Source organism: Nycticebus coucang, chromosome 3 (genome assembly GCF_027406575.1).
Source record: "Nycticebus coucang isolate mNycCou1 chromosome 3, mNycCou1.pri, whole genome shotgun sequence".
Taxonomy (NCBI): Eukaryota; Metazoa; Chordata; class Mammalia; order Primates; family Lorisidae; genus Nycticebus; species Nycticebus coucang.
In genome coordinates this window covers 150989791-151133969 of record NC_069782.1, presented here as the reverse complement: position 1 = coordinate 151133969, position 144179 = coordinate 150989791, and the positions used below count along the sequence as shown (strand labels likewise).

Sequence of the window (144179 nt, the reverse complement as noted above, 5' to 3'; positions counted from 1 at the left end):
TCTGAAATTCTCCTTTTTAGTTGGGTCTTTTCCTGGTTTTGGTATCAGAGTGATGTTTGCTTCACAGAACATGTTAGGAAAGATTCCTTTCTGCTGAAGTTTTTGGAATAATGTTTCCAATATAAGGTCTTCTTCGAAGGTTTGATAGAATTCTGGTGTGAAGCCATCTGAAACAGATCATTGCTTTGTTGGGAGATTTTTTTATTGTTTCTTTGATCTCAGTGCTAGTAATCAGTCTGTTCCTGAAATCTATTTCTTCCTGGTTAAGTCTAGTGAGAGGGTGTGATTCCACCCATTGATCCATTACCTCCCCATTGTCAAATTTCTGGGCATAGAGTTTCTTGTAGTATTCAGAGATAATCTCTTGTACCTCTGTGACATCTGTTGTTAGGAAGAAAGAATGAGAGTGACAAGAGAAAAGGTATTGTTTTCCATGATGCTCAGGCCATGCCTATAGCTCAAGGATTTGGTGGGGCTGAACTGGGTGGATTATTCAAAATCAGGATCTCCTTACCAGCCTGAGCAAAGCCAGACCCTACCTCTGCCAAATATAGAAAGGGAAAGATAAAATTAAAAAACAAACAAACAAAAAAAACAAAAACAAAAACAAGAAAGTAAGGAAAAAGAAATAAAACAGAAAAAGGAACATTAAGCAGTGTGGACTTAACCAATACTGTTATCCCAAGGCCAATATAGGACTCACTAGACCATGATCTCTTGGCCTCTGTGAGCCTGAACACTGGCATGACCTCCCAGCCAACACCCACACTCAGAGAAAAGAGATAAATAATAATGATAGATAAATAAATAATAATGAATGAATAAAATTAAAATAAGTTGTATCAAATAAAGGAGAGATAATGAGGGGGATAAATGAAATAAGAAAAATATCAACAAAAGGGGGGATAGCCTAGCTATTGTATGAGTGATTTATGTGTGAAAGGAAAAACGTTTAAAAGTCTCCATCAAAAAAAGAAAGAAGGTAAGTAGTGAAACAGAGAAAGAGAATAAATGTAGCTGAAATACTGTAACCAAAAACACAGGAGCTCTTGTTCTTGATGAAAGTAAAAATGGAAATTAAGAACAGAAGCAACCTGAAGAGGAGAGCAAGATGGCAACCGAGTAACAGCTTCCTTGCATCTGGGCACCGTGAGTCTGGGGAGATAGGACTCCAGGCATCTCTGGCTGGTGGAATCTGCCTATCATCACCCCTGTGAGGATACAGAGAGTCAGCGAGAGACTTCTGGACCCCAAGAGGAGGACTAAAACAGTGGAAAACCAGCAAGTGGTCGCGTGTGTTTAATCGATCTAAACCCGCCTGCAACTGTAAGTTCAGTAGCAGCAAGACTGCAAACCAGAAAGGCCTTACCTGTGAACTGTTTTGGTGTTTTTGGACTTGGCACTCAGTTGAACTGCCTTGGGGAGAGCCTAAGCGGGAGTGCGGAGAACTTTGGCCATTGTCTGAGCTGCTGAGCCAGACGGAGCTGATGGTGTTTGGCTGTGGGCCACAGGGAGCCATTGTGAGCGATTTGCCCCAGCAAGCTCTGCCCTCAGGGTCGCAGAGCTAGAATCGGGTGGGAGCTGGTAACCCAGCAACGAAGTAGCCTAAGGGTGGGGTCTGAGCCACCTTGCAGCCCTAACCCTCAGGGGCAGAATGAGACCGGTTTTGGCACACTGGGTAAGTGGATAGCCACTTCAGCAGTGATTCCAGCAACAAGCACTTTCCTGGGAAAGCTTCTGCTCAGCAAGTTTACAAGTTCAAAGTGCCTTTTAAGTGGGCTGAAGAGAGATTTAGGGAGTCTACCTGCTGGGGTTTGAGAAATCAGCAGCCTCCAGTCATATCAGAACTGTGATTAACATCTCATACCCCAGAAGACCACGTGTTGCCCAGACAATATTCAATAACATATACATACTGCTTTGTTTTTGGTTGTGTTTTGTTTTTTCTGGGTTTTTGCTTTTGTTTTTGTTTTTTTGGTTTGGTTGTTTTTTTGTTTATTTTGATGTTGTTGATGTTGTTTTGTTTTTTAATTTCAACATTTTCCGTACAGATCTTTTTTTTCTCATTTTTTCTAGTTTAATTATAATTTTCCATTGCTGCCTTTTTTAATAACTAGAACTTCATTTTTGCTAGTGTTTCTACCACTATTATTTGGTTTTTCACCCAATTTTATCCCGTAAAGTTTTCTGTTTGCTTGTTTTGGTTTGATTGATAGCATTTTTGTCTTTCCTCTCTACTTGGTGGAGGTGGGGTACTGTGTCTGATCAGGTCAGCAAAGAGCTGCTGACCTCAAGGGACCCACCCAACTGGGCACCCCCAGAAGGTGGTTTTTTTTTAAAGTTGTGTCAAAGTACCCTACTGTACACCTATATTGCTCTGTGTCCCTCTTTCTGTGCCTCTCTTCTTTTTGTCAAAATTCCTTTTACCCACCCCCTCTCCTTTCTCTATTTTCTTTTTTCTTTTCACTCGGTCCTCCTTTCTTTCATACCTTTCTTGCTCTTCAACCTTCTCACCCTTCTGGTCCTGGACCAAAAGGACTCATCTAACCCTTACTCCACAGGGACAAGAACTTAAAGAGAAAGAGGAGTGAAAGGAAAATTAGTGCAAGGAAACAGATAAAAGAAATCACTCAGGAGGAAGAATCAGCAGAAAACTCCAGGCAACACGAAGAACTAGTCCAGAAAAACCCCGCCAAGGGACCATGAGGTAGCTACTGCAGAGAATTCCACCTATAAAGAAATGTTAGGAATGACAGAAAGGGAATTTAGAATACACATGATGAAAACAATGAAATAAATGATGGAAACAATGAAGGAAACTGCTAATAAAGTGGAAAATAACCAAAAGGAATTCGAAAAACAGAATCAAATAAGAGATGAATGATATGAAGAATATAAAAAGGATATAGCAGAGCTGAAGGAACTGAAACAGTCAATTAGGGAAATTAAAGATGCGATGGAAAGTATCAGCAACTGGTTAGAAAGTATCTAACCCAGTATCAGGTTAGACCATACAGAAGAAAGAATTTCAGAGGTAGAAGACAAAGTTCTTGAGATAACTCAGATAGTAAAAGAGGCAGAAAAGAAGAGAGAGAAAGCAGAATGTTCACTGTCAGAATTATGGGACTTTATGAAGTGTTCCAACATACGAGTTATAGGAATCCCAGAAGGGGAAGAAGAATACCTCAGAGGAATGGAAGCCATAGTAGAGAATATTATAAAAGAAAATTTCCCAAATATCACCAAAGATTCTGACACACTGCTTTCAGAGGGATATTAGACCCCAGGTCACTTCAACTCTAACCAAGCTTCTCCAAGACACATTGTGATGAACCTGTCCAAAGTCAAGACAAAAGAAAAGATTCTGCAAGCTGCCAGGAGTAAGCGCCAGTTGACCTACAGGGGCAAATCCATCAGAGTGACCGCAGACTTCTTTAATGAAACTTTCCAAGCAAGAAGACAATGGTCATCTATCTTTAATCTACTTAAACAGAAGAATTTCCAGCCCAGAATTCTGTACCCTGCTAAGCTAAGCTTCAAAATTGACAGAGAAATCAAATCATTTACGGATATACAAACATTGAGGAAATTCGCCACAACAAGACCAGCTCTACAGGAAATACTTCAACCTGTTCTGCATACTGACCACCACAAGGGATCAGCAGCAAAGTAAGAACTCAGAAATTAAAGGACAGAACCTAACCTCCACACTGATGCAAAAGATAAAACTAAGCAATGGACTCTCACAAAATAAGATGACTAGAATACTACCACACTTATCAATTATCTCAATAAATGTTAATGGCTTGAATTCCCCACTGAAGAGACATAGATTGGCTGACTGGATTAAAAAACACGAGCCATCCATTTGCTGTCTGCAAGAAACACACCTGGCTTCAAAAGACAAATTAAAGCTCCGAGTCAAGGGTTGGAAGACAATTTTTCAGGCAAATAGCATTCAGAAGAAAAGAGGAGTTGCGATCTTATTTTCAGATTCATGTGGATTTAAAGCAACTAAAGTCAAAAACGATAAAGACGGTCACTTTATATTGGTCAAGGGAAAAATACAACAAGAAGATGTTTCAATTCTAAATACTTATGCACCCAATTTAAATGCTCCCAGATTCTTGAAACAGACCTTACTCAGTCTGAGCAATATGATAATACCATCATAACAGGGGACTTTAACACTCCTCTTACCAAGCTGGACAGATCCTCTAAACAGAAATTAAACAAAGATATAAGAGATTTAAATGAGACCCTAGAACAACTGTGCTTCATAGACGCATATAGAACACTTCATCCCAAAGATAAAGAATATACATTCTTCTCATCACCCCATGGTCATTCTCCAAAATTGATCATATCCTGGGACACAAAACAAATATCAACAGAATCAAAAGAATTGAAATTTTACCTTGTATCTTCTCAGACTATAAGGCACTGAAGGTGGAACTCAACTCTAACAAAAACGCTTGACCCCACACAAAGGCATGGAAATCAAACAATCTTCTGTTGAATAACAGATGGGTGCAGGAAGAAATAAAACAGGAAATCATTAACTTCCTTGAGCATAACAACAATGAAGACACAAGCTACCAAAACCTGTGGGATACTGCAAAAGCAGTTTTGAGAGGAAAATTCATCGCTTTAGATGCCTACACTCGAAAAACAGAAAGAGAGTGCATCAACAAACTCACAAGCCATCTTATGGAATTGGAAAAAGAAGAACAATCTAAGCCTAAACTCAGTAGAAGAAAAGAAATATCAAAATCAAATCAGAGATCATCCCAGGGATGCAAGGCTGGTTTAACATACGCAAGTCCATAAACATTATCCACCACATTAAAGGAGGCAAAAATAAAGATCACATGATCCTCTCAATAGATGCAGAAAAAGCATTTGATAAAATCCAGCATCCTTTTCTAATCAGAACACTGAAGAGTATAGGCATAGGTGGCACATTTCTAAAACTGATTGAAGCTATCCATGGCAAACCGACAGCTAATATTTTACTGAATGGAGTAAAACTGAAAGCTTTTCCTCTTAGAACTGGAACCAGACAAGGTTGTCCTCTGTCACCTTTACTATTCAACATAGTCCTGGAAGTTCTAGCCAATACAATTAGGCAAGACAAGGAAATAAAGGGAATCCAAATGGGAGCAGAGGAGGTCAAACTCTCCCTCTTTGCTGACGACATGATCTTATATTTAGAGAACCCCAAAGACTCAACCACAAGACTCCTAGAAGTCATCAAAAAATACAGTAATGTTTCAGGATATAAAATCAATCTCCACAAGTCAGTAGCCTTTGTGTACACCAATAACAGTCAAGATGAGAAGCTAATTAAGGACACAACTCCCTTCACCATAGTTTCAAAGAAATGAAATACCTAGGAATATACCTAATGAAGGAGGTGAAGGACCTCTATAAAGAAAATTATGAAATCCTCAGAAAGGAAATAGCAGAGGATATGAACAAATGAAAGAACATACCATGCTCATGGATGGGAAGAATCAACACTGTTAAAATGTCTATACTTCCCAAAGCAATCTACCTATTCAATGCCATTCCTATCAAAATACCAACATCGTACTTTCAAGATTTGGAGAAAATGATTCTGCGTTTTGTATGGAACCAGAAAAAACCCGGTATAGCTAAGGCAGTTCTTAGTAATAAAAATAAAGCTGGGGGCATCAGCATACCAGATTTTTGTCTGTACTACAAAGCCATAGTGGTCAAGACAGCATGGTACTGGCACAAAAACAGAGACATAGACACTTGGAATCGAATTGAAAACCAAGAAATGAAACTAACATCTTACAACCACCTAATCTTTGATAAACCAAACAAGAACATACCTTGGGGGAAAGACTCCCTATTCAATAAATGGTGTTGGGAGAACTGGGTGTTTACATGTAAAAGACTGAAACTGGACCCACACCTTTCCCCACTCACAAAAATTGATTCAAGATGGATAAAGGACTTAAATTTAAGGCATGAAACAATAAAAATCCTCCAAGAAAGCATAGGAAAAACACTGGAAGATATTGGCCTGGGGAAAGACTTCATGAAGAAGACTGCCATGGCAATTGCAACAACAACAAAAATAAACAAATGGGAATTCATGAAACTGAAAAGCTTCTGTACAGCTAAGGAGACAATAACCAAAGCAAAGAGACAACCTACACAATGGGAAAGGATATTTGCATATTTTCAATCAGACAAAAGCTTAATAACTAGGATCTATAGAGAACTCAAATTAATCCACATGAAAAAAGCCAACAATACCATATATCAATGTGCAAGAGACATGAATAGAACCTTCTCTAAAGATGACAGACAAATGGCTAACAAACACATGAAAAAATGTTCATCATCTCTATATATTAGAGAAATGCAAATCAAACAATCCTGAGATATCATCTAACCCCAGTGAGAATGGCCCACATCACAAAATCTCAAAACTGCAGTTGCTGGCATGGATGTGGAGAGAAGGGAACACTTTTACACTGCTGGTGGGACTGCAAACTAGTACAACCTTTCCGGAAGGAAGTATGGAGAAACCTCAAAGCACTCAAGCTAGACCTCCCATTTGATCCTGCAATCCCATTACTGGGCATCTACACAGAAGGAAAAAAATCCTTTTATCATAAGGACACTTGTACTAGACTGTTTATTGCAGCTCAATTTACAATCGCCAAAATGTAGAAACAGCCTAAATGTCCACCAACCCAGGAATGGATTAACAAGCTGTGGTATATGTATACCATGGAATACTATTCAGGTATTAAAAAAAAATGGAGACTTTGCATCCTTCGTATTAACCTGGATGGACGTGGAAGACCTTATTCTTAGTAAAGCATCACAAGAATGGAGAAGCATGAATCCTATGTACTCAATTTTGATATGAGGACAATTAATGACAATTATGGTTATGGGGGGGAAACAGAAAGAGGGAAGGAGGGAGGGGGGTGGGGCCTTGGTGTGTGTCAAACTTTATGGGGGCAAGACATGATTGCAAGAGGGACGTTACCTAACAATTGCAATCAGTGTAACCTGGCTTATTGTACCCTCAATGAATCCCCAACAATAAAAAAAAAAAAAGAACAGAAGCAACCTATTTAGTGAAAACAAAACAAAACAAACAAAGCTTAAATAGCCATAAATACCTACCACCTCAGGAACAAAGAAAAATAAAGAAGTAAAAAGAAAATAATACTTAAAAAATATATATGCATATATATAATATATATATCTTGTGGAAGGGAGCGTCTATAATAGGAATAATTATATATATATAGCAATATATTGCCAGGACACCAGGTGGCAATGTGGTTTTAGGAGACGGAGAACACAAACCACTCTCTAGTTTCTGAGGAAGACAAGTCCTGCCTTATTGACTTAGTTGCCCTCAGTAAGTTTCTGATTGCTTTGTTAGCATTCCTCCCCACCATTTTGGGATCTTAAAGCTCTCCAGAATACTTTTTTTTTTAAATCATAGCTGTGTACATTGATATAATCATGGGGCATTATTCACTAGCTTCACAGTTCACCAAGTTTCACATATACCCTTGTAAGATCTCCAGAATACTTATGAGGAAAGTCTCACAGTGCTGCTGACAACAATTCTCCAGGGGTGTGAAAGCCACTCAGTTTGCCCCACGAGTGGAAGCTCAATCTCAGAAGGCAGGACAGGGTCAGCTGTGCTTTAAACCCCTATGGACAGATCTACACACAGGTCCTTCCCACAGTGGCAGTCAAGACCATCAAAGTATGGCCACCCTGCCAGCAAACCAAGGCAATGGTAAATCCACTCCACCTGCTATTCAGACCTGGTTGCTGTACCCTTTTCAAGTCTGCCTCCTCTTCCAGGCTTGCGCACAATGTGCAACTTCTCCCGAAATGTGAACACTGCATAAAGGCTTCTTCCCCTTACCCAGATATTTGTGAGAGGGCCTGCTGGTCCTTACTGGCTCCCAGATATGTGCCTAGTAAATCAGTCCTCCACAGCAGCAGCTGTCCCGGAGCATGACTCCAGGTAGGTTCCACATGTCTGATACAATTAGGTTCTCTGTTTTCCCCCTGCTGTAATAGGAGAGGCCACCAAAGAAATCCTTCTATTCTGCCATCTTGGTTCACCCCCCTCTGAAAGCATTTCTACTTAGAACTGGAACCAGACAAGATGCCCATAATCACCCTTATTATTCAACATAGTGCTGGAAGTTTTAGCTAGTGCAATCAGGTAGGAGAAGGCAATCAAGGGTATTAAATGGGAATAGGGAGGTCAAGCTCTTACTCCATGATGATGATATAATAGGATACTTAGAAAACCCTAGGGATTCAACCAGGGGCTCCCAGAAGTGATCAAGAAAAGCAGTAATGTGTCAGGATATATAAAATCAATGTCTGCAAATCAGAAACCTTCATATGTGCCAATAATAGTCAAGGTGAGAATAAAATCAAAGACACAACAAGCTTCAAAGTACCTTCCAAGAAAATGAAATACCTGGGAATATACCTAACAAAGGACATGAAGGACTTCTACAAAGAGAACTATGAAACCCTGAAAAGAAGAAGCAGAAAGTCTTCCATGTTAACAAATGAAAGATGATACCATGGTCATGGCTAGGAAGAAGGTACATTGTAAAAATGTCCATACTGCTCAAAGCTATCTGCAGATTTAAGGCAATCCCCATGAAAGCATTGCAATCATATTTTGAAGAACTTGAAAGAATAGTATTTCATTTCATATGGAATGAGAAAAAAAAAACCCAAATAGTCATAGCAATTCTAATAAATAAAATGATTCTGAAGGCATCACATTACCAGGTTACTCTATAAGTCTATCATGATCAAAACAGCATGATACTGGTACAAAATAGAAACATAGATCTGTGGAATAGAATAGAGAAACTGGAGATGAAACCAGCTGTGTATAGCCATCTCATCTTCAATAAACCAAACAAAAGCGTATACTGAGGAAAAGAATGCCTATTTAATAAATGGTGCTGGGTGAACTGGTTAGCTACATGTAGAAAACTGAAACTGGACCCACATCTCTCACTGTTCACAAAAATTGACTCATACTGAATGAAAGATCTAAACTTGAAACAAGAAACAATAAAAACTCTAGAAGTTGCCAGAAAAACTCTTGACCTTATTGGCCTGGGATAAGAATTTATGGAGAAGACTCCATTGGCAATTTTAGCAACACCAAAAATAAACGAATGGGACATGATTAAATTCAAAAGCTTCTGAACAGCTAAGGGCACTACAACTGAAGCAAACAAATGATCTTCAGAACGGGAGAATATGCATGCTATGAATATAACAAAGGGCTGATAACTAGACTCTACACAGAACACAAACTAATCAGCAAGAAAAGAGGAAACAATGCTATTTATTAGTGGGCAAAAGACAAGAACAGAACCTTCTCCAAAAAAGATAGGCAAATGGCCAATAAACACATGAAAAATGCTTAGCATTCCTAATCATCAGAGAAACGTGAATCAAAATCATCTTGAGATATCACCTAACCTCAGCAGGAATGGCCCACATCACAAAGTTTCAAAGCTGCAGATGCAGATGCTGGTGTGGATGTGGAGAGAAAGGAATACTTCTACACTGGTGGTGGAAATAGCAAATTAATACAGCCTCCATGGAAAGAAGTATGGAGAATTCTCAAAAAGCTAAAAGTAGACCTGCCATTTGATTCCACAGTCCCATTACTAGGGATCTACCAAGAAGAGAAAAATGGTTTTATCATAAAGACATTTGCACTAGAATGTTTATCACAGCTCAATTCACAATTGCCAAAATATGGAACCAACCCAAGTGCCCATCTACTCACAAATGGATTAATAAACTGTGGTATATGTATATCATCAAATACTATTCAGTCATAAGAAAAGATGGAGACTTTGCATCTTTTGTATTTACCTGGAGGTTATTGAAGAACATTTTCCTTAGTAAAGTATCACAAGACTGGAAAAACAAACATTCCATGGACCAAAGACTAATTTGGAACTACCCTGTTTCCCCGAAAATAAGACATCCTCCGAAAATAAGACCTACTTACAGGAAAGATAACACGCCCCCTGAAAATAAGACCTAGCGCATCTTTGGGAGCACACCTTAAAATAAGACACTGTCTTATTTTCGGGGAAACAGGGTAGTAGATGAACGATTAACTACATGCCCCCACAAGAGAACACAATTAAATGGGGGAAGAAGAAGGGAAGGGAACTGTGGGCACAGTATAAGGGCATATGGCACACCTGCTGTTGAAGGGTTTAACTACAACTTGGACTTTACTTAACAAATGAGAACAAATGTGCCTAATCATCTGTACCCTCATATTAATCTGAAATTTAAAAAGGAAATTGTTGATTTGTTTTTCTAATGACACTTTGGGGCTGGTGGGGCCACTAATACAGGAATAGACTCTGCTCTCCTTATCTTAAAACAGCGAGGTTTTCAGGAGGCATTGATCCCCTCATGATAAAATTTCAAGGAGGTTGTAATTTTTAATTCTAAATTTGGATTTTTAACAGCCATCTTCTTCCTGAGATGTATTTAATTTTCCAAGTTTTAGATTAAAAATTCTGTCCTCTTCATTTAAAATGATCATATCATTTCCTGAGGTCAAGTTCTGCGATTTTTCAAACTCATACCTCAAAAGTTCAGCGTGTGCTCTATCTCACGGCATGTGATTTGCAGTCAGACATTTGTACCTTTCACTTTTCTCCCCTGGAGAATTCCTGAGATGATGATGGTCTCCTTTGCCTATTTCATCAGGTCCTGTAACTTTTTATCTTGTTCTAACTCAGCTGTTATAGTCTGATACTGAAATGCCCAGAAACGCAATGTTTCCTTTGGTATAAGTAGGTTTGTACTCCTAGGGTTCCTTGCCATGTATGAACTGTTCTATAATTTAAGAAACTTTCCTGCTATTACTGAGAGCCGTGCATTCAGGACACTAGGCCCTTGTTTACATGTGTTTTCCTCTGTAACGTGCTGTCCACTCATAACCTTAGACACATTCTTCCTGGGTCTAATTAAATTCAAGAGGCCTTTTCATCAGGTTTGATGTCCAGCTTATCTAAATGAGCTTCTCTTTGGAGAAATAGTCATAGTGCAAGAGTTTGCTTTGTTGCTGTTGTTTTTAACTTTTAGTATTTGGACTGAAAACACCAACAACAAAGAATTTAGATTTCATCAGGATTATTTTCTGTGTAGCTCTTATTTGAGTTTTTATTACTTTGGAAAAGTGAGCTTTCAAAAAGTGGTTTTCATATCGATGTAACATTAAGTATTACTTTTCAAGTGTTTTGATTATTACTCTGGTGAAATAACTGATTTTACAATGACCTGTGATTATATTCTTGTTATGTATTTTGACCCTTGTAATATGTCTGAAAAACTTTCCCCAAATCAAACTCTAATTTAAGTCCCTTTATCCAAAAATTAACTTTTGAGTTGGGACCCTGGAAAGCATTTAATGATATATCTCACATTTTGTAGAAACATGCAATTATTAGGCTTATTTGATAAATTGTATAAGAGGTATGTTCAAATGGTAAGTGATACTAGGTCTTGAAGGAGCTTAGAAAATTTTACCCCATAATATGACTCCTTGGCATAAAATGTACTTTGAATTAAAACCCTCTGAGATTGACAAGCCCTTGGAAGAGTCTTTCCCTGTATCCAGCTAAACAGAGGGACCCATCACCTACCTGCTATCTCAATACATTGCAGAAAAGATGATCAAGAACATAATGTGACCTGCCCCAGATCATTGTAAATATATGCCTGTCTCTCAGGCTAATGTCAACCTGTTTCCCCCATCCATTCATCCTCCCTAGATCCCAGTTGTCGTTAAATAGAATTATCTATATTCCTCATCCCTCCTTCCCTTCTAAAAAGAGGATACAAAAATATGTGGATCTCGGGGCGGCGCCTGTGGCTCAGTGAGTAGGGCGCTGGCCCCATATGCCGAGGGTGGCGGGTTCAGGCCCAGCCCCGGCCAAACTGCAACAAAAAAATAGCCGGGCGTTGTGGCGGGCGCCTGTAGTCCCAGCTGCTCGGGAGGCTGAGGCAGGAGAATCGCGTAAGCCCAAGAGTTAGAGGTTGCTGTGAGCAGTGTGACGCCACGGCACTCTACCCAAGGGCGGTACAGTGAGACTCTGTCTCTACAAAAAAAAAAAAAAAAAAAAAAAAAAAAAAATATGTGGATCTCACTGAGATCCTGGGTAATCACTCTGTGTTCTGACCGCTGTGCATGTTAATACACCGCTTTTTATTATTAATCAGCTTTAACTGTGAGTTGTTCTTTCAGCAGCCTTTTAGGAGAAAGGGAATGTTTCCCCTCACTCCTACACTTTGACATAGCTGGCTGGATCTTCGACGTTGATCTGCTCTCCTGAAAACCACAGTGAAGAGAACTGGAAAACTGACCAACTAGATCTGTTAAGGTGTCTAGTTGGTCAGTTTTCCAGTTGGTCCAATTTCTAGTTGGTCCCGTTATCCTGTCTTGTGGGCTCTGGTTGAGTAGAGGGTGTACACCATTGTCCCTTTCAAATTTAAGATTAAGGGCAGAAGTTTTTGGTAAGTGATCAGTCTTTGTAAACGCTTTGTAATTGGGGTTTTTGTACTTTGTGGTATAAATTATTCACACAGAGCATCCCAGGTCGACAGTGGTTAAAGCTCTTGTCTTCAGTGAAGATGGGATGATTAGAGTTTAAATTAACAATAGCTGAGAGCCAAGAGTCCTTCCTTTAAAAGCTTTGTTGTTTCTGCTCATGACCAAGACAATGGCATTTTTATAGAAAAGTGAGAGCCCATGCTCCTAATTTGCTGGCAAATTAATACATTTATCTTTCTTTCTTCTCTAACTATTGTGGGACAATGAGGCCAATGGAGAGAATGAACACCCAAACACTGTATTTGAGATGAAAAACGCTTTATTCAGCTGGCAGAGCTACAGCAAATCTAAAAATGTCAAAATGGCCACACTCTCCAAATGGCTTGGTCTTTCCCTTTTTATTTCCTGTCAAAAAGTTCCACCACATGGAGACCTTTCCCACTGGTCAGTTTGGATCAACCTGAAGATGTTCCAGCTCCCACAGAACTACAGGAATTCACACAAGTGGAAATTTTCAGGTCCTAGGAAGTTAAGTTTCTATAAATTCCCAAGAGCTGAGTCACCATGGGGAGGACCACACAGGTGTATCCTTGGGGTCTCCCTGAGAAGACCTCTGTTCTCCTAGACCTCACCTTTCCCAGGTATCCTCTCTCAAAACCACTTGCCCTGGTTCTTCTGATGTGTCCTTGAGAGCCAGTGCCGAGCTTTCAGTAACAACAAAGCTTAATTCAATTTCAAGGTGGCCACGGTTCTAGTCCCAAAGTCCAAAGGCATGAAAACCTGGAATACTGAAGTCCATTGGAGGGAAATGGGTGTTCCAAGGCCTGAAGAGTGACCTCTATCTCTTTGTTCTCTTCACCCCTAGGTTATGGACAATGTCTACTCACATTGAGGGAGGATCTTCCCCTTTCCTCCCACTGACTCACACACCACCCCCCTCTGGAAACACCCTCACAGATACACAGAGAAATAACATTGACATGGATACCCTTTCACCAAAACAGAGGCTAAATTTCTCAGAAACTGAGAATTCACTTCAGTCCCAGATCCACTGAATGGGCTCCCCACCACGCCCAGGGATAGGCTCAGTCTCTACCCTGAACAATGTGGATGAAGATAGCAAAGCCTCAGGGGAGTCCTGGGAGCCAACACGTGCATATTGTCCACGGCGTGTACTCTGTTCCTCCACTGCTGTCGGGTGGGGGCTGTTTTATTATCTGTCACTCACTCTTAGGGAGCCCTGCTTATTCCTTGTGTGATAGGCTTTACACAAGTGGGCAATAGGAAAATGAATGAGTCCTCTGGAAAGCATTCCGATCATGAACCTGCTGCCAGATTGGGGAGCAGGGAGTCAGCACAGCCTCCTCATTCCAGCCCTCCTACTGACATCACCTCCACAGATGAGAGGCATTGAGAATTACACATCAGGATTTAGAGAAAAGTACAGTAAACATTGCTCCTGTTTCCTTCTGGGTGTCTGCCCTAGAACAGCTTAGAAGAAATGGCACCAGGTAGTAGAGCCATATCCTTTCCTATTGTCCCCAGGGATAGAATCTCTAACATTAGAATCTTAGTACCTTTTGCCTGAAAGATTACTTAAGGCCTTTTTTCAGATCTTAAATTCAAGCAGAATGAGTGGTAACACCTAGTTTGAATTTCCCACCAACAACTGCAATCTGCACAGAAATTCACTTTTCCTCATCTATCATGACCGTAACTTACCTTTTTTGCCTTTCTACCAATCAGTGATTCCCCAGCCCATTCCAGACCCTTTACACTTCCCAGCTCCAAACTCCTAGGAGGGCGATTTGAGGTTACCTTTTATCTCTGCACCTGACTGCCATGTGATGACTTTCCTCTGCTGTATCTTGGTGACTCTATGGACTCAGCACAGATTAGACCATCAACCCTGGAATTATCACATTAGTATCTTTTCTTAGGATAAGCCTGAGAAATAGTAAATGGGCAGCGCCCCCCTGCCCCAAGAGTGACCTAATCCCTGAACACAGACAAATTCATGTCATCATAAGATACAGGGAGGAGTTCCAGGCCCCTGCTTAGTGATGCCTCTGAAACGGTGACTGAGCATGAAAACACCACCTTTGTCCAGGGTCACATGTGTTCCTGTTTGTAAAATGCTCAGTTTCTACTTAGGAACTGTTTCTGCATAAGGTATGTAAATAAATCAGCCTAGTTCCTGCATCGTGGGGAAAGTGCTATTCCCTCTAACCTTCATCCTTCTTGCTGGGCATGGCCTCGGCCTTCAGTGCTCTCATCTCTGACAGTGAGGATGGGGCAGCCCCTCAGCTGTGCAGACTCTAGGAGTGGGGAGGAGGTTCCCGTCTTCCTGTGACACAGGCTGTGTGCAGAGGTGGCTAGTTTCTCTGCCTAAGGCAGCTGTGCAGAGGGGAGAATAGGGGAACCTACCTATCCTTGGAGAGGAGTTCTCAGAGCTGGGGTAAACCTGTGTGGTCACTGCATTGGGGAGGAGCCGGGCCTCACAGTCCCTGCAGCTTCCCACCCTGCCTGCTGCGTGTGTCCTGGGGACAGGGCTGCTTCTGCTGCTGTGGGACATTACGTGAGCTGGTTCAGTTCCCTTCTGAGTGGGATGTCTCCGGGATGGAGACCATGTGCTGTATACGTCAGTGTGTCGGAGAGTGACACACACGAATAAGACTATAATCACTTTCCATGAGGGACAAGTCTTTTATTACATGTGTTTCTATCCATATGTCAAGAAAGGTCTATAATACTTCTCCATATTATATGCTACACATAGTATAATTTTGTATAAGTACACTGAAAAGGCCAAAGGGATTATAGGGAGATCAGTAAAGAAGAAGATGATCTCTTCTCAGGGACAGATACACACTGCACTAACACAATGGCAGGAATAATACAGAAAATAATTAGTGTGACCCACCCACCCCACAGGTGTGAATACACAGAAATGTTGCAATAGTTCCCATCTATGTTCTCTAAGGGTCTCGGATCCCACTCAGGCCCTCTCACCCAAAGCTGATCCAGCAGAACTTTGGCTCAAGCTTATTTCAGAAGTCACAAGAACAGGTTGCAGGCCCACCTTGTGCCCCTCTGCACAGCTGCCTTCAACAGAGGACGATCAGGTGTATTTCCACTTATCACGGCTCCAAATAAGATAAAAGAAGTAAAAGTAACTGGGTGGGCGGTAGCTTTCCCTGAAATACCTCACTGTGATAACATGGTCATATGATTGAAGCCTATCATAGTAAATATCACAGACACGGCCACGGAGGAAATATGGAGGGTTTCCTTCTAGTACTTCCAAATACTCATCATCACAGCCTCTAAGATAAGACTGGAACCTGGGGGAGAGAAGACAAAAGGCATGAGATTTTGTAACTATCCTTTCTCTCCTATAAAACATAATCCCAACCAATGGATGAACACCAAATCCCAACAGCTTTGCTTTGTAAAGTGCCTGGTCAGAGATGAGAATAAGACACGGGAAGTCCTTACATTCTAGTGAGAGACTCCACCACCCCAGGACCCTTCCCATCCTCCCCAAACCCTTACAGTCCCCTTGACCCACAAGGGGCTTCCCAGTCTCATGTTTCCACATCATCGTCCCCACAAAGGAGTTGCTGGCTCCTCATCAGCGTCTTTCAAGTCCCCAGGGAACAAATGCAACAACGCATGTTGTCCGTCCTGAGGCACAGCTGCTGTGTCTAAGTGAGAGGCTGAGGCCAGGGTGAGGGTCCATGGCCCGGTTCCTGCTTCTCTGGCCCCCAGCCAAGGGGACAGGAGTGGGGGCAGCACAGCATCCCCAGGAAATCCCAACCCCCTTGATGCAGGCAGAAGGGAGAGGGGCCTCCATCCCCATGCTGTGAGGGCCGCTCTGCACATGGGCTGCTCTCAGTACTGGGACATCTCCCCACATCCACTTTCTCCTTCTACATGTCCAGAACTGATCTGCACCCCTCACCCTCACTTAGCCCCCAGCACATCCCCCACTCACAGGAAAGAGCCCAGAGCCCCTCTGGGCTACAACAAGCAAGGGTGGGACATGTCCCAGGACACACTCAGCTCCCTTTAGAATAACATTGCTCTTGGCTCAGCCAGAGACCACCCTGTGTGCCAAGGTCAGTCAGACACAAAACTCAAGCTTTAGAAAGGACAAATGACAATATGGGTACATGGTCAGATGTGCCCATCCCTCTGACCCTGGAGCAAAAGTGACACAGGAAATGCCTGACCCCTTCATCCCAGGTTCTTCCTCGGCCTCATCTTCTCCTTGCTTCCCCAACTGGGTCAACTGGGTCACACTCCCTTCTACAAATGCCCGGGGCACAGGGTGGGCAGATGGTCTAAGCCCCGTGTGTCAGGCAGCTGTCTCACAGGAGGCCTTCATCACACAGAGAACCTGAATGACCTAGTCGGGGCCCCAACCCTGAACAGGTCTGCAGGGGGCAGGGGCCTTAGTCACACAGAGTCCATCATCTCTCTCATCCATGTCACGGTTCACGTCTGGTCTGGTCCCCAGGCTCTCATCAGTGACCTCGGCCTTGACTCAGCCATGTAAGGACTCATGCCACATCGGAAATGCCTTGGGTGTGGCTCTATCACTTCATTCCTTCTCTTTCTCCTTCAGGGATATTCTTTGATGTACCAAAAGATATTCCCATTCCAGCTCACACAAATACAGAGGCAAAGATCATATTACCCATTAAATTCAACCATGAGCTTTGTTGTGGGTTGTTTGAGGCACCTCTGAGAGAAAAGTATTTTCCTCCAGAGAGTCAGGAAGGGGGTTTCCTGACCATGGAAGAGCTTCTTCTCTGAGAGACTTCCAGACAGGTAATCTAGGAGGGGTTGGAGACGCTTCCACACAGAGGGGAGAGGAGACAAGGCCAGGACCAGATGAACTCTGTTGTGTCCAGAAAACTCAGTGTATAATGGTTCAGCCCAGGGAGAATGTCAGGGGACAGTGGAGAGAAAGGAGCAGACAGGAAGAGCCGGAAGGTGAGGGGTGTACAAGGAGGACAGGGAGCCCCTGGAGGTTTTCGGCAAGGAGCAGGAATGGAGTGGGATAGTGTTTCAGAGGCCTGGGGTGGATGAGCAGGAGGCCAGGAGGGACCCACTCCCAGGGAAAACGGCAACACCAGAAAATTGAAAGCTGAGCACTTACCTGAAAATTGGAAATACCAGCATGATTCTATTGCCAGGTTTCACCTCTAAGATCCAGACACACTCAGTTTTTGTCCCATTATAGTTGACAATCCTTCCCGCTTTCGCTGTGAAGTGGCCTCCACACCTTCCAGGCTCTAAGAGATCAAAGGCATCAAAGCCCTTTAGGTTGACAACTAAACTTCCCAATGTGCCTCCGTCAGGGATCAAAGCAACACTGAACATCCTCGGTGGGTAGCCCCCACAACAAGGTAGCCTCATATTAACTGTTCAGAGACTGAAGTGACCCCTTCCCATATTAAATTACCATGTTTGTCCCCATAGGTAAACAGAAGAAATTAATGACCCCTCACTGTAACGTTCATTAACATTTACCTTATTGCTGGATTTTTAAGCAGAAAAACAGAACATTTACAGCTTTCGAGTATTTTTCCCATGGGAAGCATATGAAATAGCAAATAGGGAGGACATCTGTGCCAAAGAGGCCCAAACGCTGAATGGAAGGAGAACCCAGGTCCCTGTCCCTGTGAGGCCAGAGGGAGGGGCTCCAGGTCCCTGCTCAGTGAGGCCTCAGGCCCCACTGCTGAGACTGAGGATAACAACAGCACCTTTGTCCAGGGCCAGATGTGGACATTAAGTGCTCAGCCTGTGTCCAGCACATCCTGCTCGCTGGGAACATCAATCAATTAATCACCAAGTGGCCACGTCCTGAGAGACCCTCCTCCTCTCCCTGAATCCTTCACACTGCTGGCATCGCCTCGGCCTTCAATGCTCTCACCTCTGACACTGAGGAAGGGGCCACCTCACAGCTCCTGCCTTCCTTTGACACAGGCCATGTGGAGAGGGTCCTTTCTCTGCCTGGGGAGGCTGTGTAGAATTCAGGGTAGGGGAGGAGCCCTGGGCTGGGGAGGAGAACACAGGGGAGCCCTGGGGGCAGGTAGGGATTGGGGAAAGTGAAGGCTGATCCAGTGTCAGGACCAGACATAACAAGTCTTTTGGACAAGAAATCTCCCCAGCCCATGCCCTTCCCATGGAGTCATTTGGAGTCCAAAGCAAAAGCACATCATCTCTGTGAGGACAGGGGAAGTGGTGATAATGTTGTTGCCACTTACCCAAATCCCATACAGCCGTTTCATTTGGGACTGTAAGACAACAGAGAAAACAAAGAAATTAAAGCCAAATTCACGGATGCGTCAGGGCAGGAGAATGGAAAATGACCACACTGTGAGGATGAGTTTGAGTACAAGGGACAGAGCTGAGTAGGCAGAGGGGATGGCATCACTGTCCCCTTGTGTGGGAATAACCCTGGGCCACCCAGAGGGAAGGGGGTGTGGGGGAAGAAGGTTTGCCTGTCAGCACCAAAAGACAAGCTCACTCCCTGCTTTCTCTGTGTCTGCAATTTCAATCCACTGGGTTCAGTTTTCCCACTGTCTGGGCACACTCAGAAAACACATCTCTGACAGCAGTGACACAGTTTTCCCACTGTCTGGACACACTCAGAAAACACATCTCTGACAGCAGTGACACAGTGGTTCTATTTACTTTAGATTTTTCTGATATTAGCACTCATGTACCATGTCCCAGGAAACCATCTATCAGGGAAAACCAAGAAGGTCAGCGACCCTAACTCTCACCTGAACATTTCTTCTTGTAACTTCTGTAATGATACAAATTATCTATACTCTGTTTTGTTAAACCGACTGAATATAATCTGTAGTTGGTATAATTAAACCATTGTAAATTTCTCTGAGACTCCAGTTAAATACTCGATCCGAGAGAGAGCTGTAACAACCCAGAATGAGTGATTGAGGCCACTATCTCCATCCATGGAGGTTTATCAGGCTCAAGCCTGACAAAGCGCCTGAGAAAGGCACAGCACAGAAGCATCTGAGACCTGTGCTCTTTGAAAAGATTCTTGGGAAGTCAGTATTCCAGGGAAGAAGACAGAAAGGGAGAGATAGGACGGGGGACGTGAACGCAAATGGGCACATTCTTATAAGGCCCCAGTTAGTGCTAAGGACATCAACATGTTATATACAGTAAGGTAAAGGTGTGAAGGGAAGGAGGGACTAGGGACGATCAATTATTCAGGTATTCTCAGATAAAGGGGATAAAAATGGAACCTGTTCTCTCTCTGTTCTTCACCAGGAAAGAGAAACTGTAATCAACATTATCAGTGTGAGAAAGACAGACTTCAGTTTCTGGAGCTGGACTTAGCCTGCAGACCTGCAGTTACCATTTTGTTGCCCTTGTTCGTGGGCAGCCAGCCAAGACTTTGTTGTCTAGGAAAGAGCTGAGGGGACAGTCCTTACAGATGCCTCAGGCCTTTCCACTTTGGTGGGGACCTGGCTAATGCAGATGTCGGTAACAGCTGTGCATTTGGAAGTTGCTTGATTCAGCCTCCAGGCTTGGCCTTCCCTTTGATAAGGATTTAGAGGTTTGGGGGACTGGTCCCAGGTTCTATCTCTTTCTGCCTGCATAGTCAGGTGGCATCCCATGGTTGACACAGCACTGTGGCTCATCATCAGCTCATGACATGGGACAGCGCCACAAGTTCAGATCAGATGACCCCCATCTGATGGCTCTAGCTGGCATTAGGAAAGAGCAGCTTGCGCTAAGTTGTTCAATCCCCCTAACTTCAGTTGCTCCTCAGCAAAGTGGGCATCCTGATCATGAAGGCCTTGAGTGACAGGATGCTGAGCCCCACAAGGCCCTGGCATAGCTCCCAGCTCATGCGGCCTGCCACACACCTGCCCATCACCCTGCACACTCAGAATTCCTTTCAGGTCTCACCTTAATGGTTTTCCCTCGTAGGTGAATGAGTATCCTGTGGAATGCTATAGAATCTATTTTATAAACAAAGCTCAGTGAGGATCCAGGTCATATCTTCACCTTCCTTCTGGAGGCTACATAGCCTGCGAGGTGAAAGGAGCATCTCCCAAAGCCAGGGTCCCTTTCAGGTCTGCTCTGCAAGATGTCAATCTTGGTATCCAGAAAGCAGACCTCAAGGGCAAATCCTTAATGTGCCCAACACAGCGAGTGACATCTCTGGACTGGGCCCACCTCTGCCATGTTGTCCTCTTTTCTGGATTCTTAAGTCCAGGAGTTGAGGACAGGAGAACAAGCTGCCCTTGACCAGTCACTACATAAACAACCATGCAGCCTGTGAGATAAAGTCTCCCCTCAGGGGTCATCTCAGGAATATTTAAAGATTGACTCACCCTAAGTTTGCTTCCAGGCAGTTTCTTGTCACTGAATCCCAAGAATAGGTCTGTCAGGCTCATTCTTCTACATTTGAGTATCACCGGAGCCATGTGACATGGTGTCACACAGCATTTAGTACCATCTACCCGCAAGCCAAGGGCACCTGCCTTTCTGTCCTCTGGCTTCAACTGACAAAGGAAAGGAGATGTGAGGCCTGTCAGCATCTCCCTGCCGCACCTGCAATCCCAGGACCAGTGACACTGAAGCCCTGCTCACCCACTTTGTAGCAAAAGCATAAACCCTTCTCCAGGTAAAGAATGGAGATAGAGATCAGAGGCTGAGTGACAACCTTTAACCAGCGCAGACCAAGCTGCCCTGGTGCCTGGCGCCCTGCAGGAATCCTGGCGGGGAGGAGACTCCCGGGACTGAGCAGCTTCCAATGATGGTGTGTGATGGCAGAGGACAGCAATGCAGGCCAACGCCCAAGGCTGGAAAGGTCTGGCCAGAGCCAGAGAGCAGAGGTGAGCAGAGCACTAAGCGAGGTCAGTAAGGGCAGGGGAGAGGAAAAGAAGGAGAAACAGAGAGGGAGAGAAACAGAGCCACAGAGAACTCGAGGGACAGAGACCAGGCGCTCTCCCCGAGACACGTGGCCCGCCTCCCCAGCTGCATTCTAAGTCAGAGGGGCCCAGTCCTCAGGCATTTAATGCATTCCCAGGGCCCAGCCCTCTGAGCGGACAGTGCCCCTCCCTCCTCCTATAGGCCTTCCCAGCCCCGTTCAGATGCTGAGTTTGATGTTGCTCCTGCAGCTTCATGGACAATCCTCTGGGGCACTGCGGAGCCCATCCCACCCAACTACTGGCTTCCCCAGGGGCGTCAGCTACACATCAGATGCCACACTGATGCATTCCAAGCAGGGTCCCCTCCCCAGGCCCTGCCATGGGTCACACCACTGGGAGAGCCTCCACAGTGGTCTGATGCACTCGGCCACTGCTGGGGAAGCTCTGCCTGGGCCCAGCAGCATCTCAGCAGATGTCACTTGAGGCAGGAGAAGACTCAGAGAACACATGTCAAGAAAATATTCAGTACTCAGGATGGCATCAGCCTAGCGACAGGGACATTGCCCTGTTGGTCCCTTTCTCCTCTGGATCTGGATGCCAAGTGAGAGGTTTTGTGTGGAGGAGAGGACCTTGAGGCCCATCAGACAAAGCATTTGTGTCTATGCAACAAGCAAACCACAAAATCTCTGAGGATTAAACAGGAAAGCAATGAGGGGCCCAAGGGAAGGGCCCAGAGGCTCTGCCTTACCTGTACTGAGCAGCAGTGCCAAGGCGAAAGCTCCAGACACCCCCATGCTCAGCAGGAGGCAGCACCAGCCTCTGCAGGGTGCTCAGCCCTCGTGCCCTGGGGCTATACAGAGACACTCCTGAACCCTGGCTCCTCTCTCCCAGGTGCAGCCCAGGCTGGCCCAGCTGCAGGCTCTGAGGGTGCAGCAGCATCGCCTGGGTGATCTGGGCATAGAATGAGCTTAATGCCAACTAACCCTTATCTTCTTGGCCAGGTGCTGGGTCCTTGTCACTTGGTTTGAAATACAGTGACCATGTGCTCTTTTGCTTTCCTTGTCCAGGTGGTCTCAGATGAACACTCCCAGGTTGGGCACAGGCCAACATGACCTCTTATTTAAGACGCTCTCCTTCTGTCTTAAGGTAGCTCCTAGCACGTTTAGCTTTATTACTTTACACAATCACACAGCTGGCAGTCCCTCCTATATTGGTGATCTTCTGTTGGGCAGGGTATTCTCCTCTTGATCTCAGTGGGGAGGTTTGAACCTCTTTAGGTGATGGAATTTTTCCCCTCCTTTGCAGAAGGCTTATTGTCCTTCCTGTTAAATACCCACTTTATGTTAGGTCTGCACATGGGTGCCTTTGCCTTGCACTAATTGAGGGCTTGCTTATAATTGGCTTTTTTGTATTTGCGTTTAAGCATAAGTACCCACATATGAGGTTTTCAATGTTGAGGGCACACCGGGTATTTTTTGGAACTCCATCTGGTAATGTGTTCAGATATTACAGAGATCATTCAATCAGTTGTTCTTAAACTAGAAAAGTTTGATGACATCATATACTCAAAATAATATGTGCATATTTTACAACACTTTGACATTAAAACCAAACATTTAGAACTTAAAGATTAACTCAAAAGCCAACACACACACACATACATAAATATAGCTATATACAAAGGGTGCCAATAAATATATATACATTTTAAGACAGGACAAAATAGGCCATGCACAATGGATTACATTCACATCTGCTGTCCTAGCACTCTGGGGGGAAGAGGTCGGTGGATCGCTTGAGCTCGCTTGTTCAAGATCAGCCTGAGCAAGAGCAAGACCCCATCTCTAAAAAATGTATAGTTGAGTTTCAGCTGCTGGGGAGGCTGAGACAAGAGAATCTCGTAAGCCCAAAAGCTGGAGGTTGCTGTGAGCTGTGGGATGTCATGGCACTCTACCTAGGGAGGTAAAGTGAGACTCTGTCTCTACAAAAGAAATAAAATAAAATAAAAAATAAAAAAATAAAAAATGTATAGTTGTCATGGAGGCCACCTATAGTCCCAGTACTCAGTACTGAGTACTCAGGAGGCAGAGGAGTACTTCAGTGTCAGAGTTTGAGGTTGCTGTGAGCTATGAAACCAGAGTACTCTACTAGGATGAAGAAACTGAGACTCTGTCTAAAAAAAAAAGACAAAAGATAAAACTGTATTAAAATTGTAATACTCAAATCACATTTGCCCTCTGCAATTACAGGAGATGTTCAAATGTGATTTGTAGTCCTTATGTTATCAGATATATTGAGTATTACAATTGTAACATAATTTACTTTTTTCCTGTATTAAAATGTGTATGCATTTGTGGTGGGGTGGACCCTCTGGCCTGTTTGTGTGTCTGTGTGTGTATATATATATATATATATATATATTTTTTTTTTTTTTTTTTTTTTAACCGAGTCATACTCTGTCACCCAAACTGGAGTGCATTGGTGCAATCACAGTTCACTGCAACCTTCAATTCCTGGGCTCAAGTAAGACTCCTGGCTCAGCCTCCCAAATAAGTAGCTAGGACTATAGGCACCTCCCATCATGTATGAATACTTTTGTTCAGTATTTGTTATAAAGGAGTCTCACTATGTTGCCTAGGCTGGTCTCCAACTCCTCACATCAAGCAATTCTCCCTCTCCCCGTCACCTCCAGAGGCAGAAATTGTAGGTGTGAGCCAATGTTCAGCCACCAACAGATATATTTTTAATAAATCATGACTTTCTTTTTGAGTCTTAAAAAAAAATAAGTAAAATCATCATGTCAAAGTCCCCCTCCCCATCCTAAACGGAATGACACCGCTACTATCCTTAAGGGCAGAAGATTGAGTCTAGGAGAAGCACTGTACAGTAACATTTACTCTAGTTTACTCTTCCTTCTTATGCCACATAATAGTGTCCTTTCACAATTAACTATTCTTTCTCCAATCTAGTATATAGGATAATCAGTATATTGCTAACTGACTTTAACAACTTAAGCCAAAATTTGATTCACGGCTCCTATATGACTGCTAACTTACCCTGTTTCCCCGAAAATAAGGCATCCTCTGAAAATAAGACCTACTTACAGGAAAGATAAGACGTCCCCTGAAAATAAGACCTAGCGCATCTTTGGGAGCACACCTTAAAATAAGACACTGTCTTATTTTTGGGGAAACGGGGTAATAAGAAAAGCCCTCAAATTTACGTTTATCCTATTTTGTTAGAGAAATAATGTTAGTCTGGCTGTTTTTCATAAGCCAGTAAATTTATGTTTTACTACTTCATGACTAAAATTCTAAAAGAAAAGTTATAAGATCTTTATTTATGTGTTGTTCGTGCATATTTAGATATGGACATGTCTGATGTGTTATGTTCTGTCTACATCATAAATTGTCATGTAGTCAGGCAGAAATCGCTTAAGAAATTGTGGTCTGATGGCTTCAATGAATGCTTGCTCATTGAAAAATATATCATAATTAACCCAAATGTATTCAACATGACATGTGACTTAAGTAAATCTTTAATAAATTGATTGGCTTTAAAATTGTTAACATAATAAACTTAGAAATGTCTTGAAAATTGTCAATAAACATTTAGTCTAGGTTTTCAGATAGGTTTATCTGAAAAAAGCCAAAAATGTAACCCCAACAAATGGAAGTACAGCAAATCACAACACCTTTCCTTTGGGAAGTGCCTGGTCAGATAGGAACAAGGCAAGGGGAGTCCATACATTCTACTGAGAGACTCCACCACCCCAGGACCCTTCCCGTCTTCCCAGAACCCTTACTGTCCCCTTGGCCCACAGAGGCTTCCCAGTCTCATGTTTCCACATCCTCATGGGAGCCCAGCCTGTCACCATGGGATAGGTGACAAAGGAGTTGCCGTCTCCTCATCAGCTGTCTTTCAAGTCCCCAGGGGACAAATGCAGCAACTCATGGTGTCTGTCATCAGGCACAGCCACTGTGTCAGAGTGAGAGGCTGAGGCCAGGGTGAGGGTTTGTGGCCTGGTTCCTGCCTCTCTGTTCCCTGGGAGAAGGGATAGGAGATAGGAGTGGGGGCAGCATAGCACCCCAAGCCCCCTTGATGCAGGCAGACGGGAGAGGAGCCTAAATCCCCACCCTGTGAGGGCCACTCTGCACATGGGCTGCTCTCGGTCCTGGGATGGCTCCCCTCATTCACTTTCTCCTTCTACATATCCAGAACTGATCTGCACCCCTCACCCTCACTTAGCTCCCAGCACATCCCCCACTCATAGCACAGGGCCTAGAGCCCCTCTGGGCTACAACAAACAAGGGTGGGACATGTCTCAGGACACACTCAGCTCCCTTTAGAATAACATTGCTCTTTGCTCAGCCAGAGTCCACCCTACGTGCCAAGGTCAGTCAGACACAGACTCAGTCTTTGGAAAGAACAAAGGACAATACGGGCACATGGTCAGACCTGCCTATCCCTCTGACCCTGGAGCAAAGGGGACACAGGAAATGCCTGACTCCTTCATCCCAGGTTCTTCTTCGGCCTCATCCTCTCCTTGCCTCCCCATCTTGGTCTACTTGGCCACACTCCCTTCTACAAAAGCCGGGGGCACAGGGTGGGCAGATGGTCTAAGCCCCGTGTCTCAGGCAGCTGCCTCGCAGGAGGCCTTCATCACACAGAGAACCTGAATGACCTAGTCGGGGCTCCAACCCTGAACAGGTCTGCAGGGGACAGGGGCCTTAGTCACACAGATTCCATCATCTCTCTCATCCATATCACGGTCCATGCCTGGTCTGGTCCCCAGACTACTTCAGTGACCAAACCCTTGACTCAGTTGTGCAGGGACTTATGCTGCATTGGAAATGCCTTGGGTGGCTCTATCACTTCATTCATTCTCTTCTTCTGTCAGGGCAATTCTTTGAAGTACAAAAAATTATTCCCATTCCAGAGGCAAAGATTATATACTGATTAAACCCAACCTTGAGCTTGTTCTGGGTTGAGGCACCCCTGAGGAAAACTTGTTTCCTCTGGAGAGAGTCAGGATAGGGGTTCCCTTGTCATGGAACAGTTTGTCCTTTGAGAGGATTCCTGAAATACACTGTGCAGACCCCAGGCAGACAACAGATCCTCGGGAAGAGACTAAAGATGCTTCCAGGCAGAGGGGAGGGAGGAGACCAGGCCAGGAGAGGCTGAACTCTGCTGTGCCCAGAAAACTCTGTGTGTTATGGCTCAGAATGGAGGGAGCAGCGGAGAGAAGGGAGCGAAAGGAAAGGCCAGATGGTGAAGTGTGACAAGAATGACAGGGAGTGCAGCTTTAGCCAGAGATCAGGGGGTCCCTGGGGGCTTTCGGCAGGGAGCAGGAATGAAGTGGGACAGTGTTTCAGATGCCCGGGGTGGATGGTGCAGGGAGCAGGAGGCCCGCATGTGCCCACTCCCAGGGACGACGGCGAAAATGAAAGCTGAGCACTTGCTGCAATGTTGGAAGTGACAACCAGACTGTATCCCAAGGTTGCACCTCGATGGTCCACACACACTCAGTTTTTGTCCCAATATAGTCGCTATACCTGCCTTTGTCATCTCTGTAGGGGCCCCACACCGGCCGGGCTCTACAGGAGATCAAAAGGCATCTACGCTCTGCAGGTTCATGACCGGACTTCCCAATGTCCCTCCCTCCTGGATCAGCACTGAGCATCCCGGGTGGGTAGCCCCTGAAACAAGGTAGATTCATTTACTAGTCATACATTTGCAGTGACCCCTTCCCATATTAAATTACCATGTTTGTCCCCGTAGGTAAACGGAAGAATTAATGACCCCTCACTGTAACATTCCTTTTCATCTACCTTATTGCTGGATTTTTAAGCAGAAAAACAGAACTTTTTCAGCTTTCAAGTGTTTTTCCCATGGGAAGCATATGAAATAGCAAATAGGGAGAATGTCCATACCAAAGAGGCCCAAATGCTGAGGGGAAGGAGGACCCAGGTCCTTGTCCTTGTGAGGCCAGAGGGAGGGGCTCCAGGTCCCTGGTCAGTTAGGCCTCAGGCCCTACTGCTGAGACTGAGGATGATAACAGCACCTTCGTCCAAGGCCACATGTGTCCGTGTCTGTTAAGTGCTCAGCCTGTGCCCAGCACGTCCTGCTCACCGGGAACATCAATCAGTTAATCACCAAGTGGCCACGTCCTGAGAGACCCTCCTCCTCTCCCTGAATCCTTCACACTGTCGGCATCGCCTCGGCCTTCAATGCTCTCACCTCTGACACTGAGGAAGGGGCCACCTCACGGCCCTGCAGACTCCAGGCATTTGGAGGAGGCTCCTGTCCTCATGTGACACAGGCCATGTAGATAGTGTCCTTTTCCTTCCTGGGGAGGCTGTGTAGAGGGCAGGGTAGGGGAGAAGCCCTGGGCTGGGGAGGAGAACACAGGGGAGCCCTGGGGGCAGGTGGGGATTGGGGGAAGTGAAGGCTGATCCAATGTCAGGACCGGACATAACAAGTGCTTTGGGCCAAGTAATTTCCCAAGCCCATACCCTTCCCACGGAGCCATTTGGAATCCAACACAAAAGCCATCATCTCTGTGAGGACACAGGCAGGGGTGATAATCCTGTTGGCACTTACCTATATTAAAAAAAAAGTTGGCATATGTTTTGGCTGAAAGACACAAAGAACAAAGAAATTAGAAGCTGAATTCTCGGATGAGTCAGGGCAGGAGAATGGAAATGACCACACTGTGAGGATGAGTTTGAGTACAAGGGACAGAGCTGAGTAGGCAGAGGGGATGGCATCACTGTCCCCATGTGTGGGAATAACCCTGGGCCACCCAGAGGGAAGGGGAGAGAAGGTCAGTCTGGGAAGACCACCTCACTCCCTGCTTTCTCTGTGTCTGCAATTTCAATCCACTGAGGTTCAATTTTCCCACTGCATGGGCACACTCAGAAAACACATCTCTGACACCAGTGACACAGTGGTTCTGTTTACTTTAGATTTTTCCGATATTAGCACTAATATCCCATGTCCCAGGAAACCATCTGTCAGGGAAAACCGAGAAGGTCAGCGACCCTAACTCTCACCTGCACATTTCTTGTTGTAACTTCTATAATGATTTAAATCAACTCTTTTCTGTTTTATTAAACCAATTGAATAAAATCTGCAGTTGGTAGAAATAAACCATTGTAAATTTCTCTGAGACCCAAGTTAAATATTTGATCCAAGGGAGAGCTGTAACAACCCAAAATGAGTGATTGAGGCAAAGATCTCCAGCAATGGAGGTTTATCAGGCCCAAGCCTGACAAGGTGCCTGAGAAAGGCACAGCACAGAAGCATCGGAGACTCTTTCAAAAGGGACCTGGGAACTCAGTATTCCAGGGAAGAAGACATAGAGGAAGAGGCAGGAGGGGCTGGGCAGGGAGAAAAGGGGATACATTCTTCTGAGGCCCAATCACTGCTGAGGAAATCAACTTTTATATACGGTAACATAAAGGTGTGACGGGAGGACTAGAGGGACAATCAATTATTCACATGTTCTGGGGGAGGGGGGAGAAGGATGGAAACTTCCTCTCTCTGTTCTGCATCAGGAAGGAGAAACTGCGATCAACATTATCAGTGTGGGAACGACAGACCTCAGTTTCAGGAGCTGGACTTTAGCCTGCAGACCCGAAGTTACCATTTTCTTATCCTAATTCATGGGACACCTCAAAGACTTTCCCTCAGAAAGACCTGAGGGGACAGTCCTTGCAGACACCTAAGGCCTTTACCCTTCTGTGGGGTCCTGGCTAATGCAGATGTTGGTAACGGCTATGCATTTGGAAGTGGGTGTTGCATGACTCAGCCTCCAGGCTTGACCTTCCCTTTTGATAAGAAGGGTTGGGGGGCTGGTCCTTAGGTTCTATTTCTCTTTGCACCTGCATAGTCAGGGGACATCCCGTGGTTAACGCAGCGCTGTGGCTCATCATCAGCACATGATATGGGGGCAGCCCCACAGGTTTGGATTAGATGACCCCGGCTCTAGCTGGCATTAAAAGAGAGCAGGTTTCACCAAGTTATTCAGTCCCCTAACCTCAATGATCCTAAGCAAGGTGGGCAACCTGATCACAATGGCCTTGAGGGACAGGAGGGTGAGCCCCACAGGGCCCTGGCATAGGTCCCAGCTCAGGTGGCCTGTCACACACCTGCCCATTACCCTTCACTCGTGCAACTTCTATCATGTCTCACCTTGGATAGTTTTCCTACTAGGTGACTTAGTATCCTTTGGAAGTCTCTAGAATCTATTCTGAAAATAAAGCTCACCCAAGCCCTGGGAGCACACCTCCAACTTCCTCCCTGGCCAGAGGATGTACCGGCCTCCACAGAGGAAGAAGCATCTCCCCACAGCTGGGGTCACTTTTCAGGTCTGCTCTGCAAGATGTCAATCTTGGCGTCCAGAAAGCAGACCTCAAGGCATATCCATAAGGTACCCGGACAGCGAGTGACATCTCTGGACTGGGCCCACCTCTGCCATGGTGTCCTCTCTTCTGAATTCTTAAGTCCAGGAGTTGAGGTGGGAGAACAAGCTGCCCTTGACCAGTCACTACATAAAAAACTGTGCAGACTATGCCATAAAGGCTCATCTCATGGGGCATCTCAGGAATATTTAAAAATTGACTCACCCTAAGTTTGCTTCCAAGCAGTTTCTAGTTCACTGATTCCTGAGAACAGCCCTCTCAGGCTCATTCTTCGACATTTGAGTATCACAACAGCCACGTGATGTGGTGTCACACAGCATTTACTACCCAGAAGCCAAGGGCACCCACCTTTATGCCCCCTGCCTTCAACTGGGCAAAGGAAAGGAGACATGAGGCACTGTAGCGTCTCCCTCCCAGCACTGCAATCCCAGGACCAGTGCCACTGAGTCCCTGCTGCTTCCAGTTTCCAGCAAAAGCATAAACCCTTCTCCAGGTACAAAATGGAGACAGGCATCAGAGTCTGGGTGACAACCTTTAATCAGAGCAGGCCAAGCTGCCATCATGCCTGGTGTCCTGCAGGAATCCTGGTGAGGAGGAGGATTCGCGGGAGGGAGAAGCCCCCGATCAGGGGGTGTGAAGGCAGAGGAGACCCATGCAGGACAAACACCCAAGGCTGGAAAGGTCTGGCCAAGACCAGAGAGCAGAGGTGAGGAGAGAACCAAGTGAGGGCTCAAAAGGGCAGGGGAGAGGAAGAGAGGGAGAGACAGAGGGGAAGAGAACGAGGGCAACAGAGCCACAGAGAACTTGAGGGACAGAGACAAGGTGCTCTCCCCACCTGCATTCTAAGTCAGAGGGGCCCAGTCCTCAGGCATTTAATGCAATTCCCAGGGCCCAGCCCTCTGAGGGGACAGTGCCCCTCCCTCCTCCTGGGCCTTCCCAGCCCCGTTCAGATGCTGGGTTTGTTGTTGCTCCTGCAGCTTCCTGGACAATCCTCTGGGGCAGCGCAGAGTCCGTTCCACCCAACTACTGACTTGCCCAGGGGCCTCAGCTACCCATTAGATGCCACAATGATGCATTCCAAGCAGGATCCCCTCCCCAGGCCCTGCCACGTGTCACACCACTGGGAGCGCCTCCACAGCACGACCCTGTCTGATGCACTCGGTGAATGTTGCAGAGCCCTGCCTCCCCTAGCAGCATCTCAGCAGATGTCGCTTGAGGCAGGAGAAGAGTCAGAGAACACATGTCAAAAAAATATTCAGTAATCAGGCTGGTATCAGCCTAGCGACAGGGACATTGCCCTGTTTGTCCCTTCCTCCTCCAGCTCTGGGAGCCAAGTGAGACGTTTTGTGTGAAGAGGACCTTGCGGACCATTGGCCGTGGAGTTTGTTTCTATTCAACAAGCAAACCACACAATTTCTAAGAGTTATACAGAGAAGCAATGAGGGGCCCAGGGGCCCCGCCTTACCTGTACTGAGCAGCAGTACCAAGGTGAAGGCTCTGGACAACCCCATGCTCAGCAGGAGGAGGCACCAGCCTCTGCAGGGCGCTCAGCTCTGCTGGTCTGGGGCTATATAGACACACTCCTGAACCCTGGCTCCTCCCTCCCAGGTGCAGCCAAGACTGGCCCAGCTGCAGGCTCTGAGGGTGCTGCAGCATCACCTGGGTGATCTAGGGGTGGGGTGAGCTTACTGCCAACTAACCCTTATCTTCGCTGCCAGGTTCTGGGTGCTTGTCACCTGGCTTGAAATACAATGGCCGTGTGCTCTTTCTCTTTCTCTCCTAGTCCAGGTGGTCTCAGAAGAAGACTCTCAGGTTGGGCACAGGCCAACAGGACCTCTAGTTAGAGCAGCTTTCCTTCTGTCTTAGGATAACTCCTAGCATGTTTAGCTTTATTACTTTGCCAGGGGTCCTCAAACTGCGGCCCTCGGGCCACATGAGGCAGTGTGATTGTATTTATTCCTGTTTTGTTTTTTTACTTCAAAATAAGATATGTGCAGTGTGCATAGGAATTTGGTCATAGTCTTTTTAAACTATAGTCCGGCCCTCCAACGGTCTGAGGGACAGTGAACTAGCCCCCTGTTTAAAAAGTTTGAGGACCCCTGCAATACACTCACAAGAGCTGGCAGCCCCTCCTGTACTGGTGATCTTCTGTTGGGCAAGATATTCTCCTCTTGATCGCAGTGGGGAGGTTTGGACCTCTACCTTTACGTGATGGAATTTCCCCCCTCCTTTGCAGAAGGCTTATTGTCCTTCCTGGTAAATACCCACTTTATTTTAGGTCTGTGCATGGGTGACTTTGTCCTGCACTAATTTGGGGCTTACCTTAATTTGCTTTTGTGTATTTGGTTTTAAACACAAGCACGCACATATTAGCTCTTCATTCCAGGCTATTTTCTGGTACTCCATCTGGTAACATGTTCAGATATTACAGAGATTATTCAATCAGTTTTTCTGAAAAGGAAACTACAGAAGTGTAGCTATGACATCATATTCTCCAAATAATAGGTGCGTATTTTATGATAACTTGATGTTAAACAAAACATTTAGAACTCAAAGATTCCTGCAAAGGCCAACAAACAGACCCACACACAGAGCCATGTACAGTGGGTGCCAAAAAATATATGCACATTTTAATAAACGAAAACACGGGCCATGTGCAGTAGCTCACATCTGTAATCCTAGCACTCTCGGAGGCAGTTGTAGGTGGATTGAGCACACTTGTTTGACAGCAGCCTGAGCAAGAGCAAGACCACATCTCTAAAAAATAGGTCCATGACAGGCAACGCCTGTAGCTCAAAGGAGTAGGGCACTGTCCCCATATGCCAGAGGTGGTGGGTTCAAACCCAGACCCAGCCAAAAACTGCAATAAATAAATAAATAAATAAAAATAGATCCGTGTCATGGCAAGGACCTATGGTCCCAGCTACTCAGGAGGCTGACGAAGCAGGATCGCGTGAGCCCCAAAGTTTGAGGTTGCTGTGAGCTGTGATACCAGAGCGCTCTACCGGGAGCAGGAAAATGAGACTCTGTCTCAAAACAAAACAAAAGGCAAAATAAAAAACTGTGTTAAAATTGTAATACCCAAGTCACATGTGACCTCTGCAGTGAAGGGAGGTAGGTGAATGTGATTTGTACTCATGTTACCAGAGATATTGAGTTTTACAGTTGTAATGTAGTTCAGTTTTTCCTTTATTAAAATGTGTATGGATTTGGGGGGGACCCTCTGGCATGTTTGTGTGTCTGTGTGAGGGCATATTTTATTTTTACAGAGTCTTGCTGTGTCACCCAAACTGGAGTACATTGGTGCAATCACAGTTCCCTGCAGCCTTCAATTCCTGGGCTCAAGCAAGACTGCTGGCTCAGCCTCCCAAGTAACTTGGTAGGAATATAAGCAGCTGCAACCATGTATAAATACTTTTTAAAAATATTTGTTATAAACGCATCTCACTAGGTTGCCTAGGGTGGTCTCCAACTCCTCACATCAAGCAATTCTCCCTCCCTGCCCACCTGCAGATGCTGAAATTATAGGAATGAGTCACTGTGTTCAGCCACCAACAGACATCTATTTAAAAATTCATGACTTTCTTTTTGTGTCTTAAAAAAAATAAGTAAAATTGTCATGTAAAACTACCCCTCCCTATACTAAAAGAAGTGATACCATCCTTATCTTTAGGGTAGAGAATGAAGTCTAGGGGACACTGTACAGGGGTCATTAGACTAACTCATGTTTTAGGCCTTGCCACAAATAAAATCTCCTTTTCTCAGTTAACTATTCTTTGTCCAATATGGTATATTGGATAATCAGTATATTGCTGACTGACTTTAACTACGTTAGCCAAAATTGGATTCACAGCTCCTATGATTGCTAACATAAAAGAGCAAGTCCTGAAATTTACCCTTATCCTATTTTGTTAGAGAAATAGTGTTACTCCAATGGTTTTTCATAAGCCATTGAATTTTTTTTACTAATTCATGACTAAAATTCTAAAGGAAAAGTTATAAGGTCTTTATTTATGTGTATGTATATGAGTTTAGATGCATTCACGCACATGTACACACATGTATGTATGTGTATGATGTATTGTGTTCTGTGTACATGATAAATTGTCATACATTCAGGCAGAAATTCCTTAAGAAATTGTATTCTGATGGTTTAAATAAATGACGGCTCATTTAAAAATATATCGTAATTAACCAAAATCTATTTATCATGACAAGTGACTTAAGTAAATCTTTGATAAATTGATTGATTTCAAAATTGTTAATGTAAATAAAATTAGAAATGTTGGGTGGTGCCTGTGGCTCAAAGGAGTAGGACACCGGCCCCATATGTTGAGGTGGCAGGTTCAAACCCAGCCCTGGCCAAAAACTGAAAAACAATAAAGAAATATCTTGAAAATTGTCAATAAACATTTTTGCCTGGGTATACTGGTCAGACAAGTTTATGTTTGCCTCTGAAGTATGTTTGAAGGTCATAGAGCTATGACTCCAGCCTAAAACAAATTGATTTTTTAATATAATTCCTTAATAAATAAGATTAATTTGACATTGTTGACAATAAAAATAGCTGTGTATTCTGAGTTAACAACAGAATACACAAGCATTTAATTTTAAGGTGTTACTTAGGTAAACACGTGACATTTACAGTCTATAAAATTGGTTAAATATTTAAAAAGACATGACATACTGACTAGCTCTGTCTAATAACTCAATGTTCACAAGTCTTCTATGTATAATTGCATAAGTAGGTAGTTATAAATGCAATAAACATGCAAAAATATACTTCTTATGTAATTTAAAACTTAAAATTATGCTTAACTAAAAAATCAATATGAAATGTCAGGGTCATTTCCAGTAAGATAAAAATGAAATGAAATTTCTGAAGAAATGTAAGTTCATTCTTGGCCTCTGAAATTTCATAAACTACTATAATATATTTAGACCATTACCCACAACAGAAATTTGTTTAAAAAAACAATTTTGCATGAAAAAGAATGTTTTGTGGTAAACTTTTGCTCTAACATAACTTTTCAAAATTTTAAAAATGTAAAATTAAAAGTAAAACTAAAAGTAAGGCCTCAAGAAGTGATAAAAAGTCAAAAGAAATGGAGGAAGATTCATTAACGTGGGGTTTAGGCATGAAGTTTTATATGAGATTGAGCTGGCTGGGATAAGAGAGAAAATGGTTTTTTTTGCCTGGAGGAGGAAAGCAAGATGGCTGACGAGAGGCAGCTTTCATAAGAAGTTCCCATCCAGAAGGAGGCCAACTGGAATGAAGTGATTTTGGAACAGTTGAAATCAGGGGGTAGATTACAAGGAGAAGAAATTAAAGCGTCCTGCAACCCCACTGACACAAACTGAGAGGATGTAGATGAGAAAGAGGGAAGAGAATATGCACAGTTACAGAGCAGACCAGAGCCGGAGGAACCAAGAGCTAAAGAGAAGGCTGAGGGAACCCTTTCCCCCACTCGGGGGTTCTCCATGGCCAGAAAAACCACAGGACATCACACCTCATCAGAGAGAGCCATAAGGACCAAAGACATAGTTTTTCTGAACCAAAGTACCTTTCCTGAGGTCCCCCTGCTACCTGACAGAATAGTGAACAATGTTGGCTATAGTCACCAGGTGCCACAGCCAATCCACCACCTTTTTCTTTGGTGACCAGATTGGCCCCTGCTGAGGATGGATTGATGAAATTTGCCATAACAAGACCAGCTCTGCAGCTACTACTCAGACCCGTTCTGTCCATTCACCACCACAATGGACCAGCAACAAAGATAAGACACCCAGAACTGAAAGGCAAAGCCTAGCTTCCACAATGGAGCAAGTAATAAATCTAAGCATTGGACCTCCACAAAACAAGATTAATAGAAATCTACCATGCTTACCCATTCTCTTAATAAAAACGAAAGGCTTGAACTCCTCACTGAAGAGGCACAGGCTGGATGACTGGATAGAAAGGTACAAGTCAAGTATGCGCTGCCTTAGGAAACACCTCTAACAAGAATCAGAGGGAAGGGTTGAAAAACTGTATTTCAGGCCTAACAAATCCATCCTCCACAGCTGCAGCTCCCCCTATGACTCCCATAGTCCACTACTGTCTCACTGTGCTCCTGGAGCAGGACTCCAGGGAGATTCCCCATGTCCAATATGATTGGGTTCTCTTTTTCCCCATGCTGTGCTAGGAGAGGCAGGTAAAGAGATCCTCTAGTCCGACATCCTGGTCCACTTTCTCTGAACACATTTTTACTTAGAACTATAACCAGACAAGATGCCCACACTCAATACTATTATTCAACATAGTGCTGGAAGTTCAAGCCAATGAAATCAGGCAGGAGAAGGTAATCAAGGGTATTAGATGGGAACAGAGAGGTCAAGCTCTTGCTCTATGCTGATGATATTATGGGATATTTAGAAATCCCCAGGGACTCAACTATGGGCTCCCAGAAGTGATCAAGAAATTCAGTAATGTGTCAGGAGATATATAATTAACGTCCACAAATAAGTAGCCTTTATATATGCTGATCACAATCAAGCTGAGAACAAAATCAAAGATACAATATGCTTCATAGTACCTTCCTAGAAAATGAAATACCTGGGAATATACCTAACAAAGGACATGAAGGACTTCTACAAAGAGAACTACGAAGTCCTGAAAAGAAGAAGCAGAAGATATTAACAAATGGAAGAGCATACCATGCTCATGGGCTAGGAAGAAGCAGCATCATAAAAATGTCCATACTAGAGGCGGAGAAAGATGGCAGCCGAGTAACAGCTTCCTTGCATCTGGGCACCGTGAGTCTGGGGAGATAGGACTCCAGGCATCTCTGGCTGGTGGGATCTGCCTATCATCACCCCTGAGAGGATACAGGGAGTCAGTGAGAGACTTCTGGACCCCAAGAGGAGGACTAAAACAGTGGAAAACCGGAAGGTGGTCGCGTGTGTTCAATCCGTCTAAACCCGCCCGCAACTGTAAGTTCAGTAGCAGCGAGACTGCAAACCAGAAAGGCCTTACCTGTGAACTGTTTTGGTGTCTTTTGACTTGGCACTCAGCTGAACTGCCTTGGGGAGAGCCTGAGCGGGAGTGCGGAGAACTTTGGCCGTTGTCTAGGGCCCAAGTCTGAGCCGCTGAGCCAGACAGAGCTAATAGTGTTTGGCTCTGGGTCACAGGCAGCCATTGTGAGCGATCTGCCCCAGCAAGCTCCGCCCTCAGGGTCGCAGAGCTAGAATTGGGTGGGAGCCGGTAACCCAGCAACCAAGTAGCCTAAGGGTGGGGTCTGAGCCACCTAGCAGCCCTAACCCTCGGGGGCAGAGGGAGACCAGTTTTGGCACACAGGGTAAGTGGATAGCCACTTCAGCAGTGATTCCAGCGACAAGCACTTCCCTGGGAAAGCTTCTGCTCAGCCAGTGAACAAGTTCAAAGTGCCTTTTAAGTGGGCTGAAGAGAGATTTAGGGTGTCTACCTGCTGGGGTTTCAGAAACTAGCAGCCTCCAGTCGTATCAGAACTATGATTAACATCTCATACCCCAGAAGACCACGTGTTGCCCAGACAATACTCAATAACATATACATACTGCTTTGTTTTTGGTTGTGTTTTTTTTCTGGTTTGGTTGGGTTTTTTTTTTATTTTGATATTGTTGATGTTGTTTTGTTTTTTAAGTTCAACCTTTTCCATACAGATCCTTTTTCTTTCTCAATTTTTCTAGTTTAATTATAATTTCCCATTGCTGCCTATTTCAATAATTAGAACTTCATTTTTGTTAGTGATCCTACCGCTATTATTTGGTTTTCCACCCAATTTTATCCCGTAAAGTTTTCTGTTTGCTTGTTTTGGTTTGATTTATAGCACTTTTGTCTTTCCTCTCTACAAGGTGGAGGTGGGGTACTGTGTCTGATCAGGTTAGCAAAGAGCTGCTGACCTCAAGGGAACCACCCAAATGGGCACCCCCACAAGGTGTTGTTTTTTTAAGGTTGTATCAAAGTACCCTACTGTACACCTATATTGCTCTGTCTCCCTCTTTCTGTGCCTCTCTTCTTTTTGTCAATATTCCTTTTTACCCACCCCCTCTCCTTTCTCTATTTTTCTTTTTTTTTCTTAACACTCGGTCCTCCTTTCTTTCATCCCTTTTTTGCTCTTCAACCTTCTCACCCTTCTGGTCCTGTAACCCTTAGTCCACAGGCACAAGAACTTAAAGAGCAAGAGGAAGTGAAAGGAAAATTAGGGCAAGGAAACAGATAAAAGAAATCACTCAGGAGGAAGAATCAGCAGAAAACTCCAGGCAACATGAAGAACCAACCCAGAACAACCCCGCCAAGGGACCATGAGGTAGCTACTGCAGAGGATTCCACCTATAAAGAAATGTTAGGAATGACAGAAAGGGAATTTAGAACACACATGTTGAAAACAATGAAAGAAATGATGGAAACAATGAAGGAAACTGCTAATAAAGTGGAAAATAACCAAAAGGAAATTTAAAAACAGAATCAAATAAGAGATGAACGATATGAAGAATATAAAAAGGATATAGCAGAGCTGAAGGAACTGAAACAGTCAATCAGGGAACTTAAAGATGCAATGGAAAGTATCAGCAACAGGTTAGACCATGCAGAAGAAAGAATTTCAGAGGTAGAAGACAAAGTTTTTGAGATAACTCAGATAATAAAAGAGGCAGAAAAGAAGAGAGAGAAAGCAGAACGTTCACTGTCAGAATTATGGGACTTTATGAAGCATTCCAACATACAAGTTATAGGAATTCCAGAAGGGGAAGAAGAATGCCCCAGAGGAATGGAAGCCATACTAGAGAATATTATAAAAGAAAATTTCCCAAATATCACCAAAGATTCTGACACACTGCTTTCAGAGGTCTATTGGACCCCAGGTCGCCTCAACTCTAACCGAGCTTCTCCAAGACACATTGTGATGAACCTGTCCAAACTCAAGACAAAAGAAAAGATTCTGTAAGTTGCCAGGAGTAAGCACCAGTTGACCTACAGGGGCAAATCCATCAGAGTGACCGCAGACTTCTCTAATGAAACTTTCCAAGCAAGAAGACAATGGTCATCTACCTTTAATCTACTTAAACAGAACAATTTCCAGCCCAGAATTCGGTACCCTGCTAAGCTAAGCTTAAAAATTGGCGGAGAAATCAAATCATTTACGGATATACAAACATTGAGGAAATTCGCCACAACAAGACCAGCTCTACAGGAAATACTTCAACCTGTTCTGCACACTGACCACCACAAGGGATCAGCAGCAAAGTAAGAACTCAGAAATTAAAGGACAGAACCTAACCTCCACACTAATGCAAAAGACAAAACTAAGCAATGGACTCTCACAAAATAAGACGAACAGAATACTACCACACTTATCAATTATCTCAATAAATGTTAATGGCTTGAATTCCCCACTGAAGAGACATAGATTGGTTGACTGGATTAAAAAACACAAGCCATCCATTTGCTGTCTGCAAGAAACACACTGGCTTCAAAAGACAAATTATGGCTCTGAGTCAAGGGTTGGAAGACAATTTTTCAGGCAAATGGAATTCAGAAGAAAAGAGGAGTTGCAATCTTATTTTCAGATACATGTGGATTTAAAGGAACTGAAGTCAAAAAAGACAAAGATGGTCACTTTATATTGGTCAAGAGAAAAATACAACAAGAAGACATTTTAATTCTAAATATTTATGCACCCAATTTAACTGCTCCCAGATTCTTGAAACAGACCTTACTCAGTCTGAGCAATATGATATCTGATAATACCATAATAACAGGGGACCTTAACAGTCCTCTTACAGAGCTGGACAGATCCTCTAAATAGAAATTAAACAAGGATATAAGAGATTTAAATGAGACCCTAGAACAACTGTGCTTGATAGACGCATATAGAACACTCCATCCCAAAGATAAAGAATATATATTCTTCTCATCACTCCATGGAACATTCTCCAAAATTCATCATATCCTGGGACACAAAACAAATATCAACAGAATCAAAAGAATTGAAATTTTACCTTATATCTTCTCAGACCATAAGGCACTAAAGGTGGAACTCAACTCTAACAAGAATGCTCCACCCCACCCAAAGGCATGGAAATTAAACAATCTTCTGTTGAATAACAGATGGGTGCAGGAAGAAATAAAACAGGAAATCATTAACTTCCTTGAGCATAACAACAATGAAGACACAAGCTACCAAAACCTGTGGGATACTGCAAAAGCAGTTTTGAGAGGAAAATTCATCGCTTTAAATGCCTACATTCGAAAAACAGAAAGAGAGCACATCAACAACCTCACAAGAGATCTTATGGAATTGGAAAAAGAAGAACAATCTAAGCCTAAACTCAGAAGAAGAAAAGAAATATCCAAAATCAAATCAGAGATCAATGAAATTGAAAACAAAAGAATCATTCAGAAAATTAATGAAACAAGGAGTTGGTTTTTTGAAAAAATAAATAAAATAGATAAACCATTGGCCAGACTAACGAGGAATAGAAAAGTAAAATCTCTAGTAACCTCAATCAGAAACGATAAAGGGGAAATAACAACTGATCCCACAGAGATACAAGAGATCATCTCTGAATACTACCAGAAACTCTATGCCCAGAAATTTGACAATGTGAAAGAAACGGACCAATATTTGGAATCACACCCTCTCCCTAGACTCAGCCAGGAAGAAATAGACCTCCTGAACAGACCAATTTCAAGCACTGAGATCAAAGAAACAATAAAAAAGCTTCCAACCAAAAAATGCCCTGGTCCAGATGGCTTCACTCCAGAATTCTATCAAACCTTCAAGGAAGAGCTTATTCCTGTACTGCAGAAATTATTCCAAAAAATTGAGGAAGAAGGAATCTTCCCCAACACATTCTATGAAGCAAACATCACCCTGATACCAAAACCAGGAAAAGACGCAACCAAAAAGGAGAATTTCAGACCAATCTCACTCATGAACATAGACGCAAAAATTCTCAACAAAATCCTAGCCAATAGATTACAGCTTATCATCAAAAAAGTCATTCATCACGACCAAGTAGGCTTCATCCCAGGGATGAAGGCTGGTTTAACATACGCAAGTCTATAAACGTTATCCACCATATTAACAGAGGCAAAAATAAAGATCACATGATCCTCTCAATAGATGCAGAAAAAGCATTTGATAAAATCCAGCATCCTTTTCTAATCAGAACACTGAAGAGTATAGGCATAGGTGGCACATTTCTAAAACTGATTGAAGCTATCTATGACAAACCCACAGCTAATATTTTACTGAATGGAGTAAAACTCAAAGCTTTTCCTCTTAGAACTGGAACCAGACAAGGTTGTCCTCTGTCACCTTTACTATTCAACGTAGTGCTGGAAGTTCTAGCCAATACAATTAGGCAAGACAAGGAAATAAAGGGAATCCAAATGGGAGCAGAGGAGGTCAAACTCTCCCTCTTTGCTGACGACATGATCTTATACTTAGAGAACCCCAAAGACTCAACCACAAGACTCCTAGAAGTCATCAAAAAATACAGTAATGTTTCAGGATATAAAATCAATGTCCACTAGTCAGTAGCCTTTGTGTACACCAATAACAGTCAAGATGAGAAGCTAATTAAGGACACAACTCCCTTCACCATAGTTTCAAAGAAAATGAAATACCTAGGAGTATACCTAACGAAGGAGGTGAAGGACTTCTATAAAGAAAACTATGAAATCCTCAGAAAGGAAATAGCAGAGGATATTAACAAATGGAAGAACATACCATGCTCATGGATGGGAAGAATCAACATTGTTAAAATGTCTATACTTCCCAAAGCAATCTACCTATTCAATGCCATTCCTATCAAAATACCAACATCGTACTTTCAAGATTTGGAAAAAATGATTCTGCGTTTTGTATGGAACCGGAAAGAACCCCGTATAGCTAAGGCAGTTCTCTGTAACAAAAATAAAGCTGGGGGCATCAGCATACCAGATTTTAGTCTGTACTACAAAGCCATAGTGGTCAAGACAGCATGGTACTGGCACAAAAACAGAGACATAGACACTTGGAATCGAATTGAAAACCAAGAAATGAAACTAACATCTTACAACCACCTAATCTTTGATAAACCAAACAAGAACATACCTTGGGGGAAAGACTCCCTATTCAATAAATGGTGTTGGGAGAACTGGATGTCTACATGTAAAAGACTGAAACTGGACCCACACCTTTCCCCACTCACAAAAATTGATTCAAGATGGATAAAGGACTTAAATTTAAGGCATGAAACAATAAAAATCCTCCAAGAAAGCATAGGAAAAACACTGGAAGATATTGGCCTGGGGAAAGACTTCATGAAGAAGACTGCCATGGCAATTGCAATAACAACAAAAATAAACAAATGGGACTTCATTAAACTGAAAAGCTTCTGTACAGCTAAGGAGACAATAACCAAAGCAAAGAGACAACCTACACAATGGGAAAGGATATTTGCATATTTTCAATCAGACAAAAGCTTGATAACTAGGATCTATAGAGAACTCAAATTAATCCACATGAAAAAAGCCAACAATCCCTTATATCAATGGGCAAGAGACATGAATAGAACTTTCTCTAAAGATGACAGACGAATGGCTAACAAACACATGAAAAAATGTTCATCATCTCTATATATTAGAGAAATGCAAATCAAAACAACCCTGAGATATCATCTAACCCCAGTGAAAATGGCCCACATCACAAAATCTCAAAACTGCAGATGCTGACGTGGATGTGGAGAGAAGGGAACACTTTTACACTGCTGGTGGGACTGCAAACTAGTACAACCTTTCTGGAAGGTAGTATGGAGAAACCTCAAAGCACTCAAGCTAGCCCTCCCGTTTGATCCCGCAATCCCATTACTGGGCATTTACCCAGAAGGGAAAAAATCCTTTTATCATAAGGACACTTGTACTAGACTGTTCATTGCAGCTCACTTTACAATCGCCAAAATGTGGAAACAGCCTAAATGCCCACCAACCCAGGAATGGATTAACAAGCTGTGGTATATGTATACCATGGAATACTATTCAGCCATTAAAATAAATGGAGACTTTACATCCTTCGTATTCACCTGGATGGAAGTGGAAGACATTATTCTTAGTAAAGCATCACAAGAATGGAGAAGCATGAATCCTATGTACTCAATTTTGATATGAGGACAATTAATGACAATTATGGTTATGGGGGTGAAGCAGAAAGAAGGAAGGAGGGAGGGGGGTGGGGCCTTGGTGTGTGTTACACTTTATGGGGGCAAGACATGATTGCAAGAGGGACTTTACCTAACAATTGCAATCAGTGTTACCTGGCTTATTGTACCCTCAATGAATCCCCAACAATAAAAAAAAAAAAAAAAATTATTGAAGAAGCTGCAAAAGGAAGGAATGTAAGCAAAGATGAAAGATTCCAATGGAAGACAGACAGGTCCCACTGCTCGGGGAGGACCTAAGCTATAAAAAAAAAAAAAAAAGTCCATACTGCCCAAAGCTATCTGCAGACTGAAGGCAATCCCCATGAAAGCACTGACGTCATATTTTGAAGAACTTGAAACTTCACTTCATGTGGGAATGAGAAAAAACCCAAACAGCCAAAGTAATTCTAAGAAATAAAAATCAATCTGAACGCATCACATTACCAGACTTCAGGTTACACTACCAGGCTAGAGAGTTCAAAACAGCAAGATACTGGTATAAAAACAGCGACATAGATCTATGGAATACAATAGAGAACCTCGAGATGAAACCAGCTGCGTATAGCCGTTTCATCTTCAATAATCCAAACAAAAGCAAACAAGGGAAAAGAATGCCTATTTAATAAATGGTGCTGGGTGAACTGGTTACCTACATGTAGAAAACTGAAACTGGACCCACACCTCCAACTGCTTACAAAAATTGACTCTTGTTGGATGAAAGATCTAAATGTAAGACAAGAAGTGAAAAAATGCTAGAAGGTGTGAGAAAAATTCTTGACGGTATTGGCCTGGGAAAAGATTTTAAGCACAAGACTCCATTGGCAATACAAGCAACACCACAAATAAACAAAAGGAACAAGATCAACTTCAAAAGCTTCTGAACAGCTAAGGGTACAACAATGAAAGCAAACAGACATCCTTCAGAATGGGAGAAGGTATTTGCATGCTACGAATCTGACAAAGGGCTGAAAACTAGACTCTACAGAGATTCAAAATGATCAACAAGCAAAAGAGCAAACAATCCCATATATCAGTGGGCAAGAGACAAGAACAGAACCTTTTCTAAAGATAGACAATTGGCTAAAAAACACATGAAAAATGCTCAGCATTCCTAATCATCAGAGAAACACAAATCAAAATTGCTTTGAAATATCACCTAACCTCAGCAGGAATGGCCCACATCACGAAGTTTCAATGCTGCAGATGCAGATGCTGGTGTGGATGTGGAGAGAAGGGAACAATTCTACACTGATGGTGGGAAAAGCAAACTAATATGGCCTCTATGGAAAGAAGTATGGAGAATTCTTAAAGAGCTAAAAGTAGACCGTCCATTTGATCTCACAATCCCATTACTAGGTATCTACTCAGAAGAAATAAATAATTTTATCATAAAGACATTTGCATTAGAATGTTTATCACAGCTCAATTCATAATTGCCCAAATGTGGAACCAACCCAGTGCCCATCCCACAAATGGATTAATAAACTGTGGTATAAATATACCATCAAATACTATTCAGCCATAAGAAAAGAAGGAGACTTCATATCACATTCTCCTTAGTAAAGCATCAAAAGCAAATCCCAAGACCAGAGATGTTGGCGTGGATGTGGAAAAAAGGTAACACTTCTACACTGCTGGTGGGAATGCAAATGAATACATTCCTTTTGGAAAGATGTTTGGGAGAACACTTAGAGATCTAAAAATAGATCTGCCATTCAATCCTATAATTCTTCTACTAGACATATACCCAGAAGACCAAAAATCACATCATAACAAAGATATTTGTACCAGAATGTTTATTGCAGCCCTATTCATGATTGCTAAGTCATGGAAAAAGCCCAAGTGTCCATCGATCCACGAAAGGATTAATAAATTGTGGTAATGTACACCATGGAATATTATGCAGCCTTAAAGAAAGATGGAGACTTTACCTCTTTCATGTTTACATGGATGGAGCTGGAACATATTCAGTCCTACTATGAAACTAATTTATAGCTTTCACATGAAAGCTATAACCCAGTTACAACCTAAGAATAGGGGGAAGGGGGAAAGAGAGGGGAGGGAGGGGGATGTGGGCAGAGGGAGGGGGATTGGTGGGATTACACCTGCGGTGCATTTTACAAGGGTATATGTGAAACTTAGTAAATGTGGAATGTAAATGTCTTAGCACAGTAACTAAGAAAATTCCAGGAAGGCTATGTTAACCAGTGTGATGAAAATGTGTCAAACGGCCTAAAAAAAAAAAGCAAATATTCCATGGAATTAGTAGATGAATAATTAACTACATGCCCACACAAGAGGACACAATTAAATGGGGGAAGAAGAAGGGAAGGAAATTGTGGGCACAGTATAAGGGTACATGGCACACCTGTTGGGTGAAGGGTTTGACTACAACTTGGACTTTACCCAACAAATGCAAACAACGTGGTCTAATCATCTGTACCCTCATATTAATCTGAAATTTTTAAATTGTTGATTTGTTTTTCTAATTACTTTGGTGCTGATGGGGCCACTAACATAGGAATAGTCTCTGCTCTCCTATACTTAAAACAGTGAGGTTTTCAGGAAGTATGAATCTCCTCTTGATAAAATTGCAAGAGATCGTAATTTTTAATTCTAAAATCAGTTTTTTAACAGACATCTTCTTCCTAAGATCTATTTAATTTTGAAAGTTTTGAGTTAAAAATTCTATCCTCTTCATTTAAAATCATAATATCATTTCCTGATGTAGATGTTTGCTTTTGAAAAATTTCAAACTCATTCCTCAAAAGTTCAGCTTGTGCTCTGTCTCACTGCATGGGATTTGCAGTCATACTTTTTGCCATTCGCAGAATTCCTGAGATGATGATGGTCTCCTTTGCCTATTTCATCAGGTCCTGTAACTTTATATCCTGTTCTAATTCTGCTGTTACAGTCTGATACTAAAATGCCCAGAAATGCAATGTTTTCCTTCAGTGTACTGTTGGGCCCTACCATGTGCCTGAGGCCTAGTGCAACTTCCCGATCTTGACTACAAGTAGATCCATGGAGCTACTTCCGCATAGCAATGACTCAGCAAAGCCCGGCCTGAAACTGCCTCTACCTAGATACAGCCAAGGTGGTATCATGCCATTGGTCCAACCCTGTTACCACCCATCACACCACCTCAGTCCCCGCCTCCTTTCCCTGCCCCTTCCACACGCCCTATATAAGCGGCTGCTTGTCACAATAAAGTTGAGTTCCTGCTTTGACAGACTCCCGGCTCCATGTGTTCCTGTTCGCACCGCTGACGCTCACCATCCCGCTCAGCCCCTGGGATGAGATCGGGCTGGCCCCAATCTTCCCTCAACTGTGACTGCCGGAGGACCCGCCAGATTGGTGCCCCATGTGAGGAACTCAGCTCCCCACATGAAGATCCCTGACGGGCCAATTGGTCTGCAGGTGAGTGTACCCCTGTAAATTATGGGGAAGTCCAATTCCGAATTTGACCCTGCTTTGGAATCCCTTAAAATCTTACTCAAAAGCAGAGGACTAGACCTCTCAGATAGTCAGACCCTTCAAGCCTGGGAATGTTTACTTAAGGTCGCACCCTGGCTTCTGGAGAGCAACCTCTTTGACTGGGACACCTGGGATAGGGTTGAAAGATTAATCAGAAGAGCACATATAAAAAGGGGGGAGATTCCCCCGCTTGGGACACTCCCTATTGTATCTGCCTTAAAGCGCTGTTCACACACCCCCGTCCCCCAAGAAAACAGAGGGAGCATTGACCCTGAGAGAAGTGGAGAATAAAAGTCCTAAAGCAGAACCGAGCCCAGATCAGAGCCCTGAATTGGCAGACCTCATTGGCCCACTGAGTCAACCCAAACCTCTCTATCATTCCCTTGACCCTTTTGGGAATCCTCCAACTAAACCTTTCCGGGCCCCCTCTGCACCTCCTCCATATGGTGGAGAAAGTGGTACTGAGGGCAGAGCTACCAACCTTTTTCCGGTTAATATTAATCCCGGAGGTAATCGCCCCATGGCCTGGTACCCCTGGGAGGCTCAAGATCTCAAAGATCTAACAAAGGCAGTTTCTGAGGACAGCCCTAACTCACCCTGGGCAGAAACCATACTTGAAGGGCTAGCGCACCAAGCATGCATAGCCCAAGACTGGAAAGAACTAGCCAAAGTGGTACTCCCGTGCCCCACATTCCTTAAGTGGATGGCCTACTTCCAGGAGGAGTGCCGTGTTCGGGGAGAACGTAATCAGAGCATCCAACCTCCCATACCCATAACTTAAGGCATGTTTTATGGTATGGCTGATTAGTTTTCCACTGGTCTCCAGCAGGCAGCTATTCCTGCTCCTTACCAAGATCAGGTCAGAGACAGTGGACTAGCTGCATGGAAGAAATTAGACGAGGGCCCCACTGAATCCCCCATAGTGGGAATCAATCAGAAACACACAGAGGACCTCTCCACCTTTATAGACAGAGTCCAAAAGAGCCTAAAAAGAAAGTTCCCTGCTGGAGAGTTATGGGACCGATTTGTCCGTTCTTTAGTCTCGGATGGCATGACCACTGATTGTAAGCTCGCCTACGCCAGGTTAAGAAACCAGGCGATGGAGAGGTGGATCATAGCTACTCGAGATGTTGGTCCCACGTCTCATCAAGCAAGGGTGATGGTTTTGGCACTTCAGGCAGACCGCCAGAAAGAACTCCAAACACTTATTAATGCCCTTCAATTAGCCCCTACTGCAGGCAAGCGGACATGTTTCGGGTGTGGTAAAGAGGGCCACTTCAAGTGGGAATGTCCTAACCAAACCAAACGCCCCCCTGACCCACCAGGGGGGAATGGCCCCTGCACCCCCTGCCCTCGCTGTAAAAAAGGCTTTCATTGGGCCCACGATTGCAAATCCAAATTCAATCTCAAAGGTGAGCCTTTAAACTCCCTGTGGGGCTATCCCCAGCCCCATTAAAAAAGGGGAGCAGACCAGTACAAACTCATTGGACCATTCCCCTAGTTGTGGGCATGAGACCAAAAATAACCCTTACAATTGGAGATAAATCCTTCAAATTCCTCATCGATACTGGGGCAGACCTCACAGTTATCAGGAAAGAGGAAGTACCCCAATCTTGGCGACTGATACCTGGACAACCCCTGTTAGGTGTGGGTGGCTGATCTACCTCCTGGGAGACCGGTGCCTGGCTGGGTGGACCCTAGTGGAAACCATGGGGTGGTGTGCCTGCTTGTGGTCCCGGGCCTAACTGCCAATCTCCTGGGTCAAGACATTTTAGGTGAGGCGGAGGCATTTATCACCACTGACCATAACAACTCTCAGGATGATCACCCCCAAGATAAACTGGAAAAGCAATTTCAACAAAAACAGAAAGGGCAGTACTATTATCCAGATAACCCATACCTCGAACCAATCAATCAAGAACACTCCCGGGTTCACCCCCAATTCTAAAGGCCACTGCTCATCCCCCCGTACACCCGGGGTCCCTGTATGGGTAGAGCAGTGGCCTCTCCCTTCAAATAAACTCCAACATCTACATTTGTTAGTCAACCAACAGTTAGACCAAGGGCATTTAATCAAGAAGCCCAATGGCTCTTGGAGACTCCTACAAGACCTCAGAAAAATAAATGACAGAATGATCCCTCTCGGAACCCTCCAGAGAGGTCTCCCCTGGACAACACCTTAGAGGACATCAAAACCTACCAGGATTTTTAGCTACAGGCAATAAATTAGCAGATCAGCTAGCCTCCATGCCACAATGCAATACAGTAACAGAAGCAACACAATTTCACCAACTAACTCATATCAGTTGGAGAGGGCTTAAACACAAGTATCCCCACATACCTGTTAAGGATCTGAAAAAAATCGTTCGTACTTGTCAGTCATGCCAGCCTTTCCTTCAAGTTCCTCCTCTGCAGACCTCGGGCACCAACCCTCGAGGCCTTCGACCCAATCATCTATGGCAAATAGATGTTACTCACTATGCCCCTTTTGGGAAACTTAAATACATTTTCATGTCCATTGACACCTTCTCCTGTGCCTGTTGGGCATCAGCACATGCTGGAGAAAAAACTAAACATGCCATTAGCCATATGCTCCAATGTTTCATTACCCTTCGTCTACCTGATCAAATTAAAACTGACAATGGCCCTTGCTTTACAAGCAAATCCTTTACAAATTTCCTACAAACATGGAAAATTTCACACTCCACTGGCATACCACACAACCCCCAAGGTCAAGCTATCATTGAAAGATTCAATCCAACCCTTAAGGGTCAATTACAAAAACAAAAGGGGGAGTCTATACCCCCTCACGATCAATTGAAAAAGGCTCTATTCACACTAAATATCTTAAATTTTTCCAAAGAAGTCCCACACTTATCTCCCTTTCAAAAGCATTGGTCTTCATCGAAGACCTATAGTTCCATCTGGGTCCGATGGCGAGATCCGCTTACGGGAGGGTGGAGAGGACCAGACCCACTCCTTACAGCAGGGAGAGGTTTCAGATGTGTTTTCCCTCAAAACAAGAAAAAACCCATTTGGGTTCCAGCAAGAGACCTTAAATACTTGCCCCAACAAGAAAAGGATAACCTTAATTTATCCAGGGGGTCTAACGCCCCTGAGAAGTGTCTTTCTACTTCCCCCCCAGAAGGAACCCCCAATGAAGAAGCAACTGCTTCCACTGCTGATGATGCTAATGATGTTCATCCCCCGCAGTGATCCGGAGTCTCATAGCATCTAGGGAGGCATCTGTTTATTTTTGCAGGAGAAGTGCTGCTTTTATGCCAACAGATCTGGGATCATGCAAAACAAGATCAAAACACTCCAAGAAGATCTAGAAAAGAGAAGAAAAGAAATTTTAAAAAATCCCCTGTGGACGGGCCTACATGGTTTTTTACCCTACCTTCTTCCCCTGACCCTTACTTACCCTTATGTTAGTTATCACCTTTGGACCCTGTTAAAAAGGTTAGAGGCTATAAACTTAAATCAGGTCGAGGTCCGATATCACCAGCTCATTAACCACGAATCTAACTATTACTCTTAACCGCCCTCCATAGCACTGATGACCGGTAAGATCCCAAAACTGGGACAACCTAAGACAGGATATGGAGAGGCTACACAGTGGATTACATTCATAGTACCCAAAGATGGGTAAGATCACTCTGCGTTCAGTCAACCTAAGACAGGGACCAAACCGTTGACGTTTGTATCCCCATGACGGGTAAGACTGAAACTGCAAGAGCAGGCAACCTAAGACAGGGACTATGTTTTTCCACCATACAAAAAACAAAAGGGGAATTGTTGGGCCCTGCCATGTGCCTGAGGCCTAGTGCAACTTCCCCATCTTGACTAGAAGTAGATCCATCGAGCTACTTCCGCATAGCAATGACTCAGCAAAGCCCGGCCTGAAACTGCCTCTACCTAGGTATAGCCAACGTGGTATCATGCCATTGGTCCAACCCTGTTACCACCCATCACACCACCTCAGTCCCCACCTCCTTTCCTCGCCCCTTCCACACACCCTATATAAGTGGCTGCTTGTCAGCAATAAAGTTGAGTTCTTGCTTCCACAGACTCCTGGCTCCATGTGTTCCTGTTTGGGCTGCCGACGCTCACCATCCAGCTCAGCCCCTGGGACGAGATCGGGCTGGCCCCGACCTTCCCTCAATTGCGACTGCCGGAGGACCCAGCAGTGTACCTTGGCTTGTACTCTTAGGGTTCCTTGCCATGTATGAACTGTTCCATAATTTAAGGAACTTTCATGCTATTACTGAGAGCCGTGTATTCAGGACAGTAGGCCCTCATTTGCAGGTGTGTTCCTCTATAACTCGGTGTCCAGTCATAACCTTAGACACATTCTTCCTGTGTCTAATTAAATTCAAGCAGCCTTTTCATCAGGTTTGCTGTCCAGCTTATCTAAATGAGCTTCCCTTAGGAGAAATAGCATACTGCAAAAATTGTTTCATTGGTTTTCTTTTTGTTTGTTTGTTTGTTTAGCTTTTTGGTATCTGAAATAAAAAACAAAGAATTTAGATTCCATCAAGGTAATTTTCTATGTAGCTTTTATTTGGGTTTTTATCACTTTGGAAAAGTGAGCTTTCAAAAGGTAGTTTTCATATCAATGTAACATTAAGTATTGCTTTTCAAGTGTTTTGATTGTCCCTCTGGTGAAATGACTAACTGATTTTATAGTGACCTGTGATGATATTCTGATCAAGTATTTGAGCCTTTAATATGTCTGAAAAACTTTCCCTGAATCTAACTCTAATTTAAGTCCCTTTAACCACAAATTGATTTGGGACCCAGGAAAACATCTAAAATTAACCTCTCATTTTGTAGAAATATAATTTATTAGGGTTATTTGATAAACCACATAAGAAATATACAAATGATAAGTGAGACTAAGTCTTGAAGGAGCTTAGGAAATTTCACCACATAATATGACTCCTTGGTGTCAGGGTCCCACCCTGGGGGCAGGGTCTGCTAAGACCTGTGGAACTGGTGTGACCAACTGTAGAAATAAAAAGTTAGAAATGACAATAAGGAAAAAGACACAAGACACAGAATAGAACTTTCAAAGGTGAGAGCTCAGGGGACCACCACCCATTCATGCACTCTGGTGAGTGGCCTCAAGTCTCTGTTCCACTCAGCTTTTATTGAAATCTATCTGCCTGGGTAGTAAGCTGAGGGAAGGAACAAAAAAACACTCTGAGTGAGCATATCAGCTCCAATTGTTCTTATTATTAACTTTAAGGATTATGAGCAGTTTTGAGGAATTTGAAACTTGAGCCTTCTGTGGGGGAAGCCTCCTGTCTGGAGTCACACACACAGATTCCTAGACAGGTATTAAACTCTGCTAGTTCACTGTGGAGTAAAACACCACTGGCATTAATCTCCTCTGAGGAATTGGTAGGAGAGGGGCATTTTCCTCTCATCACCACCACAGAGGATTTTCCTCTGCAATAAGGGATGTTAAGCCCTCTTGCCTATATCTCAGGGCTAGAGCTACTCCCTTGGTCTCTGCCACAGCCAAATGCAAATCTCCACTATGGGTATCTGCTTTGTCTGTTTAATGGGCAGCAAACAACCTAGAAGATGTACCTATTCCAGGCCTTGTCGTAATCCCTTTCATGGCCATTACCTTCCTCAGAGTGTTCACATACCCAGCAGGGTATTTGTGTAAGCTGTATCCCCAGTAGGCCACGGTTTCAGAAAAGGCCAGAAACTCGTTCAGAAAATGAACTTAACAATGGCTGGCTTAACGATAAATTATCTGACTTTTCTTTGTTCTGACTCCTTCAGCTTACTTTTTAATTTTCCCTTTTTCTGGGGGTGACCTCCCCTGCCAAGAATGGGGTCTTCAGTCCCCATCCTGCCTGCACTTGGCATAAAATGTGCTTCCAACTAAAACCCTCTAGATTGACAAGCTCTTGGAAGGGTCTTTCCGTCTATCCATGTAACCAGATGGACCCATGCCTTACCTGCTATCTCAATATATTGCAGAAAAGATGATCAAGAACGTAATCTGACCTGCCCCAAGTCATTGTAAACATATGCTTGTGTCTCAGGTGAATCTCAACCTGTTTCCCCCATCCATTTATCCTTCCTAGATGCCAGTTATTGCTTGTAAATGGAATTACCTATATTCCCCTCCCCACCCCTCTAAAAAGAGGATATTAAAATATGTGGCTCCCACTGAGATCCTGGGCAATCACTTGGTATTTTAACCCCTCTGCATGGTAATAAACTCCTTCTTATTATTAAACAGCTTTAATTGTGAGTTGTTCTTCCAGCAAGCTTTCAGAAGAAAGGGGACATTTCCCCTCCTATACTTTGACATAGCTGGTTGGATCTTCCAAGCTGCTCTGCTCTCCTGAAAGCCACTGTGAAGAGAACTGAACATATGACCAACTAGACACCTGAACGGACCTGTCAGATGCCCAGTTTTCCTGTCTAGTGTGCTCAGATGGAGTAGATGGTATAGACCATCGTTCTTTTCAAATTTAAGATTAATGAGGAAAAAGTTTTTGGTAAATGACTAGTGTTTTTAAAACACACTGTATTTATGGGGTTTTGTACTTTTTGAAATAGATATTCATATTGTCTCATTCACTCTGTTCTCCGAAATACCCATTGTTGTTCATCATTGTGTTTCTGTGTCATTTTGTAATCAAACACTTTATAGGGGAGAATGCAGGCTAAGTGCCCCATTAGCTCATGTTCAGGCCAACTCTCAGGCTCACCAGTTACATAGTTCGGACCACATCAGCTGCTATTAAGACAAACTTTGGTATAAGTCCCCATGCTTGTCTTCTGACCAAGTAGGAATTTGAATTGCCCTCAGTCTGGAAAATTTCTGCTATTTTCAAAGTTTATGCTCTACTCCAAAATTATGTCCCATTAAAATATTACAAAATGAATGAAAGGGACAGATAGGTACACTCATTCCCAAGTGAGTTTCTGTTCATATCACTGATTTTGACAGCTGGCATCTTAGCATTTGATCCATTACCTGTTTTGTAAAGTTACTTACTGGCCTGTTGTGAGAGGAAAGAGTTTAACCATATGTATCCCTGTGTCCTCTCCTCTGACCCCTCCTGATTTTGGTGCCTCTGCAGGTACCTGCACTGGGCCCACAGCCCAGTGGGAGCTGCCACAGTCCACTGGGAGCTGCCCACTGCAACACTGGAGAGAGGACAGGTGTGCTGGCCAGGTGGGTTGCTGCCTTCCAGTCCCTGATGCCAATTACAGAATCCCAAAAGGGCACTTAGGAACACCCAGTGCCCACTGACTCTGAGCTGTACCCTGCTAGCACACACCAACTCCTAAGCACACAGTCAGTGGAGAAGCAATTCTGAGGTCAACCCTTTTGACCCCTGAAGAAATGACTATGAGCAGAGCCTATCCCTGAGTAGCACATGCTGGAGCTGCTCCAATGCCATAAAACCTGTAGGGGACAGAGCCACTTATTCAGGCAGAACCTGGCACCATTCACTGCAGGGGTCCTGGAGCCCAGGGTGGGGCTGGAGAGGACAGATTCAGGAGAACTGTGAGATAGTCAACTTCAGCCAGGAGTAGGGACAGGGCAGAGAGGAGCTACTGACCACTCTGCTGTCAGAAACCAGAATCAGATTCTGACTCCTTGTCATAAGCAAGAGGGTCTTGAAGGCTTTTTCAAGAGGTCCTTGTTAGAACTAAACCCTATAAAACCACCTTCTATAAAGGACAGTTACAGGCCCCAAGGAAACTAAGAAACAAGTTCCTCATGAACAAAAGGGCACTAAGGTTAGGCCAGCAGCGTCCTCTGCTGTCAGCAAGTGGGATGGCAGGAGGGTGGTGGGAGAGTGCTGGTCACCTTGGAAGGGGACAGAAGGCAGTCTCTGTCCTCACAGTGAACAGGAGACAACTCAGAACAGGTGCCATGTGACTGGGCCTTGCTGTTCTCCTGGCCCCTGGGGGACAGCATCTTGGTGGCAGTCACTCTGCTGAGCTCAGAACTGGCGCAGGGTCACTGGGCTCTAAGCAGGCCCTGGATGATGGAGGAGCTGGAGAAGCCCCTACCAGGCAGAGGGAGCAGAGCCCCCGGGCTGCTGGGTGTGGATGTGGTGGAGATGGCCCCACCCACAGAGGAGCTGCAGGCAGATTTCAGCTGCAGTGCTATGTGCAGGCTCGGTGTGAGACCAGGCCCGCTGGGTGCTCGGTGCCCTGTGCTGATGGAAGGGGGTGGGGGCAGTAACCGGCACCTGGAGTCAGAGACCCTCACTCAGAGCCCCGCTCTGCCACTGTCTGCCTGCATCCTATGTGTGCTGCCACCCCCGTATGATACTGTGTCTTCCTCTCTGCCAGCTGAGAAGGGTACCTGGTCACTGCACAGCAGTCAGGATGGTGAGATTCACAACAGGCTAAAGGTACCACCCTCGTAAGGGATGCTGCCCACCCAGAAGATTCAGAGGTACCAATAACAACCGAAGGTGCTAATTTCTCCATTGATGTTTCTTGGAATCTATTCATCTTCCAGAAAAGCTGAGAACAGGATTCCATACAGAGAAAACTTCTGAGCACAAAACACAGACTAACATGAAGTGTTTTAAAGAGCTGTCCAAGCAGACAGTGCCACCATTTCATTCTTGGCCACAGTTACGGAGGCTCAGTGGCTGTGGAAGCAGCTCCAAAGTGGGCTGGTGCCCTCAGCAGAGCAGGTCATCTGGGAAATTTGCCTTTAGCCCTGGCTGAACCAGGCAGTTCTAGGTGCTGATGCTTCCTCATAATGGCCTGCCCTTCATCCTCATGTACCCCCAGCACATCTGCTGCTCCCAGCACAGAGACCAGAGGCTCTTTAAGATATAGGAAGACAAGAGGGGAACGCTCAGGAAGAATAGATCCACTGGGGATATTCTCTACCACTTTCACTGTTGGTGCAGTCTCACATCTCTTGGTGACAAAAACATTCTGATTAAAAAAAAAAAATCTTTCAAAAGGGAAAAATTTCAGCCAGGAAATGTTTCAAGCATTCCAGTCCTATGACCTCTGGAGAAATGCTGACAGAGGGAATGCCAGGTTTGATCAAGTTTATCCTCCCCACACCTACTTCCCTTTCTGTTCCAAGAGGGGTGAAGATCCTATTCCTCAGGGAGCTGTTTCCCAAAGGTCCATCCCACAGAGCACTGAATACCTTACTAGGCACGTTGGCCAGGTCCATAAGGGGCAGGGGCGCTTAGCCAAAGATGTCATTATCGGTCTCATCTTTCACTGTGGGCTATGTGTGGTTTTGTCTGGAATTAATGGAAATGGGACTCCCACGTTAAACTTTGTGACAACTTCCCTGGGAAAGCACTGAAATAACTTACTGCTGCATTGACAATGTCTTCTGTCACCTGATCACACCATTCACAAATTCATTCTTTTAAGAACTGTTACTTGTACTCAAAGGTAGGGCTCCCTTAGGGCATACGAAAAACAAGTAAATGAGCAAATGATATCGTATACTTAAAACCACCTATGGATTCTCATGGGTAAAAGGAGAGAGAGACACATCCACCGAAGAGTCAAGAAAATGTTGCAGCAGAGTTAGCCCTGGAGCTGAGCCAGCATATAGGAATATGGACTAAGAAGAGGGCAGGTCAAGGAGATGGGGAAGAAGACCATGCTCCAGGCAGTGGGGATGACATGAGCAAGGACATGGCTCTGCCAGACAGGAATCTCACTGTGTTGTCCTCAGCACAAAGATGGGGCTGAAGAAGGGAGAAATGATGAAAAGGAAGAACTGGTCCAAGACCTGGGTCATGAAGAGTTTTCCAAGGCCATGATTAGAAAATTAAACTTTACCTAGGGCCAGGTGTGGTGGTTCACACACATTATCCCAGCACTGTGGGAAGCTGAAGGGGGAGGACCACTTGAGCTCAGAAGTTAGAGACCAGACTGAGTAAGAGCAAGACCCCATCTCTGCTACCAATAGAAACACTAGCCAGTCATCGTGGTGGCACTTGCAGTCCCATCTCCTCAAGAGGCTAAGGCAGAAGGATCACTTGAACCCAGGAGTTTCATTTTGTTCTGAGCGAGGCTGACTCCATAGCACTCTACTCGGGGTGACAGAGCAAGACTCTATCTCAAAAAGAAAAGAAAAGAAAAGAAAACAACAACAAAAAATATTTTACCTAGAAGATGAACAATAAAATGTTCAACAGGGAGTAAAATGAATTCAAACAATAATTTAGATGCATGTTAGGGAAGGGAGGAAAATGAAGTGGAAGAGGCTAAATGGACTCTATCCCAGAAACTGCAGTGTCAGTAAAGAAAACTCCCTTCTCAGCAGGAACTTGAGTCAGAGACATGCTGGAGAGGCCTGTGAAGCTTGATCAGGATGTTCTAGAAGCCAGGAGTGTTTCTAGAGGGAGTGGATGAACCTACCTGAAGGATCCACGGAGAAGCTCCCCCATCCACCAGGCTCCACAAACAAAAGAACAGGACACGGAGGCCCTCGGGGCTGCTCCAGGCAGTGAGGGCTGTGCCATTCCTGGGGCCGTTGCCTCGTTCATCCTCCTAACTTTTTGGTCCTGGAATAACAGCAAACCTACATAATCAAAGTCTGATGTTCTCACAACTTATGTGGGCTCTTCTGTTTTCCCCTTAAAACAAAGGGACCCGTACTTTGTACAAATTCCAAAGTACAATTTGCTGTTGATTAGTGAAAAGTGAAAGACCTATAATCCCCTCTTCCTAAAAGATTCCTTACTATCATCATATTACCAGACTGGTGAGCAAAAAGCCTTGGCCAACATCTCCCTGGGGTTCCCTGGAGTTCTTTTAAACTTCTCCCACTGTTTTTGGGAACTGACACACACAAGAAAAGGTGGGAAGTGGCAGGGGACTGTCTTTTGTTATTTGTGCTACAGCACATGTGCAGATAAACTAACTGGAGACCTGGTACCCACAGGGGCAGGGTTGGGGGGAGGGGCTGGAGTGCCCCTCTCAGCTGGACCAGAGGTCAAGGCTCTTGTCTTCAGTGAAGATGGGATGATTAGAATTTAAATCAACAATAGCTGAGAGCCGAGAGTCCTTTCTTTAAAAGCTTCATTGTTTCTGCTCATGACCAAGACAATGGCATTTTTATAGAAAAGTGAGAGCCCATGCTCCTAATTTGCTGGCAAATTAATACATTTCTCTTTCTTTCTCCTCTAACGGTTGTGGGACAATGAGGTCAATGGAGAGAATGAACACCCAAACACTGTATTTGAGATGAAAAACACTTTATTCAGCTGGCAGAGCTACAGCAAATCTAAAAATGTCAAAATGGCCACACTCTCCAAATGGCTTGGTCTCTCTCTTTTTATCTCCAGTCAAAAAGTTCCAGCCCATGGAGACCTTTCCCACTGGTCAGTTTGGATCAACCTGGAGAAGATGTTCCAGCCCCCACAGAACTACAGGAATTCACGCAAGTGGAAATTTCCAGGTCCTAGGAAGTTAAGTTTCTATAAACTCCCTAGAGCTGAGTCACCATGGGGAGGACCCCACAGATGTATCCTTGGGATCTTCCTGAGAAGACCTCTGTTCTCCTAGACCCCACCCTTCCCAAGTATCCTCTCTCAAAACCACTTGCCCTGGTTCTTTTGATGTGCCTTTGAGAGCCACTGCCGAGCTTTCAGTAACAACAAGGTTTAATTCAAGTCCAAGGTGGCCACTGGTCCAAGTCCCGAAGTCCAAAGGTGAGAAAACCTGGAATACTGATGTCCACTGGAGGGAAATGGGTATCCCAATGCCCAGAGAGTGACCTCTGTCTCTTTGTTCTCTTCAGCCCCTAGGGTTCTGGACAATGTCCACTCACATTGAGGGAAGATCCCCCACTTCCATCCCACTGACTCACATCCTAATCCCCTCTGGAAACACCCTCACAGATACACCTGGAAATCATGCTTTCACATTGATATGGATACCCTTTCACCAAAATAGAGGCTAAACTTCTCAGAAGCTGAGAATCCACCTCACTCTCAAGATCCACTGAATGGGCTCCTCACCACGCCCAGGGATAGGCTCAGGTTCTGTCCTGAACGATTTGGATGAAGATAGCAAAGCCTCAGGGGAGTCCTGGTGCCACCGTGCGCATATTGTCCATGGCGTGTACTCTGTTCCTCCACTGCTGTCAGGTGGGGGCTGTTTTGTTTTCTGTCACTCACTCTTAGGGAGCCCTGCTTATTTGTTGTGTGATAGGCTTTACACAAATGGGAAATAGGAAAACGAATGGGTCCTCTGGAAAGCATTCCTGATCATGAAGGAGAGCAGGGAGTCAGCACAGCCTCCTCATTCCAGCCCTCCTACTGACATCACCTCCACAGATGAGAGACTTTGAGAATTACACATCAGGATTTAGAGAAAAGTACATTAAACATTGCTCCTGTTTCCTTCCAACTGACTGCCCTGGAATTGCTAAGAAAAATGGCACCAGGTAATAGAGCCATATCCTTTCCTGTTTTCCCCAGAGATAGAATCTCTAACATTAGAATCTTAGTGCTTTTTTTTTTTTTGAGACAGAGTCCCCACCCTATGCCCCTGAGAAGAATCAAATGGAGTCATAGCTCACTGCAACCTCAGACTTGGGCTGTGGGCATACCACTGCCTCAGCCTCCAGAAGCTGCTGGGATTACAGCCCAGCTGGGTTTTTCCATTTTTTTAGGAGTTGGGGTCTCATTCTTGCTCGGGCAAGTCATATTTTGGCTGAAAGATTACTTAAGACATTTTTCAGATCTTAAATTCAAGCACCGTGACTGGTAACAACTAGTTTGAATTTCCCACCAACAACTGCAATCTGCACAGAAACTCACTTTTCCTCATCTGTTATGCCCGTAACTTGCCTTTTTTGCTTTTCTACAAATCAATGATCCCCAGCCCAACACCCAATCCAGACACTTTACAGGCCCCAGCTCCGAACTCCTAGGAGGGTGATTTGAGGTTCTGCACCTGGCTGCCACGTCATGACTTTCCTCTGTGTCTTGGTGACTCTCTCTATGGACTCAGCACAGACCAGGCCATCAAGCCCGGAATTATCACATTAGTATCTTTTCCAAGGACAGGCCTGAGAAATAATAAATGGGCAGTGCCCCTGCCCCAAGAGCAACCCAATCCCTGAATACAGATAAATTCATGTCATCAGAAGATACAGGGAGGAGTTCCAGGCCCCTGCTTGGTGATGCCTCTGACATGGTGACTGAGCATGAAAACACCACCTTTGTCCAGGGTCACATGTGTTCCTGTTTGTAAAATGCTCAGTTCTACCCAGGAACTGTTTCAGCATAAAGTATGTAAATAAATCAGCCTGGTTCCTGCATCGTGGGGAAAGTGCTATTCCCTCTAACCTTCATCCTTCATGCTGGGCATGGCCTCGCCTTCAGTGCTCTCATCTCTGACAGTGAGGATGGGGCAGCCCCTCACCTGTGCAGACTCCAGGAGTTGGGAGGAGGTTCCTCTTGTGACACAGGCTGTGTGCAGAGGTGGCTAGTTTCTCTGCTAAGGCAGCTGTGCAGAGGGGAGCCCACCTGTCCTGGAGAGGAGCTCTCCGAACTGCGGTAATTTGCATGGAAAAAGCCCCCTGAGAGATCAAGCCTTATGTCTGAACCCAACCAATTCTCCAACCAGCTATCCTGCTCCAACCTCGCCTAGTGCACACATCTCTGGACCAGTAATGCCTAGAAGGACCACGAGGAAGCATTTTTCTCTTTGCCCTTCAGCTCACCTTACTCAGAGGGACCCTCCACCTGCCCTCACACAGCCTCCTGCTCCGTGCATTCTCCTGTGCCCTCCCAGACTCCCCCAGCTGGAGGCCAGGCCTGAGCTCCCCTCACTGGGACACCTGTGTGGTCACTGCCCTCGGGAAGAAGCCCGGGCCTCACAGTGCCTGCAGCTGCCCCACCCTTCCTGCTGGGCCTGTCCTGGGGACAGGGCAGCTTCTGCTACTATGGGACTTTACGTGAGTTGGTTCAGTTCCCTTCTGAATGGGATATCTCCAGGGTGGAGAACGTGTGCTGTATATATCAGTGTATCCAGAGAGTGACACACATGAACAAGACTATAATCGCTTTCCATGAGTGACAAGTCTTTTATTACATATATTTCAAGAATATGTCTAGTATACATTTTGTATATCATATACTACATATGGCACACATTTTCCATAAGTACACTAGAAAGTACCACAGGGATTATGGTGAGATCAACAACAAGATGATCTCTTCTCTGAGACAGATACACACCGTACCAACACGACGGCAGGAATGATACAGAAAATAGATTCTCTGTCTGGCCCACCTACCCCACAGGTGTGAATACACAGAAACGCTGCAATAGTTCCCATGCAGTTCTTGAAGGGTCTCGGATCCCACTCAGGCCCCCTCACCAAAGCTGGTCCAGCAGAACTTTGGCTCATGCTTATTTCAGGGGTCACAGGAATAGGCTATGTCCAGCAGACTGCACGACCAGGCTTGGACAGAGGACAGTCAGCAAGTCCTCCTTCCTTACCTTTCAGAGTCCATCAAAGGAGCAAAATATAGCTGAACCAAAGATGCTGGGAGGCTGGGTTCTCTGAAGTACCTGACTGTGACTATGTTGGAAGAAGATTCCAACACTTTAGTGAAGGCCTTACAAAGTCTGTCAAGTGGCTTAGAACCAGGAGGTCCATCTAGTATTTCTATATACTCATCACCACAGCCCTCCTCATTAGAATGCAACCTGGGTGAGAGGAAAAGGTAGGCGTGAACTTTTGGAATTGTCCCTTTTCCAGATGAAAGCTTCTCCCCAGTCCATGATTCAAACCAGACCCCAACAGCTATGATTCTGAGAAGTGGCAGGTCAGATGGACCCAAGGTAAGGGAAGTCCATACACTCTGCTAAGAGACTCCACCCCCCGAGGACCCGTGCCATCTTCCCGGAAACCTTACAGTCCCAGTAGGGGACAAGGGGTTTCCCAGTCTCATGTTTCCACTCTTTATGGGAGCCCAGACTGTAACTCCCAGGGACAATAGCAACACCAGCCAAATATGTGACATCAGCACTCACTGTAGGTATGGAATAAAAACTGCGATTTTATCGCCCGGTCTCAACTCAACAATCCAGAGACATTCATCTTCGGGCCCTACGAAACTGATGATCACGCCGTCCTCATTTCTGTAGTGGCCCCCACACATGCTGCCATCTACAAGAGAACAAAAACGGTCTAGGTACTGCGAGTTCCTGCTTGAACTTCCTAACTTCCCTTTCTCGGGGATGAAACCCATCATTCATCATGCCATTCTGATGGCTCAAAACAAGATGGACGCTTTTTATTTAGACTCTTTGAAGCTTTGAAGCGTTTTCCCATTTTAAATCATCATTTTCCCCCCAGTAGAACACAGAAGAAATTATTGACCCCCAATGCAACCTTCTTTACCATCTACCTTATTGCTCAATTGTTGAGCAGAATGTTGGAACAAAGAACATTTTTCTGCTTCCCCAAGTATTTTTCCTATGAGAAGCTTAGGAAATAGCAAATAGGAAGGATGTCTGTCCCAAGAGAGGCCCAAACTCTCAGGTGAAGGAGGACCCAGGTCTCCGTCCCTGTGAGGCCAGAGGGAGAGGCCCCAGGGCCCTGCTCAGTGAGGCCTCAGGCCCCACTGCTGAGACTGAGGATGACAACAGCACCTTCATCCAGGGCCACATGCGTCCGTGTCTGTTAAGGGCTCAGCCTGTGCCCAGCACATCCTGCTCACTGGGAACGTCAATCAATTAATCACCAAGTGGCCACATCCTGAGAGACCCTCCTCCTCTACCCTGTATCCTCCACACTGCCGGCATCGCCTCGGCCTTCAATGCTCTCACCTCTGACACTGAGGAAGGGGCCACCTCACAGCCCTGAGACTCCAGACATTTGGAGGAGGCATCTGTCCTCCTGTGACATAAGTGATGTGGAGAGGGTTCCTATCCCTACCTACAGAGGCTGTGTAGAGGGCAGAGTAGGGGAGGAGCCCTGGGCTGGGGAGGAGAACACAGGGGAGCCCTGGGGGCAGGTGGGGATTGGGGAAAGTGAAGGCTGATCCAGTGTCAGGACTGGACATAACAAGTCCTTTGGGCCAAGAAATCTCCCCAGCCCATTGCCTTCCCATGGAGCCATTTGGAGTCCAAATCAAAAGCACATCATCTCTGTGAGGACAGGGACAGAGGTGATAATCCTGTTGGCACTTACCATAATTCCATCTAGCTGAAACGGTTATGGCTGAAAGACACAGACAGAACAAAGAAATTAAAAGCTGAATTCCAGGATGAGTCAGTACAGGACAATGGAAAATGACCACACTGTGAGGATGAGTTTGAGTACGAGGGACGGAGCTGAGAAGGAAGAAGAGAGGGCATCACTGCCCCCATGCCCGGGAACAACCCTGGGCCACCCAGAGGGAAGAGGGGAGGTCTGGCTGTCAGCACTCGGAGACCAGCTCACTCACTGCTTTGTATTTGAGTTTCTGATTCCATTAAATCAAAGTTTAGTTTTTCCAGAGTGATTCCAACATTAGAAAAAACATCTCCAACATTGGTGACAAACTTCTTCTGATTTAAGTTTTTCTGAATTTGGTAATAATGTCCCATATCCCAGGAAACCACATCTTCTTGGGAAAACCAAGAACGTCAGCCACCCTAACTCTGACCCGAGCATTTCTTACTCTAAGTTCTGTAATGATACAAATTGTCTGTTTGATGTTTTATTAAACTCATTGATCAAATTGGAAGGTAGTGAAAATCAACCATTGTAATTTTTTTAAATTTCACTGTTTCGAGAACCCAAGTTAAATATTTGATTCAAGAGAGAGTTGTCACAACCAAACTAAGGGACTGAGGTGAACATCTCAATCAGTGTAGGTTTATCAGGCCCAACTTTGAGGACATGCCTGGGAAGGACAGAAACCAGCAAAGTGTTCGTGACCTGTGTTCTCTGGAGCAGTACATGAGAACCCGTCATTTCTGGGCAGAGGACACAGACAAAGAGGAGGAGGATGGTGGGCACTGAAGGGAATGGTTACATTCTTCTGAGGCTCTGATTAGTGCGGAGAAAATATATGGCAAGGTAAAGGTTTGAAGGGAAGAAGGGACTCGAGGGATAATCAGTTATTCAGATGTTCTCAGGGAGGGGGGAGAAGGATGGAACCTTCATCTCTCTGTTCTGCACCAGGAAGGAGAAACTGATCAACATCATCAGTGTGGGAAGGACAGACTTTAGTTTCAGGAGCTAGACTTAGCCTGCAGACCTGCAGTTACCATTTTCTTGTCCTTGTTCATGGGCAGCCAGCCAAGACGTTCCCTGGGAAAGACCTGAGGGGACAGTTCTTGCAGATGTCTCAGGCCTGGACGCTTCTGTGGGGACCTGGCTGATGCAGATGTTGGTAACTGCTGTGCATTTGGAAGTGGGTGTTGCATGACTCAGGGGTTGACACTTAAGGAGTGAGAGGGTTGGGGGCTGGTCCTCGGGTTTTTGCTTCACTTTACACCTGCATGCTCAGGTGGCATCCCATGGTTGACGTACACTGCAGTTCACTGTCAGGACATGACACAGGGGGATAGCAGCACAGGTTGGGATCAGATGAACTTGGATTCCAGGCCCAGCTGGCATTAGAATAGAATAGCTTTGGCCAAGTTGTCCCCCTATGCCTCAATCGTTCATCTGTAAAATGGGCAACCTGATCATGATTATGTCCTAGGGGCATGAGGATGAGCCTCACAGTCTCCCAACCCACCGCCTAATTCAGTGTGGCTTGCCGTTCCCCTGCCTAACACCTCACACCCCAACCCTGCAGCTCCCATGGACATTCCCCTGGGCAGAGCAGAGCACGTTCTGCTGATGGAGGCCCCTACTGGGGACCCAGTTTACCTCACAGATGCCTGCTGTGACACATTGGAAGCATGGACCCCAGTCATATGACATTAACCAGTGACATTAACCCAGTCATATAGGGATATTCCTGTTGTCCCTTCTGCCTTTAGCACTAAATTTTACTAGAGATTAGGTGGCTCTCTGTCAGCCATGGGGCTTCTTCCTTGTCAATAAGCGAGTCTTTAACATCTCTGGAATTGGACAGGAAAGGAGAAAGAGGTCCAGGAGAAAGGATCAAAGAGCCATACCTTACCTGTACTGATCAGCAGTGCCCAGGTGAAGGCTCTGGACACCCCCATGCTCACCAGCCTCTGCCCTGTGCTCAGCCCTCATGCCCTGGGGCTATATAGAGACACTCCTGAACCCTGGCTCCTCCCTCCCGGGTGCCGCCAAGGCTGGCCCCGCTGCAGGCTCTGAGGGTGCAGCAGCATCACTTGGGTGATCTGGGGGTGGGGTCTGCTTAAGGCCAATTACCCTTATGTTCTTGGCCAGATTCTGGGTCCTTGGCACCTGAATCACCGATGACACTGTGCCCTGGTGCCCCTCCCTTTTCCTCTTGATGGTTCTGGAGGAAAAGTCAGGAGTTAGCTACAGGGCAACATGACAGCCCTCCTGCCTTGGGTCCACTCTGTTATGTTGCAGAAACCTCACAACACCTGATAGGTGAGGCAGCCTTCCTGAGGCAGTGTTCTTAAATAGGTGAGGACAGTAGACTTACCAAGCACTGGGGCAGAATCAAGTGAGATCTCTAGTCACTCCCAAAGCCCCCTCTATGTCACGAGACACCAGAGACATGGGATCATCCTCTGGACAGGCTATTTGTAACCAGTTGAGCAGCTGTAGGGGCAGGTCCACTGTCTATGGGGTGAAGCTTGATTATAGGAATTGGGTCAATCTTATCATAGCCAACTAAATCAGGGGTCAGGAGATAAAAGCACTCCGTGTACGTAACATTGCACTAAGGGTGTAATTCTCTGCGAGGCCAGCCACTGAAACTTGCCTATTCATATCTGAGACCAGTTTAATCTACAGCTGCTGAATTTATTGCAACTCTATGACTAGTTTTTCCTACCATTTTTGTCCACCAATCAGAGCTTGCCAGGTCTACAAGCATTATTTACACGATCAAACTTTCTAGCAGGACCAAAGGTAATATTCCTCTTTTCCTAAAACCTCCAACCTTTTGTTTGATGTTCTGAGGCAAATGAAGGACACCCAATCTTTGTGTATACCCCCATGACAATTATTTCTTCCCAAATAAATTGTTAAATTTAAATTGACTTCTGCAATTACATAAGGCGCTCAAATGTAATTTGTGATCATCTTATTTTATCAGAACACAATGAACATTACAATTTTAATACAGTTTTTTACTTTCTTAAAATGTGTACACTTTTTTTGGCCCTCTCTGTATATATATGTGTGTGTGTGTGTGTGTGTGTGTGTGTGTGTGTGTGTGTGTGTATATATACATTTTTCTTTTTTTTAACAGAGTCATGGTCTGTCACCCAAACTGGAGTGCAATTGGTGCGATCACAGTTCACTGCAACCTTCAAATCCTGGGCTCAAGCAAGACTCCTGGCTCTACCTCCCAAGTAAGTAGCTAGAACAATAGGCAGCTGGAAGCATGTATAGAGACTTTCAAAAAGTATTTTTTATAAAGGGGTCTCACTATGTTTCCTCGGTGGTCTCAAACTCCTCACCTCAAGCAATCCTCCCCTCCCCACCCAAGGTGCTGAGATTACACTCACTGTACTGAGCCATCAACAGATATATTTTAAAAAATCATTTTGACTTTCATATCGTGTCTTAAAAACAACAAAAAGCAAATAAATAAAATTACCATGTAAAAGATCCCCATACTGTACTAAAAGGAGTGACACCATTTCTATCTTCAACAGCAAAGAATTGAGTCTAAGAGAACACCACGCAGGTGTTATTTGACTAACTCCTACCTTTTAGGCCTGGCCACATAATTCAGTCCCCTTTCATAGTTAACTATTCTTTGTCCAATCCAGTATATTGGAAAATCAGTATGTTTCTAAATGACTTTAACTACTTCAGCCATAATTTGATTCACAGATCTCATAGGATTGCTTATTTTTTAAAAAAAGTCCTAAAATTTACCTTTATCCTATTTTGTTAGAGAAATTAATGTTAGTCAACTGTTTTTCATAAGCCAGTGAATTTATGTTTTACGACTTCATGACTAAAATTCGAAAAGAAAGGTTGTAAGTTCTTTATGAGTATGTATATGTGTTTTGATGTGTTCGTGCGTATGTACATACGGACATGTATGATGTTTTATGTTCTGTGGACATAATAAATTGTCATGCAGTCAGGCAGAAATCCCTTACAATATTGTAGTCACTGGTTTCAATAAATGAATGCTCATGTAAAATACGTAGTAATTGACCCAAATGTATTTTATAGTATACATGACTTAAGTAAATCTTTGATAAATTAATTGGTTTTAAAATTGTTAACATAATAAAAATAGAAATGTCTTCAAAATTGTCAGCAAACATTTTTGCCTGGGCTTATTGGCCAGACAGGTTTATATTTGCCTCTGATATGTTTGAAGGTTATAGAGCTATGAACCCAGCCTAGAACAAACCGATCATTTTTAATAGAAGCTTTTAATAAGTAAAATTAACTTAAAATTGTTGACAATGAAAATAACCATATATTCTGAGTTAACAACAGAATAGCCATGTATTTAAGGTATTACTTGGGTAAATGTGATATCAAAAGGCTATAAAATTGGTTAAATATTTTCAAAAACATGACATATTGACTACCTCTGTCTAATAACTCCATTTTTATAAGTCTTTTATGTTTGATTATTTTAAAAAGGTAATTATAAATAAAATAAGCATTTATAAGTGTACTTTTCATGTAATTTCAAACCTTAAGTTATGTTTAACTAAAAAAATAAATATTAAATGTCAGGGTCACATCAAATAAGATAAAAAATTAAAACAAATTTCTGAAGAAACCTAAGTTCTTTCTTGGCTTCCTAAATTTTATAAAATGCTAAGATAAATTCAGGTCTATTAAATAGGAATTTAGAAAAAATAATTTTGCATGAGAAATTATCTTTTGTGGTAAATTTTTGTCCAAAGATAAAATAATTCATTATCTCAAAATTTTAATGGAGTGCTAATAGTGAGATTTGAGGAAATGATAAAAATTCTAGACAAATTGAAGAAGATTCATAACGATGGGCTTTATGCAAGAATTTTTATGAGACTGAGTCTGCTGGGATAAGAAAGAAATTGTTGATTTGTTTCTCTAATTACACTTTGTGCTGGTCTCCTATATTTATTTATTTTTATTTATTTATTTTTTTGAGACAGAGTCTCACTATGTTGCCTTCGGTAGAGTGCTATGGCATCGCAGCTCACAGCAACCTCAAACTCTTGGGCTTAAGCAATTCTCTTGCCTCAGCTTCCCAAGTAGCTGGGCCTACAGGTGCCCACCACAATGCCCGGCTATATTTTGTCATAGTTGTCATCATTGTTTAGCAGGCCAGCGCCGGCTTCAAACCTTTCAGCCCTGGTGTAGGTGGCTAGCACCCTAACCACTGAGCAACCAGTGTCAAGCCAGTCTCCTATATTTAAAACAGTGAGGTTTTCATGAAATATTGATCTACTCTTGATAAAATTTCAAGAGGTTATAATTTTTATTTCTAAAATTGTTTTTTTAACCGCCATCTGCATCCTGAGATCTATTTAATTTTCCAAGTGTTAAGTTGAAAATGCTATCCTCTTCATTTAAAATGATAATGTCATTTCCTGAGATAGATTTTTGCTTTTGAAATTTTTCAAACTCATACCTCGGAAGTTCAGCGTGTGCTCTATCTCACTGCACAGGATTTGCAGTCAGACATTTGTGCCTTTTGTTTTTCCTCTCCTGGAGAATTCCTGAGATGATGATGGTCTCCTTCGCCTATTTCATGAGGTCCTGTAACTTTTTATCCTGTTCTAACTCTGCTGTTACAGTCTGATACTGAAATGCCCAGAAATGCAATGTTTTCCTTCAGTATACCTTGGCTTGTACTCCTAGGTTTCCCTGCCATGTATGAACTGTTCCACAATTTAAGGAACTTCCCTGCTATTACTGAGAGCTGTGTATTCAGGACACTAGGCCCTTGTTTACATGTGTTTTCCTCTATAACATGGTGTCCAGTCATAACCTTAGACACATTCTGCCTGGGTCTAATTAAATTCAAGCAGCCTTTTCATCAGACTTGATGTCCAGCTTATCCAAAAGCTTTCCATAGGAAAAATAGTCTTACTGCAAAAGGCTGTTTTGTTTTGGCTGTTTTTAACTTTTTAGTATCTGGACAAAATTTTTTTTAAAAAAAAGAACAATAAGAATTTACATTTCATCAAAATAATTATGTAGCCTTTATTAGGTTTTTTACTACTTTAGAAAAATGAGCTTTCAAAAGGTGGTTTTCATATCAATGTAACCTTCCATATTGATTGTCAAGTGTTTCAATCATTACTCTGGTTACATGACTAAATTATTTTGCAGTGATCTGTGATTATGTTCTGATCAAGTATTTGGGTAGTATATTTCCCTTTGTAATATGTCCGAAAAACTTTCCCCAAATCTAACTCTAATATAAGTCCTTTTAACCAAGAATTAACTTTGAGTTGGGACCCTGGAAAACATCTAAAGATTTATCTCTCATTTTTTAGAAACATGAAATTTATTAGGCTTATCTGATAAACTGTATAAGAGATATGTTCAAAGGATTGAGTGATACTAGGTCTTGAAGGAGCTTAGGAAATTTCAGCCCCTATTATGACTCCTTGATGCAAAGTGTACTTTGAATTAAAACCCTCTGAGATTGAAAGATCTTTCCCTCTATCTGCCTAACTAGACAGACCCATCAAAAAGAACAATTTACTTCCCTTCTCCTCACTATCAACTCAATATATTGCAGAAAAGATGATCCACAATGCAACTAAACTGAACCCAAATCATTTTAAACATAATATCTGCCTCTCAGGTTAATTTACAAGGCAATATGTTTCCCCCATCCATTCATCCCCCTTAGATAATATTTATTGCCCCTGAATAGAATTACCTATATTCCTCATCTCCCTCTCCCCTCTAAAAGGAGGATATAATGAAAATACATTGAGGCATTAGGAAGGTTAAGAACCACTGCAACTAGCATATTGGGAAATCACTCTGTGATTCTCCCCCTGTGCATGGTAAATGAACCTTTTCCTCTTATTAGCCTGCCTTGATTCTGAGTTTATCTTTCAGTGAATTTTCAGGGATGAGGAGAAGTTTCCCCTCAGCCGTAAAACCTTCAGTTGCATTTATGAGCATGTTGTTGATATACCTGTTTGAAAAATTACATAAAATCATAGAAATCTCATTTACCATTGGTTATAATTGTGAGTGTTACCTTAAAATGCAATATATAATAGAATTAGCCAAATTTTCTTGCTGACTATAAAGTTGCATCAGATTCTAACGACTATTCTAAGTTTTTGGCATGCATGGTTTATTATTTTGAGTTCTTCGGTAAGAGCATTTAAAATCAGACTCACAGAAAAGAGTCTAAAAAGTATTCTTAAGCACAGGTTTCTGATAACTTAAAGATCAACAGACTGAAAATTCCAGAACTCTAATAAACAAACTGGTGGATACATGAAACAACTAATGGAACTCAAGCAAAACTAAAGTTCATTAGATGACCTTGACTAACTGATGAACATAATACTTTTATGAATTTTCTTTAACACATTGTTGGCTTTTGCTTCATAAAAGACCACCAGCGTCTCAGGGCCACTCCCTGAGCTCCTAAGAAAGAAAGGAAAACCTTCAGTCCCCTACCAAGAACCGGCCTCACAAATCATTCATTAAGGATGTTTCTTGCTGACCTTCAGTAAGCAAGGACATGCAAATCATTCTACGTCTAGCACCTAAAACTAAGGCCTGCTCTACCTTCACACGGTAATGTAGGTTTCTTGGGCTTCACAAAAATAAACCACTACCTCATCCATAGTCAACCTCTACCCTGCCACACACACTTTTTTCCTCCTGTCTGTTTTTAAAATGCTGAAAGTTCCAACCTCTCCATCAGAAAAAAAGCCACAGCTTAACTGTGGTTGGTATTTTTCCTGGGCCTGTGCTCAAAATCTCAGCTTAGTAAACCTACATGCACTGAGATTTTTGCTTCAGTCATTTATCTGAGAGAACAACTTAAATGTCTTTTTTCCAGATTTAAGGAAATTTTCTCCCTTAAGGTATCTATAATTTACTGTAATTTGGCTAAACGGTACTTTTGCAAACAAAGAAAAAGCATTTTTTTAAATCTCCTTTTTTCCTCTAAGAATTCAAAAGCCATTTGTGAGTATTCTTGTAACAATATGGATATTTGCATGAGTCCAATAAAAATACAGTCTCTCTTTATAGCAAACTACAACTGAAACATTGGTCATTTATAGTACTAAGGTTTTCACTAAAATGTCATATTTGAAACTACGCATGACATTGCCTACCTTCAAGGATCCCAGCCTCACGATGAGTAAATAAGATCTATCATTTACCGGCAGGCCCAGGAACCTTATGTCTACAAGCAAAACCCAAAGTCTGCCTTGCTTGGCTTTCTAGCCTCAAGAGGTTTTTAAATCTGACAATCCTATAGGATTGATGTCCAGAAAGAGTCTTGTTTCCCAAAAAGCTACCATACACCTGTTATTGAATTGTAGTTCTTTACATTGTTTTTGAGTTCTTGTTATCTCCAAATAGACTAGTGTAGGTCCTAAATTCCTCTGGGTTCTTCCAATACAACTTTCTTCCATAAAATTACTAAAATGGAGGGAGGCGCCTGTGGCTCAAGGAGTAGGGTCCCAGCCCCATATGCCGGAGGTGGCGGGTTCAAGCCCAGCCCCGGCCAAACACTGCAAAAAATAAAATAAAGAGTCAGAGCTCTAAAAAAAAAAAAAAAAATTACTAAAATGGGAACTACTCTTCTAAGCTAAACAGAATGGATTTGAAGGCCACACAGAAGCAAGACCCCAATATCACAAATAGAGACATTCAAACTGCAAACCAGGAGAAGCTGATGCTGCCACACGGCAAACAGCTTTCCTTGAGACATCAAAACAAGACACCATATCATAGTGAGACTCCACCTTTATGCCACCTTTTTCATTGGACAGGATCACAAAGTGCTTAAAAACTGTCAAAGTCAGTAACTTCTGGTAATGGCAGAACACAACCTAAGAAAGCCTCTTAGTTCATACAGTGAAGAGTTGACAGTATTCCTAATGCAACTTTTTGTCCAAATTGTACGTGGTCCCTTTGTAAAGTTGATGTTCTCTGCTCTAAATCAACCCGGTTGTAAAGTGGCTACAATAGGTTTCACCAGATACGTCCAAACTTTTCTTTTTTTTTTTTTTGGCCAGGGCTGGGTTTGAACCCACCACCTCTGGCATATGGGACCAGCGCCCTACCCCTCTGAGCCACAGGCACTGCCCCGTCCAAACTTTTCAATCTGTTTCCTTGGTACATGAGGTACAATTACTACTCAAAATGGATTTATTGTATATTTTCTGGCTATTTTTTATTGTGTTGTTACACTTTGATTGTATGGCCTAATATTTGTAAAGCCAACTATATGGCTAGGACAATTTTAGTTCAACACCACACGATTATTCTATGCTTGTGGGACTGTTAAGATGGAAGTTGACGCTGGATTCCTAACAGACTTTCCTGGAGAATATTTTGCCTTTTGGTTATTTTTTTTTTTTTACTCAAATGTTTCTGACATAGAGCCCCATATCTTCCCTCAATGTGGGACAGTGACAACCAGGACAGGTCCATCCCAACATTGAGGGACAATTAAGTCTATTGGCGATCAGTGATGTGTTTAGAGAAACATTTACAGCCACGTGAAAGCTGATGGTATGAATTAGCCATTCTTGTGATATTTAACAAAATCAGAGTCAAAGAGCCAAGGGAGAAAGCGGTCAGGGTGCATAACAACTTTAGAAATGTAATTCTCTCTTCAAGTTCCGCAATTGAAACTGCCTCTTCCACTCTGAGATTAGTTTTATCTAGTGCTGCTGGTATCCCTTGCTGTAGCTCTGGCACGATTTTGCCCACCAGCATTGCCCAAAACTTTATTAATACCAACAAATATTCTCTAAGAACCACACAGATCATTCCTCCTTTTTTAAAAAAATCTCCAACTTTCTCTTTGTTCTTCCGATGCACCAAACACCACCCAGTCTGCATGTATACCCTGAACAGCAGGCAATTCATTCTTCCCAAATAAAATGTTAGGTATAGAGATTCATCTCTACTTTTTTAACCTGGCCTCAGTGGTGGGAATGTCCAGATGGATGACATGACTACCTGTGACTGCATTTATTATACATAATGTATCACACCAGGACACACATGGTTCAGTCCCAGGGTCATGTCTTGGTCAAAATAACATAACATACAAGTCCCTGTAAAAACAGGTTGGCAGTTTCTCAACAGATTACACATAGACTTTCCTTATTGCCAAGCAATTTCAACAGAGAGGAGAATATATATTCACACTATACCTTGCACATGAACATTCATAGCAGCATTACTCATAATAACCAAAAGGGGAAACAACACAAAATTCCATCAACTAATGAACGGGTAAATTAGACCTGCTATAGCCATGAAACAAATGTTATTCAGCCATAAATGCAGCAGTAGCCATCAACTAGTACCAATTTATGCAACAGTCAGGACAATGTGAGTGTCCATTTTGCCTAACTCTAACCAACCCTGGATTATACAAAATTCTTTAATATGTTTTCTTGATCAAATATGCAATAAACAATGCCTACTTGGTAAATATGTGTTTGCAATGCCTCTAGCCCAGCTACAGCTCTTCTGTAAAATCCTTGTTCATCTTTTCAGGCCAAGTTTTTATTGAATTGCTTTTGTTTTATGGATCATAAAAGCAGCCCTTGTCCTTTAGACACATAACTTTATTTACAAATGGCCTTCATGGGCCCACAGTGAAAAGGAAATTTCCAATTCTTTTAGAACATGGTGAAACTGGTAGGCTGGGAGCCATCGAGTCACTCAGAGCATCCTCACTGAGCAGAGAAGAAAGAAGCAAAGGGGGGAATTTTCTCTCTGCCCGGATCCTTATGCTAACCCTATGTTAGGGCCTAAGCCCCCAGGGTCTTACTGAAGCGAACTGAAGTACTTCCTCCCAACTCTCCTGCCTGCTCTTACTCCAGACATCCTGTACAATTAGTCCACAGTCTCCCTACTCCTGTCTTGCTGGAGAGAGGACAGAACTCTGATGGGGCCATTTTGGAGCCCAGAAAGAGAATGGGATCCTTCCCGTTGGGTCCCAGCCCAGTGACCCCGCCATCTGCTCTGATGTATCAGGGCAGCTGTGTTCCCTTGAACAGCATCTCAGCACACCTGTGTCTGCCTGCAGAGATGAGAGCCTGGTCGCTTTTCTGGGGAGACACCTAAGAATCAAAGTATCAGCTGCCTCAAGTTACAGGATCCCCTTCTAGGTGGAAAGATGTTGGTTAATACTTGCCTCATAGCTGTGAGTCTCACAGGCCTTTGTCCCTCAGGCACTACCCGGTTTCCAACTGGCCCTGCATGGATCTCTGATTCTCCCTCTGGGTGTTCCTTCCTCATTGCCTACTGCACAGCAGATCTGTTCTCTGCTTCTCCAAGAGACTTTAGCAATTTTCGGTGCTATGTTCAAATTCCTCTCTGATTGACTGATATCCACAGCATCAGAAATGTCCAGCTAGTGGCTCTAGCCCCAGGGTCTGACTCCCAGCACTTGCTTTGTCATTTTACGAGGAACAGTTTAATCGTCTGATCGGCATTTTGTAAGTTGCCTCCCCACCATGGTTTCTCTCCTTGGTAACACAAAAGCCTGGTTTTATCCAGGTAACTACCCCCTAGTGGGCCCAGTGTGCTCTGGCACCAATTGACCCCAGGTTCAAGTCTGAGTATTGATGTGAGTGGATAAGAAGGTGGCATGAAAAGGGATAAGGAGGCTCATCCTGCAGGTCACTGACTGGTGCTGACTTGAGTACTGGCCCATATGGACCAGTGAAGTCAAAGAAAAGGTTTGACACAAATGGAGGAATGAAAGGCTACTACCCCCTTGAAATCCAGCTAATGGTGAAGCTGTGTCACAGAATAGCCAGAGCAAGACAATGGTGAGGAGGTGACTTCAGAGCCACTGGGTAATGTCAGCCCTGAAACCTCTACACTTCCAGGCATAGAAGTCCCTTCATATTCTTGTTGTAACCAACTTGATGGGCTTTCTGCGTAAGTCTCTGAAAACATCCTAAGCTCAAAAGGCCCCATGAATACCAGAGAATAAAGCGCTTGCCCTTTAGAGTCTTAGAAGAAGAAGAACATTCTATCACCTGCGAGAGCTCCTGGACTGAGCAGACCAGCTCTAGCTTCTTATTTTTGGAGACACTAGACAGCTTGGGCAGGCAGTTAAAAAGAAATCTTCCAGACCCCTCTGACAACATGTTAATGTGAGCTCCTCTGAGGCCCAGGTGCCAGCCATGTGCACCAGGGCTGGTGGGTTCAAACCCGGCCTGGGCCTGCCAAACAATAATGACAACTACAACAAAAAAATAGTCAGGCATTGTGGTGGGTGCCTGCAGTCCCAGCTACTTTGGAGGCTGAGGCAAGAGAATTGCTTAAGCCCAAGAGTTTGAGGTTGCTGTGAGCTATGACGTCACGGCACTCCATCAAGGGTGACAAAGTGAGACTCTGTCTCAAAAAAAAAAATCTCTTAAGTCAGTCGCACCTGTCAGAAAATACACCAAAGAGAAGGTTTTGACCACTTATTCATTTTAAAGAATTCATTATTTTAGAACAGTTTTAGGTTTGCAGCAAAAAAAGGGTAAACTATAGAGATTTCCCCTGTAATCCTTGCCTGCCCCCACAAATGCACAACCTCCCTGTTATCAGCATCCCACAAAAGGTGATACATTTGTTACAGTTGAATTACAAATGCTGGCACATCATAGTCCCCCAAAGTCCAGAGTTTATTATACAGTTAATTCTTGGTGGTGTGTGTGCTATGGGTTTACCTAAACAAAATTTACAAAGTGGGGCGTCAACCATGCCTCAAAGGAGTAGGGTGCTGGCCCCATATATCAGAGGTGCTGGGTTCAAACCCAGCCCCGGCCAAAAACTGCAAAAAAAAAAAAAAAATGTATAAAGGTCTGTGGGACAACTACAAAAGATGTAATCCTCTTTGCATTTATCAGACCAGTAGAAGAGAAAAAGAGAAAGGAACGGAAGTAATATCTTCGAAAAGTAATGTTTGAGAATTTCCCTCATGTTAATATCAGATTCCAAACCACAGGTCCAGGAAACCCAGAGAGCACTAACCAGAATAAATGGCAACAAAATGAAACCTAGACATATCACTTCTCACCTGCTGAAAAATCAGAGATAAGGGAAAAATCTTGAAAAAATCTATAGGAGGAGAAAAACTGTATTTATAGAAAAAAAAACTAAGAATTATATTATTATTCTCAGGGATCAGGCAAGCAAGAAGAAAGCAGAGTGAAATATTTAAAATGTTGACAGGAAAAAACTGTCAACCTAGAATTGTATACCCTGTAAAATTATTCTTCCATTAAAGGAGAAGTAAAGGCATTTCCAAATGAACAACTCCAGCATAGGATAGCTGCAGGCATCTGATTCACCCTGGAGAGCTTTTGTGTGGGCTGAACCCAGCAAAGTCTGGGGTGGGGCTGCCTGAGACTGAGGGGGTCTAACCCCAACCACACTATGCTTAGAAAGTAGAGTCAAGGGAGATTATTCTGGAGACTTAGGGGTTGATGGTATTCATGTTGTTCACCATGTTGGGTTTTAGACTTCCTTGAGACAAGTTACTTTTTCTTATTATCTATTTCTCCCTTTCGGAACAGGAATGTCTACCCGATGCCTGTCCACCATTGTATTCTGGGAGTAGAAAACTTGTTTGATTTCACATGCTCACAGCTAGGGAAGAACTGGCCTCATGATGGATCTTGCCTTAAGTCTCACACATACCTGATTTAGATGAGACTTTGGACTTTGAACCTTTAAGTTAATGATGGAACAAGTTAAAAGACTTTTAGGTCTACTAGGATGGAAAGAAGGTGTTTTCAACTGGGAAAGACATGAATCTTGAGAACCAGGGGAAGAATTCAATGGTTTAATCTGTCTTCCGAAGATGACAACCTATTATGTTGGAAATCTAATCACCAATGCAACAGTGTTGGGTGGTGGGACCTGTAAGAGGTAGAGTGGATTAACATCATTATCAGGAGATGGGGTTCGTAATAATAGTGAGTTCAGCCTTCTCTAGATCTCTCTCATCCTCTCCTTCTAACTTCCACCATGGGATTATTGACAGAATTTCTTTCTGCAGTAGGTTCTTGGCCTCAGAGATTCAGAGAATGAAGCCACTGACCACAGATCAGGGGTAAGATAGGATTTATTAGATAGAAAGGAATACAGAAGGAATAAAAAGCACCAGCACTTCTGGCGGACAGAAAGACCCATGTGGGAAATCTCCACATTGGTCTTTTGTATAGGGGTATCAGCTCTTGAGAATTACATCTGGCTAATGTAATTTAATTCTCAACATCTTGAGAATTACATCTGGTAGGTGAAAGATACCTTTTCAATGTTAATGAGTATATTAACAAATGAATCAATGCAGTCCCTCCAGCTTGGGTAAAAATGGCAGGATGTCCACTTCAGGAAAAGCCTGGCTTATATGAAATTGCCCAGGCCTAGGAAACCAGGGTCCCTGTCCAGCCCTGAATGGGGGAAGGGAATCCTGTATCAAGATGAGATTGTAAGATGGCCTTCAATCAACTACGAATCCTTGATGGTGGAATTCCCAAGCTCTAGAATCATGGGCCAGTAAACGTCTGTTCATGATAAATTACCCAGTCTCCAGTATCTGTTATAGCAGTGTGAAGTGGACTAATATAGTTCAACAGGGAATGTTCAGAACAGCCTTTCCCTAGGACTCCTGGAGAAATAGTGACCAAGGAAATGTCGGGTGTCTTCATCATTGTCCTCCTCTACATCTCCTTTTGTTTTTGTTGGCAAAATCATAATCTTCTGGGTTATAATACCTTTCTCAGGTTAATAGAAGCAAAGTTTGGGTAGGTGTTCAAATATTTATTGTTCTGGCAGCCATTTCCAGAGAACACCTGATTAACTCAGCAGGAAGACTAACCCCACAGCAGGTCTAGAAGTGACAGGGGTGCTTAGCCACAACGATTTCCTCACCTGTCTCATCTTCCACTGTGGGCTGTGCATTGCTTTGTCTGGAATTCATGGAAATGTGACTCCTACATTAACATCTGTGAAAACCGCCTTGCGAGGGCTGCTTACGGCTGCATGCCTTTTGTGACAGTATCACATCATTCACATGGTCACTAATTTAAGAACTGTATGTAACTTGGGTAGGCCAAACAAACGAGCAAGTGCTTAAAACCACCTGCAGATTTTCCTGGGGTGTCTTTTGGGGCAGAAAAGAAAGAACCACATCCACTTGAAGGATAAAGAAAATGGGGCAAATGATGAGAAGAGAGGACAGGTCCAAGAGCCACGTCATGAAGAGTTTTGCCAGGCCGTGCTGGGAAAAGCCAGCTTCACTTAGAGTACAGGAGACAATTAGGCAGTCTTCAGCACTGAGTATAAATGGATTCAGGTTTTGTTTTAGATACCTGTGGTGAATCAGTCAAAGGTGAATTCAGAAAGACCCAGGGGGACTCTGCTATGACTTGGATGTTTGACCCTTCCAAACCCCATGTTGAAATTTGATCTGCAATGTTGGAGGTGCAGCCTGGTGAGAGCTGTTTGGGACACAGGGGCTGATCCCTCATGAATGGCCTGGTGCCATTCTCCCGGTAGCTCTTGTTCTATTATTTCCTGCAACCCCCAACTCCCCACTTTCTATGTGATATCTCCTTCCTGGAAAAAAGTAGCAGTTCAGCAAGGAAAACTCACAAACCAAGCCTTCACTGGAGGGAAAGAACTGCCACCAAGGCTTGTTGAGCTGGCTTCATCCTCACAGCTCAGGTACAGAACCAGTGAATCCTGAGGGAGTTTCTCTTCACGTTGCTGGTTATGCTCGCCGGCATCTTAGCATTTTGATTCATCGCATGTTTTGTGAATTTGACTTACTGGCCCATTGTGAGAGGGAGGTGTTTAACCATGCGTGGCCCTGTGTTCCCTCCCCACCCCTCCTGCTCTTGGTGTCTCTACTGGGGCCTGCACTGGGCTCTCTCCCAGGCCCACAGCCCAGCACTTGGGGGGCCGCCCGCAGTGACACTGCCCCCAGAGAGAGGGCAAGTGTGCTCTGAGATCATGAGCACCGGGCTGGTCTGTGCCCTTTGCCTCCCTCAGTGGTGGCCCTGTGACCAGCAGAATTTTCTCAGCCTCCCCTTCGCTGGTTGGGTGGGTTGATGCCCTCCAGTCCCTGATGCTGACCACCTAGCACAGTGGTTCTCAACCTTCCTAATGCCACCACCCTTTAATACAGTTCCTCATGTTGTGGTGACCCCCAACCACAAAATTATTTTGCTACGATAGCAACGAAAATAATTGTATGGGACAGGGCTGGAGAGGACAGATTTCAGGAGGACTATGGGGCAGCCACCTTCAGCCAGGAATAGGGACGGGGCAGAAAGGAGCTGCTGAAAGAAGCTACAGAAAGGCTAAACACCTCCCTCTCACAAACTCGCTACCGCTCTGCAGTCAGAGACCAGAATCAGATTCTGACTCCTTATCATAAGGAAGGGGGCCCTGGAGGCTTTTGCAAGAGGCCCTTGTTAGAGCTAAACACTGTGGAACCACCTCCTATAAAGGACAGTTACAGGCCCCAAGCAAACAAGTTCCTCATGAACAAAAGGGCACTAAGGTTAGGCCAGCAGCGTCCTCTGCTGTCAGCAAGTGGGATGGCAGGAGGGTGGTGGGAGAGATGCTGGTCACCTTGGAAGGGGTTGGAAAGCAGGCTCTGTCCTCACAGTGAACAGGAGACAACTCAGAACAGGTGCCATGTGACCAGGCCTTGCTGTTCTCCTGCCCCTGGGGGACAGCATCTGGGTGTCAGTCACTCTGCTGAGGTCGGAGCTGGTGCAGGGTCACGGGGCTCTAAGCAGGCCCTGGATGATGGGGGAGCTGGAGGAGCCCTCACCAGGCAGAGGGAGCAGAGCCCCGGGGCCACTGGGTGTAGATGTGGTGGCGATGGCCCCACACTCCTGGGAAACCGTCATTCACCCACAGAGGAGCTGCAGGCGGATGTCAGATGCAGCGCCCTGTGCAAGCTCAATGTGAGGCCAGGCCCCTGGGTGTAGGGTGCCCTGTGCTGATGGAAGAAGGGGGACAGTAACCCGGCACCAGGAGTCAGGGACCCCGACTCAGAGCCCTGCTCTGCTACTGTCTGCCTAGATCCTGTGTGTGCTGTGAGCTGCCACCCCTGTGTGAACCTGCATCTTCCTCCCTGCCGGGTGAGAAGGGAAGTACATGACCACATAGCTGTCAGGAGGGACAGATTCACAGATGTTCAAGATACTCCCTTGGAAGGAGATGCTTAACCACCATTTCGTCCATGGCAAGTCTGATGAATAGCAGACGCTGGGGCAGTGTGAATTAGCAGAAATGAGGTACGTTAGGTAAGTGACACTGTGAGATGGCCTTTGGGACTTAATCTAATAGCAAATAGAAACCACTGAGGACAAGCCTGCTGGACCCCCTTCCCCAGAGTCCATCTGTCTTTACAGCAGGGACCTGTAGCCTCCCCTGCCCCTTCTCATGTGCAGGGCACAGGCAGACTCTTTTCATAGGGAGTTAAGGACCCCTAAGCCAGAATTTCCCAGGCCCAGTCATGGAGATGCTGATCTAACTGGTTTGGGAGCAGCCTGATGGCAGAAGGATTCAAAGTTCCCAGATCACTCTCCCATGCAGCTAGAGTTGGGCGTCCTTGCTGTAAGCCCCAGCCTCAGTTGCAGGAAATCACAGCCCATCTTCCTGTGGGGATGATGAGTCCCTGCTCCCAGCAAAACTGTTTTTCTGTGTCCTCTGTGACCGGGCCCTTGGTCACACTGACAGCTTCAGGCCAGAGACCCTGTCACCAGCGGTGTGTCCTCTGCTCTGCCTGTTTCCTGGACCTCACTGCTTCTTGCTCCCAAAGTCATCTGTCCCCCGTAGCCACCCACCTAGCAGGGCTCTGCTGACAAAAGGGCCATTACCTCCTCCCTTAAGAGGCCACCACATGGCTAAGAGTGAGTCTGGACACAGTGGTCACCAGTGAGGAATGACTAGTCTTAGGGCACTGCTCGCAAGGAAGGAGGGACTCTGGAGGAGACTGGTGGAAACAAGTTTCTCTCTGACAAATGTGGGGCCACCTGCGACCCCTCTCTACATCTACAGGCCAAATCTAGAGCCTGGCTTGGGGCTGGCACTGATTGGGATGGATGGACAAGTGATTGAACAGGGTCAGGCTCCTGGTTTGGGTCCCGCACCCCCACTCTTTTTTCCTGGACGTGACTTGTCACTTCGTTCCTCTGACATGCCACTCTACATTCCTGCTGCTCTTGCAGCCCCCAGGACCCAGTCCCAGGCCGCTGCCCGCACTTCATTGCTTGTCAGTGCTCTTCAGGGCAGACGTGCCTCCAGGCATGACCCTCAAGGCTTTCTTTGACCACCCCAGGCTGAGATGGTGAGTAGCCTGGAAACCAAGAAGGGACAGTCACTGGGGCCCTGGCTCCTCTAACCCCTGGTGAGTTTCAGGGGCTCAGCCTGAACCCTGGGGAGGCTGTTGGCAGCAGCTGTTAGTCAACCCTAGGGAGAGCCATGGCTGCGGCTGAGTCTCCGTGGGAATTCTCCAGCCACTGCCAGCTCAAGTTACACTTCTGAAATTAGGCTCATCTTAGCCTCCCCTGAGCCTGGTTCCATGAAGAGAACACTGGCTTGCAAGGCAGTGCACAGAAGCTCCCATTCCCCCCGAGCCCAGCCTAGGGGCCCCAGGTCTGTCTCCTCTCCTAATTCCCAGCAAATTCTCTGCCTCCTCAGAACCCACCTCATCCCTTTGTTGTGTCTAAGCTCCTTGGGTCACTTGTCCACCCCTTCTCCCTGGAAACCTCATGCAAACAGGACTCCTGTCCTAAGGGCCCTGGGGAGTTTGCTTCCTTCTCTGAACCCTCTCTCACGAGGGAGAGAGCGGTCCAAGATGCCCATGGGTGCACCCTGACAGGGGAGGGTTTGTGACAGTTACAGTGTCTCCACCCTGTCCCCAGCAGCATGGCCTCCACAGCTGTTCACCTGGCTCCAGCCTGGGCAGAAACCCTGGGAACCCCTCTGCGAACCTTTCCCCATCCTCGCCCACAGAGAAACGGTGCGCAGAAGTCACGCTCCTTGTTCCAATTAGGAAAATGAAAATGTACCAGCTGAACCCTGCCAGCAGCTGGAACGAATTTCAGAACGTATAGTCTGATAGACGGATGCCATCACTGTGAGGAAGGTGTTTTCATTCATCTTATTAACATGAGTGACAGGAACAACAGACACAAAAACGCCCACTCGCCGAGCACCCAATGACTTGTACCAGACAGGGCCGAGGCAGTTTAATCAGCATTTTATGGAACCCTCTCAACAGTGCTGAGAGGCAAGTATTCACATTTTCATTTAATACATGAGTTCAGACCCCAAAGGATAAAGGTGTCAGGTCCAATGGCTGCCCAGGCAGATCTCTGTTGACTATGCCCAATACCATGGCCTTGTGTGGAGGCAGGAACCGGATGATTCAACTTGTATGGCTAGACATAGCATGCAGGGTGCCCAGTACACAGTAGGTGCTCAATTTGAGTTGGAACATGACACCAACAGAAACATCCCAAGCCCCCAAGAGTTACGGACCTGTGTCGTGGTGGGCAGCGGGGTCTGAGGGTGGCCCCTTGCCCAGGCTCCTCTTCACATGGTGCGTCTGCAGCTGGATGGGTCCTAGGACAACATCCACCTTCTCCTGGTAGGAGCCCACGTCCCTCTTGGACCTCACCACGCAGCCTCTGTAGCAGCGGGAGGAGTAGTCGTAGGCCCTGCACACCACCATTCTACACTGCAGGTACACAGTGGGGAAGCGGTTCAGGAAGTGGAAGGCATTGAACTTGAAGCGGGTGACACGGGAAGACGGCTGCGGGTAGGACTGATAGGTTTCATCCTTCACGCACCTGGAAGGAGAGAAAACCAACCCATCAGCTCTCATCCCAGTCTTCTTTCTGACCCAGTTGCAGCAGGCGTGAAATTCCACAGCCTGTCCTTGCTGACCCGGCCTCAGGCCCCACCCACCCGCCTTCCTTGTGTCCACATGGAGCCAACCCTCACTGCTGGGTGTGCAGATAAAATCTGGCCACTCTGGTATGTCACCAGGCTCTTAAATAGCAAGAGCCCAGGATCAGGGCCCAGAGACAGGGCAGAAAGAAAATGAATCTCTTTCCTGGTCTCAGGGCCAGGCAAGGTGAAATCAGGCTGCACTCTGGGCACCCCAGTGGGGCCCTCCCTCTCCCAGGGCCTCTCTCCTGACCCACCCCAGTGCCCCCTCAGACCCACACAGCTGCACCTCCTGTGCTGGCCTAAGCACCCTCCAGGATGCCTCCCAATACAAACCACCCCCACACTGCCTCAGGCACCCAGTCTCAGCTGGGGTGATCTGGAAAGTAGCCTGAGACTGTGCTTAGAAGTCTTTGCTAGGGTGCGGATGAGATAAGTCTCCCCGAGATCCCCCAGGTAAAGCAGCAGCTCACACCAACCCACGTCAGTGGGCATTGAGGATTTTGAGGAATATGGAAGGAGGAAGGCAAGGAAAGCCAGCCCTGGGGTTTAAGATGGATCCTTTCTAGCCTTTCCAGGAGTTTGGGGGGGGGGGGGGCAGGTGTGCAGGGTGGTCTGACTCTGCCTGGGCCTGGCCAGGCCTACTGGGCTCCCTCCTTCAGCCTTCAGAGCTTCCTTACTCCATGTCAGCTCAGATTCTCCCCAACACTGAGATTCCTTTCCTTCCTTCCTTTCCTTCCTTTCTTTATTTTCCAAATGGCTCCCTTATTAGCAAAGGTAGGAGAGAAAACACCCAGAAGCCACGATGAGGCACATGAAGAAAAGATTGGGCCGACTCAGGAGGTGCCTGGGCAATAACTTCCTGTAAAACCCGGCCAGGCAGGGGCTCTGCGTGGGCTGCGTGCCCCTACTTCAGAATCACCAGGGGATATTTTAAGAATACTAGATACCAGAGCCCCACCAGACCAAATACTGGGAATGTGTGGGCCTGGGCAGGGTTCTGCCAGCAGTGTACAGGTGGGTGACCTGGTTGATGGCCAGGTGTAGCCAATGAATCCCTGTGCCAGGTGCCACCTGGACACGTCTATCACCCCCACACCCATTATCATACATTTGGCAGGATTTAACCAGAAAGGACACTTTGGCAGGAAAGAACTAAGTCACCCACTCATCACACCCTCACAGGTGAGTCAAGCCCCACCTCACCCAATTGCAGCCACCCCCAGAAGCTGGGCCATAGCAGACCGGCCCAGCGTGGGTTCCCTCTGACCCCAGCCTGGAACCCCTATCCTGACCTCTGCACCTCCTAAATTTGACCGGAACCCAAGAACTTCTGTTCCTGGGCCAATGGAGAGCATAGGGACTTCCTGCTACCTTGGTGCATGATCTTTGTGGACCAGCTGCTATGCACACTCGTACCCTGTACCCCCTCTTCTCTTTCTCACTCAATGCTACCAGCAACCTCACAATGGGGGCATCACCATCCCCAGTTGATGGGAGAGGATGTGGCCCAGAGTCACACAACCAGCATGTGACAGAGTTGGTGTTTCAACCTTGGTTTTCTCCCAAATCACTGCTGTTCCCACTGCATGCAGAGATTTTTAAGCCCAAGGCTGGTGTCTAATCCCAGTTTATAGCCAACCTACAGGGTGGCCACTGGTGGCTTGGTCCATTCTCCCCACAAGCTCACTCCACCCTTCTCATCAGGGTTGTGGTCCAGGACACAGCATGAAAGCACCTCAAATGGTAAAAGCCACCAGATGTGACCACATGTAGAAAAGGATCTAAGTAAGCTTGAACTACTAGGAACTATGGTTAACCAGAATCTGCCTCCCTCGAGCTGCTCGTGCTTGAGCTGTCAGGTAAAGGTCTAAGCCCGTCCCAGAGCTGGTCCTTACCCGCTCCGGACTAGATCGTAAGTCAGAGATGTGAAGTCGCTGGGGTATGGGGACGCCAAACAGGTGTCCACAAACAAGGCCAGTGAGGCATCAGAATGGAGGATTTTGGCCTGGAGGTACAGATTCTGGTCCAGGTCCACATAGTACGGGCTGCTGGTCACAGGGTACAGGAATGAGGAGGACGTGTAAAAGGAGATGTTCACATCGAAGTTGCTGTACTGGATTTCCTGCACCTCGACGGTGTCGTTGGCGATGTACATGGTGTTGACCCAGGTGTTCTGGAGCATCTTGCAGCTGACATGAATGTGGAGGTCCTTCTTCCTTGTGATGACGCCACTGGACACAACTGCTTTCAGGAAGTTGGAATAGTTGATGGTGTCATTTTCTACCTAGAAGAGGCAGGCAGGAGAGCAGAGTCAGGTGAACATCACCTGCTAAGGGACACCATTGCAGATGAGGGGTGGCATGAGAGGGGAACAGCTCAACAAGACGTCCAGATCCTCCCAGAACAACACAGAGATGGCACATGCCTACTCCTGTGGCCACTATTACTGGGGGTGTGGGGGGGAGGACCCCGGCTCATGGAGCACGACTCTGCTCCCTTCGCACCTCCCCACTTCCTCCGCCATATGTGAGGACCACAGTTGTGGCCCAGCTCTTGGGGCCACTGGGCAGCACACTTCCAGATGAGTGTGTCTGAGACCACATCTTGCCTCGTAAGTAGCTGTGTTTGGACTGTGTGCCTCGGGCCCTTCTGGCTTGTTCTGTTTCATTCTCACTATTGAAGGAGTTACTCGGAGCGGCAGTCACAAACTTATGGGGGCAGGGTTTGGTGGGATCAGTTGTAATTGTTTTCTGTTTTGATTGGTAGTGATTGCAGTGTGGAATCTGAAGCCGGGGGAGCTGAAGCCACAGAGGGCTGGTAGGGACTTCCCCGGAGGCACATGGACAATCAGGTGGGCCATGTTAATACCGGAAGAGAATCTGTTCCATGCTGCTTTTTTGCCTCCCTGTACCAAGGGACCATTTCCTACTGTGCCTTTCACTAAGCACCAAATTCCTAAGACTAGTGGTCTCTCACTCCCCTGAGGTGGCTCGGATGTCTTGAGGGAGACCATTCCAGGGATGGCTGCCTCACCCCTGCAGGCCTGCGAGCACCTACAGGAAAGAATGGTGCCTAAACATCACTTTCCCCGGGCTTGGCCTTGTCATCCATGGCAGTAGTAGCACCTGTCTATGCAATAAATGAAAGGTGCAGGGGCCAGCGGCAAGGAACATCAGTCCACCAGGCTGCCGTTGTAATCAGCTGGCCCCCAAGTGAGTGGGGCTCACTCGAGCCATCTCCATGCTGGAGACTGCAGGGAATTCTTCCCCTCCCACGGGCTCTGACAGAAGCAAACTTCTCCTAGCCCAGTTATGATCAGAATCCCAGCACACCTCAGGTGCTTCGGCAAGAATGGGAATGAAAATAACACCATGGTAAGCTACACAGAAGCCCTTTGCCCCTGTGAAAGGCAAAATTCCATTCCTGGCTGGTCCAGACATGAGACAAGGTCCCTTCTGAAGGCAGCACCAACACAACTCAGCCATAAGTGCTCTTCAGAATGGCGTGGGCTAGAGACTGTTCTACTTCTGGTCTGCAGTCATGAGCTCTGCTCTGGATAGGGCCCTTCCAGACCAAACTTGGGAAAAGCTTTACAAGAAACTTAAAGTGGTTCCTGCTGCCTCTGAGTCATTTCTTCCTGTTCTCTGGGTTTCCTTTTCCCAGGCTGACCAGGAGCCTGCGCTGGTCATTTTGGCCAGCAGGGGGCGCCAGAGCCCACACTCAGGACTCAGTTCTGAACATGTTATATTTTCCGCCTTTAATTTTTCTTCAAAGGTTTTTTTTTCCTTTGTATTTCAACACCAATGGTTGTCACAATAAACTCCATAGGATTTTTGTCACCACCTTCCTCTTTCAAAGCCAATCTCAACGCTTTCACTTTGTACATTAACATGAACCTGTTCGTGGAGTTAACATTCGTCCAGGGTTTCTATAGTTGAGTTAAATTCCGAATCCACTCCAAACCATGAACATGCAGTGCAGATTTATTTCTTGCTCAGAAACAGCAGTTCTAATTTTAGATTAAAATTCATAATTAGTTCGGTATGGAAGGAAGCCAACCTGGTCTGTAACGGAAAGTCTTGCAGAAAAAGTTCACTGGTGTCCCATGGAGACTTGACCCTTCCTGCCTCGGGAGCCTTCTCATGGCGGCAGGGCGTCGACTCCCTCAGCCACATCAGCAGGCATTTGCCTCACAACCGCTAAATGGAGCAGCCTGGTGGAGTTGTGGAAGGCTCCAGCTATGGGCCTCACAACCCTGCCCTGTAGCACTTCATGACGGTATGGTCATGGGCAAGTGGCATACCTTCCGTAAGCCTCCACTGGAGTGATTTTCAACAGGTGTGTCATGGCTCACTGGTGTGCCATGAGAGGACCTTAGGTGTGCCACAAAAATTTTTAAAAGATCATTAATTGTTTTTGAAAGAAGTTGAAAGCACAGTTAAGTATATTCTTCTTTTGGACCAACATAATTTAAGTATGCCATGGAAGTTTAACTATAGGGTCGAGTGTGCCATTGAGATAAAAAATGTTGAAAAACACCACTCTATTGCCTTGTGATTAGATGGGAATAAAATCCCGAGAATTTAAACAGTCATGGCAAACTCTTAGTTCAGCGCCTGGCATACACATTCGCTGTTAATGACACTGTGGTAATGTCATAGCCCTCAGTTGGTAGGTGTGCCGCTACTTAGTTAGATGGAGGGGTAAGAACGTGGCAGGTGCTGCCCCCACCAGTCAAGCTAGAAGAAACAGGGTTGGCACCATATTTGGTTCTTCAAATGGGTGTGAAGTCCTGTCAGTGGAGTTGGTCAGACATCAGAGGCTCCAGGGTGTGTGTTTGGAACAAGGAAAAATTATCACCTTCAGTGAACTGACTCTCACTGCCCATCTTCATGACAATCCAGAACCCAACATGATTAACTTACAAAGAGAATAGAAAAGCAGGATTGAATAGAATGCTCGGATGGTAGGGGCAATACGGGCTTGCCCTTGCAAAGTCTACCTGACCCACTAGGTTCAGGTCTAGCTAAGGGATGAGGTGCCCACATGGCAAACGCAGGCCCTCAGACACAGGCGTTGTGGCCAGCAGGCCCACCGTTGGCTAAATGAGTGTCCTTTCCTCTCTCAGAGTTTCCTGAGTGACAAAGGAGCAAGGTGACTTCCCCACATAATGAACATCATCCTCTCAGCACCGGCCCAGCCCTGAGCACGCGGCAAATGCTCTGTGTGTCTTTGGTGAAGGACCATGACCCTGACACACAGGAGCCACCTGAACACATGTGAGGCATGAGCATCCATTCCGTGTGTCCACTGTGGCCCCGAGCCAAATAAAAGCATTGGCACTTTTTTGTCCTTGACAAATGAAACCTTAAAATAATTACTTAGGCATCGGGCAAAACTTCAGAACTTAAAATGGCTAACTTAAAATAAATTTACATAAAATTAAAGTGCCCATGATAAAGGTACTATTTGATGAGGCTTGACCCTGGGGTTGCCGCCACAGTAAGAAGCAGCTCCACACCCAAGCACCTGCCTCCGGACAGATTTATGTCATTACACATGTATCCTCCATTTCTAAGTTGTAATGTAGACGGAGTCGCAAAGCATGCGCTTTTCTTTCTGGCTTCCTTCACTCAACATAACATTTCTGAGATTCTCAGATTCTAGCATTTGCTGGCCAAGTAGCCCTGGGTAAGCTCCTTGACCCCTGTTAGCTCAGTCTCAGACAAGAAGAGAATGCATGATAAGAATCTGGGGAGTATGACAGACTATCATAGTGTCTGCCACTTGTAGGGTGACCAATTGTCTCATGTTGCCTAGGAATGAGTGAAAGGTTTCCTGGGATGTAGAACTTTCTATGCTAAAATGTGCAAAGTCCCAGGCAAACCAAGATGATTAGTCACCCCAGACGGTGACAGCTCAACAAATGGTAGCTGCAGAGGTCGATTTACTGTGAGCCTAACAATGTGCACAACCATGTGTTTTTACCAAACTTATGAAAGTGAAATATATTTGCATTTTTTGACTTTGAGGCCACTGGCCTTCTCACCCACCCAACCCAAACTGCATAAGCTTCAGGTCCTACAAAACCCAGACCCGCTCCTGGGAGCTGCCGCTGTGACTGCGATGTGAGTGGCAGTCAGCTGGGCCCCCTGTCTGCTGACGCAGCTGGAGAAACCCCTCCCACTGAGCTTCCTTCCGCCACCTCCCTCCTATGTGTAAGTGGCTGCAGCTGTATCACAGCACCTACCATAATCTTAACCTCTGGACCCTGGGATTCAAGAAGCACAGCACACGTCACTACAGGAAATCTTGCTCCATAGGAAACAGAGTGGGAAGCCCCAGGCTTACCTGCTTGATGGTGCCACAGCCTGAGTAGGGAATTCTGAATATCACCTGGCTCAGCGTTATCTGGGGCTGACAGCTGTAGCTCCCATTCCAGTTGGAAATGACAAGGTCCCTGGCAGAATAGCCCAGGGACTGGAGGTAGTGCCTGCTCACGCTGGCTTGCATGTGATTTGGCAGACAAAGCAGGCCTGACGGACAAGGGCAAACAAGGACTCAGTGAGTGACACAAACCCACCATCCTCCCAGGCGGTCTTCCCTTTATGGGTGTTCGGGTCAAGGTGACTGGCCAGCCCTTGGGACATGCACAAAGAAGGGACCTTGCCACACACACATCCCCAGCCAGCCCCCTCCTCAGTCAGGGAAGCCCAGTGTGGGCATATGACCTCAGAATTTCTCTGATGGATCACTGGAGGCAGGATTTTAAATAAGGGGATGCTTTGCCAAGTTACCATTTACATATAAAGTATCTCTACACTTACATTGTGAAGATGTCATAAAGTGAGGCCTTTTAGCCGTGGAGCAAGTGAGGGCTCTGAATCCTGACTGCCTAGGAGACCGTGGATGTCACCACGTCCAGCCTTTGGCCAACCTATATATCAGTCCACGTAACAACCCCAATCATGGCCATACAGCCTGTGTGGGAAGTGGCCAAGTGACCAGCTCAGTCCATCTTCAGACAGATGCAAAGTATGTTAGGTCTTAGGACATGGCCACAGTGTCCTGTGCTCTGGGAAGATCACAAGGCTTCAGGCCAGGGTCACCTCTGCCTTTGGCACGGACGCCTCACTGCTGAGCACATCATCTCACACGTTCTACTTAGGATCTGCCGACCACAGTGAGGCCGATACACTGCCCACCCCCACCAGCAGTTCTGGCCCTGGACCTTGTCTCTGAGCTGCTGGAATCCCCAGGTCCACAGCTCTTGGCCCCTTTCAGCAGGAACTCAAGCCCTGACAAAGCTGCCGAAATTTCTTACTTCACAGCATGCCCAAGCTCTCAGTTTGCCCTGCTCCTACCTACACATCCCCACCAGGGCGCTTACTGGTGCTGTCGTTGGAAAGGCTGGAGTAGTACTCAGCCAGGAACCCTCTCCTTGTGATGCTGCCATCGCTGATGAAGCGAATTGACATGAAATTGGATGAGGACGTGAAGGAGCCACTGGCCCCATCGCAAACGCGGGCAATGAGTGGAGAGCTATGGGAGGGGCCGTCGAACACCTCAATGTAATCATAGCTGCAGCCGCCTTCCAGCCTGCGGAGAGAGGACATGCGGTTCCGGCTTCACTTGTATTAGAATTTGACGCAAGTCAACCAATCTCAGGGAGGGGGGTCACACCTCTGTGCCAGAAACCTGACAAAGTTCATCCTTGAAAATAACAGGTTTCCTTAAACCGAGGGAAATTCTCCCATGACCTCCACACCTGGGTCTTAGTGCCATGCCCTGCCTCTGACAGCCCTGTACATCACGAAAGGAAGAGCTTACATCCTGATTTAGACCATTTTTCTTATATCAAAAAGTCCCCAGCTCCCCCACAGAATGAAATAAATATCCACCAATTCATAGTGATAGAAATGAAGAATTGAACAAGTAAAAATGGGACAAGTCGAACAGTCTCTCCAAAGCTCAGGTTTCTTACTTACAACAGCAAAACAACTCTGTCCATGCACACCAAAGAGGGCTGTTACGAGGCTCAGAGGAAATAATACGGAAATGTGCTTTGTAGAATTTGTCACAGACGGGAAAGGTCATTGTTATTAAGGCGCTGGTTAAAGACCTGGTCCTGGTCAACCTGTCCCATTGGATTCATGACCTTTAAGTGCAGTCATTGTACCATAATGGCAAAGAGATTAAAATAACAAACCTTGGGCAAAACCCCAAATGAAGTATTCAGGCAGAGACTACCAAGGCCACCGCAAATGGAAATCAAGAGGAAGAACTATTTTGTTCAGCAATGGGTGTCAGAGAGGAAATCATGGTTCCCCCTGGTCCAGAACACTGCACAATACTGGGGCCCCTGAGTGGTCAGTCTGGCCACCCCTGCCCTTGGATAACTCATATATTAATGTGCCTCTGGTGATGACTCCTCTACTAAAAACAATGGTTTCCTCTTGTGATCAGATGCAGATAACCTAACCTCCACAGCAGCAATTTCTCCACCTCTGCCTGAGAAAGGAGGGAGTGGGTAGAAAAGAGTCCCACGAAACAGGTGCCATGGTTAATAGAATCACTTGTGTGGGTTGGGCATGGTGGCTCACACCTGTAATCCTCGCACTCTGGGAGGCTGAGGCAGGTGGATTGCCCTGAGCTCACAGGTTCGAGACCAGCCTGAGCCAGAGCGAGACCCTGTCTCTAAAAATAGCCAGGCGTTGTGGCAGGTGCCTGTAGTCCCAGCTACTTGGGAGGCTGAGGCAAGAGAATCACTTGAGCCCAAGAGTTGGAGGTTGCTGGGAGCTATGATGCCACAGCACCAAAGGTGACAAAGTGAGACTCTGTCTCAAAATAAAAGAAAAAAAAAGAGTTGCTTGTGTTATTGTGACCTCTAAGACTATCTCTCATTCTCCTAACAACTATTTCTTCTACTAGATAACGTTTTCCAAGTATGTTCACTTATTTTTCTCTCTTGTGACCTGCCTGGTAACTGGTGAGGACAGCAGGTATCTTAGTCCTCTCTTTTGACTGAAGCTCAGGAAAGTTGAGTAACTTTCTGTGGCCACACAGACCATTAGTGACATACCTGGGACTTTATTATTCTTTTTTAGCTTTTGCCTCATTTACTTGATTATTGTGTTAAGACATTTATATTCTACACTTGACAGATTTGACTTGTTCCTTTGCAATATGCTCCATAGGTGGTCCTGCCTTTTACCCTCCCTCTATCAACCCTCCCCTCTCCCCTCCCTTCCCACTGCATTTCTCTCCTTCATCCTGGGCTATAGTTGTGTTCTATCTTTCATAAGAAAGTGCGAGTAAATATAAGTAGGTTTCCTAGAAGTACTGAGTACATTGGATACTTTTTCGTCCATTCTTGAGATACTTTACTCAGGAGAATATGTTCCAGGTCCCTCCATGTAAACATAAAAGAGGTAAAGACATGGTCTACAGACACATGAAAAAATGTTCGTCATCTTTAACCATCAGAGAAATGCAAATCAAAACCACTTTGAGATATCATCTAACTCTAGTAAGAGTAGCCCACATAACAAAATCCCCAAACTACAGATGTTAGTGTGGATGTGGAAAAAAGGGAACACTTCTCCATTGCTGGTGGGAATGCAAACTAATACATTCCTTTTGGAAAAAAGTTTGGAAAACACTCAGGGATCTAAAAATTGATCCGCCATTGAATCCTACAATTCCTCTACTAGGAGTATATCCAAAACACCAAAAATCACTTTGCAAAAAAGATATTTGCACCATATTGTTCATTGCAGCTCAATTCATAACAGCCAAGTCATGGAAGAAGCCCAAGTGCCCATTGACCCATGAATGGATTAATAAATTGTGGTATTTGTATACCATGGAATACTATGCAGCCTTAAAAAAAGACATCTGGGACTTTAAACCACAGCATGTTAGAACAATTCTGGGCAAGTAGAAGGTGATGGTCATTATAACTGTGGCTGTGATGCTGTGACTCCAAACAGTGATGGGTCAGCTGAGAAACCCACTTAGGGTCCACTCCACCCTCCAATGGCTGCCTCTGTGCTGAGTCAAAAATTGAACCCATGATAAAAAGCGTCACCTAGCAAACATGTCCCCTGATGCTCCAAGTACCTTTTGTTCCCTGTGAAAGTGTCTGTGAGGGCCCGACGCACCTGCTTTACACCCACACACTTACTGGACGTTGCTGAAGACCACAGTCACACGGTAGTTATTTCTGACCTCAATGTCCCACATACATCTGGCATTGTTTGGATAGTTCCCAGGATAGAATGGGCTGGAAAACGTCCCTGATGGTTGAGACAGGAAGCCTCCGCAGGAATAATTTGCTGTCACAATAAGATGCAAATGGCATTGAGCCCCAGAGCACTCTGCGGTCAGCTGGGGGGGATTTTTTCCACAATTCCCAGACAGAAACCCAAGAAAAGGTGGGCTAGATCTGGACCCTCCTTTGGGGGTTGGTGGGGAGGCCTTGCTTAGGGAGGCCATCTCCTTATCATCACGTTGTACCCCCACAGTGCCACTGAGGGACAGGGAAGGGACTCCCTGCCACAGGCTGAGTGGGGAGCTCAGAACTTACTATTTGGGTGGGTGGTGTTGAAAACAGGAGCTGCTGAAGAAAAGAAAAGGTCCTGGTCAGTTTTTTGCCATCCTTGACCCAAGTGCCACACGCTTGCCTGTGCCGGCCACCCTGGGTCTACAGGGAGAAGTGGGTGCAGCCCACACCCTCGGGTAGCTCAGTCTGGAGGCCAGGATGGGAAAGTGTGAGTCCTGGTGGAGCGGAGTAAGGTGAGGGAAGGTGAAAGCCCAGAGGTTTTCTCCTGGCCCAGACTGAGTAGAGGAAGAGAGCAGGTGATCTGAGGGCTGCAGAGAGGTAGAAAGGGGAACTCCAAGCAGGAGAGGGAGCCCACGTCCACAGAGACCCAGGTGTGAGAGGTGTGGGCGCCTCAGCATGGATGGAGCAGGGAGGGGAGACAAGGCACTAAGCAGACAAAAGGAGTGACCGTGGGGAGTCCCATGGGCATGCTAGGGGGAACCTGCTCTCGGGAGTCCCCAAGGAGTGCCGTGAAGGGTGTACAGAGGCTGGGGGTGACCTAAGATGGCCCTGGCTACACAGCAGGGGGTAGACAGGAGAGGCAGCCTAAAGCTGTCACTGCTGCGGGAAGCTGTGAGCCATGAGAAGGCAGAGCACAGGGGAGGATGACCCGAGGGCCAGCAGTGTGCTGGGAACTCTAGGAGCAGGCCACGAGGAGCAGCAGCCTGCACACATCCAGCTCAGGGGAGGAGCAGGTCCTTACCAGAGGTTGTCGTGAAGGGTCCTAGACGGGGGCAGAAGAAAAGTACGAGTTACCAAGGTGGGGCTGGGAAGAATAAGGCAGCGACACCCCAGTGACTCACAATCTGAACCCACTGGTGAGTGCGTCTGGGGCAGGGGGAAAGTCCACCACAGAGGCCTGAGTGGATTTCCCAGCTGCCCTATCACTGTTTGGAGTCACAGCAGCCATAGCCACAGTCATAATGATCATCACCTTCTACTTGCCCAGAACTGTTCTCAAATCACCCCCCTGTCATTCACAGCAAGTGGGATTATGATCGGCCCCACTTAACCAACAAGTAAACTGAGGCTTAGAAAAGTTAGATCATTGCTAAAGGTCATTGAGCCATATGTCCAGCATAAAGGCCCTGAGTCCAGAAACTGGACAAAAACAAAGTAGCCCCTGCATTGGAGTTCTGGAGTGGACAGGCCAAAGGGACAAGGTGACAAATTTCTGCCTACCCTAGCTCTAGAATTGAGCCATAGATCCTATCCACCACCAGCCTTCAGCTTTCACTGTCACAGGTGAAGTGGAGCTTTTGTGACATCATGCCATACCTGAGCAGATGACACCAGCATCTTCATGGTGGCCACAGTTATGGGAGAACCAGCCTCGGTTCCGGCACTGCCAGAGAGTGGATTCTGTTCCGGAGCACGTCACATCGTCCAGAGTGATAGGACCAGAGCCGGAGCCAAAATAAGCATTTCCCGGGGCAGAGAGAGCATAGCCACACTGCAGCTGTCTACAGACCACCTGGGCATCCTGAATGGTCCAGGCGTCATCACAAACCGTCCCCCACCTGCCACTGTGGTAAATTTCCACACGCCCAGAGCATGCACCATAGGAGGAGTTTCCGTCCACCAATCTCAAGCCGGCGTCTGAAAGACACAGGCAGTACAAGGTCACGGCTGTGCCATAACAAACCTCAAAGGCCAATAGCCCCAGACCTTTCCCCACCTGCAAATTCACCACATAGAGAGGTGAGATTTGAGGTGGAGCCACTGGGCAGTTGGAGGGGACCCCAGACACCACAGAACTCAGCCCCCACCTCCAGATGAGGAGACTGGGCAAGAAGAGTTCCCAGGTCCCCCAGGAAGTGGGCGGCAGACCCAAGGCCAGATGTATCTCCTGGAGCGCACACCTGACTGCCTTGGCCAAGCACCCATCCCTCCCGGCCTCACACAGTCCCCAGGGAGAGGACGAGCCTGAACAACCTGTCACTGATGCCCTTCCTTGCTGTTCCCAGGATGCACCCACAGAGGCGGTGACATGAATCCACCAAGTCCCAAAGACCAGGTCTGCATTGTACTTACCTCTTGGAAAGGAGTTGTACCAAGCAAGAAACCCGATGTTTTGGAAACTGATGTCACTCCGAAATTGAACGGTCATCCGGTTGGAAGATGATGTGAATACTTTTGAGGTGTTATTACAGATCTTCCCCAGTACATTACTCCTATTCGATGGTCCATCAAAGATCTCAACATAATCAAAACTGCAACTGCTATGGGGCTCCAAACTGTATGGGAAAAAAATGTATTAAGCTCAACATTAAAATTCCCCTATATTTGACAGATAATTGCACTTTATGAGTGATGCTATTGAATATGCTTTTTTTTTTTTCTTTTTTTGTTTGAGTCAGGGTCTCACTCTGTTTTGCCCAGGCTTGACTGCAGTGGCATCACCACAGCTCACTGCAACCTCAAACTCTGGGCTCCTGCTATCCTCCTGCCTCAGCCTCCTGAGAACCTAGGGCTACAGGCATGTGCCACCATGCCCCACTCAACTGAATATGGTTTTCTTCCAGTGCTTCCTCAATCAGATTAAAGAGCTTCCTAATATTGCCTGATGCTTCCTGGTAGGGATCAAAGCAACCCAAAGCCTGTCCATGGCACACAAGGGTGAAAAACATCCCAGCCCAGGCCACAGCCTAAACCACTGGTGTGCTGTCGCGGCCTCACCCTCCCCAGGGGCCTGGTGTTACTTACTGCAGATTGTTGAAGCCCAGGTTTATGCGATAACCGGAACGCACTTCTATTCCCCAGACACACTTAACATTGTTGGGGTAGTACCCAGGGTAGGATGGGCTGGAGAAGGTCCCGCTGTCATTGAATAAGAAGCCACCACAATTTGAAGACGGTCCTGTAGAGGGTGGGGGGTATCTCTGTTGTGGCAGGCCTTCAAGTGTTTCGTGAAGCAATCATCTTTCTGGGTGACAGTCCTCCCAGTATCATCCTCTATACCTTCTAACAAGACCTAATTTTTCCCATAAATAAGCCCCCTCCCCTCTTAGGGCTGGTTCTAGGCTGGCTGACATAATCAGCCTTGATTTGAGTCTCTGCTTTCCTACTTGGGCATGGACGGCAAGTCTCCCCAAGGAGATGGCCTACACTTCGGACAGCATGTGTCAACTAGTCACAAAATGCCAAGAAAGCACCACAGGGACTGCTGTCATTCTTCAAGCAGCTGAGCACAGGGTTCTGATACTTGACAAGCAGTGCAAAGGGCAATGGGGCAAGGCTTTCTGCAACAGGAGGCCTGGGTCTGCCTCTTGGTCCTGCCTCCATCAGCTCCGTGGTCTTGATCTTAACCACTCTGCCTCAGTTTCCTCGTCGGAAAAATGGGAGCTGCCTCTTCAGACTCTTGGGGTATTAAAAATGTATATATACCCCTACATGTACACATAAAAATGAGATACGTTTAGACAGTGCCTGATGCATGATAAGCACCCAACAATATTAACTATTATTATTATCAGAGAGAGGTAAATACTAAACATTTGTATTTTTGTTGGTTTATTATAATAGAACTTTTAAAATCCTTTGTACGCTCGGTGGTAATATAAATCACAACACGTTCTTTTGTCTTCCTCAAGACTCTTTTCTTTTACTTTTTCTAAAATGGACAGTTCAGTGGTTTTTAGTATATTCAGAGCTCTGTGACCACCATCACACGTCAATTTCAGAATGTTTTCATCACCCCCAAAGAAACCCCAAACCCATTAGCTGTCATTCCCCAGCTCCCTCAACCACTGATCTGCTGTCCGTCTCTGTAATTTGCCTTTTCTGGACATTGTCTATAAATGGGATCGGATAACAGGTAGCCTTTTTTTACTGATTTCTCTCATTTAGCGTGTTTTCGAAGGTTGTCCATCCTGTAGCATGAATCAGTATTAAATTCTTTTTTATGGCCAAATAATATCCCATCGTGTGACTAGGCCACATTTGTTCATCTGTTCGCTATGACCCACACTTAAGGTGTTTTCACTTTGGGCTATTCTGAGTAATACTGTTCTGAACAATCATGTACAAGTTTCTGTGTGCACATAAGCCTTCCTTTCTTCTGAGTATATGTGAAGGAGGATAATCGCTGGGTCATATGGCAACTCTAAGCTTAACCTTTTAAGGGCTGTTTCCAAAGTGGCTGTACCACCTAGCGTTTCCACCAGTAGTATATGAGGGCTCTGATTTCTCTACACTCTCACCAGTCAACTTTCTAATTACAGCCCATCTACTGGGCATAAAGTAGTACCTCTTTATGGGTTTAATTTGTGCGTCCCTGATGCCTAATGATGCTGAGCATATTTTCACGGGCTTGTTGGCCATTTGTGTATCTATTCGGATCTTTTGGCCATTATCCAGTTGGGTTATTTAATGTTTTGTCATTAACTAAATGCAGTTAACTTATATGTTCCATATGAAATTCCTTATCAGATACATGGTTTCCAAATATGTTCTCCCATTTTGTGGGAACATGGTGTTTTTAAAAGATAAATTGGCCTCTAAAATGTGCCTACTTAGTTCTATTTCTACACTGGGAAATAATTACAGATGAAGTCTAAGTTTTAGAGACAAAGATAAGAATTACAGATTTCTCAGAAGAGTTTTTATAAAAATAAAATATGTTAATATATATAGTTAAAATTATAAAATAGAAAGGCTTTTTGCTCTAGAATTGTTTAGCTAAATTATAGTTTATTTGTACAATTGAAAATTGTGCAGTCATTAAAACTTACAGTACAGAAATAATTTCAATACCATAAAAAAGCTCATTTAAAGGTCATGAGAAAAAAGTATGGTATATTATATACTTAAATGAAAATGGTTGTTATAAAGTGGGGTGTAAAGCATGTTATACTGTGCGTGTGTGATGTACAGCAAAATGCCCCTAGTAATTATGTACTTATTCATTAATCAAGCTATTCATTCACTTATTCTTTCAACAACCATTTCTTGAATGGAAGACGCAATGCTAGGTAATAAGGATGCATTATTAAAAAAGCAGCTGTGCCTGTGGCTCAGTCGGTAAGGTGCTGGCCCCGTATACCGAGGGTGGCGGGTTCAAACCCAGCCCCAGCTGAACTGCAACAAAAAAATAGCCGGGCGTTGTTGCGGGCGCCTGTAGTCCCAGCTACTTGGGAGGCTGAGGCAAGAGAATCGCTTAAGCCCGGGAGTTGGAGGTTGCTGTGAGCTGTGTGATGCCACGGCACTCTACCGAGGGCCATAAAGTGAAACTCTGTCTCTACAAAAAAAAAAGCAGCCGTGGCCCCTGCCTTCAGAAAACACACAGGAAAGATGAGCATGGTCTTTTACAAATACACTTCCAATTGTGTAATTCCTCAGCTTAAAACTTTTGAACACTCTGAACTTCCCTTAGAATAAAGTCAAGAACCTTAACACACATGTTAAAACTGGCCCTCACTCAACTTCCCCCTGCAGGCACTCTTGCCGCACCCCCTCCCTCCTTTCAAGCACAAAGCTACCTCCTACCCAGGGACCTTCACATCCCTGCTGGCTGGAAGACACTAAGCAAATGAACCTGCTGCTCTTGTAAGTCCCATGGTAAGTATCACTCCCAGAAGGATCCTCCCCTAATCACAACTGTAATTCCCTAGTTAACTGTGTATTAAATATAAGATACTGTGAACTCTGAGGTAGGAGATAAGCTCTCTTTACCAGCTTTCTGTAATTCTACAACCATTCTCCACGGCAGTTTGACCAGATACATGGAAAGATCTTAAAATCCGTAACATAGTAAAAGTTAATATTTACCATGTACATTCTGGGTACCAGGCACTACGTTTACTTTAATCCACTAAATCTATTTCCATCCTAAAGGAAAAATTACTGATATATGCAAAGATCTATCTATAAAATAGTCTTCATCACAGAATCGTTTCTACTAATTAAGAAATTAAAACAACTTAAATGTCTGGCAACTGGGGACCAGTTAAATAATTCATGGCCTAGTTGTACAACATAATATGCACAATTCAGGTATTTAAAATAATGGTGAGAATAAAATAAAGTAACAGGGAGAAAATAGTTAATGACACAGGAAAGTAGCCATATCTTTTTTTAAGAGCAAGGGAAATCTATTGAAACTTACCCGTATCATGAAATAAAAATTACATGGAAAAACATCATGACTTTTGAAATTATCCATTCATTATTTATCTCCCTTCTTCCTCTCAAAGCTTTGTAGATACTCCAAAAAATAAAGATCTTTAGGTATATTCTTTTAAGCATATTTATCTCACTGATTCACATGAAGAAGGAATAGAACTGTTTAGTTACAAGAACTCTTCCCAGCAGAAGAGATGTGAAGGGTGTGGGTGTGCAGGCTGGGTGCAGGGTGCGAGGGGAGAGGCCAGGATAGGTTGTGTGTGCAGACTGGGGGACATGGTGAGGATGAGGGTGGGTGTAGGGCTAGGGGTGGAGTGGAGGGAGGCTTCACCTTACAGAAAGCCAAGCTTGAGGATAAGAAATTCATGTCCTTCTTTGTAGGTGGAAAACACGACACTTACCCACAGTGGTTGTAGTCGTTGGGTACAACAAACCTAGGAAGAAAGTGAAGCTATTTTAGGATTTCACAAATAATCGATTCCATAGTCACTTGTTTGATAGACAAAATTGAATCTTTTTCTTAGCACAGGACTGCTCAGAGCCTTGGCCATTCCAGTTGACACCGCTCATGGCTACCAAGAGCCAGCGTATGTAGCACTTCCCAACGTACTTGGCCCAAGATATTTTCATGTTTATTGCAACACGAAGAACACTTTGTAGATTACTCCCTCAATGTGAAGGAATTCTTCCTACTATTTTCTTTGATTGTTTTTCTTTGTTTGTTTTTTAAGATAGGGTTTCTCTGTTGCCCAGGCTGCAATGTGGTAGCACAATCATAGCTCACTGCAGCCTTGAATTTCTGGGCTCAAGTGATCCTCCTGCTTCAGCCTTCTGAGTAGCTAGGACTACAGACATATGCCAACATGCCTCGCTACTTTTTTAAAAATTTGTTGTACAAATGAGATTGCACTATGTTGCCTAGTCTTATCTTGAACCCCAGGCCTCTAGCAATCCTCCAGCCTAGACCTCCTAAATCCCCATGTTTACAGGGATGAGTCACTGCACCTGGCCAGAATTCTTTATTAGACAAACATGTGCAGAAGTATTACTTGACCATCCTCCTAAAATGAAAGTCACAATTTTCCATGGATTGATTTAGACAATTATTTTTATCAGAAATGATGGGAGGACCATGCCCCTTCCACCAGTGACAACCCTGAACAAGCACTATCAACAGGATACGGCAGGAGGCCAGAGCGTTCTCCAAGGCTGAGCTAGACATGATGAGACCAGAAACTCAGCTTGTTACCTTAGCAAATTTCAGAGGGAAATCAATCCTCAGGAGGGGCCTACCCATGTCCTCTCTCTTCTGAAAATAAGAGGGAGTAGAATTCTGAAAAGAATGTTGCCAGGCTGGGAGGACAGACTCACCTGGAGTGGTAGAATTTACTGGGCTTGCTGCAAGAGAAGGAAGGACACACATGTCAGTCTCAGTGACAAGAACGCGGAGGGAGAAGAATGCGGGGGTCTAGTCCCTCCTTAACACAGAGAAATGCGCCTGAGAGTTGCACAGGAGAGCTGAGTAGTACACACAAGCCTCAAGGGTTCGTCTCAAAAAGAAGTGTCAGGGGTATTTATTCTTACAACCTTAAAGAAGATGGAACCATGTTTTCAGTAGGGACCTTCCTAAAGAAGAAGCTAATGCCCACCTGTAAAATTCACAGACGCCGACAGCTGAGGATGGATGCTACTTTCCTATTAAGGTATCGGGGAAAAGCCCATCTTCAAGAGGAGCTTGGGGAGGGAGGGGTCCCGCGCACAGAAAAGCCTTTTCATGGAGAAAACAACCCACTAAACTAGAAGCCCAATGTCTTGCAGGCCCACCTGAGCAGATGACACCAGCGTCCTCACTGTGTGCACAGTTATGGGACAGCCAGCCATTGTGACGGCAGCTCCACAGGTAGGACTCGTGCCCTGAGCAGGCCACGTTGTCCAGCACAATCAGCCCTGAGCCCTGGCCAAACCGGGCATTTCCTGGAGCTGATGTGGCCCAACCACAGCCCAGCTGCCTGCAGACCACATTGGCATCATTGGTGTCCCAGCCATCGTCACACACGGTGCCCCAGGAGCCTTGGTACAGGACCTCCACCCGGCCTTGGCAGTGGTCACCTCCATTCACCAGCCTCAGTGCCAACCCAGAGTCAGAACCTGCAAAGAAACAGGAAAACTCACTCTCCGCTGTGTCTCCTAATGGGAGAGGCCCACGGGCAGAGCGACAGTCACCTTTCTGCCATTAGGCCAAGACTTCTAGGGCTTGGGTTGATGCTCCCAGCAGCATGGGTGGTGAGGAAATCACCTCTTCACCTGTGTTCCACCCCTTGGGTGTGCACTGAGCCCTTGTGTCCACTCAGTGACTGAACCCAGTGCCCAGCAACTCAATGACTGGGCAGGCCTCAGACACAGGAGAGAGGCACAGGGCCAGTAGCCTGGGTCCACACTGACTGCTGGGTCAAGTGGACTCCTAGGCAGGCCACCACCAGAGACAAGTTCGCAGCTTCCCACCATGGAGCAGCCCTAGGACCTGGGCCTTTGGCTGCACCTGTGGCTGACTCTCGGTGTGCCCATAGGGACGCCCCATGAGACCTGAGGCTTGTTCTTGTACCATTTTCAAAATTAACTCTTGCCCTGAATTGCAAACAAAGTATTAGACCTACAGGAAACCATCAGCTACAGGGAAAGTGGCAAGAAGTATTTGTTAGTACAACAGGAGCTCAAGCAAGAAAATATGCCAGCAGGCTCATCACAGCTTCTCTGTAAAGCCCAAAGGTAGAACAACCAAAATGTCCATCCGCACATATTCGGATGACAAAGTGTGGCCCATCCATGCAATGGAATGTTGTCTGCCAGGTAAAAGGAACAAAGTCCTGACATAAGCTTCTACGTGGAGGAACCTTCAAACCTCTCTGCTCAGTGAACAAAACAAGACCCAAAGACAGCAGTTTCCTTTTCATAGAAAATGTTCATCATAGGGAAATCCACGCCAGACTGAAAACAGATTAGTGGCTGCCGAGAGCTGGGGGAAGTGGAATGGGGTGTGAATGGTTCATGGGCATGGTTGTCCAGGCCGGGATCATAAAAAACTGGAACCAGGTGGTGGTGATGGCTGCACAAAACAGCACACGTGCCTAATGCCGCCGAGTGAGCAACGCCCTTGACAATTGTCCGAGGAATACATATTCTACTGTGAAGCCAGTAGATGAACTAATATATGTTTGCACAACAGAAAAACTCAATTCAACTCAACTTGTAAGCAAGGGACAGAGAGGCCAGGGAAGAGCGGAGAAGGGAGGGGAATTGGTGTGTTCTCACCTAACGGGGCACAATATAAGGGTATATGGCACACTTCCTGGGAGTGGGACACAACTATGACAGGGACTGTGCCAAACAAAAGCAAACGCTGCAATCTAATTGTTTGTACCATCATAATAACCAGACATAAAATAAGTATATGAATAAATCATGAAAAATTTTATAAGAATAAATTTTATGTTACACATATATTCTCCTAACACAAACTAAAGGGAAATAATGAGCATTTGAATATAGATACATGCATACACTTTTAAGTATGTATATGCAGACAGACAGAAACACATTCATATGATTTACAGTTTTGGAACATTAAAAAATAAAAATCTCATTTGAGAAGTAAAGAAAAGAAAAAAACAGGGTCGTGGATGAGGTAATCATATCAGCCCATCTAATTCCCTACTGGGGCATCTGTTGTCTGATACAGAAAACTCCTTTCCCTGCCTCTCTCAGCCTCACTGACGGGGAGACCAGGCTCCCGGACCATGAAGCACAGGGGAAGGTGGGGGAACTTTAGCTGCTACCTTGGGTATTGCTCCTGAAGGGTGCAGGTTGCTGGTGTTGGGTCTAAGAACTAGGAGAGTCTCCCAGCAGCATGGGGAGGGCCCAGAGGCAGGCTGTGCTCCTCGGTGCTGATTCACTCAGTCCTGGATACCGGCCCTGTCACAGGTTCAGGCTAGGACGACCTTTGACTCTTGCCCTCCATGAGGAAGACGGACATGGATAGGGTCCTCCAAGTTTCTCCAAGATTCTCCACTGACAGCTCAGACCCTGACCTAGGGCCATAGAAAGCAGCCAGAGAGCAAGCACTGACCTGGGCCGACACTCAGGAAGAAGGAAAATTCCATCTGGAGGAGGCAGGAAGACAGCCCACACCAGCAGAAAGTGTGGAGGGAAAGTGAAGCTCTAAAGGGAGGATCCTTACCCTGTGGTTCACATCTGTCACCCTGATTTTTACTGTAACAGAAACCACTGTCCTTTCTATTATAACACTGGCATCCTACAAAGTGCCCACACCCTCCCCTGCTCCTCGGGGGTGTGAAGGTGGCCATGTAACACGCTGGGACAGGACAAGGCACTTGAGACCAGGCAGACTCCCTTCTCTGTCAGAGGTCCTGGGACACACTGACTCTTCTGCAGGGATATCGACTTGGTGCTGACAACTGCTACCCTTCTCTCATGTAGAAAAGTGACATTGAAACCCATACAACCAAACAGGAGCCCTAAGAGGAGCCCAGGCAAGCAGCTCAGAACTCCTGGATACAGCTGTACCTGAAGCTCCAGACCCATCACTAAACATTCTCCACAAGTGAGCTGATGAATTCCATTCTAGCTCCACAGAGTTTGTGTTGGCTTCGTGTGACTTCCAAACAAAAGCATCCTGAACAATTGTTCGCCTTTACAGTACAACTCACAACTGGCAGACAGGGTAACCTTCCACATGGGAGGGGATGAAGAGAACCCAGAGGCTTCACGGTACACCCAGGGATGCCTGCACACCACACACTAGAGTGCTGAGTGCTGATGCTTACCAGTGACGGGAGTTGTTGTCGGCCACCAATCTGCAAGAAAAACACAGCAGGATTAGGGGGGAAGGAGTATGGAAGCCAGGTGCCATTGTGAAGAGGGACAGTGGAGTCAGAGAAGCTCTGGGCCTGGGAAAGGAAGAGGACCCTTGTAGACAGCTGCCGTCAGGGAGCCCATGCCCTTGAATGTCCACACCTTACAGGCAACAAGGTGACCCATTTCCCCAAGGGTCATTACACTTCCCTTCTGACACATGGTTTGCTGGTAAAAGCATCACTGAGTCTTTCCCTTGGGGTCTATGCCCAAAACCTCTACTCTCCCCTCACATGTAACCCTCAGGACAGACGGTGATTTCCGATGGATGCCACACAGGACAGAACCTCCTTCTCCCCACAAAATTGCCGAGTGAGTGCTGCGTAGCAGGCCACCTCAGGAGCCAGAACGCTCTCCTCGCACCGAGGCACAGAGGAAAATCAACATGCCATGACTAGCGGAACACGCCACCGTCCCCACGTGCACCTGCCGCTCTGGGGCTGCGGAGAGGGGCAGGGAAGAGGAGACACCCAGCAGCTGAGGAGCAGCAGGACTCACCTGGTCTGGGCGTGGACTGGGTCTGGGAGGCTGTGAGAGAGAGGACGGAGGGTCAGACACACGGCAGAGAAGGCTGCAGAACTGGACACAGGGTGGGAGCCTGAGCAGAGCGACTTCCCTCCAGCCCCTTCCCTCCCAGGAAGGGGGCTCTTATCAATCCAACCCACACAAGGATGCTCCTTGGGAGTGCTCCACGAGGTCCTGGCCACAATTTCTAAGTCAACGATTAAGTCTATGTCTGGATGAAGTGACCAGCTTGACGCCAAACCAGCCCTTTCCCTGCAGGTTTCGGCAGATTGCTGAGTCAGCAACTGTGACAAGGCCAGCTCAGGGCCACATCCTCCCAGAGCTGCTCCACCCTCAGACCTCGTGGGGGGCTGCCCTTCCCAAAGCAGAAGACGTCCACGGGCAAAATGTCGCAGCCCTCCAGAGACCCCCACTCAGTCCTTCCTAACCCCAGGTAACACTTACACGCACCTGCCTACAGCCCAGGAGCCTCCTTTCCCAGGCCTCCATACTGGGATCTCAACTAACAACCCCACATTGGGCAGGAGACTTTACCTCGGGGCTCCTGCCAAGGTACTGACCCCTCCCCTACAGCCTGTCTGGGACGCCTCCATCTCACCCTCATCAGCACTACTCAGAGGGGACCCCAGCTGCCATCACTGCCCCTCTGCCTCCTTTTCTCACAGCCTCAGTGAGGGGATAAAGGCTCTGTGGTTATTTCAGTTTAGCTCACAGACTGGAGTGAAGAGTTGAAAATGCATGAAGGGTTCTCTCCCTGAGGAAACTCCACCCACAGGGACAAAGGCCCAAATGCTCGGGGATCCAGAGAGCCAATGACACCGGCTCCCTCCCTGTGCCCATGCTCCGTGTGGGCGCACGTGGCCCACAGTGTAGCTCTCAGTCCTACAGGGAGCTTCCCCAGCATCTCCAAGTGTTGACACATCCCTGACTCTGAGGCTGTTCTGTCAGAGACACCAAGGCCATGGCTATGCCAGGGACAGGCACCAGAGCCTCTGCCTCAACACCAAGGAGAGGCACACAGCCGCCCTGAGCCAGAGGGAACAAGACCCCAAATATCCACCCCCTGGCCTTGACCCTGAGGTTGGGGCACATTCCACATGATTCCCTGTGAGGTCACACTCAGTGGCCTTTACGTACCTCCCACGTGAGTCCGTCCTTCCTACCAACCTGCCATCCCATCACCCCCACCTACTTCCCCACCACCCTTCACGGCTCTCCCGAGGGGGCTGTTTGCACTGAGTCCCTTCCCTTCCTCAGAAGCTCTGAGCACTCAAGCAAGGCAATTTCACGGGCAGGTCTGCTTCACCAGCCAGACACAAAGGTGCTGTCCCTGAGAAGGAGCCCAGGTCAAACTCAGGGGTTGGGGGTTGGGAGCGACTCTGGATACATCAGAGCCAAATGCTCTCTGCCCTCAGAGGCTGGACCCTGTAGTGAAGACCAGTGTCCAGTGGCCTCCAACCTAAAGCTCGGCAGTGCTTACAGCTTGGGGACCTCAGGGATAACTACCCACAGTAATCTCAAAGGACACCAGGTCACCTTACGAGACTTGAGTGCTGGCCTTAGAGTGGCAAAAGTATTTTCCCTGATATGCTCGGTCCCCTAAATGGGCCCCAGTGGTCTTCAATGCCCACCTGAGCAGATGACACCAGCGTCCTCACTGTGGGCACAGTTATGCGACAGCCAGCCACTGTGGCGGCAGCTCCATAGATAGGACTCGTGCCCTGAGCAGGCCACGTCGTCCAGCACAATGGGCCCTGGGCCCTGGCCGAACCGGGCATTTCCTGGGGCTGACCTAGCCCAACCACAGCCGAGCTGCCTGCAGACCACATTGGCATCATTGGTGTCCCAGCCGTCGTCACACACGGTGCCCCAGGAGCCTCGGTACAGGACCTCCACGCGGCCTTGGCAGCGGTTATCTCCATTCACCAGCCTCAGGGCCAACCCGGAGTCAGAGCCTGAAGAGAAACAGGAAAACTCACTGCCTGCTGTGTCTCCTAATGGGAGAGGCCCACAGGCAGAGCGAGGGTCACATTTCTTGCTTCCCACCATGGGGCGGCCCTAGAACTTGGGCATTTGGATGCACCAGTGGCTGACTCCCCTGTGCCCATAGGGACGCCCCATGCCACCTAAGGCCTATTGTTGTGTCACTCTGAGGCAGGCCAAGTCTTGTGGGGCTTGGGTTGATGCTCCCAGCAGTGGGGGAGGGGGTGTGTGGAAAAAGCCTGCTCTTCACCCTGTTATCATCAAGGGCTGTTTTCCAGCCCTCGGGTGTGCACTGAGCACTCCTGTCCTCTCAGTGACTGAGCCCAGTGCCCCAAAACCCAATGGCTGGGCCAGGCCTCAGACACAGGACAGAGGCACAGAGCCAGTACTCTGGGTCCACACTGACCGCTGGGTCAAGTGGAGCCCTAAACAGGACTTCACCAGAAACGAGTTCCCAGCTTTCCGCCATGGAACAGCCCTAGGACTTGAGCCTTTGGCTGCACCTGTGGCTGTCTCCCGCTGTGCCCACAGGGACGCCCCATGAGACCTGAGACTTGGTCTTATATCACTTTCAAAATCAAATCTTGCCCTGAATCAGAAACAAAGTATAAACCTACTGGAAATCATTAGCTGCAGGGAAAATGGGAAGTGTTCCACTGGGAACAGAAGCTCAAGCAAAGAAACACGCACACAGGCTCATCACAGCTTCTCTGTAAAGCCCAAAGGTAGAACAACCAAAATGTCCATCCACAAATATTCAGGTGACAAAGTGTGGCCCATCCATGCAACGGAATGTTGTCTGCCAGGTAAAAGGAACAAAGTTCTGATATAAGCTTCTACATGGAGGAACCTTCAAACCTCTTTGCTCAGTGAACAAAGCAAGACCCAAAGACAGCAGTTCCCTTTTCATAGAAAATGTTCATCATAGGGAAATCCACGCCAGACTGAAAACAGATTAGTGGCTGCCGAGAGCTGGGGGAAGTGGAATGGGGTGTGAATGGTTCATGGCATGGTGGTCCAGGCCGGGATCATAAAAAACTGGAACCCGGTGGTGGTGATGGCTGCACAAAACAGCACACGTGCCTAATGCCGCCGAGTGAGCAACGCCCTTGACAATTGTCCGAGGAATATATGTTCTACCGTGAAGCCAGTAGATGAACTAATATATGTTTGCACAACAGAAAAACTCAATTCAACTCAACTTGTGGGCAAGGGAATAGGAAAGAGGGGGGAGAGGAGAGAAGGGAGGGGAATTGGTGTGTTCTCACCTAACGGGGCACAATATAAGGGTATATGGCCCACTTCCTGGGTGTGGGACACAACTATGACAGGGACTGTGCCAAACAAAAGCAAACACTGTAACCTCATTGTTTGTACCATCATAACAACCTCACATAAAATAAATAAGTAAATAAATTATTAAACAAGTGTAATGATATATTTTATCTTGTGCATATACTTAATAACAAAGATAAAACAAAACTAACGTTAGTGAGGACTTGAATATATACTTATATACACAAACTCTTTTTTTTTTTCTTTTTCTTTTTTGAGACAGGGTTTCAAGCTGTTGACCTGGGTAGAGGGCTAAGGCATCACAGCTCACAGAAAACTAAAAGTCCAGGGCTTAAGTGATTCTCTTGCCTTAGCCTCCCAAGTAGCAGGGACTACAAGTGCCCAGCACAATGCCCAGCTTTTCCTTTGTTGCAGTTGTCATTGGTGTTTTAGCTGGGCCAGGCTGGGTTCAAACCCACCAGCCTCAGTGTATGTAGCCGGCACCCTACCAACTGAGCTATGGGAGCTGCCTATACGTACATTTTTAAATATATACGTACAGACGGTGAGAAAGAGATGGAGATTCAAGCACATTCAAATGGCTTGCAATTTCAGATCATTAAGAAATGAAAGTCTTGTTTGAGAAGTGAAGAGAAAAACAAAACAGGACCATGGATGAGCTAATATACCAGCACAGCTAATTCCTTCACTGCGTATCTGTTCTCTGATATAGAAAAATCCTTTCCCTGCCTCTCTCAGCCTCATCACAGGCAGAGATGTGGTCATTACCAGGCCTCTGGACCATGAGGCAAAGGAATGGTTGAGGGATGTTTAGCTGCTACCTTGGGTATTGCTCCTGAAGGGTGCAGGTTGCTGGTGTTGGGTCTAAGAACTAGGAGACGAGCATTGGCAACAGTTTCCCAGCAGCATGGGGAGGGCCCAGAGGCAGGCTGTGCTCCTCGGTGCTGACTCACTGAGTCCCGGATACTGGCCCTGTCACAGGTTCAGGCTAGGACGACCATTGACTCTTGCCCTCCATGAGGAAGACGGACATGGATAGGGTCCTCCAAGTTTCTCCAAGATTCTCTACTGACAGCTCAGACCCTGACCCAGGGCCGTAGAAGGCAGCCAGAGAGCAAGCACTGACCTGGGCCGACACTCAGGAAGGAGGATAGTTCCATCTGGGGGAGGCAGGAAGACAGCCCACACCAGCAGAAAGTGTGGAGGGAAAGTAAAGCTCTAAAGGGAGGATCCTTACCCTGTGGCTCACATCTGCCACCCTGCTTTTTACTGTAACAGAAACCACTGTCCTTTCCATTATAACCCTGGTATCCTACAAAGTGCCCACACCCTCCCCCACTCCTTGTGGGTGTGAAGGTGGCCATGTATCCTGCTGGGGTATCAAGAGTGCACAGCCTGGGTCAGGACAAGGCACTTGAGGCCAGGTAGGCTCCCTTCTCTGTCAGAGGTCCTGGGACACACTGACTCTTCTTCTGCAGGGATATCGACTTGGTGCTGACAACTGCTACCCTTCTCCCATGTGGAAAAGTGACAGTGAAACCCATACCAACCAAACAGGAGCCCTAAGAAGAGCCCAGGCAAGCAGCTCAGAACTCCTGGATACAGCTGTACCTGAAGCTCCAGACCCATCACTAAACATTCTCCACAAGTGAGCTGATGGAATCCATTCTAGCTCCACAGAGTTTGTGTTCACTTCCTGTGATTTCCAAACAAAAGCATCCTGAACAATTGTTCGCCTTTACAGTACAACTCACAACTGGCAGACAGGGCAACCCTCCACATGGGAGGGGATGGAGAGCACCCAGAGGCTTCACGGTACACCCAGGGATGCCTGCACACCACACACTAGAGTGCTGAGTGCTGATGCTTACCAGTGACAGGAGTTGTTGTCGGCCACCAATCTGCAAGAACAACACAGCAGGATTAGGGGGGAAGGAGTATGGAAGCCAGGTGCCATTGTGAAGAGGGACAGTGGAGTCAGAGAAGCTCTGGGCCTGGGAAAGGAAGAGGACCCTTGTAGACAGCTGCCGTCAGGGAGCCCATGCCCTTGAATGTCCACACCTTACAGGCAACAAGGTGACCCATTTCCCCAAGGGTCATTACACTTCCCTTCTGACACATGGTTTGCTGGTAAAAGCATCACTGAGTCTTTCCCTTGGGGTCTATGCCCAAAACCTCTGCTCTCCCCTCACATGTAACCCTCAGGACAGACGGTGATTTCCGATGGATGCCACACAGGACAAAACCTCCTTCTCCCCACAAAATTGCCGAGTGAGTGCTGCGTAGCAGGCCACCTCAGGAGCCAGAACGCTCTCCTCGCACCGAGGCACAGAGGAAAATCAACATGCCATGACTAGCGGAACACGCCACCGTCCCCACGTGCACCTGCTGCTCTGGGGCTGCGGGGAGGGGCAGGGAAGAGGAGACACCCAGCAGCTGAGGAGCAGCAGGACTCACCTGGTCTGGGCGTGGACTGGGTCTGGGAGGCTGTGAGAGAGAGGACGGAGGGTCAGACACACGGCAGAGAAGGCTGCAGAACTGGACACAGGGTGGGAGCCTGAGCAGAGCGACTTCCCTCCAGCCCCTTCCCTCCCAGGAAGGGGGCTCTTATCAATCCAACCCACACAAGGATGCTCCTTGGGAGTGCTCCACAAGGTCCTGGCCACAATTTCTAAGTCAACGATTAAGTCTATGTCTGGATGAAGTGACCAGCTTGACCCCAAATCAGCTTTTCCCTGCAGGTTTCGGCAGATTGCTGAGTCAGCAACTGTGACAAGGCCAGCTCAGGGCCACATCCTCCCAGAGCTGCTCCACCCTCAGGCCTCGTGGAGGGCTGCCCTTCCCATAGCAGAAGACGTCCACGGGCAAAATGCTGCAGCCCTCCAGAGACCCCCACTCAGTCCTTCCTAAGCCCAGGTAACACCTGCATGCACCTGCCTGTAGCCCAGGAGCCTCCTTTCCCAGGCCTCCCTAGTGGGGTCTCAACTAACAACCCCACATTGGGCAGGAGACTTTACCTCGGGGCTCCTGCCAAGGTATTGACCCCTCCCCTACAGCCTGTCTGGGACGCCTCCATCTCACCCTCATCAGCACTACCCAGAGGGGACCCCAGCTGCCATCAGTGCCCCTCTGCCTCCTGTTCTCACAGCCTCGGTGAGGGGCCAAAGGCTCTGTGGTTATTTCAGTGTAGCTCACAGACTGGAGTGAAGAGTTGAAAATGCATGAAGGGTTCTCTCCCTAAGGAAACTCCACCCACAGGGACAAAGGCCCAAACACTTGGGGGTCCAGAGAGCCAATGACACTGGCACCCCCGTATCCTCATGGTACATGTGGGTACTCACAGGTGCCTGGGCCCACTGTGTAGCTCTCACTCCTGAAGTAGCTGTCCCCTCTGTTCCCAGACATTGCCGCACCCATAGGCCTAAGGCTGCCCCCTCAGACATATCAAGGGCACAGCTATGCTGGGGACAGGCACGAGAGCCTCTTCATCAACACCAGGGAGTAGCTCACAGCAGCACTGAGCACAGAGGGCACCTGAATATCCACCCCCTCACCTTGACCCTGAGGTTGGGTGCACATTCCACAAGATTTCCTGTGAGGTCACACCCAGTGCCCTCTGCCCACCTGGGAGCCCGGCCTTCCCTACCAACCTGCCATTCCAGCACCCGCACCCCCTTCCCCACCACGGTTCTCCTGAGTGGGCTGTTTGCACTGAGTCACTTCCCTTCCTCAGCAGCTCTGAGCCCTGGAGCAAGGCAACTTCATGGGCAGGGCTGCTTCACCAGCAGACCCAAAGGTGCTGTCCCTGAGAAGGAGCCCCAGGTCACACTGAGTGGGGGGGTGGGGGAGCGCCTGTGCATACAGGAGAGCCTGACATTCTCTGCCCTCAGATGGTGAATGCTGTGGGGAAGGCTGGTGTCCAGTAGACTCCAAGCCAAAGATGGGCACTGCTTATAGCTTGAGACCTAAGGGACAGAAGCCTGCAGTAAACTCGAGAGCTTCCAAGTCACCTAAAGAGACTTTGGTGGTCGCTCTAGGGGGACAAAAGTGTTTTTCCTCATATACTCTGTCCCTAGAATGGGCCCAATGGTCTTTGGTACCCACCTGAGCAGATGACACCAGCGTCCTCACTGTGTGCACAGTTATGGGACAGCCAGCCATTGTGACGGCAGCTCCACAGGTAGGACTCGTGCCCTGAGCAGGCCACGTTGTCCAGCACAATCAGCCCTGAGCCCTGGCCAAACCGGGCATTTCCTGGAGCTGATGTGGCCCAACCACAGCCCAGCTGCCTGCAGACCACATTGGCGTCGTTGGTGTCCCAGCCGTCGTCACACACGGTGCCCCAGGAGCCTTGGTACAGGACCTCCACCCGGCCTTGGCAGCGGTCACCTCCATTCACCAGCCTCAGGGCCAGCCTGGAATCAGCTACTAGAAGGAGACACAAGCACCTTTATCCACCCATATTGAGGACAAGGATCTCAGGTAGTTCCACACTCAGGCATCTTACTAACAACACAAGTCCCCAGCACCACCAGCACCATAGGACATTCCCACATCCCCGTAATGTGAATCTTCATCTCAGTGTCATGAGCAGGGACTCTCTGCTCTGCCCAGGCCCAAAGACACCTGAGTTATGGAGAAGCACCTGGGATCCAGTGGAGGTGACAGGCAGGTTCACCCTGCTGCCCCACCCCCCACTCTCCACACACAGGCTGGAGCTCCACAGGGACAGGAGACCCCAGACTCCCCTCGGGTGCTTGATGGCACTTCTATGGGCTTCTCTGGGTTCTGGCAAAATGGCAGGTTGGCAGGACCTGGGCCAGACAGGTGCAGGTGTGCCCACTCTCACTCCCTCCTCTGGGGCCTGCCGTTTGTGCCCTGAGGCCAGGACCAAGGCCTCAGAGGCTTAGTGAGCTCTGTGTGGCTTGTCCTGAGCACCTGGGACAGGATTCCCCCTGTAGACAAGTTAATCTCCCCCTCCAATAGCAGACCAAACACTCGGTCCTCAGAGACAGTGCCTTTCTCCATCACCACCCTACAGGGACACAGGCAGGGAAGGGGCCCGCCTCCTCCTCCCCCTTTCAAATATAAAGTTTATCCAGAGGCAGAGCATGAGCTCCAGCTGTGAATGGTGGGATTATTTACCTGTGGCTGCTTCGCTCGTCCTAGGCCAAGAGTCTGCAAATAGCAACAACATGAAGGGCGAGAATCAGACTTGGAAGAGAAAGGCCAGGACAGAAGGATGTCTGCGTGGGCAGGCGAGGACGCTGCAGAGGCCAGGAGGAAATTACTCTGCCAGAGCCAGACAGAGGACAGGCAGCTCCCACTCGTGTGCTGGAAAATCACCTGTTTCTGGGGACTTCCTAGAGCCCATTCTGCTCCTTCACGCCTCTCCTGCCTGCCTGAGATTGTCTCTAGACATCCCTTAGGGTTGCCTTCATTCACACAACGAACCTGCTGGTATGGCTTTGACCCTCTGGAACCCAGGGACTCAAACACGAGCTTGTGTAAATCTCATGTTTGCTGGCAAAGAAGAAATAATAAGACAAGCCCCACTCTTCTTCCCTCACTGAGTTCACTCGTGGCCTGCCACTTCACTCAAGCCCAGTGATGATCCCTACTTCTCTTCCTCATCAAATCCTACATATTCCGAAACCATTTTCTCTAGCGTCTTTTTCTTCTAGGTTGTCACAGGCACGGTGACAACAATGGCCCTCTTGGACACTGCCCTTGCTCCTGAATGTCTACCCATGTCCCCTTCTCTGCCTGCTCAGAGGCCCTGCTGGATACCTGACAGGCCCCTCCAGCTCTCCACATCTGGAATGTTCCTTGGCATATAGAAAACCATTGCTTCCTGCTCCTGACCCACAGACTGGTTGGTTCATCTGATACCATCAGCCAGACTCGCCACAGAACCTCAGGGGCCCAGGGAGCTGCTCAGGGGACAATCAGGCTAACAGTAACCAGAAGTACCAGAGACAGTTACTGCCCCGCCACCTCCCCAGGCACTGCCTGAGCCTCTTCTGGAGGCAGATGTGGCCCTGCAGAAGGTGGGGGTGTTTCAAGGAGTGGGGGATGGGGCATCAGGCCTGCACTGACATTGCCTTCAACACAAGGTCAGAGGGCACCAAGGTCAAGTCCCAGAAAGGTCACGTCAGCCCTGATGGAAAAAGGGCCAAAGCTCCATGAACATGTAGCCTCTTCACTCAACCTGGGAGTCGTGTCCACAGGGACGTTATCAGCACTTGGTGCACACTGAGAGGCACTGATGGGAAGGCAGGCGCCCCTGAATCCTACGTCGGGCTCAGAAGCACCTTTGCAGGATTCCCTATGATGGGGGAACACAATGTGCCCCATAGGATCTGCACAGTCAAGTGGGCTCTGTTGACTGAGGGGAATAGGTGAGTGTGCAGACAGAGGATAGGGGTGCTCACCTGGCCTGGGTGATGTCTGGAATGAGCCTGCAGTAAGAGAGAGAAGGAGGCTGAGACAAGCAGCCCTCTGTGCCTCAACTAGACACAGAGGTCGAAGAGCCTGGGGGTTCTTGCGCTGAACTGATCCTCATCACATGAGGAAGGACACGTGGTTGCCCGGGCCCACTGTCCAGCCCTCAGTCCTATAGGGAGCTGTCCCCTGCATCTCCAGATGTTGCCCACACCCCTGGGCCTGAGGCTTCTCAGAGACACCAAGGCCACAACTATGCCAGGGACAGACATGAGAGCCTCTACATCAACACCAAGGAGCAACTCATGGCAACCCTGAGCCCACGGAGGGCACAAGACCCCAAATATCCATCCCTCACCTTGACCCTGAGGTTGGGTGCACATTCCACAAGATTCCCTGTGAGGTCACACCCAGTGTCCTCTGCCCACCTCCCATGGGAGCCCGGCCTTCCCTACCAACTGCCATCCCAGCACCCACACCCCCTTCCCCACCACCCTTCACAGCTCTCCTGAGCGGGCTGTTTGCACTGAGTCCCTTCCCCTCCTCAGCCACTCTGAGCACTGGAGCAAGGCAACTCCAAGGGCAGGGCTGCTTCACCAGCCAGACCCAAAGGTGCTGTCCCTGAGAAGGTCACACTGAGTGTGGGGGTGGGATATAGGAGAGCCTGATACTCTCTGCCCTTGAGGCTGGACCCTGTGGTGAAGGCCGGTGCCCAGTGGCCTCCAAGTCAATAACGCTTATAGCTCATAGCTTGAGGACCTAAGGGACAAAAGCCTGCAGTAAACTTGAGAGCTTCCAAGTCACCTAAAGAGAGTTTGGTCGTGGCTCTCAAAAGTGGTTTTTCCTCATATACTCTGTCCCCAGAATGGGTCCAATGGTCTTTGATACCCACCTGAGCAGATGACACCAGCATCCTCACCATGTCCACAGTTATGCAACAGCCAGCCACTGTGGCGGCAGCTCCACAGGTAGGACTCATGCCCTGAGCAGGCCACATCGTCCAGCACAATCAGCCCTGAGCCCTGGCCGAACTGGGCATTTCCTGGGGCTGACCTAGCCCAACCACAGCCCAGCTGCCTGCAGACCACGTTGGCATCATTGGTGTCCCAGCCGTCGTCACACACAGTGCCCCAGGAGCCTCGGTACAGGACCTCCACCCGGCCTTGGCAGCGGTCACCTCCATTCACCAGCCTCAGGGCCAAGGGGGAATCAGATCCTACAAGAGATACCGTTATTTCTCATTTGTTTCAGGGTTGATGCTAAAGGTTCTACAATGCGAATGTGACCATCACCCCTTCCTTGGGGCCAAGCTCTCTCCCTCCTGGTTGGAAAGTGATCTCTTTCCCTTCCTGGACCAGAGCCTCCCTGGAGTGTTAGGGGTATATCTTTGATGACTCCCTCTGTCCCCCTCATTCTGAGGCCCTCATGAGCTCCAGGTTTAAATGGAGCCACTGCCCCCAAAATGGCCTCTCCTGTGTCTACCACTGTGCTCTTAACCAAGACTGCCCAGAGCCTCCCTCCTCTCACCTTGCAGCCCATGGCCTCAGAGCACAGGTGACAGGTCAGCCTATAGGCCCAGGGACCATAACAGCTTGGGCTAAGCACTAGGAACAGAACCCCCTGAAATAGGACACTGGTCCCACCAACACATGCCTTGAGACCTTTCTGGAAGGCCAGGCTATACTGACCCTCCTAAGTCCCAACTTTCTCCCGACTCGACAGTATCCTCAAGCACACAGAATTCTGTGACTGAGGTGGACAGTGGGGCAGAACGTACATTCTGCCCCTGTGCTCGTTTCTTCAGACACAGTTAATTCTGTATGTGGGTAGAAAGAGAGAACTTGAAAGGGGAGCCTGCCACAGAAGATGCTCCTCCTCCAGGCCCACACCAGACTGCATGGCCTGCTTGCTTTGGCCTGATCTGCGACCCTCAGCAGGTGCTGGGGAGCTCGCCTCAGTGAGTTCTGTGATGCAGACAGTTGGGGGAGCATCTCACAGATGTCCCTCCAGTCTCAGAGGCTGCAACCTGTTCTGTATTCACCTATGTGTGCCTCCTTCAGTAGCCCTGCTTAGGGCTCTTAGGACAATCCGTGAGTGGTCAGCAAACTGTGGTCCCCAGAGGTACAGCAGGAGACCTCAGTCTCAGAGGTCAACTTCATCACAGAGATTGGTCTCCATGACTTCTCTGGCATGCCCACATGTTCTGAGGGCCCCACCCCAGTCACTGGACGGTCCCCTTTGATGAAAGTCAAGTGGGAGAGTCCCTACAGGAGCCACCTCCCTTCTCCCTTAGCAACATTAGCAGGTGCCTCTTGGGGAGCAGAATTCCACATGCTGGCATGATTCGGTTTTGTTCCCATAGTGTTTTAAAAATTGAACCTAATGTTCTGGGCTCATCTTTTCTAAGCATTTACTTTTCTTCTTTTATCCCTAAAAGCCTTTCAGCTTGAGACCCCTGCACCTGGCCAAGTTCATCATGCCTCTCCACCTCCCTTGCTCCTCACCACCACTTGGGCGCACATTTTTACAGTCTATAAATTAAAGATCAGGAGCCCAAGCTCAGAGGAGTCAGGAAGACGTCTGAGATCTTAAGCCTCTAAATCTATACTTCAAATACAGAACTTAAACATGAACTCAGACACTCGGGCATCCTAGTTATAATAAATCATAGGGTCACCATAAATTATCGACTCCATAAAATACCTTCCTAATATGGAAATACAACCCATTTATGGAAACACAGTTACAAAATTTCCTTTTGAAGATTTAAAGTGTATTGCTCTGTTTCACAGTGGGCAGAAACACGATCACATTGAACAGCCTGGGGGCAAAATTATGAATGCACGTGTGTGCAGCCATTAGGATGGTAGATATGAAACAGTTAAATGGGAAGGGCTCAGAGATATCTGACAGAGCTACAGAGGAAAGAGTGTGGCCTGTGTGTATTTGCCAAGCAGAAATCCCATCCCAACTCACCCAACCAGGATGCTACTTATCCCACCAAAAAGGAGTTAAGAGCATCTCCCTTCCTCCTAGCAGGGCAAAGAAGTCAGGACTCAGGCCTCAGAGCAGTGCTCAAGCCATTCAAATGAGACTCCAGTAGCATCTGTGGCAGCTCCCCCCAGGGACAGCGTCTAGGCCTGGGATCGTGAGGAAGCAGGCAGGAGTGTTAGAGGAAAGCTGGGCTGAACACACATGCAGGTGCTCAGCACAGCAGAAGGGGCGTAGAATGCCCTATGTGAGACAGACCTACAGAAACAGGAAGAAGAGCCTTTTGGGAGAAGAGAAATCCCAAGTCCTTGGACAGCAACACTCACCAGCTCTTTACCCGGAAGGGTATAAGAGTTTACACTGTCCCTTTTATAGGTCAATGCACTGAACCATTTAACCACAAATGAAAGCTCCTATTTCTCAGCCCAGAGTGCAGGTCTGTTAGGCTCAGCATGCTCTTTAGCTGTCTGCATTAACGTCACAGTACAGAACTCCAGTCTTTGTCACAGCTGGTCACCTGGACGACCCTGATGCTGACCTGCCACTGGTACCCAAACGTTTAAAACCAGATACAGTAGTTCCTGCATATCCACACTTGTGTTTTCCACAGTTTCAGTTACCCACAGTCTGAATACATTAAATGGAAAATTCTGGAAGCAAAAAAATGTGTTAGTTTTAAATTGCACACTGTCTGAGCAGTATGAAGAAATCTCATGATATCCCACTCTGTCTAGCTTGGGATGAGAACCATCCTTTTGTCCACCATATCCACATGGTAGACGTGACCCACCTGCTAGTCACTTAGCAGCCACCTAGGTCATTAGATCGCAGAAACAGTGGGCAGATCGCAGTCACTAAGTTCTTGGGCTCAAGTCACCCTTATTTTACCTAATAATGGCCCCAAAGCACAAGCACACTGGCATATTGTTATAATCACTCTATTTTATTATTAGTTATTGTTGTTAACCTCTTACTATGCCTAATTTATAAATTAAACTTTATCATAGGCATTTAAGCATAGGAGAAAAATGTATATACAGGATTTGGTATGATCTGTGGTTTCAAGCATCCACTGGGGGTCTAGAAACATGTACCTCCCAGATAAAGAGAGGCAACCACAAACTTTGCCAAGGCTTTTGCCCTGGCCCAAGCTCTTCATTCCCTAGGAATGCACCTCTGCATGGTGGGGGCGGAGTGGCCACAGAATCACTTTTAGCTCAAAAAATGTGTCTCACAAACACATGAAAAAATGTTCATCATCTCTATATATTAGAGAAATGCAAATCAAAACAACCCTGAGATATCATCTAACCCCAGTGAGAATGGCCCACATCACAAAATCTCAAAACTGCAGATGCTGGCGTGGATGTGGAGAAAAGGGAACACTTTTACACTGCTGGTGGGACTGCAAACTAGTACAACCTTTCTGGAAGGAAGTATGGAGAAACCTCAAAGCACTCAAGCTAGACCTCCCATTTGATCCTGCAGTCCCATTACTGGGCATCTACCCAGAAGGAAAAAAATCCTTTTATCATAAGGACACTTGTACTAGACTGTTTATTGCAGCTCAATTTACAATTCCCAAAATGTGGAAACAGCCTAAATGCCCACCAACCCAGGAATGGATTAACAAGCTGTGGTATATGTATACCATGGAATACTATTCAGCCATTAAAAAAAATGGAGACTTTACATCCTTCATATTAACCTGGATGGAAGTGGAAGACATTATTCTTAGTAAAGCATCACAAGAATGGGGAAGCATGAATCCTATGTACTCAATTTTGATATGAGGACAATTAATGACAATTAAGGTTATGGGGGGGGAGGAAAAGCAGAAAGAGGGACAGAGGGAGGGGGTCGGGCCTTGGTGTGTGTCACACTTTATGGGGGCAAGACATGATTGCAAGAGGGACTTTACCTAACAATTGCAATCAGTGTAACCTGGCTTATTGTACCCTCAATGAATCCCCAACAATAAAAAAAAAAAAAAGTAAGCAGGTTTACACATAGCACCCCATAAATTTGATGTAAACACTTTGCAAAAAAATCTCAATGGGACACTTTAAATAAATTTTAATCAAAAAAAAAATGTGTCTCATTTCAAATCCCAAACGGAATAAGATGAGATGGTCAGCAAGTCCTATAGGCTCCAGCAATGTCCTAACAAATCTTCTTCCAAGAAATGTCCTCTGAGGAGGGGAAGGGAACACAGTTCTGCTCCTTAGGGAATAAGGGCTCAAATATTCTCCATTCTTCCCTCCCTAGACCTCATTCTCTCTTCCCACTTCATAGAATGTCCAGGAAAGAAACAGCGCTTGTCTTTCTGTAAAGACTTGATTCTATCAAACCAAGAAAGAGAGAGAATAACAAATAGCCAATTTGAGGATAAAAATGTGCCTGCCAGATTTGTAAGAACATGGTGTTAATAAACATACGAACCTAAAGTATTTCAATGTAAATTTTAAAACACTAAGGCGAGATGGACACAGACATGGGAGTCCTCTTGGAAAGGTATGAGACCATAAAACCCCCTCCCAGGACATGTGGAATCAAGATGCTAGCTGGATTTCGCATATCTACAAAAGAGATTTTCCCTGCTTCCTCCATGATCCCTGCATCCTAGACGATGAATTCAGCAGGGACAGAGCACAGAGCCAAGTGCCCATCCTGGACAAGCATGCTCCAGCATATCTGGTGGTGGAGATGGCCAGGCCTAAGGGTAGCATGAACAAATGGAGCTTACCAGAGATCTCAGTTGTTGGGTGCTGCCAACCTGCAGGGGAAACCAAGCAATGTTAGGAAGGAGCTAGAGGAGGCCTGGCACCCGTGGTGGGCCTGGAACTGACACTAGCTGACATTCTAAGGCTCCCTCTCTAAGGGATGGCTGAAGGCTGGGAATACACAGCTGTCTCACTCCTGCCAACACCAGGGGAGAGATGGCATCAATTTGTGTGCTTCTTGGATTAAGCAGACAATGCCCACACTGTGCCCTGCCAGTCCCTAGGGTGGTCAGATCACCAAAGACCAGTTATGGGCCTCCCACTTCCACCCTCCATAGAAAAACATCACTTGGCCACCCATTCCCCACCCCCAAGTGCATGAAGATTTCTCTTCTCCCTTCACTCAGGACCTCCAAACTTTGCATCTTAGATGAGAATAGCCCAGCAACAGGACTGCCTCTCTTCCCCCAGCAGCTCTGAGGGTCTTGGTGAGACACATCTATGAGCCTGGTAAACAAAGGCTGTCAGGTCCCTGGAACTTATCTGTGTGTTGGAAACTCAGCTGGTGTCATTAACACATTTCAGGATCATGGGGTTTGGGGTGTGGGGGGAATGTTACTAAGAAAAGGCTTATCTTATTTTCTGTGGTTCTGCAAACCTACCAAAAAAGATGTGATTTGGCCAGAAGGGATGAGGGATGGGTCAGTTAAAATGCTACCAACTTACCTGGGATTTGTGTGAATGGGCTCTGAGCACCTGGGGGAAGAAGACATAACATTAGACCTGGGCATATCCCCGAACAGCTCTCATAAATGGATCTAAAGGGTGAACAAGCTCAGAGGGGAGGAGGGAAAATGCCAGGTGCAACAATGATCTCCTGAGGGTCAGACTGTGATGAAGGCACCTCCTGAAGCCACAGGGCAGAGGTAAGTGGCCCAGAGTTTCCTTTGGGGGATTAAGCCTGAGTATAGATCTCAGTAGCTAAGCCTCCCAGCACTCATCTGCAGGCATCATCTCCCTAAGGGCAGAAGAGCAACTGGTAGAACTCATGCCCTGAGCGGCACACACTGTCCAGGACAATTGGCCCTGAGCCCTGGCCCAACTGGGCATTTCCTGGGCCAAAGTGGCTCAGCCACATCTCAGCTGCCTGCAAGACCATGTTGGCATGATTGGCGTCCCAGCAGTCATCACACATAGTGCTCCAGGAGCCACAGTCTGGGTCCTGACACTAGTCACCTCCACTCACCAGCCCCAGGGCCAAACTTGAATCAGGTCCTAGAGGAAGGCACAGCATTTCTCTTATATGTTCCTACTAAGGGACAAGATCTCAAGGCCTGTAGGGCATACAGAGCCTTCTTAGTGGGTAAAGATATCTGAGAGAATCTCTAACTGAGGTGGGCCTCAGCATATCTTGAGTTAGAGTGCTTCATGGGCAAAAGGATGGTACCTGCTCTGCCCAAACCCAAACCTTAGAGCTTCAGGTGGTAGGAAGCACCCCTCCCAGTTTGCATGCTGGGAGGGCCCTAGATGCCAGCCACACGATCCTTCCAGGAAGACAATGGGAGAGTCCTGATTCCTTCAGAGGAGGACCCAGGATGCCGCATGCCATACAGGACCCCAGTGACACTGGAGCATCCTGGGGGTAGCTCTGATGTACATACAGGGCCCTAGGGTTTGCTTGGGGCACATTTTGCACATGTTCCTGCTGGCCCTACAGCCAAGTCCTTAGAACCAGAATGTCTGGGGTCAGCCCAGAGTTGTGGAGATGGGGAAGCTGGTATTCTGTACTGTAGACTGATCTCCTGGTCTCTGCCCCTAAAGCACACAGGCTCTTGGAATCTCCAAATTCTGACTGACCCCTTCCCACACAACCACAGAGTCAGGGGCAATGAACGAGGCTCCACTCCAGCTCATGTCTGGTTCAAAAGGTCACTTTGTACTCACAACACTCCCTTGCCTTGATCCCTGAAAGTTTTCCTAAATCAGAGTCAAAACCATAGATATACCTGGTATTGAGACCTGCAGAAAGGAACTCAGATAAAATTATTCATCACCTATTGCTGTGGTAGTCTCTGCATATAGTAATTCCAAAAGATGAAAAACAAACACAAATATTGGGAAATAAAAAGTTAGGTCTCCTCTGGAAGTACACCAGGATCTGCCGAGTTGTCATTCTTGGTCAGGACTTTGTCTTATTCCATGACTTTGGAAAAGTCAAGAAACCTGTCTAGCATTGAGTTCTTCAATTCCAACAGGCTATGGGTGATGCAGGAGTATCTCTATATCATTCTATTGACCCTGATTCTGACTTGCCTACGTGCGACTTTGGTAGGATCCATGGGATGGATGTAAAAATAATGTTTCCCATTCTTACACTTCTAATTGATTTCTCTTATCTAATTGCATTGGCTGCTATCTCCAGTACAATATTGAATAGCCATGAGGATGGAGGGCATATCTGCCTTGTTTTTTACTTTAGTGGAAATGTGTGTAATGTTTCCCCTTTAAGTAAAATACTAGCTTTAAATCTGTGTTAGCACTTGTTCAGGGCACCTGCATAGAGCTGATTGGGTGCTTGTGCTCAGAGAGAGTATTATCTGACAGCTACTCTTACCCCCACTGCAACCAGAGCATTCAGCTGCTGTCTCAGTTATCCACTGGTGTCTACACAACGTCTCTGGATCTAAACGGAGGTGACCCCCCCACCCTCACCACTGCACTGGAGTTTCTGATGGAAGCAGTTCTAGGTAAGTCCTATCTGCAGTCCTCGGTCATAGGCAGATCATCCAAGTCCTCCACAGCCTTGTTCCCATCCCTGCATGGACCAGTCACACCAAAAGGGCTTGTCGGGCCCAGCTTCTGGTCTTAATATATAACAGGGACCCCGGGAGCAACCAGACATGACAGAACAGTGGAGAAAATGTTCTCCTCTTATACCTGCTGCAAATAAGAAAAGGTGGGAATCTTGGGAAAGGACATGGCTAAGTCTGGATAAAGCCAATCTCATCCCCAGATCTAGTAACATCCATGTTCTTAACCATAGGGGAAGAGAAGGAGAAGGTAAATCCAGGTGTCACTCCATGAGTCTGAGGAGCAAGAATGCCTAACACATGTGCCATCAGGGTTCCTGATGGGTCTATGCTGTCCCTGGGCAGGCCAGGGCTCTCAGGTGGAGACTGTCTTTGGTCTTGTCCAAAGGCCAAAGTTTCCCATAAGAAAGGGGAAGTGACTCCCCTTCCTAAAGCCCAGGCTACCAGAATCTGAGGCCCTATTGACTGTACCTTTCAGCTCCCTCACTGGAGATGCCCTAGGGCAAAATATGGGGCCCCTGACGCCCATAGGCTGCAGGGTTATAATTTCTCTGTGCTGAGAAGGAACCAGGCTGGCCTGATACAGGCTCAGGGAAAGGGCATGGGCAAGGATGCTACCCCAGCAGCTGGGCTACCTAAGCCAGTTAGCACCTGCCTCTCCAGCCTTGAAGCCACATCTAGCAAAGCCAGGATGGCCAGAGGTCAGTAGGCATTGACGAGGACCACAGAGCAAGCACTGAGCATGGGCAACAGGTCTCCTAGAGAAAGGACAGCAGGTGCCACCATGGAGCTCCTTGGAGATGTTTCTTCAAGTTGGTGCCTTCACAGTTTCAGGGACATGATCCATGGAAGAGAAGCCTGCTCAGGCCTGAGGCCTTATTCAGAGGGGTCCCCTTGGCAGCTGAGCACACCCATCCTACACAATCTGCACCTCTTTGGGGTCAGAGGTGAACCTGTGGGTGCAGTGGAGTAACAAGCCCACAGAGACCCCATGCTGCAGACACCTGACATACCTTGTGCTGTAGTTACCGGCAGGGTCGCCTCCGTGGAAGACAGGGAAGCTGCAGAGTGGAGAAAGGAAGAGAGGAAGTGCCCACTCCAGGTCAGCCCTCTGCTCCCCTCAGCTCTGAAGCACAGACCCCAAAGGGCCCTCCCAGTGATAAAATGCCACCAAGTGCCCATCTCTGACACTGTGCCACCCTCCTGTTGGCCTGGGTTGCCATGTACACATCCTTTGCTCCCATTACCCTTCTCCTATCTCCTCTGCTGCCACAGTCTCCATGCAAAACATCACCCAGTTCATTAACAGCCCCATTCTTGTCATAATATTAGACTTCAAATGACATCTAGCCATTTCTATAGCCAAACACAACCTCAAGTGACAAATATTTGCTATCACTGAAATATTCCTGAGAAGGTGGGCCCAACCAGGAAGAAAGGCAGTTCCCCAGATGCATTCCAGATGCCAAAATAAACCTACTCCCAGAGTGGTTCCATGGAGGACACACTCCCTGCGGGAGCACAGTCTCATGGGGTGGCAGGTGCACAGTCCAATCCACACAGCAAATGTCAGAGTTTGCCCTATAAGTGGACAGTTTAACTAAACTCCTCTTTGTGGGACACACAATGGGCTGGTACCCTTGGAAGTCTCTGTGTGGATTTAAGGAGCCCTTGGTGTTTGTTCATGTCCCAGCATCATGTGAACCCTGGGAAACACAGTGTTGGGATTTGCTGGGTCGTGTCAGGGAGAATTTCCCTTTTCCATGGAGGGTATAAGTACCTTTTGCTTATCACTTATTCCCCAGTAAAGAGAACATGCTAGTTTCTTCTCAATTTGATTTTGGCGTGCATTTCAGTTTTAGGGACCAGCAGTTTTGCCATCCTTCTCCACCTTTAAAGGAGGTTAAACTGCCACTGGGAAGATATGAGTTTGGTCACCCCAGGCCAGGGATGGCCATGCTTCTGCTCATCAGAACTAGTCCACTGAGTGACTCCAATATCAGGAGGGGCTGAGACTAAAACCTGCCTCCTTGACCTCCAGCCTCAGGACAACAGGCAGCCCCTCGACCTCTCTGAGCCTCCAATTATCTGTGAAAAGGGACAGCAATACCCGTGCACTAACATCACGTAAGGCGTGGCTTACAGCCGAGCAGGCAAACTCAAAGCACACACACACACACACACACACACACAAACACATGCACAAGCTGCGACAGTGAGTCTGAGTCTGCGCCTGTCCCCAGAGCTGCACCCGTGAGAACACGAGGTGACATCCGCACTACCTGAGCACACGACACCAGCATCTTCCCTGTGGCCACATTCGTGGTTGTACCATCCACTGTGGGGACAGCGAGACAGGTAGGGCTCCCATCCGAAGCAGTCCACGGCACCAAAGAGGATGTCTCCTGAGCCCTGTCCAAAGTGGGCCCCGCCCAGGGCCGACACAGAATGGCCACAGCCGAGCTGCCGACAGACGACATCTGCGTCCCGGGTGTCCCAGCTGTCATCACACACGGTGCCCCAGTAGCCTTGGTACAGGACCTCCACTCGGCCCTGACACCGGTCACCTCCATTCACCAGCCTCAGTGGCAAACCTGCATTAACACGGCAGAGAGCCCTTGTCTTGGGGCTCCCTGCCCCCTCGGCCTGCCTCCCTCTGCCCTGTCTTCTCCATCAGTCCCTCTTCCCGTGGGACTTCCCCTATCACCACTCTCTCAAGCACTGTCTTTGTCCTCGTCTCACTTTATCTTTTGCCCCAGAGAACCCATGTACTCTCAAAAATTTTCAGACAGAGGATTCGCAAATCCACCTCCCTAGTCCTTGACCCAGCCCTGACAAGCCCTGAGCTCTAGACCAGGTTTTCAGTGCCCCCCCACCCAACCAAGCCCCACCACCCCAGACTCAGCACAGCTTCTTTCCCCCACTGGAATCAATGATGTCACCATGTTCCTCATCAACTGGGCAGGAAATGTGAGCATCACCCCTCACATCCAACTTGCCATCCAGGCCATCTCACCAGGTTAGACCCTCATCATCCTCTTGAACCTGGCCTACTCCCAGCTGATCTCTCTGCCCCCTCCCAACCTTCCTCTAAGTCACCAACAATTATTGATCCGACAGTGTTTGTGGCATGCTTACTTCATGCTAAGAGGGTTTTTCTATCTCTAATCGGTCCCCACATTTTATCTTTACAAAGTGCAGATATATTCAACTTAGTTCCCTGCTCAACAGGCTTCAGCGTACTCTCTACTCCCCTCAGGATGGCATTTGTCCAGCAGTGGCCTCAGTGGACCCTTCTATCTCCTCTCCTGAGAGGAGAGCATAGAGAACCTGCTTCCCATTGTGAAGAAGACCATGCTGGGAGCCACTGGGCACCACAGCCCTGCCTGGCATGATGCTCCTAGAGCACCCACTGGGGAAAACCTGCCTGACTATGCAAAGGAAGTAGGCAGCAGGCCCTGAGGAGCCAACATCCTAATGGCAGGAGTTGAATCCTGGGTGTGGCTTTTCAATGGTTAGTTTGAGATTATGAGAAATGGTCAGAGAGTGAGAGGTTGGAAGAGGGTACGACGGAGGGGTCAGGTTGCCGTCACTGCTGGCAGAGGTGGTTCAGGGAAAGAGAAGGGAAGGGACCAGCTGGACCATTTGCAGGGCATGTGCTCTGGGCCTCCCCAGGCCTTCCCACTGTCCCTCCTGGTCAGTCCTATGAATGGTCCCTCCAGAAGAGCTCAGCCTCCCTGCCTCAGCCTGCCCCTTGCTGGGTGGCAGTTAGAAAGCCACCCTTCAAGTACCTCAAGGCCATTTCTGCATCTCTCAGGGCATATCCTAGAAGGGGAGGGATTGGCCTCAACAGTGCCAGGGCCCCAAAACACACAGATGACCCTGACATCTCAAACTTTGGCACAAAGGTCTACACACTCTCTCTCTACACAAAGTAGGGGGAGATGGTGCATTTAGTAAGAGTCAGAGACAGCAGGAAAAACACCTGTCAAATCTCTTCCCTGCTATGTGGCCTCAGACATAGAAGTATTGACAAATTACCTAACTGTGCCCTGGTTTTCCCATCTGAAAAATGGGTGCAATAATAATACTTACCTCAAAATGTTTCTGGGACAATTTCACAATAATAGCACTTTGTACTTTAGTTGACCACTTATTATATGCCAGGCAGTACTTTAAATGTTTTTTATACATTAACTCATCTACATGAAGGTAATTTTGTGCAGGGTATGTAACAAGTGCTTGGTAGATGTTAGTTGCCCTCAAGATAACTCTCGAGGAAGAGGTGTTGAGTTTGTTGCTTCACTATCTCTCCTTATACCAAGTTAAAGCTAATCTCATTCAATGGATGGATTAGAGACAGAGAGAAGGATATTGACAGATGGGATTGGCCAAGTGTGTGCCTGGAACGTGCCCAGGGTCTTGCCGCCCATATCTCTTGTCTCATTTGCATCCCTGCATTCTAACAAGTGGGTATTTGCTTTGTGGCCAGGGCTACCTCAGCTTCAATTAGCCAATAGAAACAGAGAAGAACTAGCCAACCCAGCCATTTAGCAAAATCCCGGAAAGAGGAGTAAATAAAAAAGATCATACCATGGTCTGTAGTATGTGGGATCTACTCACTTAGAGCAAAACTAAATTCATCTTAGCAAAGAGGTCCCACTGTTTAGAAATGACCTATCAGTCCCAGAAAACGGCTTCTGCTTCACCTTACAATCACGCCAGGGGGTGCTGTGGTTCAATCTTGGGTTTGTGTGTTCCCAGAATTCTCCCTAAAACAAGCTTTGCCATAGCACATTAAAGCAGGCGGGTTGGACTAGGTGGTGCTCAATAATTCTAGATATAATAAAACACATCTCTTTACTTAGCCCCCCAACTCTATAGTTTATAGTCACAGGAGGGATATAATACATGCTCCGAAAGAAGGGCTAGATAAGAGGAAACAGTTGAAACTGGGTGTCAAGGGTTCCAGTGAACAGATAAATTGCCCTCCAGTCTAAAACTTGAAAATAGACACCATTGACAATCACTCAGAGGCCCCCCAAATAAGAAAACACTTTCGTGTTTCTTCTGACTCACACCCTGAGAAATTTTTATCCTATCTGTAAGCAAACCAAAATCTAGAGAACCCTGGATCCTCGTCACTACTGAGGTCTTCTAAGAACAGGGATGATATATTTTTTTTTTCACTTAAAAAATAGACTAAAACTCATTTGATTTTTTTATCACTGTATAGATCTGTTGGATCCTCTTCTAAATCCAAGATACGTTATGGGCTCTTGGGAATCTTAGTTTTCCTATATCTTGAAACATTTTACTATTTCATTACTCAAGGAATTATTTCCTCATTACTCTTCAATTGTTAAATAGTAAGAACATGGAAGAATAGTGGAATTGCTTAGAAGAAAGAAGAAATGTTGAAATAAATAGTAATAATTCCAGCACCCAAAATTTTGTATTATCTTTCAAGAAGGTATGTTTGAAAACATACCGGAGGCATCGTCTTTGTAAACTGTCTTAAGCTTTCACTGAGTGCAGTGAAGAATTCAGAATTTTTCATTTTCTACTTATTATGACAAAGAGAAGAAATTTAACAAAGGAAGATGCTTCCCAATAATTAGATGAAACAGAATAGGAACGCTAAGGGACAGGGCCGGGTACTAATAACACTGGTAGAATTGACTATGAATCTTCAGATCATGCTATCCTAGATGGATTTCTCAAATTTAAGAATCAAGGAGTCAGTAATATAATTCTAAGGACAAAAATAAAACACGGTGCTCTCATCCACTTCAGCAGGAAGGATTTCATCCCATGATACTTTGCAGCAAGAACTTAGACCATCTTTGTTTTACTAGAAAGACATATGATGGTACCTTTCATCTTTTATGAGGTTTATATAACAAAATCTATTTGATACAAAGGGGTCCTCTATATTTAAATCCTTGCTAAAATTTCTAATATAGTTGCTTTCATGACCCCTCCCCTTTTTATTTCCTGGTATAGGGAGGATTGAGGCATTTCATAAAGTTTTTAGATTATTTTTAAATGCAGGCTGCCAGGTACAATAGTCACAGTTCAGAGATTTGCATTTTTCTGATAGAACAGACAGGCCAGTGGATGTCAGAGAAGTGCTTCACCTGCCTCCACAGCTTGGACGTGAGGTCCACCATGGACCTCCACCTGCCCGGCTTCATGTTACTCATGGCTTAGGAAGAGGGTCACGGAAGCCCTATGGCCACACACCCCTGAGAGTGAAGAAGAGATTTGCAAGAGAAACAAGAAGCCAGAGAGTCCATCAACAGAGACAGCCGGCCAGGGAACATCCCTGCCTCATTGCTGAACTACCATCCCTGCTCCCACACTCAAGGACATGCTGATGGCCATGCCCGGGAGAGCCCTCTGTTCAAAACACTGCCATTATACACAGTCCAGGAAATACCAGGCAATCCTCATCGCCAGGCCTCACGATCTTGCTTGGTCACACAGCAGTCAAAGCTAAGATCTGTATCCAACACTGAAACCCTGAGCTCTTAGCCTTGACAGTCCCCTCCCCAGCAAGGAACAGAACACTCCAGTGGTTTCTGGTTGTGCTACACCCACACATGCTGAATACACCCTTTTTCACGGATTATCGAGACAAACTTGTATTCTTTCAACAATCAGCTATACAGTTGGAGATGACGCCAACTACCATTTGGAGAATGAGGGTAAATTACCTACAGAGAGAAGGTTTCACTTGTTCGTTTTCCAGGAAATAGAGACAGGGTGATCTCCACCACTTTAGATCAGTGCCCAAGATAGTCAGATGGCTCAGCCACAAAAAGCCACAGAGAGATCTCTCAAGACCTAGGTGCTCTCTGAGGGATACGATGCCTTTCCATCTGGACTCAGGCACTGCCACAAATCTTATGAAGGTGAGAAATTCATCTACAAGGTGTCCTGAAGGTTGCCCATAAAGTTGCCATACATAGAGAAGATGGAAAATTGCAGCTAAAATAGTCTACCAAATATTTATAAAATATTCCCTGTGTGTTTTCCACCTGTTTGTAAAATTTTGTAATGAATATTTTATAAGTAAAGGTACATTGAGCTATAATTTCCCATTTCTGTATGTGAGACAGCTTTACGGGTGAACTTTGGGACATGCTGAGTTAGGTATTTATTGCTCTGTGGAAAAAAAAAAAACTGGACAAGAGTTTGAATATAAAAATAAACTTGGTCTCATCAAGCCTGTCCACACCTACCAGGCAGGCTACTCCCTGATGTGGAAGAGAGACCTTCGGGGAGGCCTCTGGGAAAGAACTTGGACGGACCTTCATTGAAGACTTACTACGTCTTCATCGGTTCTTGCACACACTACTATGTCTAACTATTAAGGTGTGTTCTCATTTAATCCTACCTCCACCCCATCATCCACACTTATTGGTGAGAACACTGAGGCACAGACATTATAAACATGAACAAAGACACTCTGACTCTAATTTCCCTGCCCCCAGTTTTGACCACCATCATCTACTGCCTCCTGTCACAGCCAATGCCTGCTACCAACCCAGTCCCCCCAGTTCTTGCTGGTATTAGGAAGATGGTCTGTGCCACTCTACTTTCGATGACCCACCAAAGGTGAGTCTTCAACAGGAAGTCAACGAGCAGCATTGACCAAGACTGTGCCACGTCCCTTTTCTATTTGTCTTGCTGTACCATTCAAGATAAGACCATTTTGATCCTCAGGGTTCTTACCTTTAAGAAGGCAGGAAGTGCTCCCAGGCCATACATCCCAAGCACACAGGTTATTTCATCCTCTTATGCCCTATAGTCTGCATCATTCTCAGAGGGGCTTAAGGATGGGAGCCTCATCTGAGCCTCACTGTGGAGTCTTATTGTCCCCCAGGGAATGGCCAGTGTGAGGGTGGTACAGGGATGGACATCGTGCTGGTGTGTTCACTGCTGAACATGCCGATTCAAGACACATCCAAGAATGAGCTCCCCAGAGATGTCCTCCTCAGTCGTGTCTGCAGCCTGCCTCACCTGGCTTTCTCCAGAACTAGGAGTCAGAAGGCAAATAAAACCCAAATCTGAGCCGAGAGCTATGCACACACCTGCTCTTCACCCTTTTGCTCCAAAAGACAAATACATCCTACCACCAAAGGCAGCTGGCACTTCCAAATCTTCACTAATGGGAAGTCTTTTATCCTAAAGTGTCAAGGGCATAGACAGGAAAGCAGGAACAAGGAAGAGTCTCCCTTCAGGACACCACTCTGACCAGATCCCACATTAAGGCAACAGGGAGGACGGGAGTGTACGGTGGCTTAGGGACAGTGGCTACATCAACCTAAGCCTGCGTCTGTTACTTTTAAGTTCCCTACAGCAGTGCTGGGAGTAACAGGCAAAAGCTCCTCTCACCATTCTGCCCAGCTGCACCTGCTCCAGACCTGCAACCTCCTCCGAGGACAGCCCCTCCTGATGACTCGCTCACATCTCTCTTACCATATGTCCCTTGCGCCAGAGTTTCTCATACTTGTCATTGTGCCTGAGTGATCATTGATAGGTTTATCTCTCCATGAGGACATTAAGTCCCCAAAGGCAGAGGACTTGTTCCCCTGTAGAACTGCTTCTTGCCAAATGAAGAGGCAATGAATTTGAGGCCATACTGAGATTTCAGTGTTAGAAGTTCAAAGTCAGCAATCTGTTTATGAAAAATTCCTTCTTATCAACAAGTCAAATTTGCAATGTAGCTAAGAAGCATTTGGGAAAATGTTAGAAACTTAAATTCACTTGACGATAAACAAAAATAGGCAGCACTTAAATATACATACACATACATGTGTATACACACACACACGTCTCCTGTCACTTTCTTGTCAATTCTTAGCAAATTTTCCACAGTTACATTGCAAACATGTGTTTTCTCTAAAACTGCAAATTCCTAAGCCTCAACCCAAATCAGGGTATCTTGAGAGAGGAAAGTGAGTCCCAAAGACCCGCATTTAAACAAAATCTTCTAGTTGATTCTGATGTGCTCTGAAGTTCAAGGCAGACACAAAATAAAATTGAGAAAGAACATAATACATACATAATTCCATAATTATGTGGCCCGTTGATGCTACAGTAGAAAGAAGCTTCTATTACCTTTGTATTTCTAGATGAGACACAAATCATATTTTCATGCAGTTCATATAACATGCATTAAAATTCAGTAAGGCAGTTTGTTCTTGAGACACAAATAACTATCTGCATGTAGGGTTAAAAAATAAATCATAAACTAGTATGGGAAAAAGTACTTACTAGGTGTTGTGAGATCCGATTCAGAAGCTGTAAAGGAATAAAAGGAAAATCAGGCATATGTGTTTCATCCACAGAAATCGTGATCAAGAAACCCACCTCTGAACCCACAGCTGAGATGCAGCAACTATGCGCAACTCTCCATCAACCCATCTATAACATTTGTGAAATTTATTTCCAATTGGTGAAGATTTCTTTCTTGAGTCAAAGTAAAATGCTAAACTAGTGGTGTTTAAAAATGAAATACTCTGTGATCACCTCTGCATGTGTTTCTGCATATTTTTTGCTGTAGCTATTTCGTTATTTTAATAAAAGACAAATTGACTTCTCATCACTATTGAAAAGCTAATTAGGCTTGTACAAAAATGTGAGACCTGTTGTTTTTCTTATTTCTTTGAGAATATTTAGCCTAACTAGCGTGTATTTATGAGCCTCTGGCATGGAAGTTGAAGGCTTTGAATGAATTTACTAGTTCTTAGCTGAGTGAATGAAATTACTAAAAGCACAGAGTAGCAATTACTGGGTCATTTAGTTCATAAAAGTCAAGCAATATGTTGACAGAAACAGTAGAAGATGACATGCCTTTCCTTTCCCATAAAAGGACAGGACGATTATTTACTGAGACTCACTACGTTTCATGAAGTTATTGGGAGAATTAAATGAAAAAACGCAGATAAAATTCTCATCCTTCTCACTGGGGCCCATCATCAGCATGCAATAGATGTTAAGTGCCATAGTAATAAAATCATAATAAAATCATGATTACACCATCTCTGCCACTCCTTTTGTTAAGCATTTCACCTACATTATCTCATTTACTGGTTAAGGCAAACCACAAGGGTAAGGTATTTCCCCTCAGCTAATAGAGAAGGAAACTGAAGCACTTAGAGGTATTTTCCGAGTTATTACTGTTATTTCCATGCTCCTGGAGAAACCCTGGTTTAGAGGGAATAGGAATAGTTACTCTTATGACTCTGCTACAAAATTGGTATTCTCTCTTTGAGGCCCACCTGAGCAGATGACACCAGCATCCTCATTGTGTCCACAGTTATGGGACAGCCAGCCGTTGTGGGGGCAGTTCCACAGGTGGGACTCATATCCTGAGCAGCGCACATCATCCAGGACAATAGACCCTGATCCCAGGCCGAACTGAGCATTTCCTGGGGCTGACACGGCCCAGCCACAGCCCAGCTGCCTGCAGACCACGGTGGCATCATTGGTGTCCCAGAAGTCGTCACACACAGTGCCCCAGGTGCCTTGGTACAGGACCTCTACCCGGCCCTGACACCGGTCACTTCCATTCACTAGCCTCACGGCCAAATCTAGAAAGAGGCACAAAGATTTCACTGCCCTGTCCCTTGTACAGGACAAGGTCTTGGGCTTTGGTGAGATCTAGAGCCCCACACAAATAAGCAAGGAACCTGAAAAGACCTGACATTCTGAAACACAGATTCCTCGGCATGTTTCAGCATTTGAACTTATTAATAAGCTCACCGGTCCTGACTCTGCAGTAGAATCTGACCAATCTTATGACTTGAAGGGCTTAATTTGTGGCATTGTTACCATCGGTTTTCACTCTGCCTACAGCCCAGCCTCTAAAGTCAGTTTCTGCCCATGGGAGCTCCTGTCCCTCCTACTGAAGTGCCGGGGTGAGCCCAGCACTGGGATGGAAATTTCTCCAGACAGGATCCACTGGGAATACAGAGCAACATTCCAGGGCTCAGCAGGACAGCTAGACTTGGTTCTAAAATGCCTGTCACTCTGTACTTCACAACTGCACCCCCGCAACATTTCTTCTCCCTCCCTCACACCCAAAGGTGAAATTGTTGGAAGCTTAATCACAGCCTTGGTTTTGAGCATTTCCTCACATGGGCACCTCAGTTCACATTCAAGGACTTTATATGTGTCATCTTAGCCATCTCCCTATGTAGAAACTGAGGTGCAGGAAGGTCACCCAAGATTCAACTGACTAGTAAGGGACCGGGAAAGGATTTGTACTCAGGCAGTTGTTCTTAACCACTGAACTCTTCTGCCTCCTAGTTTTTTTTTAGCATTGGAACTATTTGATCCAATTTATGGTCTGTAGTCTCATACAAATAAGCGCGCGTGCACACATACACAGGACTATACTGAGGAAATATGGAATTGAAGTCATTACCATTTGAAGCATTAACTGGGGCAGAGTTTCCAGCACTTGTTGCCAATTCTAGGAAAGAAGAGAAAAGATAAGAGATTATATCCAAAGGACCTCAGACCAATGCTGCTGTCCCCATGTACCTCTGCTGCCCTGGTGACTGGGCACCACCCTCACTGGACACCCAATGGGGCACCCTGGGATCAGGGGCAGCCACAGAGATCATAGGACAGACGTGAGTGGACAGAGGCAATCACAGAGGCTCACAGGGCCTGTCAGCTGGCAAGAAGAAGCGGGTGAAGGACTGAACCCAGGCAACTCATCACAGGGGGCCCTTCTTGTCCCACATTAACCCCCAGCAGGACTCTCGGCATCAGTCCTTCCTGAGTTCTTAGGGGTGGGCTTGAGCACCACAACCACCCAGCCCCAGGGTTTATATGAAGTTACCAGTTATCCTCCAAGCAGTTTCTGTGGGGTTTGCTGTTGTCGCTGTTGCTGAAAGTACAAAGAAACAAGGCCAAGTGAGAGGTCCTCTGAAAACAAGAGTTAAATCTGATACCCTTGTTAACCAGAGCAGGGGAGTGAGCTACGTCAGTCACACTTCCAAGGTCCACTGCGCTCGTCCCTCGGTAATGAATTCACTCAGTGCATGTGGAATAATCTCACATGAAGCATCAAAAGTCAGGGAAGAAGGAGAGAATTTATCCTATGATAATAAGGCTCACGGACTACGTGGGCAGCTGGTAATTGTTAATTTGATCTAGGCCTCAAAGGGGCACAGAGTGGGTGAGTGGGAACCTCAGAGGGGGCAACTCGGGAGCTTGGGAGAAGGGCAGCAGGAATCCAGAGAGAAGAGGCTATTTCAGCTCTACATGCAAGGAGGCCTAGACAGGGGTCAAGAGAAAATGCAGGAAAGAAGAGTTTGCCACACCCAGCTAAGTCTAAATTTCAGATAAACAGCAAATACTTTTTTAGTATAAGAACACCCCAAACATTGCATGGACACACACCAACAAATTATTTGTTTCCTATCTGAAATTCACACCCAGCATGTGTTTTTATTTTAGAAATCTAGCAGCTGTAGATGAAAGAGCAATAGACAGAACACTCTCTTACCCAATCTTGATTAGAGCCCATCCTCTATAAACTGGCGGGACATGGTGCGACTGGGCCAATTGCTACACACCTGACCACTTCTCCTCCATCCAACCACCTCCTATGATCATCCAGCGTCAGGGCTGGGGCCCAAACCTGATTAGCCCACTTGTTCTTGGCCTTAAATTGAACTAAATATTAAATAACTTAATGAAATATGGGTGTAAAAAGAAATAAGTCTTCCTATAAAGATATGGTGGGATGCTTTGGAAAGACTAAATAAACTCAGTCACTAAAAAGAAATCAGATGGGTGAGACAAAGATGAATAAACAGCAGGGGGTCGTGTGTGCTCATATTACTTTGTGAATCTTTTTAATTTCATGCTCCTCTTTAGAGAAACTAAAATCAGAGATTATAGGTGATGCATAATGAATGTGGATTATGCAAGAAAGACATTGCAGAAGTACAGAAAATCTCTACTGAGGGCGATGCCCACATCAACAAATTGGTAAGTCCAAGTGTGTTTATCGTATGTTTTAAGTTAGAACAAGAAGTTGAAAGTGTGTATGTGTCATATTTTATGATTCCCCATTTAAGCAACTTCTTTTTTTACATAGCCAGCCAACCTCTTGTCCTGGTCATGTTACAAAAGAGTTCTTCTAGAACTACGGTTCCCCAAGTAGGTTCTGTGGATCAGCAACAGCAGCCAGAACCTGGGAACATCTCAAAAATGTGATTTTTTGGGCCTCCCTCAGACTCAGGAGTCAGGAGCTTTGGAGGTGGTGCCCAATAACACAGGTTTTTGCAAGCACACCCAAGGATTCTCATGCACACTAAGGTTTGAAAAGCACCATTCCGTGACATTTGTAAAGGAAACTCTAGCCCCCATTTCAAGAGAGTGATAGGAAACAATTCAGTCCATAATCATTTATTGACCACCTACTGGATGCTCTTGCAGTAGGCAGGGAGAATACTGAGATTATACAATGCCTCGGCCAACCCTCAGAAATTTGCCCTCATGGGTGAGATATACATGAAAGACATTGGAGCATTGTGAGCTGAGGGCTCCAACTGCAGGATGCCCAGGGGTCCAGCAGACGGTCCCCATGATTAGACCTCATGTCAAGTAATTGCTGAGCTACACCAGGAAGGATGAGCTGACGGGAGCCAGGCACAGGGAGGATATGGGGTAAAGTGAGCACTGGGGAAGTAGAGAACTGAATCAGCTGCTCCTTCAAAATAACCTCCTAAGAATACAACGACAAAACCTGCCTAAAGCCTCTTGGCCATCTCTGAGCAGACAGAGATGAACCAGGTTTCCAGATGGAAACACCAAACATAGAAATGTCAATCACCAAACTTAATAATTCATAGGTTTAATATAATTCCCATCGACTAGTTTTTCTTTGATTGACCGGTGCTTTAAAAAAATAATTCTAAAGTATATCTGGAAAAATAAAAAGTACAAAACAAAACAGACAAATTTTTGAAAAATAAAAAATATGATGGGAAAGGATCAGGGCACCTGCATTCCCTGTGGCCCGGGTTCAAGGTCAAGCTCTGCACTTACTCTCTTTTTTTTTTTTGGCCGGGGCTGGGTTTGAATCCACCACCTCCGGGATATGGGGCCAGTGCCCTATTCCTTGAGCCACAGGAGCGGCCTGCACTTACTCTCTAAACATGAAGAAGTCAGTTAGCCTCATCACTCCTGGTGTCCTTCTCTGTATAAGGGCAATTACACTACGTCATCAGATTACTGTGATGTAGATGCATTCAAAAAGTATTATTAGCTCAAGAATCTTAAACATATAGTTATAAAAATTAAAATATAGGAAAGAATTAATTCAATTATTTGCTTTATATCAAAAAGCAAAATAAATGGCCAAGCACAATGGCTCGCACCTATATTCCCAGCACTCTGGGCTGCTGAAGCAGATGGAATGCTTCAGCTCAGGAGTTCAAGACCAGCCTGAAAAAGAACAAGACCCCATCTCTACTAAAAATAGAAAAATTAGCCAGTTACGTGGCGCATGCTGTAAACCCACCCACTGGGGAGAGGGACTGAGGCTAGAGGATTGTTCAAGCCCAAGAGTTTGAGGTTGCTGTGAACTATGACACTACAGCACTCTACCCAGGGTGACAGAATGAGACTCTTGTTTAACAAAAAAAAAAAAAAAAAGAGAGAGAGCAAAATAATTTTCATGACTTCAGAACTATTTTTAAATATTTAGTTACTAATGTCAAGACAAAAATAAGAAGCTAAGTACATGTTTATCAGCTTTCTGTTAGAAATTTCTAGGCTTAAAATCACAAAGGAAAACAGCAATAAATTAAATGACATAAAATATTAAATATTTTATAACGTATTCACAGAAGAAATCAAAATCCAAATGAAAAGGGGAACTGTTGAGAAAATATTTTTCACCAATGGCAAGTATAAATACCCCAATTAGAGAGAGAGTTAAAGATGTACGTGTAAGTCAGTAGAGATGGCATTAACTTTCAAAAAAAGTGGAGAAAAGACATAGAAAGACAATTCAAAGAAGAGGAACATCGATGGCTTTAAAATGTTCACCTTCACTAGAGGCAAAGAGATGAAAATTTAAATGACTATAAGTCATTTTTAGTCCAGCAATTCAGCCAAAGTTTTTGAACAATAATTTCAGAGCTGGTGAAAGTATAGAAATTGCTAATCTTGTTTTTTACTGGTAGGTAGGAACTGGTACATTCCTGGAAAATAAGTTATCTGTATGTTTTCAAAGCCTTAAGAACGGTCAACGTTTTGATTTAGTAACTCCACTTCTAATAACCCAGTCAAAGGAAATAATAATTTCTATAACATGGACAAAGGTTCATGGCCAAAGCTGATCTTCACAGGGCTACCCACTATAGAAAGGGAACTTAAAGAACCTCAGGGTTGAAAACTTGTAGATGGCATATTAAAATGGTTAGAATATAATGGTAAATTATACAAAGTGGTACATTAAACGGTATCACTCACATACATATAACTTGAAGGGAATATCCCACAATTTAGCAATGAAAATCTCAGGGACCAAGGTTGTGCTTTTTATTTTCTTCCTCTCCATTCTCCTCCAGTTCCTAGACTGTCTGCACTAGCTGTGCCCTAAAAGTTGTGGTTTGGAGTTGAAGGTGAGCCCTGGGTGGCAGTCAATGTGAGAAGCAGATTCTTTTAGGTTGGGAAGGAATTTTGGTTGTAGACTAAAGGCAGAGAACAAGGTTGGAAGAGAAATTGAAGATAAAGGGACAAAATAAGGCTAAACGATGAGAGGAAGCAAAGGACGAAGAGGAAGCAACGGGGCAAGATGAGAAGGCGAGGAGGAACTGGTTTGGGGGGTTTTTTTTAGGAAATGCCATTTGCCGGGCATTGCGCTAAGTGCTTTATGTGTAGTATCTCATTTTACTGTCGCCAAATCCTTTGTGGGCACATTATCCCACAAATCTCTTTTATAAATGAAAAATCCAAGGCTTAGAGGTGAAATGATTTGTCTACAGTCTAGTCCCACAGCTAGCGAGTAGCAAAAGTGGTATCTGAGGTCAAGTGCCTTGACCTCCAGGGTAAGTGTGTTATACAACTCCGCTGTGGTGCCTCAAAAATAATAAGGTTCCGTTTTAACTTGTCAAAAAAGCAAAACATTCTAAACCAGTTATACATGGTAACGGTGAGAATGTGGTTAACATTGTCCCTGATATATAGTGTTTAGCTCCCCTTAAAATATATATAAGGACATAGAAATATAGCTCAGGACCTGGCAGAGGCATGAAGTTGGTGGCTCACAGCCACACTCACTGCCTTGCCACCTGGGAGCCTGGTGCCTGGAGCCTTCGGCAGCTCCATCCTGGCCAGGGTGAGCCCGGTCTTCTGTCAGGTTCTTGGTGGTGCAAGCTACCAAGCTGGGTTCTAAGTGAGCAAAGCATGGTCAGGGACTTCCAGTAGAGCAGGACCCCTAAAAATATCTGCAGATAATTCGTACAAAAGTTAAGCTGAGGTGCTCTGGGGGAACGTAAGTGATATATATGTTCCACCCTCACATACAGACATATTCACATATAGGGATAGATCTCCTAGGACAGTACAGACTGTGTGTGTGTGAGTGCGCACCTGTGTGTCCACATGTGTGTCTCTGTGCGTCTGTGTCTGTTTGTATCTGGGTGTTTACTTGTCCATGTGTGTCTGCGTGTAATTGTGTGAGTGTGTTGCCCTGCCTTTGTGTGTTTGGGTGGTAAGTGTGTGTTTATATGAGCATGACTCTGTGCGTGAACACGTATCTGTGTTTGTGTGAGTTGTATGTCTGTGTGGGTATGGATGAGCGTGTGTCTGTGCGTGTGCACCTGCGGGTCCAGCCGTCTCTGTGTATCTGGCTCTGTATTTGTTCGTGTCTATCGGCGTGGTAACAAATGTGTCTGTGTGTTTGTGTGTCAAGGTCTATGTCTCTGTGTGAGTTGAGTACAAGCGTGTGTCTGTGTGTGTATCTGTGAGATATATGTCTGTGTGTATGTCTGTCCCTGTGTGAATGTGTGTCTGTGTGTATGTCTGTGTCACGGATTTGCCTCTGAATGAGTATGTGCCTTTACGATGGTGTGTCTGTGTGTCTCTGTGTGAGTGTCTGTGTATCTATACACAGATATATGTCTTTGAGTGTGCGTATGTGTACATATATCCCTGTGTGAGTCTGTGTGCATGTCTGCATCCGTGCATCTGTGTATGTGTGCACTTAGGAGTGAGTGTGTGTGTGTGTGTGTGTGTGTGTGTGAGAGAGAGAGAGCCTGTGCATCAGTGGAGCACAGACGTGCCTGGGACAGTGTCTGTGGATTTAAGCAGAGCAGCTGGATTCAGCCAGGGGAGGAGGAAGGGGCAGAGGAGAGTAAGAAGAGACTGTTCTCAATAGCAGTAGCGGGAACAGCAAGTGACAAATGACCGTGACCAGAGGCGCGCTACCGGAGATCAGGAGGCGAGACTTGCTTTGTATTACAAGCTGATGAGCTGCAGGCTGTCCTGGAAAACAGGCAGAAGAAGTAAGACCGGGGCAGAAAGCAGCAGGAAGCGTGTGGGGAGCTGAAACACAGCCGCGTTGTCCGGCAGGGTGTCGGGGGACACGGCCACAGGAAGCCGCGGGCGGGCGCGAGCACCGCCCGGGACGCCAGGCTGTGACGCCGGCGCGCGTCCGCGGGGGGCGCTGTTGGGTAGCGCTGGGCAGCGCCGGTCGCAGAGCGCGGCGGCCTGTGCGCGATAAAGGTGAGTTGGAGAAAGGAGGCTGTGCTGATCAGCGCTTAGATGTCTGCGTGGCGGCTGTTCAGGTGACCCAGAAAAGCTGCCCCCCCCGTGCAAGCGACATCCACATAGGAAATACCCTCACAATGCCTAAATGTCTCTCTCTTAAGGCATTAATCAAAAACACAGTTAAACTGCAGAAAGGGTAAGTCTGAGGATTAACAATCTGCCAGGAACCAGTTTACAAGCAATTATTACATTCTCATTTGGCAAAACATTTGCCTTGAAGAAGGAGAGGGAGGGAAGTTAAGTTTAAAAATGGGGGAGGGTAGCTATATTAGTTTCTCAGAAAAGTAGCAGATACTGCAGAGAGTTCCTGTATACCCCTGCCTCAATCTCCCCTAAATACTGACATCTTAACGTTTGAGTGGCGCAGAGGTCACAGCTTACAAACTTTCACTGGTATGCTCCTGCTAAGTGCATACTCCAGGCTTTACTTGGATTTCACCAGACTTTTCTTTTCTGTTCCAGGATGGATTCTAAGATAACACATTACATCTAAGAAGTTACATGTGGATAAAACCTAAAAACGTCTAGAATAGTAACACTGGATGGTTCCAAGTCCCCTTCTCTGTGCCAGACACTGTGCCATGACCTAATTCCTCCTCAACCCTGTGGTTAGAATATACCCCCTTTACTAAGAAGTAAACTGAGTCTTGTGGAGGCTGCACAGTCGGTAAGTGCAATTACCCACAGCTCTTATCCTCCAGTACAGACCTGGGCATGATCAGAGCTGACAGGAGCTCCCACCACTTGATCCCCCAGCACGAATCTCCACTGCAGGGCCCATCTTCTTAGCCAAGGGGCCCACACTGCTACCTGAATGCTAGCAAACCTCGACCCATGTTTAAATCCTGGCCCAGCCACTCATCACTTGCTGCCTGTCGGACAAGCCACATAACCCTTCTCAGCCTCAGTTTTCCTATTTGAGATTAATTGAACCTAACTTTTGGGTTATCAGCATATTTAAATAAGAGAATATAGCTCCACTCTGTGGAGAGTTCATTCCTGTAAACACAGGCATGCACGTGTGTGTGGTGTGTGTGTGTGTGTGCGTGCACGCACGCACGCATATGTAAATGCATACACCTAGCATCATGGTAAAACTACAAACTCCCTCAACCCAAGAGCTCTGTGGCCTTTTCCCGCTTTGTAGATAAAGACAGGGCAATTCGCCCCGTCTTTCAGGGGCTCATGTCACCCACCCACAGCCCATCTGGAGGGTTAACTTTGTACCAGTGAAGTTGCGCTGAGACGCTGCCTCCCAGCTTCAAACAGTCTTGATGTCCCCAGACCACCTAGAGCTGGTACTCCCCAAGGTCCTCTGACAGGAAGGGAAGGAGGCGTCCTCGGCCAGCCTCTCCACACACACTTGTCACCTGCTATGGGCCTGAGAGCTCAGTTTGAGATGTCGCTTTCATGAAAGCAGTCTCCCAAATAAACCTTCATCTGCAGAGCTTCCCCCCCGGAGCTTTGGAGGACAGCGAGAGCTCTGGAAAAATCAGGCAGTTTTTACCCTGCAATCCATGAATCTAGCAAAAGGTGACGCCAACAAAAGAAAAAAATGGGAGTGGGGTTGAAAGAGAAGAAGGAAGAAATGGAGGAAGGGAAAGAAAGGAGGAAGAAAGAGAAAGGAGAGGGAAGGATGGACAAAGAAGGGAAGAAGGGAGGGAGGTTAAGGAGATAGCAGATGCCAGGAAGGTGAGAGAGAGAGAGAGAGATGGGGAGACAGAGAAAGACATACAGAGAAGACAGAGACAGAGAGAGGGGACGGGAGATAGAGACAGAGAGAGACAGAGCCAGAGGGATGCAGCGACAGAAAGACAGAAACCGAGAGAGAACAGGCTGTCCGGGGACTCGTCTGATTTACTTAGTGCCTCAGTAAAATGATACAGAGGTGCTGCAATCACAGTGAGTTGCCAATGGCTTGTTCATGCTCATCCCTCAATAGTCTAAGAACACCCAGCCACGCTAGAATGACTGAGCCTCTCATGGTCTAAAGTAGTGTATGACAGGTACAGACTCGGGATCTCAAAGATCTTGTCCATGCTGCTACTCAACTAATGTTTGCTGAGCAAAATTAGGTTTTCAAGGCAGACACACCTGCAGAAAGAAGTCACGTAATGAGTATTTACAGAGGGAATCTTCACTGCCCACTTTCAAAGTGCACAAAATTATGTGTTTCACCAATTACAGCTAGGTTTGACGTCCTTTTACTAATACACACACACTTTTTCTAAACTTCAAGGATTTTTCTAAGACCAACCAATCATTTCCATAGCTGAATGATTTACTGAAAACACTGGCATGATGATTAGCTTTTTCTAACTGCAACCATTTGTATTTCTCACCCAAAAAAACAAAACAAAGAGCCATTCCTTCTAAATACATGAAAACAGTCACAATTATCAGCAAATAACTGCTCCACCCTTGATCCAAAACTTCCCTTGGAATGGCAAATAGTAGATAGAATTTATCACCTTTGGGCTTGCAGGAGTGAAATTAATGAATATAAAAATCAGACAAAATACCTGTAGTTAGAACTTGACCCAGTAAAAGACATATTTCAAGGATGACTGTGGAGATCCCCATTTTGCTGGGTTCTTCTCAATTGAATAAAAGCTTCCCTGGCATTTATAGGTTACTAGCTAAAAGGAGGTGTGTCCTCCAGGGTGGTACATTTCTCCTGTTGCCATAAATCAAGATAGAGGAACTTTGCTAACAGTCAGTGGCTAATCTGTGGGAACAACTTAGTTGTATTTGATTGATTGCCATATGAACAACCTGGCTATGGCCCAAGTGCAAAAGCTCTGACATTAGTATACAATTTCCAGCTTCCTTCTAGGTGAACCTTGAAGATTCTGAAGAGCTTCCTCAATGTGGATTTGATATTAATCTTGGAAAGTTTGAATTAACATGTGAGGAATCTGCCCCCAAATTTGGGTCAGAGCAGGATGTGGCCTGCTAGGCAAATACAGGACAGGTGCCAAGGGGGAAAGCATTTCTTTGGGATGGTTTGTC

At 46.1% G+C, this 144179-nt stretch overlaps 1 protein-coding gene across 10 annotated transcripts; it reads right to left on the bottom strand.

Annotated features, from left to right (window-relative positions):
- Window positions 1-82215: 82215 nt before the first annotated feature.
- Window positions 82216-143790, bottom strand: DMBT1 (deleted in malignant brain tumors 1). 10 transcript variants are annotated; one of them, XM_053584736.1, is made up of 31 exons: window positions 143690-143790; window positions 135217-135264; window positions 134794-134841; window positions 133646-133957; window positions 132639-132665; window positions 125636-125947; window positions 124367-124414; window positions 121270-121299; window positions 120567-120596; window positions 115722-116045; window positions 114820-114846; window positions 113531-113563; window positions 112490-112813; window positions 110843-110872; window positions 110257-110286; window positions 106738-107061; window positions 105080-105109; window positions 104494-104523; window positions 101477-101800; window positions 101024-101050; window positions 100054-100086; window positions 96236-96389; window positions 95564-95766; window positions 94808-95128; window positions 94233-94253; window positions 93515-93547; window positions 93113-93263; window positions 90317-90525; window positions 89278-89462; window positions 84822-85210; window positions 82216-82823 (listed from the first exon to the last, which is right to left on the bottom strand). In XM_053584736.1, exons 1-31 carry the CDS (start codon window positions 143748-143750, stop codon window positions 82505-82507), a joined length of 4437 nt encoding a protein of 1478 aa, XP_053440711.1. In that variant the 5' UTR covers window positions 143751-143790; the 3' UTR covers window positions 82216-82504. The 10 variants fall into 10 exon arrangements, with proteins under 10 accessions (XP_053440711.1, XP_053440714.1, XP_053440713.1 ...); XM_053584739.1 differs by having other exon boundaries at window positions 93515-93544; XM_053584738.1 differs by having other exon boundaries at window positions 112490-112810.
- Window positions 143791-144179: the final 389 nt, after the last annotated feature.

Excerpts from the sequence above, each read along its gene's own strand:
- DMBT1 (XM_053584736.1), bottom strand. The coding sequence starts at position 143,750 with ATGGGGATCTCCACAGTCATCCTTGAAATATGTCTTTTACTGGGTCAA. Across the intron at positions 125,948-132,638 it reads ATCGGATCTCACAACACCTA|GTTTGCCACTGAGGCTGGTG; the intron begins GTAAGTACTTTT and ends GTGTTAATGCAG. Across the intron at positions 95,129-95,563 it reads GTACAACTCCTTTCCAAGAG|ACGCCGGCTTGAGATTGGTG; the intron begins GTAAGTACAATG and ends TGTGTCTTTCAG.